The sequence below is a fragment of the Oryctolagus cuniculus genome, chromosome 15, assembly GCF_051225735.1.
Source record: "Oryctolagus cuniculus isolate XC-2025 breed Fujian yellow rabbit chromosome 15, ASM5122573v1, whole genome shotgun sequence".
In the NCBI taxonomy this organism is placed as follows: domain Eukaryota; kingdom Metazoa; phylum Chordata; class Mammalia; order Lagomorpha; family Leporidae; genus Oryctolagus; species Oryctolagus cuniculus.
In genome coordinates this window covers 89,816,038-89,952,304 of record NC_142881.1, presented here as the reverse complement: position 1 = coordinate 89,952,304, position 136,267 = coordinate 89,816,038, and the positions used below count along the sequence as shown (strand labels likewise).

The 136,267-nt window shown below is 46.7% G+C and overlaps 2 protein-coding genes across 52 annotated transcripts; both read left to right on the top strand.

Annotated features, from left to right (window-relative positions):
* Positions 1-14,586: 14,586 nt before the first annotated feature.
* On the top strand, positions 14,587-61,844 carry LOC100340451 (zinc finger protein 248). 48 transcript variants are annotated; one of them, XM_070058209.2, is made up of 11 exons: positions 14,976-15,231; positions 16,075-16,176; positions 16,270-16,310; positions 30,303-30,383; positions 33,745-33,871; positions 34,480-34,575; positions 41,092-41,183; positions 44,663-44,715; positions 46,329-46,380; positions 48,773-48,823; positions 54,898-55,123. In XM_070058209.2, exons 3-8 carry the CDS (start codon positions 16,296-16,298, stop codon positions 44,696-44,698), a joined length of 447 nt encoding a protein of 148 aa, XP_069914310.2. In that variant the 5' UTR covers positions 14,976-15,231; positions 16,075-16,176; positions 16,270-16,295; the 3' UTR covers positions 44,699-44,715; positions 46,329-46,380; positions 48,773-48,823; positions 54,898-55,123. The 48 variants fall into 48 exon arrangements, with proteins under 48 accessions (XP_089169847.1, XP_089169849.1, XP_089169843.1 ...); XM_089313727.1 differs by having other exon boundaries at positions 54,791-55,123; XM_089313726.1 differs by having other exon boundaries at positions 53,403-55,123.
* A 2,125-nt stretch (positions 61,845-63,969) lies between these two features.
* On the top strand, positions 63,970-111,511 carry BMS1 (BMS1 ribosome biogenesis factor). Of its 4 annotated transcripts, none has more exons than XM_008250050.5 (23): positions 63,970-64,203; positions 64,921-65,131; positions 66,665-66,855; positions 67,784-67,863; positions 70,294-70,482; positions 71,546-71,688; positions 72,304-72,425; positions 72,700-72,893; positions 74,091-74,230; positions 77,170-77,915; positions 78,143-78,244; positions 79,088-79,245; positions 82,730-82,811; positions 94,761-94,834; positions 96,408-96,581; positions 98,205-98,393; positions 98,480-98,660; positions 98,846-98,904; positions 99,635-99,757; positions 102,281-102,428; positions 103,066-103,241; positions 110,375-110,536; positions 111,002-111,511. In XM_008250050.5, exons 2-23 carry the CDS (start codon positions 64,947-64,949, stop codon positions 111,224-111,226), a joined length of 3,843 nt encoding a protein of 1,280 aa, XP_008248272.3. In that variant the 5' UTR covers positions 63,970-64,203; positions 64,921-64,946; the 3' UTR covers positions 111,227-111,511. The 4 variants fall into 4 exon arrangements, with proteins under 4 accessions (XP_008248272.3, XP_008248273.3, XP_069914244.2 ...); XM_008250051.5 differs by having other exon boundaries at positions 63,974-64,213; XM_070058143.2 differs by having other exon boundaries at positions 63,974-64,213; positions 64,921-65,279.
* Positions 111,512-136,267: the final 24,756 nt, after the last annotated feature.

Sequence of the window (136,267 nt, the reverse complement as noted above, 5' to 3'; positions counted from 1 at the left end):
AAGAAGTGGGAATCAATAGACCTGGAAGGAGAAACAGAAAAATTGTAATTAAAGACGTCAACATTTCCTGAGGGTAGACAGAGAAGTCAGTAAGAAAATAAACAGAGGGGCCAGCACTGTGGCACAGCAAGTTTAACCACCATCTGCAGCGCTGGCATCCCATATCCAGCTCCCTGCTAATGCGCCTACAAAAGCACTGGAAGATGACCCAAGTGCTTGGGCCCCTACACCCACATGGGAGACCCAGCACCCACCTAGGAAACTTGGATGAAGTCACTGGCTCCTGGCTTCAGCCTGGCCCAGCTCTGACCGTTGTGGTCGTTGGGGGAGCGAGCCAGCAGATGGGAGTACTTGCTCTCGCTCGCTCTCTCTTTCCCTCCCACTCTCTCTGTATTTCTTTCAAATAAGTAAATAAATATATATCTTAAAAAAACTTTTAAAATAAATAAACAGCACTATCATCCAACCAAATTTAATTGACACTGATAGAATGTTTCACATAATAGTGGCCAAACCCATTTTCTTTTAAAGTGTATGTGGAACATTCACCGAAATATTGTCATATTCTAGGACATAACAGAAATCTCACCGATTTACAAAAACAGAAATCATTTTCAGAATATGGTAGAAGTAAACTAGAAACAGATGACAGGAAAACATCTTTTAAAAGCCAAATATTTAGAAATTGAACAACATACTTGTAAATGTCTCATAGGAAGGAGCAAATGTATAGTTAGACTCATTCAAAAAAAAAAAAAAAACCCCAGGGCCTGATGTTGTGGCACAGTGGGTAGCTGCAGTGTGCAACACTGTCACCCCACATTGCAGTGCCAGCTTGAGGCCTGACTGTTCTGCTTTACATCCAGCTCCCTGCTGACGCACCTGCTAAGGCAGCACAAAATGACCCAAGTACTTGGGTGCCTGCCACCCATGTGGGAAACCAGGATGGAGTTCCTGGCTGTTGACTTCAGCCTAGCCAAGACCTGCCTGTTGCAGCCTTTGGGGAGTGAACTAGCAGATGGAAGATCGATCTCTCTCTCTCTCTCTCTCTGATTGTCATTCTGCCTTTCAAATAACTAAATCTTAAAAAAGAAAAGAAACCCACAGACCAATATCTTCCATGAACATAAATGTGAAATTTGATCATCATCAAATTTAAAATCTTTATATAATGGAGTTTATCCCAGGAACGAGAGGCCGTTCAATATTTTTAAAAATCAATGACACACTTACTGGAATGCCAACATTATTTTAAACTTCCAGTTGCTCATGCTGATGAGGATGCAGAACAACAAGAACTCTCACTGATTGTTGATGGGAATGCAAAAAACACTTTGGCCTGGCTACTTTGAAAAACACTCAGGCACTTTCTTACAAAGCTAAACTTAATGTTACAACCCAGCAGTTGTACTTCTGAGTAATTACCTAACTGATCTGAAAAAGTTTGTCTACACAAAAACCTTCACGACGATGTGTATAGCAGCTTTTTCAAATCACCAGAATCTGGAAGCAACCATAGTTTTTATTTTTATTTACTTATTTTTATTTGTTTTTTAAAAGATGGGGAGAGAGAGAGAGATAATTGATTTTTTTAAAAAGATTAATGATTTATTTGAAAGGCAGAGCCAGAGAGAGGCAGAGGCAGAGGGAGAGAGAGAGGTCTTCCATCCGCTGGTTTACTCCCCAAATGGCTACAACGGCCAAAGCTGCACGGATGCAAAGCCGGGAGCCAGGAGCTCCTTCCATGTCCTCCACACAGATGCAGGGGCCCAAGGACTTGGGCCATCTTCCACTGCTTTCCCAGGCCATCGCAGATTGTTGGATCAGAAGTGGAACAGCAGAGACTCAAATTGGCACCCATGTAGAATGCTGGCATCGCAGGCTGTGGCTTTACCCTCAACACCACAGTGCCAGCCTGGCAACAACAATTCTTAAACTGGTAAATGAGTACAACTGTGGTACGTTCATATATTGGGAATTTGGTAGAGATCTAGGTCTTTGTCTCGGTCCTGATACAGAGCTCTAAACCCTTGGAGCTTCCTGGATGACAGGAGCACCTTTGTCCTAATGAGATGATCAGTCTTGGGGAACCCCTCGAAAGCTTCAGGCTGGGTGCTGACCCCCATAAAGACCAAGCCTTGATTACAAGCTTTGGTTTTTCAGCCTTACCTAGGCTGGAATTTGAACCAGTCACTAACTGTCATGATTTAATCAACCATACGTGGAGGTGCTGGGAGGATGCAACGCACAGAGGGCAGGGAGCTCTGAGCTACTTGTCCCCATACCTGGCCCTATGCATCTCTTCCATTCAGCTGTTCCTGAGTTATATCCGTCTGATGTGCCAGTAACATAGTTCTCTTCAGTGAGTCGTTCTAGCAAATTACGAAACCTGGAGAAGGGGTCGTGGGAACCCCTGATTTATAGCAGAAGTAAGAGTGGCCTGGGATCTGTGACTGCTGTCTAAAGTATAGACAGTCCTGTGAGGTTAATCTCTTTAACTTGTGGGATAGGATGCTAATTCTAGGTGGCTAATGTCAGAATTGAATTGAATTGTTAAACATTCATTTGAAGTCAGAGAGCTGCAGAAGTGCTGCTAGAAAAGAACCATGGGCCGGCGCCGTGGCTCACTAGGCTAATCCTCCACCTGAGGCGTCGGCACACCGGGTTCTAGTCCCGGTCGGGGCGCCGGATTCTGTCCCGGTTGCCCCTCTTCCAGGCCAGCTCTCTGCTGTGGCCCGGGAGTGCAGTGGAGGATGGCCCAGGTCCTTGGGCCCTGCACCCCATGGGAGACCAGGAGAAGCACCTGGCTCCTGGCTTCGGATCAGCCCAACGTGCCAGCCATAGCGGCCACATGGGTGGGTGAACCAACAGAAAAGGAAGACCTTTCTCTCTGTCTCTCTCTCTCTCTCACTGTCTAACTCTGCCTGTAAAAAAAAAAAAAAAAAAAAAAAAAAAAAAAAAAAAAAACCATGTATCTGTTGTAAGGGGGAGGGGAAAAACCTCATTTGGTGTCAAACGTGTTGTTAATAAAAACAGCATTTGGCACATAATTCAATGATGTAAAAGAAAAGAATGAGGATCAGGCAATGCAAAAATGAAGATGAATTTAATTGCTAAATTAAAGCATCCAGTATATACAGGTTAAGATTCAATTTGTCTGACATTCTGGACAAGGCAAAAGTATAGAAACAGTGAGCATATGAGTGATTGCTGTTATCCTGGAAAGGAACAATGAGGGGCCAGCGCCGTGTCTCACTTGGTTAATCCTCCGCCTGCGGTGCCGGCATCCCAAAGGAACTGGGTTCTAGTCCCAGTTGCTCTTCTTCCAGTCCAGCTCTCTGCTGTGGCCCGGGAGTGCAGTGGAGGATGGCTCAAGTGCTTGGGCCCTGCACCCGCATGGGAGACCGGGAGGAAGCACCTGGCTCCTGGCAGCTTCGGATCGGCGCAGTTCTGGTCGTAGCGGCCATTAGGGGAGTGAACCAACGGAGGGAAGGCCTTTCTCTCTGTCTCTCTGTGTCTATGACTCTACCTGTCAAATAAAAAAAAGAAAGGAAGGAAGATTGACTAGATGAGACACAGGGATATCCTTAGGGAAGAGAAAGCTGTTCTACATGATGCTGCAATGGTGAATGTGCGACACTGTTCATTTGTCAAAAGATATAGATTTTTTTTGACAGGCAGAGTGGACAGTGAGAGAGACAGAGAGAAAGGTCTTCCTTTTCTGTTGGTTCTCCCACAATGGCCGCTGCGGCCGGTATGCTGCAATCAGCACACCACGCTGATCTGAAGCGAGGAGCCAGGTGCTTATCCTGGTCTCCCATGTGGGTGCAGGGGCCCAAGGACTTGGGCCATCCTACAATGCACTCCCTGGCCACAGCAGAGAGCTGGCCTGGAAGAGGGGCAACCGGGACAGAATCCGGCACCCCAACTGGACTAGAACCTGGGGTGCCAGCTCCACAGGTGGAGGATTAGCCTATTGAGCTGTGGCGCCGGCTCAAAAGATATAGATCTTTATAGTGCCAAGAGTGAACTTTCATGTAGACAATTCTTAAAAATCACCCAGTTTGTCAGGGACTCCAAATAGAATTCAGAATGTACTAAAAACTAATCTTGGTGCATTACAAATGTATGAAAGATCACTGAAGGAGGGGGATAGAGTGCTGATCTAAGTCACTGTAGAAATTACTGGTATATTTGGGACCAAAGGCAAAAGAAACTGCACACAGGATGGGCATTTGGCCTAGTGGTGAAGGTCACATCCCACACCAGAACACCTGGGTTTGATTCTGGCCCCAATTCCAAATTGCAGCTTCTTGCTAATGTAGACCCGGGAGGAGAGGTAATGGCTGAAATCATTTGCTTCTAGCCACCCATTTGAGATACCTGGGTTCATTTTCTGGCTCTTGTCTTTGTGTACCTTGCCTGTTGTGGGCATCGGTGAGTGAGTCAGCAGATTCAAGGCCTGTGTGTGTGTGTGGAGGGGGGCGCATCCCTCTAAAATAAATAAAAAAGAAAATAAATAGAAACACTGCATTCTAGTTGATAGAGTGGTTTCCCATTGTGGTTTTGGCTAAGTTCTGAAACCACTATTTATGTATGTTGGAATTGAAAAATTAAAAGGATGGTGGAAGCCATGTTGGAGTGGGAAGAAGAGGCTATCGTGCCCCATTTGGTCATTGGTTAGGGTAGGAGGCATCAATATAAACTCATGCTTAGATTAATAATAGCAGTACAGATGGTTCCATATAGATAGGTTCTTATGGAAGGATTACCACATAAACATTATTTCCTTGCTCTATCAACTGACACAGCCACAAAGCGATGATGTGCTGGTAACAAGAAACACAATTAACACCCATCTTGGATTCTAATATCACTTTTCAAATGAAAAAACAACCAGAGCTCTTTGGAGAAATGACTGGCCCTTAGACTGGGGCCGGAAAGATGCAAGACAAGTTTATAGTTTATTTATTTATTTATTTGAAAGACAGTGTTACAGGGAGAGGTAGAGACAGAGAGAGAGGTCTTCCATCTGCTGCTTCACTCCCCAGATGCCCACAACGGCCAGAGCTGCTCTGATCAGAAGCCAGGAGCCTCTTCTGGGTCTCCCACATGGGTGCAGGGGCCCAAGGACTTGGGCCATCTTCTACGGTTATCCCAGGACACAGCAGTGAGGTGCATCAGAAGCGGAGCAGCCGGGACTAGAACCGGCACCCATATGGGATGCCGGCACTTCAGGCCAGGGCTTTATCCCGCTGCGCCACAGCGCCGGTCCCCAGAGTATCTTGAGGCGTCAGAAAGCAAGGAAAGAGAACAATGGTGGTGTCTAGAATGGACACATGAAAGTTTCCGCTTCTAACACGACCTGTGAGGAACTCTGAGGACCTGCTCCCCAGGGAAATAGGAAACTTCACAGAAGCAGTTGAAAGCCAATGGATATTTTCCAAAGTAAAAATGAAACATTCCAGAAAATCTCCAGAAGCTCAGTAAGAACAGTCAGAGGCTATGGTGTCTGAGCAGAGATCCACCTCCTTGCCCCCAGCTGAACTGGCACAGCCAAACACTCAGAGCTCCCTCTCCCATGGGCTTCTGATTGGAGGGGTAGGACGTAGGCATTTCTCATCCTGCCCCCAGCTCCCTAAAATTCTGGTGAGTGCAGTGAGGGGTGAGGCTCTATGCTGGGTACAGACACTGAAAACTCTCTGGCCCAATCACCCCGGGGAGGAGGATTCACACCCGGAGAATAAAGTTGAGATCTGAGAAAGCACCTTTATCAAACGCCCATCTCCTAAAGCACAGGGGTTCTTCAGAGAAGAGTGCAGCAGAGTCCTGCTCAGAGAATTAGCCATGGAGGAAAAGCAGGCTCTAGAGCAAATGGACTTGCAGCAGACTATGGGGCAAGTTCAAGCTCAAAGGCACACCCAAAAGCTGTGGAGGTTGTGGAAAGCGATGTCATTGAGATGGTGGACTAAGAAGCTCCAGGCCCTAGTTCCCCCATGGAGACCCTGAGTCAACAGCAGCACACGGACCCAAATATATTAGTGCAGCCACTAGAAACCAGCTAAGCTACTTTACCACGCAGGCAAATGTATGACCAAAACAAGCGACTACACCAAGAGACGTGGAGCGTCCACCACATGTTACTCACGCTGCCCCTCCCTACCAGGGTACTGCAGCTTAACTGCAGGAAGAAACCTCCAAGACCTGAATCCTCACCGATTGCAAAGGAAGTGTGAAGCTTGTGTCCACCACCTTAGTTTGTCAGGAGACCATCTAAACAACTGATTTCTGTCTTACTTGTCCTAAGGTCCTGAACGCATGGGGACACAGTTTGTATAACAGATGCTGAAAACATCCACCAAGTATATTAATAATAGGGCAGCGGCAAGTGTGCAGTGCTGCAGGCAAGCATCATGGGTGTGGTGGTGGGGAGAAGAGGCCAATGGGCAGAGGAGTGCAGCAGCAAGGGAAACGGAATTCCTGAGAAGCATCAGCAGCAGACAGGCTTTCAGAAAAACATACAGTACACAAACCCAGAGAAAGCACAGCCCCAGAACCTCCAGCTAGGCTGACTGCCGAGAGACTGGGAGGGCTGTTTCTTCCAAGGCCAGAATCCCAAGGAAAACACCAAAAATCACATAACATACAAATAACTTTGGAAACATAGCCTGATCAAATGAACAAATCTACAAACGCAGACCTTAAAGAAACACGGATTTTAAAGTAGTCTTGACTTGTTCAGTGAACCAACAGAACACAGACAACTAAAGAAAATCAGGAAAACAATGCATATACGAAATTAAAATGTCAACAAAGAAATAGAAACTATTAAAAAGAATCAAACAGATGTCAACCCAGAATACTGTACCTAGGAAAGCTCTTGTTATAAATCAAGGTGAAATAAGGACCTTGAAAAGCAAATAGAAATTTGATGAAATTTGCCACCACCCTACTGCACACAGAAACAGTCATCATCAAGAAAGAATGTGAAGGCAGAAAACCTAGTAAAGGTACAATGGAAGTCCAAGGTGAAAAATAAAAATATTTGTGGAAAAAAGGAAGGACTGAGTCATTACTAGCCAATAATAACTTTGATTGACTTCAATTCTCCAACTAAAAGATACAGAAAAAGTGAATGCATTTTAAAACAACATCTTCAAGAAGCACACCTCATCAAAAGTTACACACAGTCTCAAAGTGACATGATTGAAAACATATTCAACGCCAACTAGTGTCAGACCAAATAGACTTTAACACATAAACTGTTAGACAAAGGCATTATCCTCACTTTCACAGTTGCCATTCCATATAGTTCTGAAAGTTTTAGCCAGAGCCACTAGACAAGGGAAAGAAATCAAATGGAAACAAATGCAAAAGCAGGAAGTCAAATTATTCCTGTTGCATAGACTCAACTAAGAGATATTGGAACTTAATAGAGTTTGGAAAATTGCAGAATGTATAGTTAACACAAATAAATCAACAGTCTTTGTATACTCAAAAAAAAAAAAAAAGAATCAAACAAATTCTGAAGCTGGACAATTTAATAACAAAAGTGAAAATTCATTAGAGAGTGTCAACAGCAGATTTTAATCAGACAGAAGAATCAACCTACTTGAAAACAGGTCGTTTGAGATTGAGTCAGAGAAGCAAAAGCAAAAAAAAAAAAAAAAAAAAAAAAAAAAGGAAAGTAAGAGAGGGCTAATATATACCTTTCGGAAGTTCTAGAAAGAGGAGAAACAGAGAAAGGGGCTGAAAGCTCATTTGAGGAAGCAATGACCAAAAATTTCTGAAGCCTGTGGGAAAGAAATGGACACAAAACTCAACAAACTCCAATTAGGACAAAGACAAAGAAACTCACAAAAAGTCAAGGACAAAGAAAAAAAATTTTTTTTTTTGACAGGCAGAGTGGACAGTGAGAGAGAGAGACAGAGAAAAAATATTTTAAGCAACAGAGAAAGCTACTCATCATGTACAAGGGAGCTTCTGTAATATTACTAGCAGATTCTTGTATTGAAATAATAAGCAAAATCATAAAATAACTACAAATCAATGTTAATAGATACATCAAATATAAAAATGTAATTGGTACATCAATAACATAAAGAGGGAATTATAAAGGGGCAGTTTTTGTGTATGATTACGGTTACATTATTATCCATTTAAAATGAGTGTTACAACTTCAAGGTGTTTAATGTAATACCCATGGAAACCATGAAGTAAATATCTATAGAATAAACATGAAAGAAAATGAAAAGGATAACAATATAAAAAAAAAAGAAACACAAAGAAGGAGGAAGAGAGGAAATGAGGGACCAAAAAAAATAGCCATACAGAAAGCAATAAATGAAATGGCAACACTTAGTCTTTCAATATCAGTAATTACATTAATTGTAACAGCTTGACCGCCCTAGTCAAAAGCACAGGTTGGCCGAACAGACCAGAAAAATTAATCAGCCAAGGTTACACAGTTTACAAGAGATTCACATTAGATCTGAGGATACACAGAGGGCGAAAGTAAAAGCTTCAGAAAAGATTTTCCATAGGAACAGTAAGCAAAAGAGAGCTGGGTGCTATATTAGCAGACAAAACATGAGAGACAAAGGACATTATATAATGTTAAAAGGGTCTATCTCACACACACACATACACGTACTTCAAAAAGTTTGTGTAAAAATTTAGTTAAAAGATTTATTTTGGTGCAAAAAATTTTGAACCATGCTGTTTTTTCATAATACACATTTCCATACACCTTTTTTAAAAAAAAAAAAGTTTGATTTATTTATTTGAAAGTCAGAGTTACACAGAAGAAGAGGTAGAGACACGGAGGTCCTCCATCCGCTGGTTCACTCCCCAACTGGCAGTAATGGCTGGAGCTGAGCCAATCGAAGCCAGGAGCCAGGAGCTTCCTCCAAGTCTCCCATATGGGTGCAGGGGCCCAAGGACTTGGGCCATCTTCTACTGCTTTCCCAGGCCATAGTGGAGAGATGGATCAGAAGTGGAGCAGCCGGGACTCGAACCAGCACCCATACGGGATGCCACCACTGCAAGTGGTCTCTTTACCCACTATGTCACAGCACTAGTCCCTCCATACACTTTTTAAAGAATCCCTTATAGGCCGGCGCCGTGGCTCAATAGGCTAATCCTCTGCCTTGCAGCACCGGCACACCGGGTTCTAGTCCCGGTCGGGGCGCCGGATTCTGTCCCGGTTGCCCCTCTTCCAGGCCAGCTCTGTGCTGTGGCCCAGGAGTGCAGTGGAGGATGGCCCAGGTGCTTGGGCCCTGCACCCCATGGGAGACCAGGGGAAGCACCTGGCTCCTGCCTTCGGATCAGCGCGGTGCACAGGCCGCAGCCCGCCGGCCGTGGCAGCCATTAGAGGGTGAACCAACAGCAAAAAGGAAGACCTTTCTCTCTGTCTCTCTCTCACTGTCCACTCTGCCTTTCAAAAAAAAAAAAAAAGAATCCCTTATATACAACATTTTAAAAATGGTTGCACCAAAATAAACATTTTTCATTTCATTTTCCACAAATTTTTTGCATCCCCTTCATTTATGTCCCAAACATTAGAGCTCCACCTAATGACAACATTTTTTCCTCTCGGCACACAGACAACATTAGGCAACAAAAAAATCGGAAAAAACCTTGGGGCCGGTTCTGTAGCATAGCGGGTAAAGCCACCGCCTGCAGTGCCAGCATCCCATATGGTACAGAATTCAAGACCTGGTTCTATGGCCTAGGAAAGCAGTAGAAGATGGCCCAAGTCCTTGGGCCTTGGGCCCCTGCACCCATCTGAGAGACCCGGAAGAAGCTCCTGGCTCCTGGCTTCGTTGAGGCCAAGTGGGGGGTGAACCACCGGATGGAAGACTCTTTCTCTGCCTCTCCTCTCTATGTAACTTTCAAATAAAAAAAAAAAAAAAAGTCTTTTTTAAAAAAACCTAAAAAGCGGCCAGCGCCGCGGCTCACTAGGCTAATCCTCCGCCTTGTGGTGCCGGCACACCGGGTTCTAGTCCCGGTCGGGGCGCCAGATTCTGTCCCGGTTGCCCCTCTTCCAGGCCAGCTCTCTGCTGTGGCCAGGCAGTGCAGTGGAGGATGGCCTAAGCGCTGGGGCCCTGCACCCCATTGGAGACCAGGAGAAGTACCTGGCTCCTGACATCGGATCAGCACGGTGCGCCGGCCCCAGCGCACTGGCCGCAGCGGCCATTGGAGGGTGAACCAACGGCAAAGGAAGACCTTTCTCTCCGTCTCTCTCTCTCACTGTCCACTCTGCCTGTCAAAAAAAACCAAAAAAAAACAAAAAAAAACAAAAAACTAAAAAGCTTAAAATCATACCAAATACCTTTTCCATCACGAAAGCAGAGGGAAACTGGAAAACTCACAAATATGTGGAAGTTAAATAATGCATTCTTAAACAACCAATAAGTCAAAAAGAAATTTTAAAAAGGAAAATAAGAAGCATGTTGAAACAAAATGAAACCCAATGTACCAACCTTTGGGACGTGGTGAAAACAGTGCTAACAAATTGTATCTCTTAATAAATTATAAATGATGTTAAGTCAATCACTTAATTTTACACCTCAAGAAAATATAAAAAGAGGAAAATAAACTCAAAACTATCAAAAAATGGAAGAAAAGTTAAATTAAATAGAGAAAATTAAAAAATACAAAAAAAAAACACACAATGAAACTACCAGTGGGGTGTTTTTTTTTAAGATCAAGAAAATTAATAAACCCTTAGCTAGATTATCTGAAAAAGAGAACAACTCAAATAACTAAAACCAGAAGTAAAAGACATTACCGCTGATGTCACAGAGAAAGGATTTGAAAAGAATACTATGAATAATTGTATGACAACAAATTGAGTAACTTAAAGTAATGAATAATTTCCAGAAATACGCCACCTACCAAAGCTAAATTATGAAGAAAAAGAAAATTTGAATAAACATGAATGGAAACGAAATCAGTAATATTTTACCTCGTATTTCTAGGTGTAGACTGGAAAAGACAGTCACTATAAAGTGGGGAAATCTGTCAGAGTCCCCCTTAACCAAAGATTAGAACAAAAACTTTAGGGAACCAGCGCTGTGGCTTTCTTGATTAATCCTCTGCCTGCAGCGCCGGCATCCCATATAGGCACTGGGTTCTAATCCCGGTTGCTCCTCTTCCAGTCCAGCTCTCTGCTGTGGCCCGGGAGTGCAGTGGAGGATGGCCCAAGTGCTTGGGCCCTGCACCCGCATGGGAGACCAGGAGGAAGCACCTGGCTCCTGGTTTCGGATCTCTGTCTCTCACTAAAAAAGTAAGACAGACAGACAGACAGAAAGAAAGAAAGAAAATTTAAGAAAAAGAAAAAAAGAACAAAAACTTTGTAGACAACCTTAGCACATTTTATCTGGGCAAAGAACTGTTCATATGTTGGGTTGCACTCATAATGAGAAGAGGTTCAGAGGGTTGCGCGTGGGCCTGGAGTAGTATGGACAGAAAAGGAGGAAGTGCTGCAACAACCAGCCTGATGGTCGTAGCTCAGCAGTTACCTTTTTTTGGAAAGGCAGAGCAAAGCTAGAGTGGGAGAGAAATCTTCCATCTGTTGGTTCACTCCCCAAATAGCCACAACGGCCAGATCAGGGCTGGTCCAGGCCAAAGCCCAGAGACGTGCGTCTCCCATGTAGGGGGGCAGCACCCAAGCACTTGGCCATCTTCAGCTGATTTCCCAGGCACATGAGTAGGGAGCTGGATCAAAAGTGGAGCAGCTGGCATCTGAACCGGCACTCCAGTAGGGGATGCTGGTGTTACGCCTGCAGATTAGCTCAGAATTATCTGGGCAGGATCTGATCAGCGGGCAGCGCTGACTGTCTGACCCACCAGGGCTATAACTCAGATGTTTGTTACTGAGGTATTCTAAGTTAGGCCTTCAGTTGATTTCAGTACAGGTTAGAATGTTGCTCTTTACACGGATACTTGATATATGGAGGCAGCCGCCAGCCAACTTTAAGTTAAACACAGTAGTAACAGTCAATATAAACTGTAAAAAGTCATGTTGACTTGTGGCTCCTCTATGGAAAGGGCACATTCCCACTACCGTGTTCTTCCTAAAATTCACCTCAGTCAGATTGGAACTCGTCAAACTCAAACTCAGGGACATCCATCAAAATATGTGACCACCGTTCTTCGCACATCTGAACCTCACGGAGCACAAGCAAAAACCAAGAAGCTGTTAGAAAACTGGCTGAGCATGGGACTCCAAGTCCCATTAAGCTGGGTGGTCCTAATCCCATTTTAGGTGTTAAAGTGAGCATGTTGTGTGTAATTGATTATATAGTTGGATTAAGTGTCAAAGGGATAACATAAATAAGACCAAGTGTCTGGTAATAACAATAGAATTACAAAGGAGAAAGTTCCAACATGGGAAGCAGTCCACACAGCTGACTCATAGAATGACAAACGCCCTAAACAGCACTCTGGCCTCAGAATTAGCCCCTAAGGCATTTGGATCTGGCTGAAAAGCCCATGAGAGCATTTCAGGCATGGAAAGTCAAGACATAGTGGCAAAAAATGTTCTGCATGAAGGATCTGTGTCAGTGAGACCCCAGTGGAAAGAAGGGCCCATCAAAGGATATACTACTTTCCTCTGAAGGGAGGAGAGAACTTCCACTTTGTTGATGGCTCTGTCTAAATACTGATGGAGTTTGTGGATTCAAAAGGCTCCATAGCCTTGGCAGCACTTGAGAGCCTTGGTTGGTCACTGACGTCAAACATAAGAGTGTCAATTGTTAAAGCAACAGCAGGAGTCACTGTGCACTTACTCCCCAGGTAGGACCTCTGTCCTGAATGAGTTGTACTATGAGGAATAATTGTTTTTTTTTTTCTTTTTTTAAACTTTTATTTAATGAATATAAATTTCCAAAGTACAGCTTATGGATTACAATGGCTTGCCCCCCATAACGTCCCTCCCACCTGCAACCCTCCCCTTTCCCACTCCCTCTCCCCTTCCATTCACATCAAGATTCATTTTCGATTCTCTTTATATACAGAAGATCAGTTTAGCATACATTAAGTAAAGATTTCAACAGTTTGCTCCCACACAGAAAAATAAAGTGAAAAATACTGTTTGAGTACTAGTTATAGCATTAAATCACAATGCACAGCACACTAAGGACAGAGATCCTACATGAGGAGTATCAAAGCAAATTTTTAAGAAGTAAAAGGTTCTGCCACACTGTTCTATTGGACATTTTGAATGAGAAGCCTTAATAAAGCAATAGAATCCATGTTCCTGAGTCCAAAAAATAGGAAGTTATTCATACAGGCATGGTGAGTTAGAAATTTCTGGGGCAAGACTTCCAGTGCTCCTTAGGATACACATTGCTAAGTCACTCAGCTAAGCACAATGGAGATAATAGAATGACTTCTTTCTGTCCTTGGAAATGAACCTCATTAAAAAATGGAGGATCTTACATATCTCAGACTCATCAGTTTTGCTGTGGACACTTTCGTAACCATCTTAATATTCTAGGAATGGAACTGGATATATTAAAATATGGTTTCTGCCCCTATGAGGAATAATTGTAAAACTTGCTCTCAATCTGTACTTTATACCGGGGGGGGGGGGTGCAAACTGTTGACATCTTTCCTTAGAGTTGCTCTTCTGTATATAGTTAATTAAAAACGAATCTTAATTAAGAAATGGATGGGAGAGGGAGCAGGAGGTGGGATGGGAATGGGGGTGGGAGGGTAAAAATGGGGGGAGGAACCACTATATTTCTAAAAGCTGTACATATGAAATTTATATTCATTACATAAAGGCCTAAAAAAAAAGTGGCTGGCAGGAAGGTGACAGGAAGACTGAATGTACTGTGGTGTCTTGGGTTGGCTCTGGGACACAAAGAGAACATCAGTGGAATAACTGGTGAACGCTGAACGAACTCTGTAGTTCATATTGTATCCACGTTGCCTTCTTGCTTATAAAGCAGTTCTGAAAAGTGCTAAAAATTAGTGGAATCTGGGTGATAGATACATGGGACAGGCTGTATCTGCAGCTCTCATCCATTTGAAATTACTAAAAAATGAGGTTTAAAAAAAGACATTGGCTCAAGAATTTATCTTAATCAAAAATTAGCGATAAAAACGCTCATCTGATCTGTTTCAAATGTCAGGAAAACACGCGTCCACAGAGGAATGCTTGTTCCTGAGAGGCGCTGTGTGCTTTTGTTCCGACTGGAGCAGAAAGTGTTTTTCTTTTCTATTAAACACGCTGTTCTTTCATTGTTCACCATGAATTACCCGCTTGTCCTCTGCCTTATTCCTGAGAACACAGACGCCAGGCCCAGCTGCGGGTCATTGTAGCTCAGATTATTTTCCAGCATTTGAGACCAAGGCGCGCTCCCCTCCCACAGAATCCGGGCACCGGTTCCTGCACCCCGGCTCACTCCACACCGTCTCCAGGCGGCAGCTGCTGGGTCGGCGGGGAGCAGGCGGAGGCCGCGCTCACCGAGCAAAGCGGCGGCGCCGGGGAGGGCGCGCCCAGACCACCGTGCCGGGCCGTGCGCGCGGCACACACCGTCCACCACCACACGCACCCTCGCCCGCGCCAAACCCTGACACGCGCCGTCGGCAGCTGCGTCGGCCGGGCAGCCCGCGTCCCAGCCCCGCACCAGGCCCCGGGCCCGCTCGCCCCGCGCCCTCTGCGCATGTGCAGCCTGCTTCCCGCCGGCTCGTCCCGCCCAGGCCTCCGGTCTCCGCGGCGGGTGAGGCCCGGACGCTGGGCCGAGGGTCAGGGGGCTCCGCGCAGTGCGGGGAGGGGTGGGGCGAGACCCCCGGCGTCCGCGGAGTGGGAGGGGGCGGGACGCGGGCCCGTCTCAGTCTGCAGAGTGGGCCTGGGGCGGGTGTGGGCGGGCGGGGGCCAGGCTCGCAGGGTCCGCACGGGTCCACTCCCGCGCCGGCCGTCGCGTGGCCGGGGGCGGGGAGCGCGCGTGCGTGACGCGTGCCCGGCGCCGCAGGGAGGGGGCGTGGCGGCGGGCGTGTGCGCAGCGCGCGTGGCGCGGCGTGCGCGCGCCCCGGCGTGGTGACGCGCGCGCGCCCGGCGTGGTGACGTGCGCGCGTGTGGGTGGCACCGCGGGAACGCGAGGTTGCCGGGGCCGCAGACTGAGGGAATGAATCGCCGGCGGGACTCGCGTTCCATCTCGGGGCGGCGCGGGTGGCGAGGCTCCTCGGTGCCGTGGGCTGCTGCGCGCGGCCGCCGCTGTAATTATTTGGGGCGTGCGTGTGTGTGTGGGTGGGTGCGTGTGTGTGGGACGTGGTGCCCTGGGAGGGTCTCTCCGCCCAGCCTGGAGCCGACCCTCGGGCCTCCTGAGCCGCGGAGGGGGAAGGGGCTGGCCCCGCTGGAGCCCCCGCAGCCCGCGTTCTCTGTGGCGTGTTCGTCTTTTTGTTGTCACGTGTAATCATGACACGGTGTCCTGGGGCGTGGACGGCCGTGTGCCGGTGCAAGGTGCGGGACAAGTGTGAGGAGAGCGGTGGGCGGCCTGGCTGCGCAGGGAGTGTCAGCCCTGGGGAGTGACCGGCACGGTGGGTGACCCCGTTGGCGCTGCACGGAGGGCTCAGCTCTCCTGGCCTGGGACCCGCAGGGCCCTGACGCAGGCAGCTCCTGGTTTGGGTCATTTGTTTGGACCTGACTTTGGAGGAGGGAGAGAGAAGTGTGAGAAGGTGAGCGGTTCCCATCACGCAGTTTCTTAGTGGAAGCACCAGAATAGGAACCAGGGCTGCAGGTCGCTGGGCCACTGCTCTCCGTTCTGTCCACTGGTAGCTCCAAAATTAAGTAAAAGAGCTTTTGAGAAACTGAAGTGATTTGGAACAAACTTTGAAAAAAATTGTTTTGGGTCTGGCTTTGAACACCCCCATCCCTTTTTTCAGAGGTTTCTTGTATTATCTGACCTCAAAGGATTAGCAGTAAAGAGATAAACCTGAGGATTTTTTAAATTGTTATTATTTTTATATCAGTTTCTATCAAAGCCATAGTGTTTCATCCTTTAAATTACTGTGATTTGTTAAACTTATCTTTCCGTGTTTTTTGATTTTTCTGTGTCACAGAACCTAAATTGGTAATAAATCAGTAAGAAACAAATATTCACATTCACTCAATGAAAAGGATCGTGTGCAAGCTCCCCGCGGATCGGAACTGCACGTGGACAGGTAAGGACCTGGTGTGTGGAGCTGTGTAGGAGGCGACTCGGGAACTGAAATACGGGCCAAGGCAGATGACGTTCTCCCTTTCTCTTCCATCAGCTCTCCCCACTCCACTGTGAGGGAAAATGAACAAATCCCAGGTGAGTGTTTCGTTTCTTTATTCCCACTTTGTTTGCAAGCAGACTCTATGAGGTTTGAAAGGATTCACAGCTCAAAGAAGGGACGGTAGACAGAGAAACTCACCGCAAGGAAAATCTAGTTAATGGAGCAAATCCACATAGGGTGGTCAACAAAATTAAATGTGAGCGTTTTTACTTTTACAAAGTTACCCAAGTTGTTGGAAAATTGTCTCTGATCTTTTTAATGACAATTATGAGATGCATGCAGTGCGGGGATACTTCAGAAAGTTCCTGGGAGAATGTATTAAAAATGTAGGTTTGCTTTGGTGCAGAAATTCTTTGACATCCAGGGGTGGTTTTGTGATAACGCAAAAATGACCACGAGCTTTGTGAAGACCTTGTGTGTCGGCCATAATTGCTTCTTGGTGGAGACGGCGCAGTGCCACAACAGGCCTCAGTGCGTATACTTCTCAGGTTTAAGTAGACAGCTGACCTGCCTGATCCAGGAATAACACCTTGAAGGTGTGGAGGAACAGAGGGGGACTGTGTGGTCCCCAAAACAGTTCCCCACAAGTGTCCGTGTCGGCGTGTTTGTGGGTTCTGGCGGATGTGTCTGCGTTTCTCATTTACATGCCAACCTGATCAATGCAGCCTTGTCCCATCACAACCACATGCCTGGATCAGTTCTGGGAAAGGCCACCAAATGGTGCTCAGGGCCAGTGGGTGCTTTTTCTTTGCCTGCCTTGACCTTCTGCAGCTCCTAATGCTATGGACCATGGTCTGCTTTGAAAGTCTTCTGTGCTACTGTCGGCGCCACCCAGCTTGGAGCTGCCCTGTCCTGAAGTTCTAGTCTCCACTTGAGCCCTCCCAAAGTTGTGTTTCCCTTTTGCCCCAGACATTGCTTCCCCTCTGGGTTTTCATCCTTGGCCCATTGCTCTTCTCATTCTGTTTTTTTTCTTTTGAATATTTATTTATTTTACTTGAAAGAGTTACACAGAGAAGGAGAGGCAGAGAGAGAGAAAGAGAGAGGTCTTCCATCCACTGGTTCACTCCTCAATTGGCTGCAACGGCTGGAGCTGCACTGATCCGAAGCCAGGAGCTTCTTCCTGGTCTCCCACATGGGTGCAGAGGCCCAAGCACTTGGGCTATCTTCTACTGCTTTCCCAGGCCACAGTAGAGAGATGGATTGGAAGAGGAGCAGCCGGGACTGGAACCAGTGCCCTATCATATGGGATGCCGACGCCGCAGACGGAGGATTAACCTGTGCCACAGCGCTGGCCCCATAGCTCCCTCTTCTATGTTAGGGATAATAATGCTTGCTTGTGAGTTGAAAATCATTATTTTCTAGAGCAGCATCTGTCTTTTGATACTTGCTCGTGAAGTCCCCCCCCCATGCAGAAATGCTTGATTCTTTTCTCTAATTTATCCATCTTGTATGCTGGTATTGGAGGCACAGCTGGAAAGTCCTTCCCACTTGGTGATTATAAAGAGTCTGTTTTTGTATTCTAGTATTTTACTGTGCTCCAGTTTTACATCTTCAGTCCATCTGGAATTTACCTTGGTGTACAGGAACTTAACCATTCAAGCACAACACTCGTTCCGCTTACCACCTGTTATACTGTGTGCTGCTGTTGCGTGTCTTCTCCCTGTGCTCTGGAACCCACAGGTCTGCTGTAGTACTATGGATTTAGACAGTCGCTGTGCTTCTGTATTTACTTAAATATTTGCCCCTCTGTGCTGTCTCTGCCTTCTACGAGTTTCATGCTTCATCTTCGATCACTTGCGTTCAGCCCAAAGCGCTTCCTTATTATTTCTTGTTGGCTGGATCTTTTGGTGGCAGTTCTTTTTTGTTTTTGTTTTTTGACAGGCAGAATGGACAGTAAGAGAGAGAGACAGAGAGAAAGGTCTTCCTTTGCCGTTGGTTCACTCTCCAATGGCCGCTGCGGCCGGCACACCGCGCTGATCCGATGGCAGGAGCCAGGTGCTTCTCCTGGTCTCCCATGGGGTGCAGGGCCCAAGTAGTTGGGCCATCCTCCACTGCACTGCCTGGCCACAGCAGAGAGCTGGTCTGGAAGAGGGGCAACCGGGACAGAATCCGGCGCCCCAACCGGGACTAGAACCCAGTGTGCCGGCGCCGCAAAGTGGAGGATTAGCCTAGTGAGCCGCGGCGCCAGCCGGTGACAGTTCTTAACAGTTTTTGTTCAGAGGTGTCTATTCTGGTAGTTGTTCTTCTTTTAAATATTTATTTCATTTGTTTAAAGGCAGAGAGACAAAGATTTCCTATCTGCTGTTTCAATCCCCAAATACCTTCAATGTCTGGGGCTGGGTCAGACCAGTTCCAGGAACTCGGAACTCAATCTGGGTTTTTCACGTGGGAATCAAAGCCCCAGTTATGTGAGCTGTCCATCACCTGCTGCTCCCAGGTGTGTATTAGCAAGAAACCAGAATCAGGAGTGGAGGCTGGAGTTGAACCAGACACTCCTATATGAGATGCAGTATCCCAAGCCAAGTGCCAGCCCCTCTTCTTCTCCTTGTCCTAATTTATTTATGTATTTGAAATGTGAAGTTACAGAGAAAGGATGCGAGATCTTCCATCCACTGGTTCACTCCCAAAATGGTCATGATGGCCAGGTCTGGGCTAGGCTGAAGCCAGGAGCTTGGAACTCTGTCTGGGTCTGCCACGTGGTTGGCAGGGGCCAAAGGACTTGGGCCATCTTCTGGTCCTTTTCCCAGGTGCATCAACAGGGAGCTGGATCTTAAGTGGAGCAGCCAGGACACAAACCAGCACCACAAGGCTGGCCCCTTTTCTTCATTTTTGAAGGATGGTTTTACTTTGGAATTCTGGATTAGGACTTTTGTGTTTTACCTTTTAGCATTTTTAAAAAGATTTATGTATGTATATACGTGAAAGGCAGAGATGGGAAGGGAGGGAGAGGGAGAGGGGGAGGAGGAGGGAGAGAGAGAGATTTTTTTCCATAAAATTTCCTATTTTTTCCCCAAGATTTTCATGGCTATTTTTGAATATTTATTCTTCCTTATGAATTTGACTTGAGCTAGCCTATAGGACATGACACTGTTTCAAATACATTTTTTCACTTTTGAATACTTGATGTTCATTAACATGGCTCATCTCCATTTTTTGTAAGTTTGCTTTTTATAGCTACAGCTGAAAAGATCAATTCAAATGGTCAGGTGTACCTGAGTCAAATTTGTATCAGCTCTTTTGCGATTTCATGGTATATGCCTTTCTCTCTCAATCTAACCCTGCCAATGGCTTTCGTCTCCATATCAGATCATGGATCATCCGCCTCTAATCTGCACTGTGCACGGGGTACTTTCTTGCTTCACCAAATTATAGAATCATTTGAAAATATCTTTTTAAAAATTCCAAACAGAAACAGAACAAACATTTTGTGTTCAATTATAAAAATAATGGTTTTTCTCCTGGAATGATTTTTTCCCCCTCAGGGAAGAGTCACAGAAAACAGTGATTTCAACAAGGAACTAAAACCACATCTTGAAATTAGAGAAGCCAGAATGAAGTTCTTAGGATACAACCAAGTCAGCAAAAAAAATAAAAAAATAAAAAACCTGTTTTTGACACAGGGAGATGACAAATTCTTCCCATGCTTCATGTATTGATTTTCTTACATATATTGAATACTTTTTTTTTTCCTATGACAAAGAGACATCTGCATTTCTGTGTTTATTGCGGCACTGTTCACAATAGCCAAGACATGCAAACAGCCTAAATGTCCATGCACTGCTGAATGGATAAAAAGATTTGGTACATATATGCAGTGGAATATGATGTCACACAAAAAGGATGAAATCTTATCACAACAACCTGGATAGAAGTGGAGGCCATTTCATTGACTTTTTGTTTTGTTGTTTTTAGTCTCCGTGTCATTTGTTCTCTGTTTTATTGTTTCTTTCCTCCTACTAATTTGGGGTTTGATTTATTCTTACTTTTCTAGTTCCTTGAGGGGTGGTGATAAGCTGTTGGAGGTGTTTCTGTCTTTGTGATGCAGGCATTGATTACTGTACATTTCCATCTTTTCCTTTTGCTTTGCCCCATAGGTTTTGCTATGCTGTGTTTCCATTTTCCTTCTTTTCATGAGATTTTAAAATTTCCTTTTTTTAAGATTTATTTTATTTTATTTGAAAGGCAGTTACAGAGAGAGAGGGAGGGACAGAGATCTTCCATCTGCTGGCTTACCCCCCAGATGACTGCAATGGCCAGAGCTGGGCCAATCAGGAGCCAGGAGTCAGGAGCTTCTTCCTGGTCTCCCAAGTGGGTGCAGAGGCCCAAGAACTTGGGCCATCTTCTGCTGCTTTCCCTGGCGCATAAGCAGGAAGTCGGATCAGAAGTGGAACGGCCAGGACTCGAACCGGCCCCTTATGGGATGCCTGCACTGCAGACGGCAGCTTTACCCACTACACCACAGCGCCAACCCCTTTGATTTCCTCTTATGTCTATTGATTGTTTAGGAGTAAGTTGTGTAATTTTCCATGTATGTTTATGATTTCTAAAGTTTTTCTAGTTCTTTTACATGTAATCAGTAAAGATACTTGATATGATTTCTGTTCTTTTAAACTTGTTGAGACTTGTGCTGTGACCTACCATATGGTCTATCCTGGATAATGTTCCATGTGCTATTTTTTTAAAAAGATACTAGACACCCCCCCCCTTTTAAAAAAAGATTTATTTATTTGAAAGGCAGAGTTAGAAAGGGGGAGAGAAAGAGCCAGAGACAGAGATCTTCCATCCACTGGTTCAGTCCTCAAATGGCTGCCACAGAAGGGGCTGGGCCAGGCCAAAACCAGGAGCCAGGAACCCTATCTGGTTCTCCTCTTCAGGTGCAGGGGCCCAAAGAATCGAGCCATCTTCCACTGCTGTCCCAGGCGTATTACCAGGGAACTGGATTGGAAATGGAGCAGAGCATCTGGGACTCAAACAGGTGCCCATATGGGACACCAGTGTCGCAGGCGCACGTGGCAACTTCGCCCACTACACCACAGTGCTGGCTCCTCCATGTGCTTTTAAGAAGAATGTGTATTCAAGAACTGTTGGACGGAAAGTTCTGTAGATGTGTGTTAGATCAAATTCATCTATGGTGCAATGTAGCTCTGCCATTGGTTTTTTTTGGCCTAGACTTGTCCATTTCTGAAACTGTGGTATTGAAGCCCCCCTACTGGTACTGTATTAGTGTCTCTCTCTAAGTCTGTTAATACTTGCTTTACATGTTTGATTGCTCCAGTATTGAGCACATTTATATTTACAAGTGTTGTTTTGGCTTGTTGGATTGAATCATTACCATTATATACCGACCTTCCTGACCTATTTTTACATCTTTTTTTAATTTAATTTTAAAGATTTATTTATTTATTTGAAAATCAGAATTACACAATGAGAGAAGGAGAGGCGCAGAGAGAGAGAGAGAGAGGTCTTCCATCTGCTGTTTCACCCAACCCCCCCAGTTGGCTACAGCGGCTAGAGCTGCACCGATCCAAAGCCAGGAGCCAGGAGTCTTCTTCGGGTATCCCACATGAGTGCAAGGGTCAAAGGACCTGGTCATCTTCTACTGCTTTCCTAGGCCATAGCAGAGAGCTGGATTGGAAGTGGAGCAGCCGGGACTTGAACTGGCATACCCACATGGGATGCTGGTACTGCAGGTGGTGGCCTTACCCACTATGCCACAGCGCCGGCCCCTTATTTTTATATCTTTTGATTTAAAATCTTTTATTTCATAGAAGTATGGCTATTCCTGTGTTCCTTTGGGTTCCATTTGCGTGGAATATCTTGTTCCATCCTTTCACTTTCAGTCTATGTATGTCCTTAGAGGTGAAGTGAGTTTCTTGTAAACAGCATATAGTTAGGTCCCTCTTTTTTTTTAAGTTTTATTTATTTTATTTGAAAGAGTTACAGAGAGGCAGAGGCAGAGGGGGAGAGACAGATATAGAGAGAAAAGTCTTCCATCCGCTGGTGCACTCCCCAAATGACTGCAAAAACCAGAGCAGAGCCAGTCCGAAGCCAGGAGCCAGGAGCTTCATCCAGATCTCCCATGCAGGTGCATGGGGCCCAAGGACTTGGGCCATCTTCCACTGCTTTCCCAGGCCATAGCAGAGAACTGGTTTGGGAGTGGAGCAGCCGGGACTCAAACCGGTGCCCATATGGGATGCTGGCACTGCAGGCAGTGGCTTTACCTGCTACGCCACAGCACCAGCCCTCCCCCCCCCCCCTTTTAAGATTTATTTGAGAGGCAGAGTTACAGACAGAGAGGTCAAGACAGAGAGAGAGGTTTTCCATCCATTGGTTCACTCCCCAAATAGCCACAATGGCCGGAGCTGGGCCGATCTGAAGCCAAGAGCCAGGAGCTTCTTCCAGGTCTCCCACTCAGGTACAGGGGCCCAAGCACTTGGGCCATCTTCCACTGCTTTCCCAGGTCGTAAGCAGACAGCTGGGTCAGAAAAGGAGCTGCCAGGACAGGAACCAGCGTCTACATGGGATGCTGGTGCTGCAGGCATATTCTTAGTCTACTATGCCTCAGCGTCAGCACCAGGTCCTGTTTTTTAATCAGTTCTATCACTGTAGATCTTTTAATTGAAGAACATAGTCCATAGCTGGATTGGAAGCAGAGTAGGCAGAACTGGAGCTGTCACTCTGATAATGGGATGCCAGTGTCTCCAGGGGCACCTTACCCTACTATGCCACAGCACCCACCTCTGTTGAGTTCATTTTTATATAAGGTATGAAATTTAGGTTGAGGTCCAGTTTTTCCTGAAATTTCTCCAGCACCATTTGTTGAAGACTCATATACTTTACAGGTTCACAAAAATTCCATTGGACTGCTTTTGTACCTTTGTCAAAAATCACCTGGGCATGCATGTGTAGGTCTATTTTTGGGTTCTCCTCTGTGTGCCATTGATCTAGCTACTTGTCCTTCTGCCAATACCGTACTGCCTTGATTACTTTAGCAATATAATGAGCCTTACTATTGTGCAGTGACTCATTTCACTTTATTATTCTTTTGCCACATGGCTTTAGATATTCTTAGGGCCTGAGCCTCCTATATAAGTTTTAGAAAAACCTGTCTGTTTTTATTAAGATCTGTGTTGGGAGGAATTGCATCACAGTACTGATTTTCAGAGTAAGATACTTTTTTTTTTTGACAGGCAGAGTGAACAGTGAGAGAGAGAGACAGAGAGAAAGGTCTTCCTTTTGCCGTTGGTTCACCCTCCAATGGCTGCCGCGGGCACGCTGCAGCTGGCGCACCGCGCTGATCCGATGGCAGGAGCCAGGTGCTTATCCTGGTCTCCCATGGGGTGCAGGGCTCAAACACTTGGGCCATCCTCCACTGCACTCCCTGGCCACAGCAGAGAGCTGGCCTGGAAGAGGGGCAACTGGGACAGAATCTGGCGCCCCGACCGGGACTAGAACCCTTGTGCCGATGCCACAAGGCGGAGGATTAGCCTATTGAGCCACGGCGCTGGCTCCAGAGTAAGATACTTATAACTCACTCGCTCAGCTATCTGTGTTAGCAAATGTCTTCCCTTCCCAAAATTTAGCAGTTCTTGTAACCCCACTCAAGGCTCGCTCATTCACTCAGCAGTTGTTTGGGACTGTTTTCCGTCCTACTGAGTCTTGTTGCATTGTAAACCCTGTTCTAAGAGTGTTGCTGTGTTGTAATTGCTGACTTGGAATGGGAGAGCTATTTGGTATAGAGAGAGTCTGAGGTTTCCCTGACTGGGCATTTGGGACAGAAGAAAATGTTCTCAAATTGCTCTTAGCCATTGCTTCATTTCATGTAACATTCCATGTCACTTTATTTCAGCTTCTCGGTTGGATTAGCAGTGCCACATGTGACATTTTAGCTTTACCTATAATGGGACATAAAAACTTGGTTTATATACTCTTTCAAACTAGTGTAAAGCCCTGTAACTTGTGTTCTGAGCTACTTAAGGACTTTCACAGTTTTTGAAAGAAATCTATTTAAACTCCTGCAGTCATCTTCTGTCACTTGTCCAGAAGCCAATTTATCCTCGTATCTCTCATTTGGTCACTTCTGTTTTTTCAATTTTCTTTTTGTAAAAAAAAATAAATAAATTTGTTGTTATATTGGTGTAGTGTAAGGGTGGTATCCACCTTAGGGCTTGGCCTGCCTGTGTGTCTGGGCTTCCCCTGTGAGTGAGACCTCCACTGGAAAAGATCATGACTCAGTCATTGCTGACCGTCTTTATTTAGGTTGTTGTTTTTGTTGTTTGTTTGTATTGGTGTTTTGAACCAAGCACGCCTATGGAATGCTGGTGTAGCAGGCAGTGGCTTAACCTGTACGCCACATTGCTGGCCTCCAATTTCAAGTCTTTCAGAAATTACAGAGGGGCCTCTTCCCTACATTGTGTGGTATACATTTATTCATTTATGTTTCCTTATGGATGGTTTTGGAGTTAAGAGAGATAAATATGTATCTCAGACTCGAAATTTTACTTCTTTTAGTTTTTTATTTTGGAAAATTGCAAGCAAGCTTAGATAAAAGTTAGAAAATACTGTATTGACCCTCATGTACCCATTTTCAGCTTCTCCAGTTCTCTCTCAACTCATAGTTGTACTTCCACCTTTACCCATTCCTGCTGGAGGATTTTGAAGCAAAACCAAGATAGAAAATTATTTTGTTTGTGATTTTACATCACTATGTTTTGCTGAAAGAGATCCTCTGTTTTCAGCCTTTAAATATGAAAACCTAAACATCAGAAAATAAACACCCGTGTAATTTTTATCTAGATTCAGCAAGTGTTAACACTTTCACTTTTCTTGTTTTTTTTTGTTTTTTGGGGGGTTTTTTGTTTGTTTGTTTGTTTGACAGGCAGAGTTAGTGAGAGAGAGAGAGAGGTCTTCCTTTCGTTGCTTCACTCCCCAAATGGCTGCTACGGCCAGTGCTGCAGCCAGCACACTGCGCCGATCCGAAGCCAGGAGCCAGGTGCTTCCTCCTGGTCTCCCATGCGGGTGCAGGGCCCAAGCACTTGGGCCATCCTCCACTGCCTTCCCGGGCCACAGCAGAGAGCTGGACTGGAAGAGGAGCAACCAGGACAGAATCCGGCACCCCAGCCCGAACTAGAACCTGGGGTGCCGGCGCCGCAGGTTAGCCTAGTGAGCCGTGGCGCCGGCCCACCTTTTTTGTTTTAACTTCCATCTGTATATGTGTATTTTTTCAGAAAAATTTGAAAATTTGTTACACCCATTATAACGCTTTATCTCTAAATGCTCTTGGATGAATTTCCTCAAATAAAGACACTTGTTTACCCAACCACAATATCATTATTATGCTAAGAAAATTAATAGTGATCTATGCCATACTGTAACTTCCCAAAATCAGACAATATTTAAAGGTAAAGAGTAGCAACAGTGTTAGCAGAGGAGGTTGTGATTAGGGCCTGTATCCCCAGAGCATGTCTATTGTATAGCCATCCTTTACAGTATCCCCACCCCCAGCCTTCTGCTTGAAATCTCAGCCCTGCAGAAAAGCTGAAAATACTAGTGTACAGTGAAAATCCCAACATCCTCCCCCTAGATTAACCAGCGACCTAATTACCACATTTACTTTTTCTGCTTCTATGCCCATGCCACCCCTGTTTGCCAAAAGCTTTGAAAATAAGCTGTATAAGCATCATGACACTTTTGCATGTTTCCCCAAGAACAAGGACACTTTCTTTATATCATGGTGATAATTATATTTAGTGGCCACCAAACTCATATTTCTCCAGATATCAAAACATGCATTTGGACATTTTTTTTCCCAAGTTACTGGCTAATGAGTGATTTCACACTGTGTTCCCTTCTGGTGCCCTTTAATTTTTTCTGACCTGGAGCAGATCCCTGCCTTTTTTGTCTTTCCTGAAATTGCCATTTTTAAAGTGCTGACTCTTGAATTAATAATCTTCATGGTTTTATTTCATGGTAAACATTATTGGCTAGAATGCTACAAAGATGATGTCTTGCTTTTTTATTTCTAATATATTATTCTCTTTTCACCTACTCTGTGTTCTTAGCATTTATATATGATACCTGTCTGAATCAACTATTGTACTGATGGTTGCAAAAAGCATGATTTCACATTTGTTTTGCTTTTTTTAAGCTAGCTTTTCTTCTGTAAAGAAGCATGCTCTCCACCCAGATGTAAATGTTACTCTTGCACACAAGGATGGATCTGTGACATCAGTCTTTTTTTAGGAAAATAGTGTTATTTGAAACACAAACACAGGGAGAAGCTCCTGTCTGCTGTTTCACTTCCTAAATACCCATGACTTCTGGGCCAGGCCAGGCCAGGCTGACACCAGGAGTCAGGAACTCAAACCAGGTCTACCACGTGGTTGGCAGGGACCTGATACCTGCTGCCTCCTAGAGTGTGCATTAGCAGGAAGCTGGAATCAGGAGTGGAGCCAAGAGCTGAACCCAAGTGATAAACTACAGATGTAAACACTAGGCACTTCAACATGGGATGCAGGAGTCCCAAGTGGGGGCAGGACTGGATTTCAGGCACCTAGTATGGATATGGAGTGTGGATGTCCCAAGTTGCCACTTAAGCTGGTGTACCCAGTACACCCACACCAGCAGTCTCTTTTGTCTAGCTACTTTAAAGAACTTTGTTCTGAGTCACTGAGCTCTGTGAATGTAACTTTATTTTTTTCTTAATCTGTTCTGCTGATTTCTGCTTTAAAAAATTTTTGAGGGGCCAGCATTGCGACACAGTAGATTAAGTTGCTGCTCGTGATGCCGGCATCTCATATCAGAGTGCTGGTTCGTGTCCCAGCTATTCTACTTCCAATCCAGCTCTCTGCTGATGCGCCTGGAAAAGTAGTAAAAGATGGATGACCCAAGTACTTGGTCTTCTACCACCTGCATGGGAGATCTTGATAGAGTCCCTGGCTCCTGCTTCAGCCTGGACCAGCCCCATCTGTTGTAGCCATCTGGGAGTGAAGCACCAAATGGAAAATTGTTCACCCCACCCACACCCCTGTTACTTAGCCTTTCCAATATATGAAATTAAAAAAAAAAATTGAGGGGCTGGCACTGTGGCACAGTGGGTTAAGCCATGGCCTGCAGCACCAGCATCCCATATGGGCACTAGTTTGAGTCCCAGCCGCTCCACTTCTGATCCACGTCCCTGCTTGGGAGGGTGTGGAGGATGGCCCAAGTGCTTGGGCCCCTGCACCCGCATGGGAGACCTGGAGGAGGCTTCTGGCTACTGGCTTTGGCCTGGCCCAATCCTGGTCATTGTGACCATTTAGGGATTGAACCAGCAAATGGAAGATCTCTCTCTGTCTTTCTCTCTGTGTCTCTCTGTGTCTCTCTCTCTCTAACTCTGCCTTTCAGATACAATAAAAAAATAATTTATTATTTAATAAAAGAATTCTTTAAAAAGAATTGAGATGTAGAGAGAGAGAGACAGACAGACAGACTCCATCCCTAGCTCACTCCCCAGATGTCTACAGTGGCTAGGGTGGGGCTGAGATTGGTGCCAGGAACTGAGAACCTCAGCTAGGCCTGCGACCTGGGTGCCAGGGACCCAGTTTCTTCAGCCATCACTGCTGCTTCCAAGGTCTGTGTTGACAGGAACCTGGAGTCAGAAGCCAGAGCAAGCAATCAAACCCAAGCACTGTGGTGTAGGTATCCTGACTACTAGGTAAACATCTGCTCCCTCGTTTCTGCTTTTTTAATTAGAAGAATTTAATCCATTTAAATTAAAGTCACTTTGGATAAGAATAGACTCCTGTTCTTTTTAATTACTTATCCATTATTTCTTCTACTGCTGTATTAGTTGATTTCTCTACAGTATGCTGTTTTGATTTCTTCTCATTTCCTTTTGTATGTTTTTTAAAGGTATTTCAGTATTAGTTACTGTGGGGATTACAGTTAACTTACTACATTTATATTAATCTAGTTTGAATTGATACCAGCTTTTCCATAATCTTATCAAAATTCTGCTCCTCTACAGCTCTATTCTTTTTTATTGTTTGCATAAATTATATTTCATATGTTATTTATCCACTAATATTTATAATTACTGTTTACACATTAGTCTTAAACTCATTTAAGAGGTCGGCATCACGGCACAGTTGGTTAGGCCCCCACCTGTGACGCTGGTTTCCCATATGAGTACCAGTTCAAGTCCTGGGGCTGCTCCACTTCTGTTCTAGCTCCAAGCTGATGTGCCTGGGAAGGCAGCAAAAGATGGCCTGGGTGTTTGGGCCCCTGCCACCCATGTTCCAGGCTCCTGGCTGTGGCCTGGCCCAGATTATAGCCATTTAGGGAGTAACCAGCAGATGGAAGATTTCTTTGTCTCTGTCATTCTAAAACACTGCCTCTCAAATAAGTAAATCTTTTAAAAAATCATTTAGGAAATAAAAAATTGAGATCAGAAACCTAAAAACAAAAAATACTAAATTTTTATTTGCATACACACACATAGTTACCTTTATCAGAGCTCTTTATTTCTTCATACAACTTTAAGTAAGTTCTTTTCATTTCAACCATTGACATTTCCTGTAGGGCAGGACTCGTGACTAAAGAATTCTTAGCTTTTGTGTATCTGAAAATCTGAATTTTGCCTTCATTTTTGTAGGATAGCAGGTTTTGTTTTGTTTTTCACTTATTTATTTTCTTGATAGAGGCTGTGGCAGAGAGAGAGAGAGGTCTTCCATCCGCTGGCTCATTCCCCAGTTGACCACAATGGCCGGAGCTGCACCAATCAGGAGCCAGGAGCCTCCTTCTGGTTTCCCACGTGGGTGCAGGGTCCCAAGGACTTGGGCCATCTTCTACTGCTTTCCCAGGCCGTAGCAGAGAGCTGAATCGGAAGTGGAGTGGCAGGGTCTTGAACCAGTGCCCATATGGGATACTGGCATTAGAGGCGGTGGCTTTACCCAGTACACCATAGTGCCAGCCCCAATTTGGTAGTTTCATAATTAGTAGTTGGCAAATTTGTGAGTTTTTTCATCTTACAATATGTTTTGATGTGTCCTTCTGGCCTCTGTGGTGTCTTCGCATAATCCTTGCATTCCTTTCTTTCCCGTTTCTCTTTCTGTGACTCCTATAATGTGTATCACTTGAATATAGGCTCCGAATGTAGATTCCATAGGCTCTATTCATGTTTCTTCATTTTCATATTCTGCTCCTCATGCTGGATTATTTTAGATGTTCCAATTTCCAGCTCATGGTTCTTTCTGCTGGATGTTCAAATGGACTGTTTTACTCTAATAAATTTTTTATTTCTGCAATTTTATTTTTCAGCTCTAGAATTTCTACTTGATTTTCTTTTTAATTTCTAGCTCATTTTACTCATTTCCTTTATCTCTTTGTCCATGATTTCCTTCCCTTTTTTGAGCATATTTAAGACACTTTATTAAATCTTTGTCTAATAAGTCCAGTGTTTTAACTTCCTCAAGGAAGAAGAGAATTATTAACTTTGTATACTTTATGCTTTTTTGTTAAAAATTGGATTGTGAATATTATAATGTAGTAAATCTGGAACACAGATTCTTCTACTTGCACAGGGTTTGTTGCTTTTTGCTTTTGAGGGTACAGATATATAGTTAACTTTCTTTTTGTTTCCTAAAGATTTATTTGAAATGCAGAAAGAGAGAAAGAGAGAGAGAGAGAGAAAGAGAAATATCCTTCCTCTGCTGGTTCACTCCCCAAATGGCTGCAATGTTTAGGCTGGGCCAAGCCAAAGCCAGGAGCCTAGAACTCCATCCAGGCCGGGCTGGGCCAGGCTGAAGCCAAAAACCTGGAACTTCATCCAGATCTCACACATGGCAGGGTCCCAGTACATGGGCCACCTTCTGCTGATTACCCAGACATATGAGTAGGGAGCTGGACTGGAAATGGAGCAGCCTGAACTTGAACTGGCACTCATTTGGGATGCTGGCATCACAGGCAGTGGCTCAACCTGCTGTGCAACAACGCTGGCCGTTGCAAGTGTAATTCTTTATGAGTAAGCTCTCCTCTGATCTCTCCAGAACCATGGACCAGGGTCCCACACTTGGAACATGGGCTCTGGTGTCAAGACTGCCAGCAAGCCAAGAAGGGCTGGGGTAAGGGTAAGTGGAAAGAAGCTTGAAGTTGCCTTTTATTTGAGGGGTGGGGGAAGGGGGGCGGTGGGGGGGAGGTTTCACCATTCACTGCATTTCTGTGGTCCTCTGATGTTTCCAGAGTTCTAAGAGTTTCTTCTGACAGTTTCTTCCTGTTGTTTCTTTGTTTATTTTTAAAGAGGGAGACAAAGAGTAATCTTCCATCCACTGCTTCCCTCTCCAGATGCCTGCGGCAGCCAGAACGGTAGCAGGATGCTGTCAGGAGTCTGGAACTCAGGCTGGGTCTCCCACGTGAGTGGCAGGGACCCAGCTACCTGGTTCCTCCCAGGGATTCATTAGCAAGAAGCTGGAATTTGAGGCGGAGTGGGGACCTACTCACTCTGGTAGGGGGTGTGGACCTACTCCTGCTTCTTGTTATTTGAAATCTCTATGGAAGGGCCTGTGCTTGATGCTGCCTGCTTTTCTAGGTTGTGGATGTCACTCAACTTCATGAATTTTCTTATTTATTTAATATGTTTTATTAAACTCTTTGCTTTAGAAGAATTTTGGATTTTTTGAAAAGTTGTGAAGATAGTACAGAGAATTTTCATATACATCCCCACAGACACAGTTTCCCCAATATTAAAATATTAATATGGTATATTTGTCACAACTAAAGAAACTTGATAGAATAAGGAAAAGCTGCTTAATTCAGATTTCTTTAATTTTTCTTCATTGTGTCCCTAATGTAGCTTTTTTTCTAGGATCCTGATGTTTCCCTGAGTCACTGTGTCTCCTTGGGTTCATCTTGGCTGTGACAGTTTCTCAGAATTTCAGAATTTCATTGTTTGTGATGATCTTCACTATTTTGAAGTCAGTCAGTGTTTCGTAGAGTATAGTAGTTTTGTAGACCATTCCTCAACTGAAATTTGTCTACTGCTCTTCTCGTGTTTAGACTGGGGTAGAATTTCTCCAAGGAAGACCACGGAATTAAGTGTTATTAGATCACATCTTATCAGAGGAAAATACTTTTCTGTGCTTTTTCACAGTTTGTGTATCACTGTTGATCACCTGGCAGAGGTGGTGTGATCACGTTGTTCCACTGTGAAGGTATTCTTTCCTCCTGGTTATCATACTCTACTCTCGGAAGGAAGTGGAAAGTATACTGCACATACTTGATGGCGGAGTGTCCACATCAACTATTAGGGATTCTGCACAGGAGACTTGCATCTTCTTTGCTATTTTTTGATTTATTGAATATTTGTCTTCATATGAACTCATGACTAGTTATTTTCAATATTACTAGTTATATTCAATATTTTGTTCAATTTTTTTTTAAATTCAGACTTGCAGCTTGGTCATTAGGACCTCCTAGTTGGTTTCTCTGTCCCTTTGACATTTTCCATTATTGTGTTTTTTGAGAGCTTTCTTCCAAATACCTTTCTACCAAAAGGTATTTCAGGCTCATCCTATATGTTCCCTACCCCAGCCCTAGAGAGGCAGCCATTTTCCACGGAGCTCTTATTCTTTTGGCTAGAGTATGACATTGAAAACCAAGGTTGGGATGCTGCATGTGTCTGTTGTTACTGGTGGATCAGTGTCTGTGGACCCTCTCAGCTGACTGAACAAGGAAATGCATGTGTACACTAGCTCATGTGCATGCACATTTCTGTAGATAATCCTTATGGAACCATTTGTACTGAGCTAAGCATTAGTTCATGCCAGTGTCTTCCACTCTAGTCCATTACCTCATGGAACATTCATAATGTAAAAGACAAGCTCTTTTCCCCATGCTTGGCTGTAATCTCCTACTTCAGTTAAGAGAAGCCTAGTCCCATCATCCACCTTCCCTTGACTGAGTCATGTTCACATCTTCTGTATACTTAGAGAATTTTTGCCTGCTTAGTCTGTCAGTATTGACAGAGGAGTGTTGAAGTCTCCATCTATAATGTAGACTGGTCAGCTTCTCCTTTTAGTTTTATTAGTTTTTGCCTTACATATTTTAAGGGTCTTTGTTAGATGCACATGTATTTCAGATTGTGTCTTCTTTCTGTAATATGATTTTGAACCCATCTAATAAGCTCTTAATTTCAGATACTACATTTTTCAGCTTGAGACTACCCATACTCTGTGTATATGTGTATGTGCACCTTTGTGTATTACATATACGCTACATATCAGAGGCTCCCAAGACCATCCCTAGGCCCAGTGATTCCCTAGGTTGATCCCACATACCATCATACTGCTATGATTTATTACAATTAATGAACTCTTAAAAATAAAGATTCTGAGAGTATTTTCCCAGTAGAATCTCACAAAACACACATACATCCTGAAATGTGTACCAGAGAAACCTAATAGGTACTTGGTGCCCAGGGTTCTTAGGAAGGGCTGTTCACATAGGTACACTCTGCCTCACTTGTACCACAATTCCAGCTTCCCAACAGAAATACACATACTCATTGTGAACTGTGTTGTTTACACAGAGTTCAGACTCAGTGAACCCTCAAACAGAAGGGGAGAACCCTTCTGAAATCCAGGCTCCCAGATGCCAGCCCAGGGTGATCCAAAGGATCTGTTAGTCCCAGGCCTGTTCGCTTAACCCTTTCTCCGCACAGCACATGTGCAGTAAGCCTATTGAGCTTCTCTCATGTTCTCATTTATTTTGTTCATATTTCCTCTGTTTCATTGAAGATACTAATTATTCATTTCAAAGTTCTTGTTAATTTCTTGTCTTTAAATGACCTGTCATGGTTCCTGTCTCTTCACATACCATTAATTTTTTTTACTAGATGCCAAATACTGTTTTTAAAAACAATTCGAGGTTATTAGAGATTCCAAGATGATCTTTTCAAGCAGATAATGTTCACCCTCCTCTCTAGTGGGCAGGTATGCTGCAGGGCACCCAGTTTAATCAATCATGGCTGAGCTTGGTCAGGGCCTGCACCTGGTTCATTTCAATCCCCTTATTTTTTCATATTAACTTAAAGTTTTACATCCCGATGAAAATCAACCTGCTAATGTAAAAGACAGTGTGAAAGATCTAACTCTTCTTCTGTAACACCAATCTACTTTATACACATTGCTAGTTCCTGCAGTGTCCTCTTTATTAAATATTAATGTGTATGTTTCCATATCAGGTCATAAGCACTTTGAGAACAGGAAGTATGGTTGTTTTCATCAGTAGTATTTGTAGCAACTTGGACAGTTCCAACCCCTTTGTGGAAACTTAATTTATATGAGATATCTTGTGTTATTCTACATAGCTTAGCAAAAAAGGAAGTATCCTATAAGCTATTTTTGATAACTCTAAAGAGATTAGTTCTCTTAAGTCTTTCCTACATCAGCTAGTTCTGACTACTCCATATAGCAAAGGAATGTACTGTTACAGGAACAAGTGTCATTCAAGGATGTGTGTGTGGACTTCACCCAAGAAGAATGGTACCTGCTGGACCCTGCCCAGAGGGTGCTGTACAGAGATGTGATCCTGGAAAATTACAGCAACCTTGTCTCAGTAGGTAAGGGGATTTTTTTTTTCATGTGGCTGCCTATAGCGTGCATCGCTTAGTTGCTGAAACATGTGAATGCCCTGTTATTTTCCCTTGGTGAAGCTTGAGATTCAAGATATTGAGATTCACTCTTGGCCACCATAGAGTGTGTTCTAACCTCCTAAGAGACTGGTTTAGATGGATTTTTTTTAAGGATTTATTTTTTATTTATTTGAAAAGCAGAGTTACAGAAAGAGAGGGAGAGAGAAAGAGAGATCTTCCTTCCTCTTGTTTGCTCCCCAAATGGCCACAACAGCTGGAGCTGTGCCAGGCCGAAGCCAGGAGCCCAGAGCTTCCTCTAGGTCTCCCATGTGGGTACAGGGACCCAAGCACTTTCGCTTTCGCAGGCACACCAGCAGGGAGCTGGAACAGAAGTGGAGCAGCTAGGTCTCGAACAAACATTCATAAGGGATGCCAGCATTGTAAGCGGTGGCCTAACCCACAATGCCAGTCCCAACGTGGGTATCTTTGAGCAGCTCCCGAAACTATAGCTTCTTTTCTCTTCATTTTTTCAGAGTTTCTGAAGCCACGCTTGTTATTTTCTCTTAAGCCAATTCTGTGTTATTTTCTCTTAACAGGGTATTGCTTTACTAAGCCGGAAGTGGTCTTCAAGATAGAACAAGGAGAAGAGCCCTGGATATTAGAGAAAGGATTCTCAAGCCAGAGCCACTCAGGTGAGTTAGTGTGTTCACAGGCAAATGAAAGCTCAAGGAATGTCGATCTTAGGTCACTGATTTAGGGTTTGTTACCTTTGGAATATTTTTTAGAAATTTCTATATTTGGCCCTATACATTTGGAAGTGACCAAGGGCCCTTGACCCACCTCCTTGTTACCTCAGTCCCATCTGCATATGTCAGTCTTATTCATAAATGCTTTGCTTTTTTTCCCTGTGAAATTTCAGAATTGATTTCTCTGTACCAAACCCAGTTGGCTTCATCTTAGATATTTTTCTTGATTAGTTTCTCATTGTCTTTCTAAACTTGTTCATCTTCTCTCTGCTGTCTTTAGATATCTTTTGATAGCTGGCATGTATTCACGTGATACTTTCAGATATTCTCTCCAAAAATCTGATGAGTACTTCCTGTTACCACATTATGTTTTAGTTAACAACATAATAAAGTCTCTGGATCATAGAATGTCTGGTACAACAGGGTACAAAAAACGTAGAAATATGAAGTGTGCTTCAAAAAGCTCATGGGAAATAGAATTAAAAGATGGTTTATTTTGGTAAAAATAATTGTGAAATCTGTGTATATGATGGATCTTCAAAAAGTTGATGTTAGGGCAGATGTTTGTCACAATAGTCAAGATACGACTTGGGGACTGGCATTATGGCACAAGCAAGTTAAATTGGCACTTGCAATGCCAGCATCCCATATCAGAGTGCTGCTTTGAGACCTGGCTGCTCTGCTTCTGATCCAGCTTCCTGCTAAGGTGCCTGGGAAGGAGCTGGATGATGGACCAACTGCTTGGATCCTTGCCACCCAGGTGGCAGGCCTAGATGGAGTGCCTGGTTTCTGGCTTTGGCCTGACCTAGCCCTGACCGTTGCACAGCCATTTGAAAAGTGAACCAGTAGATGTAAGATGTGTCTGCCTCTCTTTCTGTCCACCTCTGTCACTCTACCTTTCAAATAAACAATTAACTGATTTAAAAAAAAATAAAATGACATGGCATGGGTTCAAGTCTCAGCTCCACTTCTGATTTCCAGTTTACTGCCAGTGTGCACCCAGAGAGGCAGCAGGTACTGGCTCAAGTACTTGGATCCCTGTGACCCACATGGGGGCCTGTATTGATATCTGGGTTTTTGGCTTTGGCCTGTCCCAGCCTTTGCTGTTGGGGCCATATAGGAAGTGAACCAGTGGATGGAAAATCTCAATCTGTCTCTGTCTATCTGTCTCCCTTCCTCTCTCTCCGCCTTTCAAGTAAATAAAAATTAAGTGAATAAATTTTTTTAAAGGGAATTCATGAAAAGTGCGTATTGTGAAAAAACTATGCATGGATTTAATTTTTTTCCTCCAAAATAAACATCTTTAATTCTATTTTTCCATGAATGTTTTGAAGTATCTTGGTCTTTGTGTATATATTTATATACACACACTGTTGGGTGTTGGTGAGTACTGGGAAGAGAACTGGGGGAAAAAAAAGAACAGATAACGATAGTGTGTGCTGTTTGGCAAAGAGGTCAGAGAAAACCTTTTTTTTTTTTTTTAATTTTTTTTATTTATTTATTTTTTTGACAGGCAGAGTGGACAGTGAGAGAGAGACAGAGAGAAAGGTCTTCCTTTGCCGTTGGTTCACCCTCCAATGGCCGCCGCGGCCGGCGCGCTGCGGCCGGCGCACCGCGCTGATCCGATGGCAGGAGCCAGGAGCCAGGTGCTTTTCCTGGTCTCCAATGGGGTGCAGGGCCCAAGCACTTGGGCCATCCTCCACTGCACTCCCTGGCCACAGCAGAGAGCTGGCCTGGAAGAGGGGCAACCGGGACAGAATCCGGCGCCCCAACAGGGACTAGAACCCGGTGTGCCGGCGCCGCAAGGCGAAGGATTAGCCTAGTGAGCCGCGGCGCCGGCCCAGAGAAAACCTTTTTGATGAGTTCCACTTCAGAAATGCGAATTTTATAGTGTGGGCTATGTGTATTCAGAGTATTCCAGACAGAGGGAGCCTCTCAGATAGGTATATTCTTGGGATGTTTGAACAATGGCAGGGACCAGAGTGGCTGGAAGCCAGTGGGAATGGGAAGTTTGATACGAGATGATGTTGTAGAAATAGCATGGACGTGGTAGATTTGTTCATTTCATTCTCAGTGATGTCAGAAACCCTCAGATTGTTTTTGGTAATGACAGATCAAGTCATCCAATCTGGTTTATAGCTTCAAAGGTTCTCTCTCAGTTCTGGGCAGTGAATACACAGTGGTGGGTGGCTGTTGGGTGGGCTTAAGCAAGGCAGGCATTCCAATTAAGAGACGTTCTGTATTTCCGGGGCACGAGGATGGGGCTGAGGCTGTGCTGGAGGTGCTGAGAAGTGATAGGTTTGTACAGATGTCTTGAAGAAGGGGCCAAGGGGTTTGCTGTTACAGACTGGACAAAGAGTGGGAGAGAACAGGAGGAGTCAAGCCTGATCCCAGTGATTATCTCCTGCAGCCACACCATGAGGGTCCTACCAGCTGGGGGCTAGTTAGGAAGGAAGCATTGCATAGGAGCTAGGACAGAGTTAATTTTGTGCCGGAGATGTTGGAGACATGTGAGTACATGGTTGCAGCTGGAACCAGGCATGTCAGTTCAGAAGGCATCAACTTCAGATGATGATAAGTGTGTCGGGGCTAGATGAGATGATCTAGGACAGAGGTCCGCAACTTTCCATAAAAGACTCAGTAGTAAGTGTTTCAGGCTTCGTGAGCCACATATGGTCTCAAATGCAGCTGCTCCTCCTTCCATCCCTCCTCTCCACTGTCCCCTTCCTGCCTCATTTCTTCTTTGTCCTCCCACTTCCCTACTGCCTCGTCCATCTTTGTCCCTTTCAAAAAAAAAAAAAAAACTTTCAAAACCTTCTTAGCTCAAGGGCCATTGCTGTGTAGCCATTGTTTGCCGGTCTCTTTTGTGGAATGTGGCTGTGTGTAGGTGGGATTATTCTTTGGACAGTCCTAGTGTTAGAGGGCATTACATAGGTCTGTCGTCAGAGGAGATGGAGAAGGAGCAAACTGAGCTACATGAGAACCTATTTCCCAGGAGTCAAATCAGGTACATTCTACCCTAAGCGGCAACCACGGGGTCCCTGTTCTGAACCTGCTGTCACTTTACTGATCTCATCATATTCCTGTTATTAATTCCTGTTATTATTTCCATTTAAAGCTGTTGTCTACATCTACATGTCTTCATAATCTTGCTTTTTCAGATACCACTCAACACATGCAGATACAATTATGTCTGTGCTCTCTCATACCTGACTTGGTCTAATCCCTAATTGGTTCTTTTGTGTTTTAGGTGTTGTTTTTTTTTTTTTTTTTTTTTTAACGTAAAGCATTCAGGTTTCTTTTCATTAACCTACCAAGGTAAGCTGTAGTTGCTCCTTATTAATAAATGTAACTAAATCTCTTTTTATTAACTGTATAATGTGGTTTTATCCTACCCATCTTAAATTTCTTTTTTTTTTTTTTTTTTTAGTATTTTTCCCAAGAAACCTTTTCTTCCCCCCAGAAACCTCTTATTTAAGGTATACAAACTTAATGCATTTCATAAATGCAACTTTAGGAATATAGTGATCCCTCCCACCCTACCCTCCCTCCCACCCATTCTCCCACCTTTTTCCTCCTCCTTCTCCTATTCCCATTATTTTTTACTAAAATTATTTTCAATTAACTTTATACACATGAAATTATACTAAGAAAAGAGTTCAACAAATAGTATGAAAATACACTGTCCTCAGCAATCAAGACAACGGCTGTTCAAAGTTACTGCATCTCAAAGGGTCAATTTCCTTTCTATAGATTACCTTTTAGGTGCTCTAATAGTTACCTCAGAGCAGGTTACATTTCTTTCTGCTTTCTAGAATGTATAGTAACCCTCATTCTGTTCTGTATTTTAAATTGTGTTTATAAATGTTCTCTCATTTATCTGAAACACTCTTTCTTGTTTACTATTGTCTTTTTCAGGTAATTTTGTTTATTATATAAGGTGTTTAGATGCTGCATGATAGAGAGCAATGGCTTGTTACTATTATTTCACTTGTTTTATAGCTCAGGCTTGGTTTTTTTTTTTTTTGCTATAACTTAGTCTTTATTTTTTTAAGATTTATTTATTTGAAAGAGAAGTAGAGAGGTAGAGACAGAGAGATCTCCCATCTGCTGGTTGACTCCCCAAATGGCTGCAATGGCCAGAGCTGAGCCGATCCAAAGCCAGGAGCCAGGAGCTTCTTCCAGGTCTCCCACATGTGTGCAGGGGCCCAAGCACTTGGGCCATCTTCCAGTGCTTTCCCAGGCGCATTAGCAGGGAGCTGGGTCGGAAGCGGAACAGCCAGGGCTAGAACCGATGTCCATATGGGATGCCGGCAGTGCAGGCCAGGGCTTTAACCCACTGCACCACAGTGCTGGCCCCATCATCTGTATTTTATGATACTTACCTGTCAGTGCCAAAAACTCAGATTTAATGGCTGTTGTTTAGGGCTTCTTTCTCTACTGCAGTATTCTCTCTTTTCCCAATTCTAGTGTTTTGATTACTTTGTTTGTTTTTTTTTTTTAATTTTTTTTTTTTATTTGAAAGAGTTACAGAGAGGCAAAGAGAGAGAGAGAGAGAGAGAGAAAGTCCTCCATCTGATGGTTCACTCCCCAGATGGCTGCAACGGCCGAAACTGTGCTGATCTGAAGCCAGGAACCAGGAGCCTCCGTGTCTCCCACTCAGGCTCAGGGGCCCAGGGACTTGCGCCATCTTCTACTGCTTTCCCAGGCCACAGCAGAGAGCTGGATCGGAAGATTAGCAGCCAAGACCAGAGCTGGCACCCATTTGGGATGCCAGCACTCAGGCCAGGGCTCTAACTCGCTGTGCCACAGCACTGGCCCTGATTACTTTGATAATTATCTACAAAGCCAGGTTCAGAAGGGATTGTTATTTCTGTTCAGAAAGCATTCTTTAGCTCTCTTCCTAAATGCACATCCCCTTCTTTAGTCCTTGTACATTAAAGCTCATTAGGTACAGGTTCAAAATAACTCACATGCGCATTGCTTTTTAAAATCATTACAGTACTGTCTCCTCAGCAGTGGCAGAGGAGATAAGACTATAATAACACCTGCCAAGTGCCAGGTCTTTCAAGACCAGAGCCTGTAGCATTGATCAAGGGATTTATTTTGTATTCAATGAATTATGAGAACAGTAACTTCTTCTAAAGATTGGAGCAAATACAGCTTTAAAATGATAGAGGCGTTGTAGAGATTTTTGGTTTTCTTTCTTTTTTGCTTGTTTGCTTCTGTTTTGCTAATTAAAGCAAGTAGTATTTCACTGAGGGAAGTCCAGGTTCCTAGGAGAGCCAAGGCTGGGTTGCTTCTAGCGCAGTGAAAGTTGTGTTATTGGGATGAGCTGTTTACTAGAGTCTGCCGCTTGGCCAGAGCTGCGCAGAGGTGGTTTCAGTGCAGTGAACCCTTACTGTGAGTCAGCTGGTGTAAAGTTTTGTTTGTTTTCAGTTGTTTTTTCCAGGATAATGTTTATCTTTTGTTCTTTGAAGCGGTGGACTCAGAGAGCTGTTGTAGACTTTTTTTTAAATATAAGATTAATGTCATTGTGTTTAGTAGTAGATCCAAGAATGTTTATGGTAGGATTACTGAAGGTCTATACCATGTAGGGAGCCTGAAAGAAAGTAAAAGCCACATATGAGCTTAGATGTTAAAGAAGAAAACCTAGCTACAAAGGCAAACCTAAAAACCAAGATACGGAAACAGGTGTGCATCTTAGTGAGCGTCCCACCACAGTAATCAGGCATGCAGTGAGTGTACAAACCATGCCCTGCCTCTGTCAGACCTGTTTCTTCCTCTGTTCTGTTTCTCAAACACATCTCAGAAACTCTGTCTTCTATTTGTCACGTCTTAAGTTTATTTCATCTGCTTTTCTTCCTTAGAGTCCTTAAAAATAATTATTCCTTAGCAATAAAATTAAAGAAAAATAAATTCTGGGGTTTCAGACTATTCTTTTGAACCTAAGGAACTTGCTATTTTCAGGACTTTAGTTTGATGTTACTGTATAGAAGTGAAGAGAAGTGTGTACCCAGGTGACAGTCCTGCCAGAGTGATTTGTGTGCAGACTGTTCTGTCTCCATCCAGTATCACTCATGCTTCAACAAGAGACCCTTGTTTCCCAGTCTTCACCGTTGCTTTAATCAGTGTTCATTGTCTGTGTGGGGTTCACCCTGTGCTCTCTGAGTTACCTCTTTCTGAATCAGCTACCTCAGCTTCCTGTGTGTTGAATTCTCTTTCACCTTTTCTGTACAGTATTGAAGATTATATTTTTAACATGTTAAGATCACTGCCATTTTCCTCTCCCTGTTTACACTGCAGCATGTTTGTGTTTATCCCAGGACAGGAGGGGAAAGGAAATACATGCTTGGATTCAGTTCACTCCAGAAGACTAAAACAAAGTAATTTGTGTAAAAGTCCAGTTCTGTTAGAAATGTATTCAGAGCCATAAGATACGGTTGTTTTTCTTATTTCTAGAAAGGAAATGGGGAGTTGATGGCCCATCAGAGAGCAGCCAAGGCGATCCAGATGAACACTTCTGGCAGCTTGTGTTCACCAGCAACAACACAGTAAGTGCAGAAAGTGGTGACAGAGTAAGGAAAATCTCTAATCTGGGCGCAGACCCTGTTTCTTCAAGAAATTTTCCCTGTAAAATTTGTGATTCATGTGAACTAAGCTTGAAAAATATCTCAGGCTTACTTACTGGTAAAAAGAACTATTCCAGAAAGAAGTCTAATGAGCTTAATGTTTGTGAGAAGTTACTGCTTGATATTAGGCATGAGAAGATTGCTGCTGGAGGGAAATCTGGTAAATATTTACAAAAAAGGAATGTCCTTAGTCATCACCATGGTCTCACTCAGCCAGGTTTTGACCCACCTTTTCAGTATAATGAAAATGGACAAGGCTTCCCTGAGGAGGCAGCCTTTTTAACACATCAGAGATCTCAGCTGGGAGAGACGGTCTGTAAATATAATGAATGTGGAAGAACCTTCATTGACAGTTTAAAGCTCCGTGGATCTCCGAGAACTCATTTGGAAATGGAGCCAGATGAATGCAGTGTGTGTGGGAAGTCTTTCTACATGGATTTAAGGTTTGGACATCAGAGAGCTCTTACAAGGGACAATCTTTATGAATACAATGAGTACGGTCAAATTTTTTGTGACAATTCAACTTTTATTATCCACCAGGGAGCTTACTCAAGAAAGATTTCCCAGGAATATAAAGTGAGTGACAAAACTTGGGAAAAACCCCCCCTCTTTAAACATCAGATAGTACATATGGTAGAAAAGCCCTATGACTACAAGGAAAATGGAAATAATTTCAGTAAGAAGTCACATCTCACCCAGCTTCGGAGAGGTCACTCAGGAGAAAAAACCTTTGAATGTGGTGAATGTGGGAAGACCTTCTGGGAGAAGTCAAACCTCACCCAGCATCAGAGAACACACACAGGGGAGAAGCCCTATGAGTGTGCTGAATGTGGGAAAGCCTTTTGCCAGAAACCACACCTTACCAACCATCAGCGAACACATACAGGAGAAAAACCCTACGAATGTAAGCAGTGTGGAAAAACATTCTGTGTGAAGTCAAACCTCACTGAACATCAAAGAACCCACACAGGGGAGAAACCCTATGAATGTAATGTGTGTGGGAAATCCTTCTGCCACAGGTCTGCCCTAACCGTGCATCAAAGAACGCACACAGGGGAAAAACCCTTTATATGTAATGAATGTGGGAAATCCTTCTGCGTGAAGTCGAACCTCATTGTACATCAGAGAACTCACACAGGGGAAAAACCCTATAAATGTAATGAATGTGGGAAAACTTTCTGTGAAAAGTCAGCTCTCACTAAACACCAGAGAACTCACACAGGGGAGAAACCCTATGAGTGTAATGCATGCGGCAAGACCTTCAGTCAGCGGTCAGTACTCACGAAGCATCAAAGAATTCACGCGAGGGTGAAAGCTCTTTCAGCATCCTGAACATCCCAGTCAAACTTGTACCGTTTTTTTAAATGAGACCAGAGAAAGCCAAAGAATGCCATGAATTACTAGAAAATGACATTTGTTTGAATATGTAAAAACGTTCAGGAGAAAGTAAAGCTTTTCATTAGTAAATGTGTACTGAGGAGGACTCCGTTCATTTAAGCAAGGTGGTAAAACACTTTAGAATTTATGTTGTTTAGTGTTATATTCCAGGTGATACCAAAATTATATTATAAGCATAACGGGCAATATTCGTTCACATCCATATTCGCAGTGGAATCTTTTCACAAAAAATTGAGTGACAACCGCATTAAGTATACCTGTGAGAGACTATGTGAGTATGTCGATGCAATGGAACTTCGCAGTGTGCTTAATTTGTATTCAAGCTTGTGAGGAGAAAATTATGAACCTTAGTTTAGTAATTATTATGGTATTTATTAATATTTTTCACACTAGGTAATGCAGGTATCTATAAGTTGTATGCATATGTATGTGTGTATATACGAATATGTATATATGTATGTATATGTAAATGTATTTGTAATCACATACTTAAACACACATAGTAAGTGATGTGCCAGCATCACCTCATACTCACTGAAAAGTGCTGCTGACATATTTTCAGGAATTTTGCGAGCCAGTTAAACACAGTCATTATTTTAAATTATATAAACTGATACTAAAGTGTATTTAAAACAAAGTTAATAAATATTCGACACTCAGCACTTCCCAGTTCTTTGGCTACAGCTCACTGTTCCTGTGTTGAAGTTGCTGTGTTACTGAATCTATGGTCAGAATACCACAGATGCGTGCACTGCGTTGGGCGCCTTCCTTGCTGCATCCGTCAGTTCCAGCACCTTGGTGGGTTGGCCTTGGTGGGACTTTTTGCACCATGGACATTGGCGAACATGGGGTATCAGAGGTTTCATTTTCTCAGTGAACCCATTGTCAAAATTTGCCAACACACTTTTCTCTGTGTGTATGTGAAAATATATTAGGCAGCTTTAAAGTACAAATCGCATACCTACCCTGTTTTCTATTTCCTGGCCTGGCTATGGCCATTACTACTGAACTGCCTCTTCAATAAAGCCAAAAGATGTTTTAGTGAGGTTTTTAACTACCTCTGAATCAGTCCTGTTCTAAAGAGAACCAGAGTCTGTAACTTGGCCAATATATGTTTTGAATGAAATATTATTTCACAACAGTATCACCTGCCTTTTCTGTTTCCTGGCATATTTGAATGAATATGGCCATAATTACTGAACTGCTCTCTCCATAGAAAAATCAAACATATTTTTCCAAGGTTTTTAAGCTACCTCTAGGTCAGTCAGTGATGTAATGTAATTGCTGGTAATAACATTGTCATTGACATAAATTATGCTAAGTTAGCATCAATTATAAACAGTAATACTCACTGCACTGTACAGATAAAGAGTGGTCATATGAAATGAAATGTCCATCTCATACTCGTGATATTTCATCGTGGTATCTGTAGGCATGATATGTGTAACCCTAGTTCTGTGTAACCCAGGAACTGTGTGTTTGTATTTAGCAATATAGGGCTGTTTTCTTATGCTTCATTGAAACAAATGGGTAAGAAGGATACTGCCCATCTACTTCTTTCTTGCTTAGCTAAATTTTAATCTCTTTGACCATTCTTTTCCCAGATAATTTCAGGGGTAAACCAAAATTATTCAAAGCAAATCATGGAAATTAAATGCTAATGATTTTTGGGGGTGGGGAGTGAACATGTGACCAATGAGATGTTTGGAAAATACTCTGCATCACTTTGGAGAGAGCTCGGTGGTTAAATATTGTCATGACATGAGAACCTGTGAGAGTCATGAGAAGAAAGTGTCCCTCTTCCGCTGGACTTCTTCATGTCTGTAAGTGATGCAGGTGTGTCTCTGTGTGTGTGCGGCCCTGCGGGGCAGTAGATTGAAGATAACAATGCACAAGCTGGGAAAAGCAGGCTCAGAGGAGACATCGCCGAGCTCTGCACTTGCTCTCTGCCAGGACCTTGTATCTATCAGCTGTGATAGTAACTGTTTCTTATTTGTTCTTAGGGATGTCTGATCCTTAGAGCTGAAGGATCCAACTGACTCAGAGGAACATTTTTGTAAGTGTTAGTGATCTATACAGTGATTTGGGGAAGAATTGTGTCTTTTGACACATTGGTGCTGGTTTAGCTGTTTGTATCAGCCATGAATCATTCTGGTAGAAAAAAAAAAAAGGATTCTTCAGTAAAAAGTACATTAATGGCAGACAGTACAGAGGTGTGGGCCAGATGCAAGGGATATTAGAATCCATAGAGGCTAGCATCACAGGAAGCCATTGGCATTCTGAGACCTCAGAGGGCAAGGATGGACAGTGTTACCAGAGCTCAGTGACCCACTGTTGTGGAGGAGAGATGTCTTAAAGAATTGTGGCTCCAAGCTGCCTGCCTGCCTTTGGAGAACCCAACTACGTGCATCTGCAGGTGAGCCCATGTGGGCACAGAGGAGGGTGGAGACAGTCTGGGTGGAGAAAATGAAGAATAAGCAGCACAAATTTTTTTTCATTTCTGTAAGTTCCTATGTTTTTAAAAAGCTAAGTATTAGAAATAAAAGTTACTCTACTAGTCAAAAGTGGTGTTTCTGCTTCCTTGTGCTTTCAGATCAGCATAAGTAAATTCCTTTTAGAACCAAGCACTCTGGCAGGTTCATCTCCTTTGACATGTGTGAAGCAGACGTTGTGGCTGTCCCTGGTGTTCTTGTTCTGCCTTCTTACAGTTAAATAGCCAGTTGTCCACTGCACTGTTGAACTCACTCCCTATCTTTGATTGGGTGTGATATAATCATGTACTTAAATATAATGTGTTGTGGCTGTTGATTTTGTCTGTTCTTTGCAACTTTTCTATGTTCTTCCAGCTGTAGAACCTGAGCTTGTGCATTTACCCCAGATGCCCTTGGCCTGCCTTGGTATTCCTCCAGGAATGATCATTGATTCCAAAATAGGCCAATGAGAATCCATTGTGGAATATTTTTATTGGAGGTCACCAGATGATCTGTGTCCTTGTTGCTGCCAGCATTCATGCCAAGAAAACACATTTGGGCTGCAGTCTGTTGAGAATCAGTCCTCAATACACACACAAAAACACATTTTCCCAGAGATGGTGGTGGTAAAAGAAAAAGAAAAAATAGGGTTATGTTTGAATTTTAGATTTAAACATGGAGAGGAAAACACTTCACTGGGAAGGCTGCATTGAGAGAGGAGCCAGCAGATGTGTGGAGGAAGAGTGTGTAAACATTTGATGTGTGTCTGATACATAAGCATGGGTAACCAACAGTTTTATTTGAGATTCTGTTTCATGATGCAACTCTTAGCCTGGTTACCTGTAACTCTGATTCTACTTTTTTACTGTACTGTCCTCTATTAAAAGGAGTACTCATTCCCATGTACTAAACTGGTCACATAGCCAGTGAGTGGGGTCCTCCCCCAGGCACTGGTGTGTAAAGTCACTACAGGAATTGCTCAGTCATAAGTTTGTGCTTCTGCAGTGGCAAAGTCATCAGTCCAGTGCTGGAGTTTGTTTTAGGACTTGGGCTTCTTTCTTTCCCTTCTGTGTTATGCCCCATCTCTTCAAACCCAGTCTGTCATTGTTGGAGAATGTAGAACCAGAGCCAGTTCAGCTCAGCTCTGGGGGTCCTTGATGCCCTCAGCCTTGATATCATGCTTTCTGCCCCCAGTCAGAAGCCACCGCTGGCACTGCCCTGCACCTCCCCTGAGTCTTCATCTGCCACTGGTGAGTGGGCACTGCTGGTTCGGGCTGGACTTTTTCCATGCATACTGTAATTAACACACACATACACATGTATACATACACACATATACACGTACACACAGAGATACATATGTACCTGTGGGTAATTTGTAATATACTGGAGTCAGTTTTTATGGACATTTGAATTTTATGAGTCAGAAATACAGTCCAGATATTAAATGAAGTCCTTTATTACATGCAAAATTGTAGATGATGCCAATTGCAAAACACTTTGTTACCTGGAATTAGATCAGTTTAAAACTGGTATGGCTAGAGATTTGCAAGCTGTATTTTTTCATTGCTACCGAAAAGAAATAAACCTTCATATTTAATGTTGTGTGCATGCACGGCTATGACTGTTGATGGTGTTTAGAGTTGTCAGCTGATTTGTGCAGATGTTCTATTGTTAAAATTAAAAATTTAAAAATTCTTATAAAAATGTAACCTAAGAGTTTTTCAACTGTAAATGATATCTGGGAGGTCGTACAGCACTTTAACCAGGAAACACCATCCAGTGAGTTTAGTGGGTAAGGATGAGAAAATAAAACTCAGAAAATGCTAATTAAGATCACTGTGGGCTGGAGCCGCGGCTCAATAGGCTAATCGTCTGCCTGCTGCGCCAGCACACCAGGTTCTAGTCCTGGTCAGGGCACTGGATTCTGTCCCAGTTGCCCCTCTTCCAGGCCAGCTCTCTGTCATGGCCCGGGAGTGCAGTGGAGGATGGCCCAAGTGCTTGGGCCCTGCACCCCATGGGAGACCAGGAAAAGCACCTGGCTCCTTCCTGCCTTCGGATCAGCGCGATGCTCCAGCCGCAGCGCACCAGCCGCAGCAGCCATTGGAGGGTGAGCTAACGGCAAAGGAAGACCTTTCTCTCTGTCTCTCTCTCACTGTCCACTCTGCCTGTCAAAAAAATTTTTAAAAAATCACTGGGAAGATTTACCACAGAAATTACAGGCTTACATTCTCTGAAAATTATTTTCCATTTTACTTATTTATGTGAGAAAATTAGTGGGGAAAATATTATACTACCCTCTGTCATCTTTTGATGGGTTATAATTCAGGGCTGAGAAATATATGGCCTGCAAAATCATTTGGTCTGGCCCTGCCAAAACAACTGCAGGCAGTGCTCAAAATTTAATTAATCTATAGCAGGCTAACTTTTAACTTGATAATTTTGTGTGGCCTACAAATGATGTTATAAATATCTAAATGGCCCTTGGCAGGAAGAGGGTTTCCACCATTGGATATTGTATAAATACTATTTCTCATTTTACAAACTACTTCAGGGTCCGGCACTGTGGCATAGTGGGTAAAACTGCTGCCTGCAGTGCTGGCATCCCATGTGAGCACTGGTTTGAGACCCAAGTATTCCACTTCTGATCCAGCTCTCTACTGTGGCCTAGGAAAGCAGCAGAAGATGGCCCAGTGCTTGGGCCCCTGCACCCGTGTGGAGACCCAGAAAAAGCTCCTGGCTCCTGGCTTCAGATCTGCGCAGCTCCAGCCGTTGCGGCCAATTGGAGAGTGAACCAGTGGATGGAAGACCTCTCTCTCTCTCTCTCTGTCTCTCTCTCTCTCTTTCTCTCTTTCTCTCTGCCTCTGCCTCTACCTCTCCTCTCTCTGTGTAACTCTCAGATAAATAATTTAAAAAAAAAAAACTACTTCAAAAATTCATAGAAAATGGAATTAGAGATTATTTTTCAAAACATTGAAATTCATGCATGTCAGGGAGGTCTTCAAAAATCTGTGGAAAATGTACTATGAAAAATCTATGCATGGACTTCAAAAGAAAATTCATTTATTTGAAAGGCAGAGTTACAGAGAGAAAGAGATTGAGATATTTTCCATCTGCAGATTCACTCCCCAAATGGCGACCATACCAGGACTGAGTCAGGCTGAAGCCAGGAGGTCCATACAAGTGTGCCATGTGAGTGGCAGTGGCTCAACTAGTTGGGCCATTTTCTACTACTTTCCCAGGCACATTAGCACAGAGCTGGATCAGAAGTGGAGCAGCCAGGACTCGAACTGATGCCCATGTGGGATGGTGGCACTGGAGGCAGTGGCTTAACCCACTATGCCACAGCACCAACACTTTCTCTTAATTTTTACAATGACATACTCTGATAGACTATGGATATAGTAGCATATAAGACTTCAAAATCTGAATTTGGAGGAATAATAGCTATTTTGCGTTTTAATGCTCTGTGACAGTATTATACTATAAGCAAATGAATCAAACTATGTAAATCACAAAAACTAAACAGTGTGAAAAGGGTAATTCTCAGGCATTATCTTTCAATGTAATGTGTTATTTAAGGAACACTAGTGATTTCTTCTAAAAAGAGTGTAACACTTTTTCCAAATTACTCTTCCTCAGTCCTGCCTGTCAAGAACTCGAATGTAGCTGTGCCATAGCAACCTCTCCCAGGTAAGTTGGAGGGGGTTTGTGATCTCAATACACAAGGTGCCACAGATACAATATGACATCTGATGATGTGAATTCATTTACATTGTTTACATTGCTATGATAAGACCCTAAAGGAAGGTTAGTCTTTTTTTTTTTTTAAGATTTTATTTACTTATTTATTTATTTGAAAGTCACAGAGAGAGTGAGTGCTTCCATCTGCTAGTTCACTCCCCCAAATGGTTGCAACAGCCAGGGCCAGGCCAGGTCAAAGCCAGGAGCTTCACCCAGGTCTCCATGTGGGTGCAAGGGCCCAAGTCATCCTCCACTACTTTCTCAGGCACATCAGCAGGGAGCTGGATCGGAAGTGGAGCAGTCAGGACACAGACCGCTGTCCATATGTGATACTGGCCCTGCAGACAGCTTTACCAACTATGCCACAGTGCTGGTCCCCTTCTGTCTGCCTTTAAGGCTCTGGCAAAAGCCAGTGGTTTTAACTGAGTCTTCTGCTACAGCGAGTTCAGAACAGTTTCTGCTTGTTCTCATATGGATAGCCTTTAGTGTCTTCCTACTCGTCTCCAAATTATGTCAGAAAAGAAAAATGCACTTCAGTTTTGCTTTTCCTCAGTAATACAGTCAAGCAATAATTTGTTTCAAAGTGATCCATTGAGATTTAGAAGCATTTGTTTATTTTAAATAAAGCGTATTTCTGTAATTTGTCATGCATACTATCAACCTGAACTACACTGTCTTCTGTATTAGGTGGTCCAATAGAAATAGGAGGGGACTTCAAAAATTCATAGAAAAGTGGAGTTAAAAGATAAGTTATTATGCTTTAAAAAGAATTTTGAAACCCATGCAGAGTTTTTCATAATATGTATTTACATGAACTTTTTGAACACCTGTTGTATACTGTTTTGTTCTTTAAAAAATACACAAAAAATTAAGGTGGAATCAAAACATTTTACTACAAAAATCAAGAAAAAATAGGCCGGCGCCGCAGCTCACTAGGCTAATGCTCCGCCTTGCGGCGCTGGCACACCGGGTTCTAGTCCCGGTCGCGGCGCCGGATTCTGTCCCGGTTGCCCCTCTTCCAGGCCAGCTCTCTGCTGTGGCCAGGGAGTGCAGTGGAGGATGGCCCAAGTGCTTGGGCCCTGCACCCCATGGGAGACCAGGAGAAGCACCTGGCTCCTGCCTTCAGATCAGTGTGGTGCAGATCGTGGCGGCCTTTGGAGGGTGAACCAACGGCAAAGGAAGACCTTTCTCTCTGTCTCTCTCTCTCTCACTATCCACTCTGCCTGTCAAAAAAAAAGAAAAAGAAAAAATAGTGGGACACAAAAGCTAGAAGGCATGTGGAAAGCAGAAAAAAACTGAGAGAAATCCCTCATCACCAGTAATTACTTTAAATGTAAATTGATTAGGGGCCTGCGCCATGGCTCGCTTGGTTAATCCTCCACCTGCAGTGCCGCATCCCATATGGGCACCGGGTTCTAGTCCCGGTTGCTCCTGTTCCAGTCCAGCTCTCTGCTGTGGCCCGGGAAGGCAGTGGAGGATGGCCCAGGTCCTTGGGCCCCTGCACCCGCATGGGAGACCAGGAAGAAGCACCTGGCTTCTGGCTTCGAATCGGTGTAGCTCTGGCCATAGTGGCCATTTGGGGGTGAACCAACGGAAGGAAGACCTTTCTCTCTGTCTCTCACTGTCTAACTCTATATGTCAAATATAAATTTTAAAAATGTAAATTGATTAAATTTTCAGTCAGAAGACAAATTGGTGACAGGTTTTATAAAAACACAAAAATGATCCAACTATAAGTGTACGAGACCCAGATTAGATATGAAAATACAAATATGTGGCTGGCGCCGCAACTCAATAGGCTAATCCTCTGCCTGCGGCGCCGGCACACCGGGTTCTAGTCCTGATCGGGGCACCTGATTCTGTCCCGGTTGCCCCTCTTCCAGTCCAGCTCTCTGATGTGGTCCAGGAGTGCAGTGGAGGATGTCCCAAGTGCTTGGGCCCTGCACCCGCATAGGAGACCAAGAAAAGCACCTGGCTCCTGGCTTTGGATCAGCGCAGTGCGCTGGCTGCAGTGGCCATTGGAGGGTGAACCAATGGTAAAGGAAGACCTTTCTCTCTCTGTCTCTCTCACTGTCCACTCTGCCTGTCAAAAAAGAAAAAAAAAATTCAATATGCTGCAAAGGAGAGAATGAAAAGCAAGTCCATACAAATAGAAAAGAGCAGGATGCCTGTCTTAATATCAGGCAAAATAGATGTCAAATCAAAGAGGGTACAAGAAACAAAGATTTTTGCATGTTATTAAAATGTTCAATAAAAAGGTACAATAAAAATGCATCTAGGCCGGCGCCGCGGCTCACTAGGCTAATCCTCCACCTTGCGGCGCTGGCACACCAGATTCTAGCCCCAGTCGGGGCGCCGGATTCTGTCCCAGTTGCCCCTCTTCCAGGCCAGCTCTCTGCTGTGGCCAGGGAGTGCAGTGGAGGATGGCCCAAGTGCTTGGCCCCTGCACCCCATGGGAGACCAGGAGAAGCACCTGGCTCCTGCCATTGGATCAGTGCGGTGCGCCGGCCACAGCGCGCCGGCAGTGGCCATTGGGGGGTGAACCAACGGCAAAAGGAAGACCTTTCTCTCTGTTTCTCTCTCACTGTCCACTCTGCCTGTTAAAAAAAAAATGCATCTAATAGAGTGTCAAAATATAGGAAGCAAAAATGGACAAAATTTAAGGGAGAAATAGTTCTATAGTAGATGAAATTTCAATACCCCGTTATCAATAATAACCAGGTAGTAAAGTACGGGGCTTGAAAAACACAATTAACCAACTCAACAGACATACAGAATACTGTTTCCCCAGACAATAAAGTCCATGTCCTCAAGTGCACATGAATCATTCTCCAACTCATATTGTATGTTAGGCTGCAAATTCAGCTTCAATGGATTTTTTTTTAAACTTACTTTTAAAATTATTTGAAAGGGAGAGAGATCTTCCATTCACTGGTTCATTCCCCAAATGATCGCAGCAACTGGAGCTGAGTCAAGCTAAAAACGGCCATCATCTGTTGCCATCAGGGTGTTCGTTAGCAGTGATCTGGAATCATAAACAGAGCCAAGACTCAAACCCAGGCTCACCGGATACAGGATGCTTGCAACTGAAGTGACATCCTATCTTTTAAAATCCATTGAGTTGATGGGTGTTTGGCATAGTGGTTAGGATGTCAGCTATCCCATGTACATCAGTTGGAGGACTTACCATTATTAAGTGATAACTACTACTCAGAGGAATCCACAGACTAAAGTTGAAGGGCATTTGTTCAGCAGTCAAAAAATATATTCTAAAATTCACATGAAATCTCAAGGGACCTCCAACTAGCCAAAACAATGTTAAAAGTAGAACAGCGTTGGAGGTCTCAAACTTTGAAAACTTATTACAAAGCTATAATAATAAACAATAGTGCTGTGTGTCTCCACAAAGACATAGAATAATGGAATAGAATAGAACCAAGAAATAAACCCTTGTTTGTATGATAAATTATTTTAAACAATGTCATTCAAAGACAAGGGACAGTTTTGAAGAAGTGTTGGGAAAATTGGAAGTTGATATGCAAAAAATGATGTTGGACCCTCGCCTTCCCTAATTTATTCTCAAATTATCTCAAAATGGATCAAATGCCTAAATGTAAGAGCTAAGACCGTAAAACTAAAAACAGGAGGAGAGCTTTGTGATACTTGATTTGGCAATGGTTCCATAGATATGACACAACAAGAATGAACAACACTTTAAAAAGTGATAAATTAGGCTTCATAAAACATTCAAAAGGAGTGTTTGGTGCTGCAGTTTAACACGCCACCAAGGATGCTCACCTATGAGTGCCTGGGTTTGGTTCCTGGCTCTGCTGCTGATTTCAGCCTGCTGGGAGGCAGCAGGTGATGGCTCAAGCACTTTGGTCCCTGCCACCTGTGTTGGAGACCTGGATTGAATTCTGCACTCCGGGCTTTTCCCTCTCCCCATCCTGATTGTTGTGGACATTTGGGGAATGAGCCAGTATATGGAAGATCTTGTGTCCCTATTTCTGTGTCTCTTTCTGTGTGTCTGCCTTTCAAATAAATTAAGCTTTAAGATTTTTCTAAACTTCTGTACATCACAGCATAGTGTCAACAGAGTAAAAGGCAACCCACAGAATGGAAGAAAATATTTGCAAATCACATTTGCAAAAGAAAATACCAAGTGGGAATTTCCAAAATGGCTGAATGGAGATGTGCACAGTTTGCCCTTTCCTCCACAGAGAATCACTAATGCACTTTACGGTGAGTCTCTGAGGGAGATATGTAAAACCTGTGGGAATGACACATAGAAAAGAGCAAGGCAACTGCAACATGACCCAGCTCCATGACCAAGGATAAACCCAATTGCAAGGGAAAAGATAAACAGGAAAGCTTCAACAGAGCCCATTGCCATGGATGCCTTATCTGAAAATCCTAGCTATTGGAGGAACCCACAGTCATCATAGACTGTGAGCCCAATAAGGGGAGCTACCTGGTATATGCACAAAAGCTCTACTTCAGAGATAAGTCCAAGTTTCTCACCCTCTAGCCCCCAGAGCATAGACTGCATCAGTGTGCCACCATCTTGGGAACTGAGACACTGCCAGAACCCATACTGTCCTAGGAAACAGAAGACCCTTTATAACACCTTCCCTGGGACCCACAGACATTCCACCATGCTAGTAAAAAAGACTGCACAAACCCAACTAAGCCCTCCAGAGCAACAATGAGCGCAGCATCCTAGCCCACACAGTTCTCTGCACTTCAAGGGGAGGAGAGGCAGAGCAACAGGTGGATCCTGTCCTCAGGACCCTAGAAGTAGAAACACTTCCAGCTCAGACTTGGTGTCATAACTTCCCCGCTGATTCTCCTTCTGCTGTCCAGGAAAGCTCTCACTTCCATTGTGTCCTGCATGCTCTGGAACAACTAGCCAAGTTCTTGGGGCTTTGACCCCACTCTGGGTAACCTATAACATGTGGGACCCAAAAAGGACTGCCAGCGGTACTCCCATGAGTAATCCCTGTCCTGCTGACCACTACAGGGACTCTGGATTCTCTCTCACCCTCCCTCCGTCCCTCCCCTTTCCCCTCCTCCTCTGCTCCTCCTCCCCTCCCCATCTCCCTCTGCCTCATACACCTGCTACCAGGACCTAGAGACCCAGCACTGTTGGCTGGTACTTTTACAACTCTGGCCCCACCCTTGACATAGACCACTTCTGGGACCCAAGCCAACGTTCACCCCATATTCTGGTGCCAGGACTGCCGTCTTTCCTAAACTGCCAGGCAGCAGCAATCCCTTCATCTCAGTACTACTCCTGTGAACCACCAGAGACTAAGGACCCATCCCTGTTGCCTTGGATACTTCCATGATCTAGCACCCCAGTGTTCCCAGGCTTCTGTGGCTGTGGCATCCCCTGGACCAACACAGCCCAATTGGGACTGAGAACTCCAGATCTTTGTCACTGCTGCCATGAATTACAGCAGAGGAAGGTAATGGGAGATTATATCATGGCATTAAACTGGAACTAAAAGCAAAGTAGCCTACCAAACACACCCAAAGTTATATCTTCAGGAAAAATCCTTTTAACATGAAAGCCATCCTTTAAATGTGATAGAAACAGGTGACCCCCAGAAACACAAACACAAACAGAGACAATAAGAAGTATGAGAAAGTAATGCAATTTAGCATCTGCTAAGGAACACAATCACACTTTTGTAACAAACTCCAACGTAAAGGAGATTGATGCCTGATAACAAAATCAAATGAGTGAGTGTAAGGATAAACAGATTCAAGAAAATACAGACAGCTTGTGAAATTAGGGAAACTATGCATGATGAATGAGGAATTTAGCAAAGAGAAATCTTGAAAAAACTCAAATCTTGGAAATGAAAGTTCAATAAATCAAACAAGAAGTATCATTTAAATCTACAACAACAGGCAAACAATATCTGCGCGTGAATACAGCAGGTTAAAGCTCTGGCCTGAAGCACCAGCTTACTATGTGTGTGCCAGTTCTAGTCCCGGCTGCTCCTCTTCTGATCCAGCTCTCTGCTATGGCCTGGGATAGAAGTAGAAGATGGCCCAAGTCCTTGGGCCCCTGCACTCATGTGGGATACCCAGAGGAAGCTCCTGGCTCCTGGCTTTGGATTGGTGCAGCTCCGGCAGTTGTGGCCATTTGGGGAGTGAACCAGCGGATAGAGGACCTCTCTCTCTGTCTCTACCTCTCTCTGTAACTGTCGTTCAAATAAATAAAATCTTTAAAAAAAGAAATATTCCAGTCAAATTTTTAAAAAGCAAAAGTATGGAATATAGCCTCTGACACCTATGGAACATCATTAAACAAAGAATTATGTGAATTGGGAGAATTCCTGAAAGAGAAGAGATTAGTAAAGGCATAGTGAGCCTACTCAATGAAGTAAGGGCTAAAACTTCACCAGTACTGTGACAAAAGGCCCATAGGAATACAAACAGACATGACCAGAAAGGATTCTCATCACAACACATTACAGTGAAACTCAAAAGTACAAAACAAAAATATTAATCTGCAAGATAAAAGCACCAAGTCACATGTAAGAGAACACCCATGATACTAACAGCAGGTGTGCTTGTGTGTGTTTAGTGGAAACTACAGGTCAGGAGAGATTGAAATGATGCATCTAATATTCTGAAAGGAAAAACAAACTACTGCCAAGAATACTGTACCAAACATATCCTTCAAAAATGGAGGATAAATACTTTCCAAGACAAGCAAAAACAGGAAATTCCTCACCACCAGGGTAGTACTCAAGGGAGTCCCACAGAAAAAGAAAAAGAAAGAAAATCACCATAATGAAAACTTGTGAAAGTGTAAAACCCACTAGATGAGCAGATACTCAAAATAGAAAACAATCAGATCTTATCAATACAGTATATCACAAACACAAAGATGAACAGAAAAAGAAGTAAAGAATGAGAGAGATTCCAAATTTTAATGACAGGACTAAGTCATGTAAATATATAAATAATGATCTTAAAAGCGGACTAAATCCTCAATTAAAAGGTACAGACTAGCTGAATAGATTAAAAAATAAAACCCCCGGCCCGCGCCGCGGCTCACTAGGCTAATCCTCTGCCTTGCGGCACCGGCACACCGGGTTCTGTCCTGGTTGCCCCTCTTCCAGGCCAGCTCTCTGCTGTGGCCAGGGAGTGCAGTGGAGGATGGCCCAAGTGCTTGGGCCCTGCACCCCATGGGAGACCAGGATAAGTACCTGGCTCCTGCCATCGGATCAGCACGGTGCGCCGGCAGCGGCGGCCATTGGAGGGTTAACCAACGGCAAAAGGAAGACCTTTCTCTCTGTCTCTCTCACTGTCCACTCTGCCTGTCAAAAAAAAAAATTAAAAAAGTGGAAAGAGTGCAGTCTCAAGGAAAAGTTAGGGAGAAAACAGCAGAGGAAAGTATGCAAATTAGAGGGACACAGTGGGCCTACATGGAGGGCGAGGACACCCACAACTCAGGACCCCAGTAGCCAAGAGCCTCCACACCAGCATTGGAAAGTGAGGTGAGACCAGACTGCAGCAGCCCAAACCACTGGCAAAAAAGCAGCTGCAGGAAGATCGTAGAGGAAATCTGGCTTGGAGCCCCCTGGGGGATAGTGTACCTGCCAAATGAGGAGAAAAAAACAAAAAGGGGGCATGTTTTCTCTCTTCCACAATCACCCTGCAACTGTGTCCTGTTACAAGCTGATAGGAGGTGCCATTTTGGACATATGTAACAGCTGTGCCAGCTCATGTACATGCTCAGCAAAAAGCAAAGAGGGAACTCCTGAGACTGGTGGGGAGAACAGACAGGCTTGGTGCTTGAAACTGTGAAAACACTCAGGCTATGTGGGAGGACTCAGGGTATGGCTGGGACTTTGGGCAGTCACTGGGGGAGGCTCCACACCATCAGGGCTCCCTGGTTCCCTGGTGAGGGACATTGCTGGGGAATTTGAGCTTACACTGAGGACTGCACAGATCCTTTGTGTGGTCCTTGTGGAAGAGTGGAAGAATAATATACCCAATGGGACTAGCTTCCAGGCATGGTCTCCTTTGAGAGGAACTCAGCTGAGTATGCCAACAGACAAGAACAAACCACCCCCCCCCCCATAAAAAAAATTTACCATGCCAAACCACAGGCACACCCTTCACCCTGGAGCACTGAACAGAGCTCCTTGGCCACATCCACCACATGCCTCTAGGTATTTCCTGAAAGCAGAAATTCCAGTATCCGCATTTAGTTCAAAGACAAAAGGTGCCACAGCAGAAAAAAAATATGAATGTGGACTGCCTTTTATCTCTATTTCATTCTATTAACATGTTATAAATTATTGAACTGTTTCAAACAATAGCAAACATGTTATATATATATATTTTTTAAATTGCTCTATAACTATAACTGTATTTGAAGGACTTCAACACACTATGTTACAAACTGCAATGATGCTTCTGAATGATATCTAGGAAATTATTGGAAGAAATTCTGTTTATATTTATTGTGAAAAGACTTTAAAACTTTTGTCATTTTCCCTATTTTTCTGATTCACTTTGATTGTAAAGGATCACCTGTCCTTCAAAGTTAAAAGCCTAGAAGAGCAAATTGACCAGCCTAACAATAGAATCTACATGTATTTCCTGGCTTCAAAGATCGACATTACTATGTAAATTATGCCATGCCCTGTTATCATTGTGAACAGTTGCCATGGTGTTTCTTTTTTTTTTTTTTTTTTTTTTTTTTGACAGGCAGAGTGGACAGTGAGAGAGAGAGACAGAGAGAGAAAGGTCTTCCTTTTGCCGTTGGTTCACCCTCCAATGGCCGCCGCTGCAGCCGGCGCACCGCGCTAATCCTGGCAGGAGCCAGGAGCCAGGTGCTTTTCCTGGTCTCCCATGGGGTGCAGGGCCCAAGCACCTGGGCCATCCTCCACTGCACTCCCTGGCCATAGCAGAGAGCTGGCCTGGAAGAGGGGCAACCGGGACAGAATCCGGCGCCCCGACCGGGACTAGAACCCGGTGTGCCGGCGCCGCAAGGTGGAGGATTAGCCTATTGAGCCACGGCGCCGGCTCAACCATGGTGTTTCTAAAATACAAGTTTTACAGTTACTGTGTGGGGGCTAAAAGTAAAAAGCATAAGGTACCAGGGGAGCATGCTTATCCTGGAGTCTCACAGAAGGCAGGGCATATTCAATCATCTTGTGAACTACAGAATGAATACCAAGCTGTATGGCTTGTTTTTTGTTGTTTTTAAACCTAATTGCTGTGGAGTGACCTTTCTATTTGTCAGAGTTTTAGAGCAAGGCAGACATTTGTTTACTTATTTGTCCCACCCTGGCTTTTCCTTTGGTTAATGCTTTATGGCGATAGGGGGAAAATCACTTTTGTCTTTTTCTCCCAGCCCCTTGCCTGCCTGATGTAAGTGACATGCCCAGATTTAGATTATCAACTAGCTGGTGGTTTATGTGGAGATCATTGTTCATCCTTAAACTCTAAGCCAAGTAGGAAATCTTTGGTACCTATGTCCATTTTATAGCAGTCAGTGAGACATCTTTTACTTTTTTTTTTACGTTTATGCCATTTTTTACGTTTTTATTTATTTTTAAAACAACTTTTTAAAAAATACCCTAAGCACAACTATTTCCATTTCTTTATAACCTCTTCTGATCTCTGACATATATATTATATATATATATATATGCAGTTTTAACTGTTATTGTCATAGTAAGTGGTACTGTTTCTTAGGATTTTTATCTGAAATCACAGTACATTAAAGAGTCTTTTGACAGTTCTCTTTCAGAACTTTTTACAGAATGAATTTATGCACTGCCACTGTAGCATTCTCAAGGACTGTACATAAACACAGGTGTATGCTGGAGGTTGATTTTAGCAGCAAACAGTACTCTGCTTCTAAAAGCTTTGATGTCTGGACTTTTATAGAAAATTTTCATTGTGTAACCATTTGGGGAGCCTGAATTGTTAAATGGATTATGCTGTACATTGTGTAATGACTAAAAAGCACATAAATGTTAATCTACTTTGAACTTTGTAAGAAAAAAAAAACCCTCATGTTTGGAGGCTGTCCTTGTTTATCCATCTCACATCCTCTGTGTGTGTGCATGCCCACACAGGTGCATGCATATATATGGAGTGTGTGATAACACATTGTAAAGAACAGAGATTACTTTTAAAAATACACAAAAAATGGAGACCGAAAAAAGAAAACAAAACAAAAAAATGATGCTGAAATTTATATGGAAACACAGGAGACCTCAAATAGCTAAAGCAATCTTGTACAACAAAAACAAAGCCAGAGGCATCATAATATTCAAGACATACTACAAGACAGTTATAATCAAAACAGCCTGGTACTGGTATAAAAACAGATGGATAGACCAATGGAACAGAATAGAAATGCCAAGAATCGATCCAAGCATATACAACCAACTTATGTTTTATCAAGGATCTAAAACCAATCCCCGGAGCAAGGACAGTCTCTTCAACAAATGGTGCTGGGAAAACTGGATTTCCACATGCAGAAGTATGAAGCAGGACCTCTACCTTACACAAAATCCATTCAATCAAAATGGACTAAAGACCTAAATCTACAACCTGATACCATCAAATTATTAGAGAACATTGGGGAAACCCTGCAAGATATTGGCACAGGCAAAGAGTTCTTGGAAAAGACCCTAGAGGCACAGGCAATCAAAGCTAAAATTAACAAATGGGATTACATCAAATTGAGAAGCCTTTGTACTACAAAAGAAACAGGAAAGTAAGGAGGCAACCAACTGAATGGGAGAAATTATTTGCAAGCTATGCAACTGATAAAAGATTAATAATGAGAATATACAAAGAGCTCAAGAAACTCCACAACAACAAGACAAACAAGACAGTTAAGAAATGGGCAAAGGACTTAGACATTTTTCAAAATAGGAAATCCAAATGGCCAACAGACACATGAAAAAATGCTCAGGATCACTGGCCATCAAGGAAACGCAAATCAAAACCATAATGAGGCTTCATATCACCCCAGTTAGAATGGCTTTCATATGGAAATCAGCAAGCAACAAATGCTGAGGAGGATATGGGGACAAAGGTGCACTAATCCACTGTTGGTGGGAATGTAAACTGATAAAACCACTATGAAAGACAGTTTGGAGATACCTCAGAAATCTGAATATGACCCAGCCATCCCACTCCTGGGAATCTATCCAAGGAAAATGAAATCAGCAAATAAAAGAGTTATCTGCACCCCCATGTTCATTGCAGCTCAATTCACAATAGCTAAGACATGGAATCAACCTAAATGCCCATCAGCTGAAGACTAGATAAAGAGATTATGGGATATGTACTCTATAGAATACTACACAGTTATTTTTAAAAATGAAATCCAGTCATTTGCAACAAAATGGATGAATCTGGAGAACATCATATTGAGTGAAATAAGCCAGTACCAAAGGGACAAATACCATGTGTTCTCATGATCTGTGATAACTAATAGAGTAACTAAAAGAAAATCTATAGAGGTGAAATTGAATCTTTGAGATGCAATGACTTGAACAGCCCTTGTATTATTGACTGTCAAGGAACAGTTTGCTTTTTGTCTTCTTCATACTATTTGTTGAATTCTTTACTTAAAATAGGATTAATCATGTGTATAAAGTCAATTGAAAATAGATCTCAGTAAAAAATAAGAATGAGAATAAGAGATGGGGGAAGAAGTTTGTAAGTGTAAAGCTGTATAGTTCTGCATACATTCCTATGGACTTCTAAGGGCACTGTTGAAAAACTTGTCATGGGACCCAAATCCCATTAAGCTGGGTGGTAAAAATGCCACCCAGCTTAAGTGTTAAAGCTTAAGCTTTAAGTGTTAAAGTGACCATATTAAGTGTTAAAGTGATCATATAGATAGGATTAAGTGTTAAAGGGATCATATAAATAAGATAAATATCTGGGAATAATAATAGAATTAAAAAGGAGGAAATGTTTCAATGGGAAGCAGTCCACATGGCAGACTCATAGAATGACAATCACTTTAAATAGCACTCTGATTTCAGAATCGGTCTTTAAGGCATTCTGGTCTTGCTGAAAAGCCCATGGGAGAATTTCAGGCATGGAAAGCCAAGACATTGTTGCAAAAAATGTCCTATATAAATGATCTCTGTGAGAGAGATCCCAGTGGAACAAAGTGGCCATCAAAGAAAGATGTACTTTTCTCTGAAGGGAGGAGAGAACTTCCATTTTGCTTATGGCCTTGTCTAAATACTGATGGAGTTTGTGGATTCAAAAGGCTTGCATAGCCTTGGCAGCTCATGTCAAGGCCTCAGGTGATCACCGGTGTCACACATAAGAGTGTTAATTATTAAATTAACAACAGGAGTCACTGTGCACTTACTTCCATGCAGGACTTCTGTCCTCAATGATTTGCATTGTGATAATTAACTGTAAAACTTGTTCTCAAACTGTGTGCGTGCATATTGTTGAAATCTTTACTTAGTATAGAGTTGGTCTTCTGTGTATAAAGTTAATTGAAAATGAGTCTTGATGGAGAATGGGACTGGTAATAGGAGAGGGAGGAGGAGATGGGGTGGGAGGACAGGTATGTTGGGAAGAATCACTGTATTTCTAAAGCTGTACTTATGAACTTTGTGCTCATTAAATAAAAAGTTTCTTTGGGGAAAAGAAAGAAGCTGCCACCTGAAGTACTGGCATCCCATATGGGTGCTGGTTCAAGACCCAGCTGCTCCACTTCCAATCCAGCTCTGCTATGATCTGGGAAAGCAGTGGAAGGTGGCCCAAGTCCTTAGGCTCCTGCACCCACGTGGGACACCAGGAGGAAGATCCTGTCTCCTCACTTCGGATCTGCCCAGCTCTGGCCATTGCAGCCATTTGATGAGTGAACTAGCAGATGGAAGACTGATCTCCATCCCTCCATCCTAACCTCCCTCCCTCTGTCCCTCCCTCCTTCCCTCCATGTAACTCTGTCTTTCAAATAAATAAATATTTTTTAAAAAAAGAACTAATACCAATTCTTCTCAAACTGTTCAAAAAATTGAAAGAGAAGGAACCCTCCTCAACTCACTCTATGAGTCTAGCATTGTCCTGATAGTAAAGACCAAATATGGAGGCAATCAAAAGACTACAGGCTAATCTCCCTGATGAGCATATTAGATCTAAACATTCTCAGGACAGGCATTTGGCACAGCAGTTAAGATGCTGCTTAGACTACCCATATCCCATATCAGAGTGCCTGGATTTGAGTCCCAGATCCACTCCTGATTCTGATGTCCTAACAATGCACACCCTGGGAGGCAACAGGTGCCCTTCCACCCATGTGAGAGACCCAGATTGAATTTCCAGCTCCTGACCAGCTTGGCCCAGAACTGGTGATTACAGGCATTTTAGGAGAGAACTAGCAGATGGGAAATATGATAATAATAAATGAATTCAATAAAGTTGCAGGATACAAAAATCAATATACAAAAAGTCAATAGCACTTTTACACACAGCAAACTTCCTGAAAAAGAAGCGATACAAGCAGTCCCTTTAATGAGTTCAAACAGTAATAATTTAACCAAGTTTTTTGTTTTGTTTTTTAAAGATTTATTTATTTATTTGAAAGGCAGAGTTACAGAGAGGCAGAGAGAGAGAGAAAGAGAGAGAGAGGTCTTCTACCTGCTGGTTCACTTCCCAGATGGCTGCATTGGCCAGAGATACGCCAATCTGAAGCCAGGAGCCAGGAGCTTCTTCCAAGTCTCCCACGTGGGTACAGGGGCCCAAGGACCTGGGCCATCTCTAAGATGTTAGAAGGGCTATCTACTTGTAAGCTGAAATCTGCCAGAAGGTGCAGGCGTACACCTTCCGGATAGGTTAACGCCGGCGAGACCTCGGAGACACCAGACGCGTTTATCGGCTTTTCAGCTTTCACTTTATTTTTCAGCAGACTCGCGTTACATGTCGCGAACGCCCGCCCTGTTACCGGCATTCATTCACAACTCATTCATTCACAACTCCTTCATTCACAACTCCTGCTTACTACTCGCATTCATTCATAACTCCCGCCTGTTACCGGCGTTCATTCATAACTCCCGCCTGTTTCCGGCGTTCATTCACAACTCCGCCTGTTACCGGCGTTCATTCACAACTCCGCCTGTTACCGGCGTTCATTCATAACTCCCGCCTGTTTCCGGCGTTCATTCACAACTCCGCCTTTTACCAGCGTTCATTCACTCTCCGTCTTTTACCAGCGTTCATTCACTCTCCGTCTTTTACCAGCGTTCATTCATTCCTCCGTCTTTTACCAGCGTTCATTCACTACCCCCGCCCACCGTCCACCTATTTATATATATCATTCACGGAAAACATGTTACCAACTAAGTGTGGGAAACATGCAATAACAGGATGCTTAAAGTCAAAACAGGATCTTGCAATTAGCAACGGGCAGGGTGGAAAAAGCCCAGCACTAAACTTCTTGTGCTTGTACATGTCGGGAGGGGCACAGCTGGCCAGGCTGTCCCGTTCCCCGACAAGAAGGGAGTGGTGTTGGAGGAGTTACAGATGCTAGCTCTTTTTCAAGGTCATTTTTTTTTAAAAAATATTTTATTTTTAATTTTTAAAATTTATTTGAAAGCTAGAGTTATAGACATTGAAAGGGAGAGACAGAGAGAGAGGTCTTCCATCAGCTGGTTTACTCCCCAAGCGGCCTCAATGACCAGAGTTGAGCCAGGAGCCAGGGGATTTTTCCACGTTTCCCACATGGGTGCTGGGGTCCAAGCACTTGGGCCATCTTCCACTGCTTCCCCAGGCCACAGCAGAGAGCTGGATCAGAAGAGGAGCAGCCGGGAGTAGAACTGGCGCCCATATGGGATGCCGGTTCGTCCCGCACACAGGAACCAGCTGGCCGCCTTGTTGCCCGGGTCTTTGGCGGGGATCAGGAATACACACAAGCCCCAGGACCACAAGCACCGGGGCGATTTCCGGGGAACCCACGCGGACAGCGCCTGCGCGCTCGCTCAGCCACTCTTAGGCCTCCCTTCCGGCTTTCCTCTGAAAGTCGTCCCCCCGCCGCCCGGCCCCTTTCTTCTGCGTCTTGTTTCCGCCGGCGCGCTCGCCCGTTGGACGAACTTCCGCTTCCGGCGGTGCCCATGCGGGCCTGCGAGAGCGTAGCAGTTGTGAGCCGGGCAACTGCCGTGGGCTGGGCCAGGTGGCGGCCGCGAAGCCCTGCGTCGGGGAGGCTCCGGAAGGATCGCGAGTCGCGCGCGCGGCGGGACGCTGCCCCGGTGCTCGTGGGCAGGCCTCGCTTCCAGACCGGGCGAACACTTCGCGCGTACCCGCCGGAGGTGCTCGGAGGTCGTTGGGGGTGTGGCGGGGTGGGTTCGTGCGGTGCGCGCGGCCGGGGAGGGAGAGCCCCCGGGAGCGGCGGTGCCCCTGCGGGTTGATGGCAGTGGGTGACTGAGAACCCGCTGTGTCGCCTGCTAGGCGTGCTTTTCCCACGAGAGAGAGACAACCCGGATAGATGGTACGGGGAGCGCGGACCAGTGATAGGCAGGAGGTTTGGCTTAAGTTTTCAAGTTTTCCTTTAAGAAACCACTCCATCCGTACAGTTGATGTCTTGACCTCAGCCTTCCAGTATGGCAGCCAGTAACCCCATGAGGCTGTCTAGATTTAGGGTTAAATTAATTAAAATGTAAAGTGAGCTCTTTCTGTTTCCCTGAGTACTCTCAGCTCTCAGTACCAGCATGTTAACTAAGCGGCTGTCGTGTTGAAGAAACACTGATGTGGACTGGTTCCATCCTTGCGGAAATGCTGTCGAGACTGAGATGTAAATACAAAGTTACAGGAGCATAACAGGCAGTGTTAGCGGAGGTAGTCCGTCTCGTTTGTGGCATAATAATGGATGCATGGGGTGGTGTCAGGTGGTTTCTGCTGTTCCTTTCGGAGTAGAGTAAAACACACCATCTCTTTCCCACAAGTGGACGTTGCTGTTTTCCGTGGGTGCGGCACGGACTGCAAAACGCTCCCCTCACACGTCCCCATCCCCACCCTGTTCCGTGTAGGCTAAGAGTTACTTGAGAACTGGTAGATGGCCACCATGGAGTCCTGGGACCAGAAGAAACACAGAAAGAAGCACAGCGGACCGAAAGCAGAGAAGAAGAAGAAGCGGCATCTGCAGGATCTGCAGCTTGGAGATGAAGAAGATGCCCGCAAGAGAAACCCCAGAGCGTTTGCCGTGCAGTCGGCCGTGCGCATGGCGCGGTCCTTCCACAGGTGTGTGCAGCTGGGCCTGGTGTTGCTGCCACGCAACCTTTGCTGAACCTCCAAAGGACGGGAAGGTGCATGCCCTGTGACGTTTACTAAAATGTGAGAAGCTGGTCACACTAAAAACTCACTTGCCCCAGCATCTGCACACTGGGAGGTGTGTTTTGCCCACTTATGGCATTTAATTTATGGAATTTGTTTCTTCCTGAACTTTAAAAAGTATCTGTGATGATAAGCGTATGGATTTTTGGGGGACATCTTCCATATAATTGTATTTGAAATATTAAAATTGTAATATTTAATATTAAAATAGCTCTGTTTAGCAAGTCCTTGCTATATGCCCACCAGTTTACTTAATGAATGAATTAAATTCTCTCAGCAGCCTTGTGAGAATAGGAATTATTATTGTCCTTTTTTTTTTTTTACATATTTCCATTTGCCTTTTTTTTAAGATTTATTTTTATTTATTTGAAAGACAAAGTTACAGAGAGAGAGAGAGAGAGAGAGAGAGGTTCTCCATCTGCTGGTTCACTCCCCAAATGGCCATAAGCACTGGAGCTGTGCCAATGCAAAGCCAGAAGCTTCTTCTGGGTTTCCAACGCTGGTGCAGGGGCTCAAGGACTTGGGCCATCTTCTCCTGCTTTCCCAGGTCATAGCAGAGAGCTGGATCAGGAGTAGAGCAGCCGGGACTTGAACTGGCACCTATATGGGATGCCAGTGCTGCAGGTGGAGGCTTCTACTACACCACAGCGCTGGCCCCTTTGTCCTATTTTACAGGTAAGGAGGTACGAAACTTGAGGCCCAGAAAGCATGTTACCCTAATTACATAACCAGTGACTGCGGGAACCAAATTTAACTCTAAAGTATCTCTTCTTATCCATTTATGTTACTGCCTTAGTGTTCAGCTTTTACTTAACACTATTAAAGACAACTGAGAGGCCGGCGCCGCGGCTCACTAGGCTAATCCTCGGCTTTGCGGCGCCGGCACACCGGGTTCTAGTCCCAGTCGGGGCGCCGGATTCTGTCCCGGTTGCCCCTCTTCCAGGCCAGCTCTCTGCTGTGGCCAGGGAGTGAGTGCAGTGGAGGATGGCCCAAGTGCTTGGGCCCTGCACCCCATGGGAGACCAGGAGAAGCACCTGGCTCCTGCCATCGGATCAGCGTGGTGCGCTGGCCACAACGCACCAGCCGCGGCAGCCATTGGAGGGTGAACCAACGGCAAAGGAAGACCTTTCTGTCTCTCTCACTGTCCACTCTGCCTGTCAAAAAAAAAGAAAAAAGAAAAAAAGACAACTGAGAAAACAGATTTAATGTGTGTATACTTTCCAGCTCCATAGCATCATATAGAATTGTGTGTTTTTACTGAAGAGTGGCTACTTGGACTGGGACCAGGAATTATTAGGAATTATCAAATTAATGATCAAGTTAGTCATATGCATATAGTATCTGTTCTGCTCTCTTTGAGATCTGTACTTAAAAGGTGGTCCATTTATTCTTCGTTATTCTGAAAGCGAATTTACTTTTGTTCTCTTTCGAAACAAATAGGACTCAGGATCTGAAGACAAAAAAGCATCACATTCCAGTTGTTGATCGGACTCCGCTAGAGCCGCCCCCCATAGTGGTAGTGGTGATGGGACCTCCGAAGGTTGGGAAGAGCACTCTGATACAGTGCCTGATCCGCAACTTCACCAGGCAGAAGCTGACGGAGATCAGAGGCCCTGTGACCATTGTGTCCGGTAAGGGGCACTGCTGCAGAGCTGTCGTGGCAGGCTTTGTTGTCTGCCTTGTTTCCCTGAGTGGAAAAGCTTCCCGTGATCCTATCACCTCATATTATCTTGTATGTTACTGAGTTGGTGGTAGGTTCAGAACAGGAGAGGTTCCTAGAGATGAGGAGGGAGGGGCACAAGTTGACCTTACTTTTTGCCTGATTGGCTTTGCCAAGTGTGCTCCTTGGACAGGCTCTCAGGCCTGGGCACGCCAGCCTGTCATGGTGCATACGGTCGTTTAGCGAACAGTCTGTGCCTCCTGTGCGCCAGGTGCACCTGCCCGCCCTGGTGAAGCACATCCCTGGAAATGAGTTGGCTTTTTCTCTCTTTGCTGTAAGAACTTGTATTTTGGGGGAGATGATGAACTTGATGTTTGGGGGTAGATGAAGCAAATTTCGAGAATGGCAGAGGTAGGATTTGAAGTCTCTTGTTACAGCAGTCACATAGATTGAAGCTTTTCTTTATCTTTGGGGCATCCTTCTTTTTAACCTTAATTTAGAAATACTTATTGGTTCATGGACGTTTTGTTGCCTTAGATTTGAAGATGTTTTTAGCTATAGTGAGAGCTTGGGAAAACTTGATGGTGATGAAGGTGTTGGCCTGCTTCTGATTGGCAGGATCATGGTTGCCAGAAAGCCTGTCCAGTGAGCACTGAACTTGTTCAAGCATTTTCACTCACCTACATAGATTTTTGGTATTATTTTTAAATCAAAGAGAGACTATAGCAAGGAAGCCAAGATGAACTATGTTTTACTCAGTTTTCTATAAAAACAGATTCCTAGCACGTATGGGTAAATGAGTATGATGTTTTACTGGATGTGACATTAAAGTGACAAAGTTGATGGATAAAGTTTTTTCTGGGTTTTTTAGAAAGTAAAGTATTCATCTTTTCATTTAGGTAAAAAGCGCAGACTCACCATTATTGAATGTGGGTGTGACATTAACATGATGATTGATTTGGCTAAAGTAGCAGATCTGGTAAGTCAGTGGGTGCAGCCTGGGTTTCTGATGGGGACTTGGAGCCGTGTGTGATAGGTTATTTGTCTATCTCATGTGGCAGGGAAGAAAGTTTTGTGATTGTTAAAGGAATGGTGAGTATCATAGGGGATGCAATAGATATGGGTGAATTGATAGTTGTAATTGTTATAAAAATGACAATGAAAGCCATTCTTAAATCAAATCACAGGATGGAGAAAACTTTTAGTGAACAGCCAATAAAAACTCAGTAGTTTATATACACACATTCATACAAATAAAATAGGAGGTGACATTTCTGGGACCCCTCCTAAGTACTGTTATAACAGCTTTGTGCAAGTTTAGTTTCTCTCCCAGTGCACTATTGAATTGAGTAGACGTGATCATATTTCACATATGGAATTGAGGTTCCCAACAGTTAAATAGTTTGTCAAAGGATGGACCCCTACTGTTGAGCAAAAATAAAATAAAACAACATACACCCCTCTCCCAAGTTAAGCCATATTGATTAGGAAGTCTGGGATGACAGTTGCCTTGTTGTTTGTCTTATTCAGTTCTTTCTGGAGAACTGTTTGGTGATAGAGAGCTATGGATTTTATCCTTTGGCCTAAGAAGACTCCTAAAACGTGAAAAGTGTATATTTTTTGTAAACTGTAGCATTTAATGTCAGAGAACTAAGTTCCATTCAGATTTTGAGCACCTAATGCTGCTATTAGTAAAAAACAAGTCCTGTTGTCAACACAAAGTAGCATAAGCTGTGTATGGAGATGATTGAAATAGTTAAGTGTAGAAGTCACTAATTTCTCTTTATGCAAAATGTAGTAAGTTCCTAATTTTAAAAGCATGCATATTAAGTGAGATTCTCTTTTATGTATATACTTTTTTAAGATTTTAAAAAGGAACACGTGTGTTTGGTAAAATGCTCAAAACTGTGTGAACAGTTGCCACACATTGCATATTTTTCTTTGCTCCGACCCCTGACCTCTCAAGTTCATTCATAGTGGTACCCTTTGTGTTACAGATAAACACCTGAGAACCCTCTAAAGCCACAAATGGCAATTTATCACACACACCATTGTGTATTTTACTTTTATCACATATCCTGGAGAAATATAATCAGTAGAGTATTGTAGCTCAGCCTTTCTTTTTATCCCACTGCATGGCTGCACCATAATTTATTTAACGTGGCTTATGTTGATTTGCTCTGGATGGCATAAAGCCTCCTAAGTCACAATGAAGGCTCACTTAACACATGGATTTGGGTGTGTACTGGGGGAGTGATAGAGACTTAGTGAAGATCTGCAGCCAAGGGATTGCTTCTACCTATTCTTCTCGATCCTCCAACCAACTGGCTTGCCTGCTCGTGTTCCCTGGTGTGAGGCAGAGCACAGGGATATCCTACAGCAAGCCCACTCACCTTCCACTTGTTCCGTTGTTATTGGGGAACTCCTCTTGCTGGCTTGGCCTGCAGTCTGCAGTCTGCAGTGGGAGATGTGAGCCCACCCCCCTTCGTATGTTTTGTGGGATAGCGTTGTAGATATTCTCTAGTTTAATTCAAGATGGGTGTTTCTATTTTTGTTATTTTTAATTAACTATATAAAAATGAGAACAAAGATGTCTTTAATTTCTAAAACTACAATTTGCCAAGAAGCAACTCGGAAATAATTTTACATGTTTGAAGAGTCTTAAAATTTAAAAATTATTCTTATAGATTACAATTCATCATAATTTTACCATCTTGAATTCTTAGCTGATAGCCTAAAAAAAGTTCATTTTGAGCAATTGCATAATATACATCAACACTTCAGTTAAGATAGTTCCTACCATGTATTTCCTAGCCAAAAAAGAGAGAGAGAAACAGATTTTCCTATGAGAAGATTGAAACAAAAGATCGGCTTTCTGTACATTGTTAGTTTTTTACTCTCATTTCTTCCCATTTTTTGGGTGTCAGAGTCCTGTTGGCTTAAAAATATCTTTAAAAAACTTCATTTCTTGAGGCCAAGATTTCTCAGGTAAGGACTAAATTAGACCTCGCCTCTTTGAATTACTTTCCATACGCCTAAATTCTTGAAATGGGAGTTTCTCTTGGCGTGCATTATCTTAGGGGAGCCTGTTAGGGCAACTCAGAGGTGGTAGCTCCGATCAGGCTGGTCCCTGAGTGATTAGTTTGGGACTAGAGTGGAGCCAGCAAACTATTCCTGCAGAGGTCCCGAGAGTAAATATTTTAGGCTCTGTGGGTCGTAGAGTTCATAACAGCCTAACTGCGGTTGTAGTAGAAAAGCAGCCATAGGCAGTCCATGAATGAATTCCTGTTGCTGTGTCCCAGTGAAAGCAGCTGGTGGGCTGGCTTTGCCCGTGGGCGTTCTTTGATGACCCCTGTCTAGATGGTCTGTTTTCGTAGCTTCTTTGAGAAGTTGTCTGTTCTGTTTTCAGGTGCTGATGCTTATAGATGCCAGCTTTGGGTTTGAGATGGAAACATTTGAGTTTCTAAACATCTGTCAAGTGCATGGATTTCCTAAAATTATGGGAGTTCTCACCCACCTGGACTCCTTCAAGCATAATAAGCAGCTGAAGAAGACAAAGAAGCGGTTAAAGCACAGGTTCTGGACAGAGGTCTACCCGGTAGGAAGAGAAATAATTGTCGGATACTATTATCTTTTTTTTAAAGGCAGAGAGTCAGATTTTCCATCTGCTGATTCTAGCTGAGGCTGGACCAGGCCCAGAACTCAATGCAGGTCTCCCGTGTGGGACATGGAATGTGCTGCATGCCAGGGTGTACATTAGCAGGAAGCTGGAATTGAAAGCAGAGCCACTCCGATTTGGGATGTGGGCATCTCCAGCCGTGTCTTAAGTGCCTCACTAAACACCTGCTCCTGTCCTTTTTTTTTTTTTTTTTTTTGGATTTATTTATTTATTTGAAAGGCAGAGTAATAGGCAGAGAGAGAGAGAGAGAGAGAGAGATTTTTCCATCCACTGGTTCACTCCCCAAATGGCCGCAATGCTCGGAGCTGGGCCAGTCGAAAACTAGGAGCCAGGAGCTTCTTCCGGGTATCCCACATGAGTGCAAGGGCCCAAGGACTTAGACCATCCTCTGCACCTTTCCTGGGTGCATTAGCATGGAGCTGGGTCAGAAGTGGAGCATCTGGGGCTTGAACCAGCGCCCTTATGGGATGATGGCACTGCAGGTGGCAGCTTTATTGGCCCATCCTGTCCTTTTAAGGTGGCCAGATGGCAGAAGTGTTAATAAACATCTCCATAGGTTTCACCCCGAGAGTTTTCTTTGTTTCTAGTAACAGTCCCTGGAATATTTCCCTCATGGTTGTCTTTGTTCTGGGCCTCTTGGTTTATCTCATTGGGTTGGTTGTAATTTACTGTAATTTGTTAGAAATTTCTCTGAGTTGTCGGGCCAGGAGCTGGCCCTTGTCCCTCCCGCCCCTCCACGCTGCCATGGCCTGTTAGTCACAGTGTGTCTGTGCCCTCCTGCCCTCTTGGTGCTCTATCCTGACACAGGCCACACTTCCCTGGGGAGCAGTGTGCTTCTGCAAGTCCTCACACAGGAAGCCTTGGGACGGCGGCCTGGCTAGGTTCTCCCTTCTAGGCTTCTTATTTGGGGCCTTTGTTTCAGTGCATAGACACAAGAATTTAATGTTTTTTTGTTTTTTTGTTTTTTTTTTCCACCATTTAGGGTGCCAAGCTATTCTACCTCTCTGGAATGGTACATGGAGAATATCAGAACCAAGAAATTCACAATCTGGGCCGTTTTATCACTGTTATGAAGTTTAGGCCTCTCACGTGGCAAACCTCTCACCCTTACCTCCTGGCAGACAGGTAATCAGTGAATATAAACTTCTTGTTCCTGGCCCACGTGTTTCAAAGCTAAAAGGGTTAGAAAAGGAGCAGTGATGGTGCTTACTTTGTGCCTTCACTTAAATGCTGCTGTACCTTTGGGAGTAGGTAAATCAGGCGATGTCCAGAAAAATGGGAGGATTTCAAAGCCTTTGGTACTACAGGGTGTGGCCCCATACTCCGTTTTGGTGGTGCCCAGTCACCCTGTGTGCCTCCGCTTTTCATATTCTCTTAGCTCAGAGGACTCTGTCCTCCGCCTTCCAGGATCCGTGCCACACTGCAGTCCCAGATCACAGGGTGACTTCTCTTCCCTCAGGGGTTTCTCTGGATATGTTTTCTATTCTTCCAGAACCCCCCGGGGCTGAGTGGGGGGGAGTCATCTCTTTTCCTGGTGTCTTAGGGAACGTATATCACATGGAGCCTACAAGAGATGTGCTCGGGTGCTCCTTTCCCGCTGGGGTGGGTGGTGACCCGTGCTCCCCTAGTTCTGTGCTTTGCTAGTTTCCTAAACTAGAGCAGGAGTGAGCAGCACGGGAAGGGAGGTACAAGAACTGTTGGCGCTGACTTCTGCCACTTGATCGAGTTTTCTGGTTCTAGGATGGAAGATTTGACAAACCCAGAGGATATCCGAACAAACGTCAAGTGTGACCGAAAGGTGTCTCTCTATGGTTATTTAAGAGGAGCACACTTGAAGAACAAAAGCCAAGTCCACATGCCAGGTACCCTCCGTTGTAAAACCTGCTGTGTTTCTGGAACTCTTGGGATGACTTCCTTCCTCGGGAAAACTAAGAACGGCCTCACAAGGGAGAGCCCCCTTGCTGGAGGTTTGAGAGTAGCCCAGCTGTGCGTGGGTTGGCAGAGGTGTGGCGTGGATGCCGATGTTCTAGCTGAAGGCACAGTCCCAAGTTTTTCTGGGTGTGGTTTTGAAGTAGCTGAGACTCGCTGACCATGGCATTGTCTGCTGAAATGGGCGTCGTGGGTTCTGCCTTCCAGGTGTAGGAGATTTTGGCGTGAGCGATGTCAGCTTCCTCCCAGACCCCTGTGCTCTTCCTGAGCAGCAAAAGAAGCGCTGTTTAAACGAGAAGGAGAAGCTGGTTTATGCGCCTCTCTCTGGAGTTGGGGGTGTGCTGTATGACAAGGATGCTGTGTATGTCGACCTGGGCGGCAGCCACGGCTTCCAGGCACCGGTGAGAAAGCAGGCTTTGCTCTGAGCCCCATGGTTCCCTATGAATCTCTTTTGTTTTTGTTTTTTTATCACAGAAAGAAGTGTATCCCGTTTATATTTACTGGTGCTTTTCTCTTTATCTGTATGTACAATGAAGGCTCCCGGGCATGTTGTAAATACGCAGAACATAAAGGTTCACTGTCCCCCATGCATCCCTAATCCACCGCTCCTCATGTTGGCGCCTCTGTGGCCTGGGGCCTCTTCATTACAAAGTCAGTGTTTTCTAGTTCTTAATTTTTTTTTTAATTTTAGTAATTATTTATTTGAAAGTCAGAGTTACACAGAGGAGAAGCAGAGAGAGAGAGAGAGAGAGAGAGAGAGAGAGGTCTTCCATCCGATGGTTCACTCCCCAACTGGCCGCAACGGCCAGAGCTGTGCCAATCTGTGCTGATCCGAAGCCAGGAGCCTGGAGCCTTTTCCGGGTCTCCCATGTGGGTACAGGGGCCCAAGGACTTGGGCCATCTTCCACTGCAGGCCACAGCAGAGAGTGAGATCAGAAGTGGAGCAGCCATGTCTTGAACCGGTGCCCATATGGGATGCCAGCGCTTCAGGCCAGGGCATTAACCCACTGCGCCCAGCATCGGCGCCCCCCCCCCCTTTGTAAGATTGATTTATTTATTTGAAAGTCAGAGTCATAGAGAGGCAGAGACAGAAAGAGAGGTCTTCCATCCAGCAGTTCACTCCCTAGAGGGCTGCAATGGAGCTGGGCTGATCCGAAGTCAGGAGCCAGGAGCTTCCTCCAGGTCTCCCATGTGGGTACAGGGGCCCAAGCACTTAGGCCATCTTCCACCTTTCTCCCAGGCCATAGCAGAGAGCTGGATCAGAAGTAGAGCAGCTGGGACTCGAACCATCTCCCATGTGGTATGCTGGCACCTCAGGCGGCAGCTCCACCCACTACACTACAGTGTTAGCCCCTTTTTCTTTTTTTGTCTTTCTGTTTTTAAAATGGACTCCAGGTGTTTGTAGCACGGGGCCCAAGGTGTTTCTAGCCAAGTGTTTGGGTAATCCCTGGTTTTGTTGTAGGATCTTCTCTTTGAGGCAGTGAGAAAGGCTCTCAGGGGCTGTGTTAGGGTGATTTGGAGCAAGTGGTTGCAGCCAGTGTCTCCTCTCTGGGCTCCTCGTACTTCCCTCACCTGCCCTCTCCTGCTGGCCTTGACAGGAGGAGGCCGGCCCCACCCAGGAGCTTGTGCAGAGCCTCATCTCCACCCACTCCACCATCGATGCCAAGATGGCTTCAAGCAGAGTGACACTGTTTTCTGATTCCAAACCTCTGGGATCAGAGGACATAGATAACCAAGGGTAAGTCTGTTTTTTTCTCTATTTTTAATAAAAATACTATACACGGGAGATGATATATCACCCAAGAGTCTGCAGTCATAACACGTTTTGGTGGGATTCATTCCAGCTTGTTTTGCTTTGTGTGTGTGTTTTGGAGGGCTCTTTTTACTTACCATAACATTATGTGGGAGTCTTTTTTGCAAAATAAATTACAAGATTCATTTTCTTGACAGATCCATATTAATATTTCTCAAATACTACCATATCTATTCCGTAGTTTGCTTTTAGTTTATTAAGACACCTGAGGCCACTGGCTTTCCTTTGGTGGCCAGAATGCTACAGCAGAGTCAGGGAGCCTATCCAGATTTGGTCCAAAAGCCACATGTCTTGTCTATGCAAGTGTTGTGTAGATTGTGTCGTATTAAACTGTGGGTGGATTTCTGCTCATGTATCATTCATGTGAATTATGTTTTGATCTGGGTTGAGAATTTATGTACCTTTATGTTGAGGGTGACTGTTACACGTTGGTTTTGTTGTATTAGTTTATGACTCTCAATAAAAGTCTATCTGAGAGTGACTGAGATTATCTGGTTTATAATGTGTTACAGCTTACATCACTTACAGATTCATTTCATCTGTTTGAAAGGCAGGATCACAGAGAGAGGGAGAGAGCGAGAGAGAGGTCCTTGATCCCCTGGTTTACTCCCCAGGTGGCTGCAGCACCACAGCTGGTCCGGACCAAAGCCAAGAGCCCAGAACGCCATCCAGGTCTCCCACGTGGGAGGCAGCGGCCCAAGTGCTCGGGCCATCTTTTGCTTCTTCGAGCACATTAGCAGGGAATTGGATTGGCAGTGGAGTAGCCCGAGTTAAACCAGTGCTGCAGTATGGGATGCAGGTTTTGCAGGCAGTGGCTTAATCTGCTAGTAAGACTTGGCTCCAAAAGATGACCATTATTATAATCAGTGTTGTTGTTTACTAATATCTCATCTTTGTGTATTCTTCTGGTCATCCTTTTCTACTTAGATACTCTTTTTCTGACACAGTTACTTGTAATAACTTTATTTTCTAATACATGTAAAGTTGCTGTTTCTGTATGGCAAGCATTTCCTGTTTCTGTGCAGGCATTTGTTACAGGTGTATTCTAACTTACCCATTCTCTGATGGAACAGTTTTTGGTTTTCTCTAATCAGTGTTTTAATAATTTTATATATAAAACTACATTGAATAACTTCATGTAGTTTTTATTTCATCCCATGGTTTTAGGATCTTAATTTTTCAGTGTCAATTGTAGCATTGATTGATGACCTTGAAATGATTTTTTTTTTTTTAGATTTATTTATTTATTTGAAAGAGTTGCACACAGAGAGAGAAGGCGAGGCAGAGAGGGAGAGAGCGAGGTCTTCCATCCACTGGTTCAGTCCCCAGTTGGCCGCAACAACCAGAGCTGTGCCAATCCAAATCCAGGAGCCAGGACCTTCTTCAGGGTCTCCCATATGGGTGCAGGGGCCCAAGCACTTGGGCCATCTTCTGCTGCTTTCCCAGGCCACAGCAGAGAGCTGTATTGGAAGTAGAGCAGCTGGGACTTGAACTGGTACCCATATGGGATGCCAGCACTGCAGGCAGCAGCTTTTCCCACTACGCCATAGCCCGGCCCCAATCTGCACCTTCTACATTAGGTAGCTGGCATTGCTAAACATGGATTCTCCTTTGCTCCAATATCACTGTTGACTATTGAACCTTATTCCATATGTTATTATCCCATTGCGGTCATTTCTTTGGATGTCTTCTTCATCCCAGATTTGACTGTTGAAGCCCACCGTCTGTCTCCTGTGTGCTTTTAGTATGTTTCCATGGAAGCATACTGGGAGCACTTTGTTTTTTTGTTTGTTTTTGTTGAAAGAGGAGACAGAATGAGATTGATCTTCCATCTGCTGATTCATTCCTCAGATGATTCCAGTAGCATATCCAGGAGTGGGTAGGGTCGAAACCAGGAGCCTGAAGCCCAATCTGGATGTCTCACACGGGTAGCAGGGACCCAAGTACTCCACTAATCGTCTGCTGCCTCCCATGGTGCGCACTTAGCAGGAAGCTGAAACCGGAAGTGAAGCAGGACTGAGACGCAGGCACTCTGTATGGGATTCAGGCATCCTTAGTGGCATCTTTTTTTTTTTTTTTTTTTTTTTTTTTTTTTTTTTTTAAGATTTATTTATATATTTGAAAGGCAGAGTTCCAGAGACAGAGCAAGAGAGAGAAAGCCTTCCATCCACTGGTTCACTCCCCAAATGGCCACAACAGCCAGGGCTGGGGCAGGCTGAAGCCAGGAACCAGGAGCTTCTTCCAGGTCTCCCACGTGGGTGCAGGGGCCCAAGGACTTGGGTCATCCTCCACTGCTTTCCCAGGCAAGATCCAGCAGGGAGCTGGATGGAAAGTGGAGCACCCAGGACTCGAACTGGCGCCCATATGGGATGCCGGTGCTGCAAATGGCTGCGCCACTTCGCCGCGCCCCACCCCCCTACCAGTGGCATCTTACCTACTGCACCCACACCTGCTCTGCTTCTGCTGACAAGACAGGATGATTGAATTTTACTTTGTCTTCTCTCTGCTTCAGGCCAGGCCCAGCTTGTTCTCAAAGCTGTGTGTTTCCAGCCTGGAAATCAATCAGTCTTCCAAAAAATCTATAATATATAAACTTCTTTTTGAGCAGACTTTTCCAAAAATTAGATTTTATTTTTTAAGAAAGGTTTTCTTTTTTATACACTGTAAGTTCTTCTGAAGTGTGGTGTTAGGAACACTGTGCCTCAGTTTGCTCATTCAGTATTTATCAAATCAGCTTTCCTGTGGTAGGCCACATTAAACCATTCCTTGATATTTTCTATTTCTTTGCATTTTTATTGTCTGCCCTTTTTTGATTAGCTAGTTATTGTACAGATGGCATTCTTTTGTGTTACTTGTTGCTGTAGGCTGTGGATGCCCAAAGAGGAAAAGCAGATGGATGTGAAAACTGGCCGAGTGCGTCGAAAAGCCATTTTTGGGGATGAAGATGAGTCTGGAGAGAGTGACGATGAGGACGACGGTGAAATGTCTGAAGATGACATAGATGATGAGGAAGTAGAAGAGGAGGGGGACGCTGACATGGCTGAAAAGTGCATGACCGTCAGGGGCGTCAAGCGGCAGAAACTCGAGGAGCTGGATGAAGACAGTGAGGTGGATGTGCCCGCGTTTGCTGACAGTGATGATGACCTTGAGAGGAGCTCGGGGGACGAAGAAGCCGAGGAAGCTGATGAAAGCAGTGACGACGAGGACTCCACAGCGGGGGGAGAGCGGTCCGTTTCAGACCCAAAGGCTGTTGGAGAAGGTGGTAAGGTAGGGCTGGCGGCAGCGAGTCGTGCCAGTGACCACCTGAACCTGGGGAAGTCTTTGCCGACGAAGAATGCAGCACTGACCACTGCTGATTCTGGCCATTGCACAGCTGAGGAGGCGTTCGGCTCTGAGGATGAATCTGAAGAAGGCTCCTCGCTCAGCTCCCAGGAGGAGGGCTCAGAAAGCGAGGAGGTTCCTAGGGGAAAACTTGCAGAACCTTCCCAAGCGGGCAGGCGTTGGACACCAGGCTCAGAGAACTTAGCTAGCGAGACCAGCGACATAGAGGATTTACTGAAGGAGGAGGAAGAATACACGGAAGAAAAGAGCTATTCCACAGAAACTTCAGGTACGCTTGAGCTGAATGGCCTGCTGCTGTGGACTTAGCACTCAGGATACTGCGGCAGACAGAATGTCAGCACTTGTAGGTTTTGTAAACTGTTGGAATGTTGCATCATGAGTGAATTTCAGGATGCAGGAGCCGTGAACTTGAATGAACTTGAACAAGTTGTGAACTTGAACATGAGCGGGCAGGGCAAGAAAGCAGACCTAGCCACATGTTGTGTTGTCTTTCAGGGGCCCTCAAGTGGAAAGAAGACCTTTCTAGAAAGGCAGCGGAGGCCTTTTTGAGACAGCAGCAAGCAGCTCCAAATCTTCGGAAGCTTATTTATGGGACAGGTAAGGAGCTCTGGGTCAGAGCCAGACACCTTTTAGTCTTATTTTCTGAGAAGGAAATCAGGGCATTGGTTGGAGCACCAAGGTGGCACTTTTGATGCCTTTAATTCCTGTCATAGTTAGCCAGTGTCTTTAATCATCAACTCGTGAGGACCACAGACTGTTCATGTGAGATAGGTTCATGGATTTCCCATGAACCTTTCGGTGAGAATACTGTCCATTATGTCATTTCATACGTCCTATTTAATGTCCTTGGAAAGTTATAAAATTCAGTGCCAGAAAAACATGCTGTCTGTAAATATTTCTGTGGTTTTTTTCTGAGCACAAGAACCCTGTGTAACCATTCTATTCTCCCTTTTGTCTTCGGCCTCTAATTTTGTATGTTTAAAACACTTGTTGGTTTGTGTTCTCTTTGGCAAAAATAAAGAGGAGCTCCCCAGGTACATGATCAGACCAAGGCCACATGATTAGGTGCTTGGACAAGGGCCACTGCATTACAGGGTTGGCGTGTGCTGATTCTCAATCAGGTTTTGTCAAACACTCTTGATGATTGGAGACCTGACACCCCTTCTACAATAATTTAAAGCTCTGCCTTTAAATACAAGTCCTTTGCTGCTCAGGGAACTCTTTGCTGCTGCCTGGTGGGAGGGCAGGAGTCCTGCAGGTGTGTGGAGCAGCAGTTCCCTAGGTCTCTTCACTGCGGCTGATCTGTGCTCTCAGTGATAACTCGCTCAGGGCCACCACCATCCCTGGCACAGGCAGGACCCTCAGTCCCCTGAGTCCTTAGACGATGGCTCCTCTAGGATTGTAGCTTCTGTTCTCACCTTCCCATCACGGTCTCTTCAGTGACGGAGGATAATGAAGAAGAAGAGGGTGATCCCCGAGAAGAGCTTGGTGGGTTGTTCCGCGTCAGCCAGCCTGACCGAGGGTGCAAGCACAAGGCTGATTCCTTGGACTGCTCCAGGTTTCCCGTGGAGGCACCCCACGACTGGGATTTAGAGGAGGTAAGACTGAGTAGCGTGTTTGACTTGTAAGAGAATTAGGGAGTTGTTCCAAAGAAGTGTACCTGATTTCATTATTGCTTAGCTCTTCTTGCCTTCTTATTTAGGTAAACAGTCATTTCCCAGATGTTGGGGTAGATACTTCGTACCTCCTGAACAGTGACACATTGTGAGTTTGTGTAGACCAAGCCCATGTGCTATGGAGAAAAGAAAAATGTTCCGCTTTCAGTGTGGCTGGATGGTAGTGCTCTTCATTTGGAGGCACTGCACATTTGAAATTTTGTCTTGCAACCAGGATATATGCACCTAGAGTCCTGCGTTAACATCGGTAGTCTCTGCGGTTTGGAAGCAGAAGTCCTTGACACTGGGCAGTGCTCTTCCCCCAGCTCATCACTCTGCTCACACTGGCTTTGATGCAGCTTAGTCCCATCTCAGACACCTCTGCCTCCGTCTTCTCGTCTGGAGTGTTCTGCTCTGCTTGCCCAAGGCCGACGGGCTCTTGGTCATTCTCGTTAGGTTAACTATCATTCCTCAGGGAACCCAGTCACTCTCACATTACCTCTCACAATTTGCTGTTAGGCCCTTCATGCACATTACGAGATGTAATTTACCCATTTTTATGGTAAACTTTAAGACAGATAAAAGCATTGTATAACTTACTGACTGGCTAGCTAGAAGGTGAGTGAATGCCCGGGTAACCACCACTCATGCCAAGAACTCCAGTGTGGCTGCCACCCCGGTCATGATCCCTTCCTCCTGTGGAGGGAACCTGTCCAGCCCGTAGGGCAATCATTTCCTTTCCTTCAGAATTCCATCCTCAAAGCTTGCAACACCAAATGTCATGCCTCACTTTTCCCTGGTTTTTATTAATGCACTTTGCTCTGCATTTTCAATCTCGTAATCCATATTCCTTCCCTCTCTTCATTTCTCTTTTCCCTTCTGTTTCATTTAAGAAACAAAGTTTAAATTTCTCCTTTTGTGGATTCTGAGGGGGCATTGCATGCCCTGTGCCGTTGAGCAGGCTCTCTGTGTGCATCTCCCTGAGTAGGTGCAGTCCGTCACCAGCAGAACCCTGATGACAGAAACCTGAGCGTCAGCTGTTCGGTGGGAAACTGAAGAATCACACTCTTCATTTTACTTAAAATTTACTTACTCTTAAACTTAGATATCCACATGGTTGCGGCTACTGTGGACGAGACATCTATAAGTTTGATAAAATGTGGGTTTGATTTTTATAGGCACTTAAAGTCCAGTTGTCTTTTCATAATGTTAGCAATTGCTGATGCTCAGTCCTTTTACACACACACACACACACACACAGCCATTGGGCCTCTAAGTGATACAGTAGACATGAAGGAAAACCTGTTTCCTTTCTGCCTTTTTTTTGTTCTTTTTTAAATTTATGTGAAAGGTAGAGTTACAGAGAGAGGGCGAGGGAGAGACAGAGCAAGAGAGTGGTCTTCCATCCCCTGGTCACTACCCAAATAGCTGCAACGACCAGGGCTGGGCCAGACCAAAGCCAGGAGCCAGGAGCTCCTGCAGGTCTCCCACGTGGGTTCAGGAGCCCAGACACTTGGGTCATCTTCCACTGCTTGCTCAGGCACATTAGCAGGGAGCTGGATCAGAAATGGAGCAGCCGGGACTCAAACCTGGGCTCGTGGGGGATGCCGGCATTGCAGGCAGCAGCTTTGGCCGCTCTGCCACAGCGCCGGTCCAGAACCGTTCATTTCTTAGGTAGGTGAAATGGGTGTTCCAGTCAGTCACTGCTCTTCACCTGGCACCTGGACTACTGTGCAGAGACGTGTCCCCTCCTCTGCTGTTTGCTTACCTAGATCCAGGCAGGCAGGAATGAACGCTTGAATCTTCATGAGTTTTAGGAAGGATCTTCCAGAGGTGGCTTCTTTTTCTCAAGTGTCAGTATGAAGTCATGGGTTTAAATAGTTGATGTGCTTCATTCTGCTGCACCTGTTGTCCCCACTGATGCCTGTGTCTGTCCTGTCTGGCCTGTGGGAGTCTCTTCATGTAGACATCAGTGGTCCTCTTGACGCATCCTGCTTAGGCAGCATCAGCTTAGACATTTCTGATGCCAGCCTGGCAGTCGGCTCTAAGAGGCCCTGGCTGTTTCTTTTTGTAGACAGTGGTGTTTCACATCACAGTCTAGGCACGTGAACGCCGTGCAGTGAGCTGCTCATTGTTTCTAGCCTTCTCAGTGAGCAGAGCTAGGAATATTTATACCGAAATTTCCAGTTCACTTTCAGGGCTATGTCTTACTGTTTGTTTTTCCAGTAGAGACTTATTCCCTGGCAGGAACTGAAGATGATGCATTTAGAAAAATCATGTAACTGCTCATTTTTTAAATCCTGTATTACACACAAAACAATGGCAGGGTAGCATGGCACATTGCTGTCCATATGAATACTGAAAATACTTTTCCTCAGATACTCTGATTTCTCTTTTCAAAAATGGCTGTGCCCTGCTACATTCCCAGCAGCCGTGGATGTGGGCTCCGGTTTTCTCCACATTTTCATCACCACTTGTCATTGTGTGTCTTTTTGATTACAGCCATCCTAGGAGGTGTGGAACAGGCTCACTGTGGTTTTGCTTTGCATTTCCCTGATGGTGAAGGATGCTGAGCCATCTTTTCATTTGCTTATTGTATATAGTCTTTGAAAACATGTGTTTTCATATCATTTTCTAATTTAGAAATTGGGTTATTATTTAGGTGTAATAGTTGTTTATAAATTCTGGATATAAGTTCTTACCAGGTACAGGATTTGCAAATCTTTTCTCCCATTCTGTAGAAATTAAGGTTTCAAACAGACATAATTAAGCTTAGACCAACAAATGGAAAGACCATTGCCTTAGAAGCATTAATGAACTTTGAAAATTAGTTGTTGGTAATATCTGTGTATTTGTAAGGTCACTGGACTAATAGTACTTTCCCTGACTGCAGCTTAATGTTATGCCTTTTATGTTTTATCTCTGATTAAACTGTCTACATCAAAAGTAAAAATATCTCACTGGCCTACCAGGAATGAGAATATCCACTAAAGTATCTTACAAGTATTTAAAGGCAAACTTTTGCTTACTCCCATTTCTCTTTTTTATTTTATTTTTATTAGAGAGAGAGAGAGAGGCATACAGATACAGATTCCATCTGCTGGTTCACTCCCCAAAAGTCTGCACAACAGCTAGAACTAAGCCAAAGCTGGGCCAGGAAGTCAAGCCAGGTTTCCCACACAGGTGGCAGAACCCAGTTAGTCAAGCCATTACTGCAGCCCCTCACGCTCTGCACTGGCAGGAAGCAGGAGTCAGGAACCAGATGCAGGTATCAAACCCAGGTAGTCTAATGTGGAACACAAGTTTCTTAACAGGTGTCCTAACTGCTAGGCCAAAGGCCCAGCCCATTGCCATTTGTTAGGTAGCAGTTGTTTTGTTGCATGATTGAAGCACATCACATCAACTAAGTCTGACTCTCCCATGTAAGGTTATGAACAGTATCAGAGATTGCTTCGTGACTGGCAAGTGGGAAGAGGACAAAGATGCTGCCAAGATCTTAGCAGAAGACGGTAAGTAAAGAGCTACAGTCTTCAGAGACAACTGGCTTCGCTATATTTTCCTTCATATCTTAAATAATAGCTGTGTTGAATAGCTGTGTCTTGGGGCTGGCACTGTGGTGGAGCGGGTAAGGCTGCTGCCTGCAGTGCCGCTGTCCCATGTGGGTGCTGGGTTGAGTCTTGTCTGCTCCATTTCCCCTCCAGCTCTCTGCTATGGCCTGGGAAAGCAGTGGAGGATGGCCCAAGTGCTTGGGCCCTGCACTGACAGGGGAGACCCGGAGAAAGTTCTGGCTCCTGGCTTCGGATTGGCGCAGCTGCAGCCATTGCAGCCATCTAGGGAGTGAACCAGCGGATAGAGAATCTCTCTCTCTGCCTCTCTGTAACTCTACCTTTCAAATAAATAAATTTTAAAAAATAAAAAAAAAGGGGCCGGTGCCATGGCTCACTTGGTTAATCCTACACCTGCGGTGCCAGCATCCCATATGGGCGCCGGGTTCTAGTACCGGTTGCTCCTCTTCCAGTCCAGCTCTCTGCTGTGGCCCGGGAGTACGGTGGAGGATGGCCCAAGTGCTTGGGCCCCTGCACCCGCATGGGAGACCAGGAAGAAGCACCTGGCTCCTGGCTTCGGATCGGCGTAGCTCCAGCCATAGCAGCCATTTGTGGGGTGAACCAATGGAAGGAAGACCTTTCTCTCCGTTTCTCTCTCTCTCACTGTCTAACTCTATCTGTCAAATAAATAAATAAAAATTTAAAAATAAAAGAGAAAATAGCCTTGAAATGCAAAGTTATAGGTAATGTTTTTTAAAGATTTGTTACTTACTTGGAAGGCAGACTTACATAGAGAGAGAGAATCTGTTGGTTTACTCCCGTATTGCTTCAGTGGCCAGGCAGATTTACAGAGAGACAGGGTAAATCCTGATTTACTCCCCATTATGGCTGCGATGGCCAGGGCTGAGCCAGGCCAAAGTCAGGACCCTGGAACTCCCTTCAGTGTCCCACATGGGTGGCAGGGGCCCAGGTACTTGGGCCTTCTGCTGATTTCTCAGGTGCATTAACAGCGAGCTGGATCGAAAGTGGAGCAGCCCTGGACTCAAACCAGCACTCACATGGGATGCCAGCATCACAGTTGGCAGCTTAACCCATTGTGCAACAACACTGACCCCTGGTTTCTTCTTCTATGGTGATACTACTTCCTCCCCTTGGTTAGCCAGTTTATTGGATATAGACCTTGAAGAAAAGAGAGAAAACATTCCTGAATGTTGTTGCGGATTTGTTAAAAATATCCTTTTATGGAAAATGCACACAAATAACATCTTTTCCTTTGGTGATAAAGGTAATACACATTGTGGAGAATTTAAATTAAAAAGTGTGTATCATACCAGAATTCGACCACTCATAAAATACCTTTGTTAAACTTCGCAAACATTTCAGTCTGGTCATTTAAAAGTTGTGTGTATATGTGTGTGTGCTTTTAGTCATCTGTAAACATGCTCTATAAATCACATCAAAGATTTCTTCCTATGATTTAATCATTATGGTGTGATTCAAATCATGATTCTTTTGACACTTAAGTAACTTTGTGTGTATTCTGAAGAACTCCACGCTGGATAACATTGACATAACTAGATCACTTGTTTTTTTAAATTTTCATAAGATTCATAAGCATTAAACTCTGAGTCATTTTCATGGATTGGAGTGGCCAAGTGGTTTTTCAGAAGGTCTTCCTCATTGCGCACTCGTGAAGTCTGCATCTTAGTACTTATTCCACGGCTTTCCTTGCTTGAGTACTGTCTGTGACCAGATTTCTTTCTGCCAGTGTGACAGATGAAAAACAGCTCTTATTTCTCTTAACTGGAGTTTCTTTGGTTACCTCTTGGTAACTAGCACTTTGATTGCTTGTGAAAACATTTGTGATGTTTTGACTATGCCATTTCTTTGGTGAAGAAAGTATCCTTTGCCAATTTTTCAAATGGGGTGTTAACGTATTTTTTACTGATTTGTAAGATTCTCTCTGACAAATTTTCCTCTGAAGGATGTTTTCCTTCATTTATTGCAAATACCTTTCCTGCTTATTTCATTTAGATTTTGTTTAGTATTATAATAAACATTTTAAAAGGTTATGTGGTTAGATCTGTCAGTCTTTTGGGGAATGGATTTCTTTTTATTAGTTTTATTTTTTCCATAGAAATTCCTTTGTATCATTGCAATAACTGGACCAGTTTAACAGGTTTCCACTGCCAAAAAAGAGTCAGATGACCTAAAATGTCAGTGTTTTTAAATCTGTTGTTCATTTCAGAAGGTTGCACTGTAGCAACATCCCCGCTGGCTGCCATCCAGCCTAGGACTTGTAGGGGCCACATGCAACCCCGCTGGCCCCCTCACTGTGAAGGCTGTACTTGTACTTGTACACACATCTTCTGTACACCTTGGCAGCAGAGCCCCAAACAGCCTCAGCCTGACTTTGCCATTTTGCTTGTCTTCTAGCAGTAATCCTATAAAATCGGCCTGAAAGCAGCGCCCTCTAGGGGTCCATCTCCTCCATCTCAAGTTAACAACAAGCAGTGTTGACAGACCCCTGGGAGGCATGTCCCCTAAACTCCTTGCACCCACACTTCCAGATGTGCATGGCTGATTAATATATTTCATTCATTGCTGAGAGCCCGTTCTTTGAGGGACACTGAGCAGAAGAGCTCAGGCTAATTCCGAATCCTTGGAATAAACCCTCACACAGCACAGTGACCAAAATATCAAGTCTTGTGTGACCAGCCCTGAAATCAGTTTTTACAGTTTCACTTTGTGTGTTTACCTTGACCCCATCTGGAACTGAGATCAGGATCAGCTTAATCTTATACACAGCTGTTTCCTATCACTGTTGGTTGAATAATGTTCATTTGTGATGCCTTCTTATAATGTGTGTATGGTGTGTTTGGGGTTAACTCCCTGTGTGTAGGGCACAGCCAGTGTCAGACGTGATGCTCTTTCCTTTTTTAACACAAATGCTGTTTAGTCCCGTGTGTTCCCCGGCACGCTTGTTTCACTCACAGGTGTGTCCTAGACATTCTTCTGTGGCACACGCCCGGAGCTGCCTCTTGCGTCTGTGGCTATTACACTGAGGTGCCATCATCTCTTTCACCACTGATTAACATTTACTTTTTCTTTAGTTTTTCATTCTAATACATAAGGTCACAGTGAATATCCTTAGAAATGTCCTTAGTGTGGGAATATTTCTGTAGAAAGGATCGTTAGAAATGAAATTACTTTGGCTTAGGATATGTACATCTTATTTTTGAAACTGTTGTAGACAAACTGGATATTATCAGTTTTTAATTGTGCTAGTTTGATAGATAGGCCAGCAGTAGTGTAAATTAATTTAACTTTGAAAACCGTTCGGGTGACTTAACAAAAATATTTTTTTGTTCAATTGGCTTCACATTAAAGTAAAAAATTAATTTGGGAATAGTTGAAGCTTTCATGCAATGTTCAGTTCTGCCCCTATTTAAATCCTTTAATCTCTAATTATAAGGTGTCATGCATCAGCATTTATTTCTTGTTACTGTTATTTGATATTTCTTATTAATTTTTTAATGATCTTTCTTGTCATCTTTTGAACTAACGTGTTTTTCCCTTGCTGGATCTGTTTGTGTGATGTGTTGTTCTTCTAGCTTTGTTATTGTTAAGCCATCTTAAACTCCTGGGGTCAGCCAGGTAATGATTGTTTAGTGCACAGATACTTGTTTGCATAGAAAATATCTTCTAGCTTCAACATTTCTTGGCAGCTTGCTGCATGTGCCTTTTCTCTGTGTGTTCATGCTTTTTTGAAACGTGTTAAAGTAAATTACAAATCATTACCTCTGCAGACAGCTGTTAAATATGGGGATATTCCAGGGAACTGAGGGAGGGTGGGAAATATGGTTATCTTCTTAGAAGAAAATCTAACATGAGAGTAACATGAAATCTGTTCTCTTCATATTAATAAAAATAGAAAAGAAAAATGGGGATGTTCTACATAACTGCATAGCTATAAAAATCTATATGGAAAATTAACCATAAAAATGGTCTAATACAATGTAATTTAATCCATGTTTCAGTTTTTCCAGCTAGTGCCAGTGGTTTAAATGTGTATGTTTCCATCTCATGGAATCCGATTAGATTTGTGCATAGCATTCAGCTTTGTCTCCTTAGACTTTTAATATACAGACGGTGCTGCTCACTGAACAGATCCACAAGTTGCATCTAGCCTATCACCTATTTTCATAATGGCCTACAGGTTAAGAATAGACTTTACATTTTTTTTAACTTTTATTTAGCAAATATAAATTTCCAAAGTACAGCTTATGGATTACAATGGCTTCCCCCCCCATAACTTCCCTCCCACCCGCATCCCTCCCATCTCCCGCTCCCTCTCCCATTCCATTCACATCAAGATTCATTTTCAATTATCTTTATATACAGAATATCAGTTTAGCATACATTAAGTAAAGATTTCAACAGTTTGCTCCCACACAGAACATAAAGTGTAAAATACTGTTTGAGTACTAGTTATAGCATTGTAGACTTTACATTTTTAAATGACTGAAAAAATCCCAAAAGCATAAGAATATTATATTACATGAATAGTGTATGAAATTCAAATTTCAGTCTTCTGAATAGAGCTTTGTTGGGATAAAGCCCTGTGTGTGTGTTTGCGTTTTACCTGTGTGTTTATGCTACAACAGCAGAGCAGTTTCAGCAGATACTGGACAGCCACAAAGCCTACAATAATTACTTTTTTGGCCTTAGAGAAAAAATTTGCCAACTACTGATGTGGAGGGAAACCCCACCCGCTCATTAGAAGAAAGACGGCCCTTTGTCTTGCGAAGTGTTTTTCATGGGGGGTGTCTTTATTTAGCGGTTTGTCTTCTGTGTCCCCAAATTCCTGTGCACTGTGTGTTGGCAGGGAGGGGTTAAAGGCTTGATTAGATTCAAGGTAGGTACTTCTGGCAGAATCTATGGGGAAAACTCTTAAATCTTAGAGAATGTTTTCAGTTTCAGTTTCTTCTATGATCATTGGTCAAGGTTTTCTTTTTTTCTACAATGGTGATTATTTTTGTATTTATAATATTTTTTCACAAAACTGTTTCACTGAAACTTTGAACTTTATAGAATAAAAAAAGCTCTTATCTATTATACTTTTTTGATTTCCAGTTTTCTTTTTTATGAAGTTAGACTTACAGCTTACTTTATTATAGTTTGTGGGTTTATTTATCATTTTTATTTTCTCCATGAAGGAAATTTTTTTTTTTAAAATTTATTTATTTATTGAGAGATAGGATTACAAACAGTGAGAGGAAGAAATAGAGAGAAAAGTCTTCCTTCCATTGGTCCACTCCCCAAATGGCTGCAATGGTCAGAGCTGCACTGATCTGAAGTCAGGAGCCAGGAGCTTCTTCTCAGTCTCCCACGCAGGTGCAGAGGCCCAAGGATTTGGGCCGTTTTCTACTGCTTTCCCAGGCCACAGCAGAGAGCTGGATTGGAAGAGGAGCAGCCGGACTAGAACCAGCACCCATATGGGATGCAGGCGTAAGATTAACCTACTGCACCACAGCGCCAGCCCCAGTGAATAGGAAATTAATTATCTGTGCCGGCGCCGCAGCTCACTAAGCTAATCCTCTGCCTTGTGATGCCGGCACACCGGGTTCTAGTCCCGGTTGGGGCGCGGGATTCTGTCCTGGTTGCCCCTCTTCCAGGCCAGCTCTCTGCTGTGGCCAGGGAGTGCAGTGGAGGATGGCCCAAGTGCTTGGGCCCTGCACCCCATGGGAGACCAGGAGAAGTACCTGGCTCCTGCCATTGGATCAGCGCAGTGCGCCGGCTGCAGCGGCCATTGGAGGGTGAACCAACGGCAAAAGGAAGACCTTTCTCTCTGTCTCTCTCACTGTCCACTCTGCCTGTCAAAAAAAAAAAAAGAAAGAAAGAAATTAATTATCTGTGATTTTATTTGTATTCCTTAATTATGGGATTAGAAAAGAAAATGTTGTTTTTGTTAAGGAAAGCACTTTTTAAAAGTTGTGGTATGACTAATGTTCAGCTTATTGAATCATTGTATGCCCTGTGCCTGTCACCCAAAAGGAATAGGAAAATTCTCATTACCCCAAATGTTCGCCTGTGTGCCTTTGCCATCAGTAGCCCACCCCCACCCCCACCCCCAGGCAGCCACTTACAGACTGCTCCCACCACGTATGTGTCTGCCTGGTCTTGGACTTCATACAAATGAGGTCAGACAGTGTCTGGTGCTTTGATAAATCAGTTTTGTTGAGTTGTTTTCCTCTGCTGCTGTTGTCTTTAACTTTTGAGAGTCAGAGATAGCTCCCATCCAGTGGATCACTCCCCAAATGCCCACAGAGACTGGGACTTGACCACGGCAGAGCCAGAAGCCAGGAGCTCAGTCTGGGCCTCCCAAGTTGGTGGCAAAGATCCAACTACTTGAGCCATCACCTGCTACCTCCCAGGGTAGCTTAGCTGGAAGCTGGAATTGGGATCATCGTCAGGACTTGAACTCGGACACTCTGGTATGGTTGATGGGTGTCCCAAGCAGTGTCTTAGCTGCTATACCAGGTGCTCTTACCTTTTAAACATCTAGCTGGGATGTGTCAGAGGACCTGCCTTCACATGCAGGTAACTTTGTCGTGTTTGACTTAGTCTGCTGTTGAGGCTTTCATTTGTATTGTTTATTTGACTTAACTGCTTTCTTCATTTCTAAGATTTCTGTTTTGTTCCTGAATTTCTTGTTCATATCATGTGTTGCTTGCCTGATTTCATTCAACTGAGTTCTCTTGTATGATTTTGAATATCCTTATAATCTTTAGAATTACTTATTGGAGATTTCCTCAATCTCCTTTTCTTTGGAGTTTGTTACTAAAACGTGGCTCCTTTGAGGAGATTTTGATGCCTTACTTTTTCATACTTCCCGTGTTCCTCTGCTGGTGTTTGTGCATGTGACAAAGCAGTTGTTCATGAGTGGCTTCTGGTCAAAGGCTCTTCTCTGAGGACGTCTTAGGTTCCCACTGGGTAGCTATTTTGGCTTTGGTTCCATTAGATGCTGTAGTGAATTCTTCCTAGGTCTTCCCCACAGCAGTCAGTGGAGTTGTGGGGCACTCCTGTCAGTCTCAGCCGCGATGTCAGGGCCAGTACTGGCCGATGGGGTGGGGTCCACACAGGTTCTGGCCTTCTGGGAGTGCTGGCCTTCCACTGTGGCTGGAGTTGTGAGAGCACTACACTGGTGCCCCTGAGGGTTCAGTTGGGTACCCATGTTGGCAGAAATGTGACTCAAGTCCCAAAACACTGGACCAAAGTCTGGCTAGGCCCTCTTGGAGCCATCTCCTGGTTTCTCTGTGCTCTGTGTACCCAAATATCTTATCTTGCCCCAGGCAGACAGTTGTCTATGTTAATGCTGCCTGGGATTAGGGGAGGAAAGAGAAGATCTGTGGCCCCAGACACTGCAACACTAGATCGTACCCAGAGCTCACAGCTCATCAACTCCAGTGCAGGCTGGGGTGGGGCCAAGTCCCACTTTGCTGTGGGCTGCCTGGTGCTGCAGTGGACTTGTGACTTGACGCTACCGCAGCAAGCCACAACTGATGCTGTGTAGTAGACTGGGGCCATAGATCTCCACTTGGGACCGAGGCAAGTTCAGAGTCTCCATCTGTCAACACTGGCCTGGAGCGGGACCATTCATATCTGCCCAGTGATGGTCTTGGCCAGTTCCAAGATGCAGTCCTGTGCTTGCTTTGGTGTGTCTTACTCCCTAGGGGCTGGAGTCTTGCTCCTGGTTTTCAGTGGTTGGTGGAAGGGTAGTGAAGAAGATCCTTTGGCTGTAGAGGCTGACACTAAGCTGGGCTGCATCTGAGTCTTGCGGTTACAGGGTCCTTGGCGCATGCCAAGCCCACATGAGGCTAGGGGTGATACAGGCTGTAACACTCACTACCCTACCAGGTCTAGAGGCTCTGGCTGTGGATAGGGGCCGCTGGTCTCCTCTGGTGCTGGGTCTCACTGTGGTGGAACCAGCACTGAGCCTGAAGGCAAAGCCCTGAGCTCCCTTTCCTGACCTACTCCCCCCTGGTTAAAGTCTTCTCACTCTCACTTTCTGCCTTAGGTTGGGGAGAGGTGATACTGGCAGCCCCTCAGCCACCCTGGCTGACACTAAGCTGTGTCACACCTGAGTCTCACAGTCGCCTCCCTCTGCATGGTCTCAGGTTGTGTGTGCCTGGCCTGCACGAGGCTGATGTTGATACAGGCGAGAACAAGCCTGTCCTATCAGGCTTACCTGCTTGACACTGGAGCAGAGGTAGAGGCTGTGTCTGTTTTTCTTTCTTCCTTTTTTAAAGATTTATTACTTAAAAGGCAGAATGATGGAGAGCAAAAGCTCTTTGTCTAATGATTCATCCCACCAAGTGGCCTCAGTAGCCACGCCTAGGCCAAGCCAAAGCCAGAAGCCAGGAACTCCATCTTGATCTCCCATGTGGGTGGCAAGGGCCCAAGTCATTGGGCCGCCGTCTTCCACTGCCTTCCCAGTGCATTAGCAGGAGACTGGATCAGAAGCTGAGCAGCCAGGACTTGAACAAGGGCACGGATACGGGATGCAGGTATTGTAAGGGGCAGCTTCACCCAGTGTAACACAGTCAATGTGTTAGTGTGTTAGCCCTGACCTCTGTCAGACGCTGGATCCCACTGCAGCAGGCCTGGCACCAGGCTTCAAGGTGAAGTCTTTAATTCACTTTGCCAGCCTACTCCCCACTGACTGGAATCTTGCTTCACTGTCTGCCAGAGGTGGAGAGAGGGCTGGTGCATGCGGTCTGTTGATGACCTCGCTGAGGAGGGGCCAGAGGCCCTATCTGCAGACACTGGCCTAGGAGCAGAGGCCCCTGTGTGGTTCTGGGTTCCACTGTAGCAGGCCTGGTACTGGGTTTCAAGTCTGAGGTGTGGACTTACTTCCCTCCTCCTCCCCTGAGCGGGAGGCATCTCTCCCCACACCCACACGGAGCCACTTGGAGCTGGGGGAGAGATGCCACAGCAAATCTTCTTGCCTTCCTCACTGTGGCTTTTCATATTGTCATGCTAAAACCAAGCATGGTGCTCTCTCTCCTGGCTTCCTTAGTTCCTGTGTAGCTGACTTGGTTTGTGAATAGCTATTTAAATTGGTGTCCTTTTTATTGCCAAATGCAGTCTGTGGTATGCGTATACCAGTTTGTTCATCCATCAAAGGAAAATGGCACAGGTGTGGGTGGTGGGGTGCTGGGCGGGCAGTTAAGGCGTCACTTGGGACACCTTGTCCCATATCAGAGTCCCAGGCTTTCTGCTAAGGCACACCTGGGAGGCAGTAGAGGACAGATGAGGGTTAAGTAGGTTGGACCACTGCCACCTGTGTAGGAGACCCAGCTTGAGTTCCTCGCTTCAGCTCGGACTGTTCAGGGGCATTTGGGAAGGGAACAGCTGGTAGAAGATCTCTGTCTGTCTCTGTCTCTCTGCCTTTCAAATAAATAATATATAAGTAAAACAAGAGGATCTAGGTTGCTTGTAGTTTTTGACTGTTAGGTATCAATCTGCTATGAATGTTTCTATTCAGGTTTTTATATAGATACAGACTTCCCATTTTCTGGTTTAAAAATCCAAAAGTGCAAAAACTGGATCAAGAGATAATTGCATATTTAGTTTTGGAGGAGACTGCTAGAATAGTTAGAACATTTTATATTTCTACAAGCAGTATATGAGTGATCCATTTTATTTGCATCCTTGCCAGTATTTGGTGTTCTCACTCTTACTTATTTTAGCCATTCTGATCGCTATGTAGTGACATTTATTTGTGTTTTTAACATATTTCCTTGATGAGCATTATCAGCTTAGTTGCCATCTTTGCACGGATTTCTACTTGGGTTGTTTCTTACTGTTGAGTAGTGGCAGTTCTCTGTGCATTTTGCCCCGGAACAGAGTGTGTGTGATCACTGTTTGTTCAGTAGGCGGTGCTTACAATGCCCAGGCCCTCGGGTTGTCTCGCGGAGTATGGTTAAAGCAGGCGCTCTGCGCAGTGGCTCCCATGGAAAGGAAGCACCGTGAAGTGTCGCCTGATGACTGTTCCTCGTGTCCTTTTAGTTAAAGTCCCAACAGTGTTAGGTTTGTTCCTGTTTTACCCTCTTGCTTTTTGTGTTTATTACAAATAGGAGCTTCCCATCAATTACATCTCTATGCGTGTCTTTCTTACGTGAAAATGTTTTAATAGCCTTCTAAATGTTGCCTTCCCAGAGGAGCTGACTGTTTGCTTTTAACAGCAGAAACTGTAACGGAACCCGGAGCCTCAAAAAAACAAAGGGATGATGGATAGATGTGCTCTTCCTGTAGGCTCAGCACCATTTTGGGCTCTACTCCTGATCTAAATTCTCTGCCTTCTGTTATCTAAAATTTTACCTTGGTGTGTTACATGGTTGTGTTTTCTTGAACCAGTTATTGAGACTCTTCACATTTGCTGTTAACAAGCCATGGCTTTTCCTTTCTTTCTTTTCTTTTCTCTTCTTTTCTTTTTTAATTTTATTTATTTGAAAGGCAGAGTGGCATAACAAGAGGGAGAAAGAGAGAGAAAGGGATTTTCCATCTGCTGGTTCACTCCCCGAAAGGCCGCAACAGCCAGAGCTGGGCCAGGCTGAAGCCAGGAGCTGAAACTCCATCTGAGTCCCCGACATCAGTAGCAGGGGCCCAAGCATGCAGGCCACCTTTCACTGCTTTCCCAGGTACATTTACAGGGAGCTGGATGTAAATGGAGCAACCATGACTTGAACCAACAGTCTGATATGGGATGCTGGTGTCACAGGCAGCAGCTAAACTCCCTATGCCACAATGCCAGCTGCCTCGTTAAACTGTTGGCTTTGGGACTAACCTGGAGGACTATGCTTGCCACCTTTGTGTCTCTCATATAGACTGTTCAGTACCTATACTGGAAAAATCACTCCTGGCAAAGCGAGATTAGAAAGCGAGTGTGAGGGGCTGGCGTTGAGGCCCAGCAGTTTAAGGCTCTGCCTGTGATGCCAACATCCCATATGAGCTCCAGTTGCAGACCCGGCTGCTCCACTTCTGATCTAGCTCCCTGCTAATGTGCCTGGGAAAGCAGGGGAACATGGTCCCCAAGTTCTTAGGCTCCTGCCACCTACGTAGGAGACCCGAATTGGAGTTCCAGCTCCTGGTTTTGGCCTGGCCCAGCCCCAGCCACTACAGCCATTTGGGGATTGAGCCAGCAGATGAAATATGTCTCTCTGTCCTTCCCTCTCTCTGTAATTCTGCCTTTCAAATGAAGAAATAAATCTTTAAAAAGAAAAAACCAAAACAGTACAAAAAACCATAAAAGTATGGAAATGTGGCGTGTGGTCCATTTACTTTACCCAGATAGGTGATGAAATGCTAGTCCTTTTTTTTTTTTTTTTTTTTTTTTGGGTATAGGTTTCTTTCGTATGTAATGGGAGCAGGAAGAATGAGGCTTGGAGTGCAGAGTGTGAAAGGCCATCACAACACACACCAAACACCAGAGTTAAGGAAAAAGTTTATTATCCGATAGGGGGACACCTAGCAGGCTGGAGGGAGAAGGTGAGAGAGCAGTAAGGGAAAAGAGAGTGTGCAGGAAGCAGGTCCTGTTATAGCCTTGCAGGGGTGGGGAAGCAGGAACCACGAATCCCGTTAGGGTAGGGGTGTAGCTGAGGCTTGTGTTTGGCCCGTTTGTTCACCTGACTCCTAGTAAGCCAGGCTGCGTCCTGGAGAGGCCAGACTTAGTGTACAGGGTGGTGACTGGGCCAGAGCCCAAGTTAGCGCTGGGGGCTTGCGATGGCACCAGAGATGGGACAGCACCATTTTACTGACAGCACACGGTCTACTTGGGCTGGGAGGTGCTGATGTCACACGTGGGCCTTACTCATGGTGGTGCCGTTTGGCTGTTCTCTCTTTTCCCAGAGGAGCTCTATGGTGACTTTGAAGACCTGGAAACGGGGGATGTGCACAAAGGGAAATCAGGCCCAGATACTCAGGTATGCCTTTGCCGTGGCCGGCCGTCAGCTTGATCTGTGGTCAGTGTGTTCCGAGAGACCCGTGTTGAGAGAGCAAGTCTGACTGGTTGTCTGTGTAGGCTATTGAGCGGATGGTGACGTGCCTTCCTGGACGTGTGGGCATGTGGGAACAGAAAAAATTGTCTACTTGATCACATAAATGTATCCCATAAAAGTAACCATGAAATTGGCTTTAACCATTAACCCTAGCTTTAACATTAGCCCTAATCCTAACCCTTACTCTGCACCTAGCCCTAACCGAATCCTGGCTGTAATCGTAGCCCTACACCTAACCTTAACCCTAGTTCTGATCTTCCACCTAACAATAACTGTCCCCAACTCTAAACCTAGCCCTAACCCAAGTCCTCAACTTAGCCTTCACCCTAGCCCTAACCGTAACTCTAACCCTGTTCCCACCCAACCCGAAATCTGTCCTTAAACCGAACTAACCAAAGTCCTAATCCTAGTCATAGCTATAGTTTTAACAATATACCTACACATAAACCTAATGCTAACTCTAACCCCAGACCTAAATCTAACTCAAAACATACCTCTCACCCTATCTGTAAGCCTTTCTCTAAACATAGCTGTAAACCTAACACTAATGGTTGCCGTAATCTTAATCCTAACCCTAACCCTAGGTTTAATCCTTAGCCCTAACCCTAGCTCTATAAACTTCTTTTTAAAGGTTTATTTTATTTATTTGAAAGGCTGAGTTACAGAGAAAGAGAGAGAGGGAGAGACAGAAATCTTCCATCCACAGACAGAAATCTTCCATTCCAAATAGCTGCAGTGGCTAGAGCTGGGCCAGTCCAAAGCCAGGAGCTAGGAGCTTCTGGGTTTCCCATGCGAGTGCAGGAACCCAAGCACCTGGGCCATCATCCTCTGCTTTCCTAGGCACTTTAGCAGAGAGCTGGATCAGAAATAGAGTAGCTGGGACTTAAACTGGTGCCCACCTGGGATGCTGGCATTATATGCAGCAGCTTTACTGGCCATACCACAACTCCAACCCCCTAATCCTAGCTCTAAATCTAACCCTAAGCCTAACTCTTACCCTACCCCTACCCCTACCCCTAACCCTTATCCCTACCCCCACAAGCCCTAACATCTGCCCCAAACCTAACTCTAACCATTGCTCTAAACCTAACCCTTACCCTAAAGCTAAACTTGGCTCTAACCCTTGCCCTAACCCTAACCCTAACCAGATTCCTTATGGGCTTTCATTCCAGGAAGTTTTACCTCCTGGATTTTTCTCACCACTGTTCTTTTTGCCACCACCCTTTTCTTAAATTTAAATATCAGTTTAAAAGATTTTCTTTTCTCCCTGTTGTTTTTGCAAAACAGTGTCTGGGAGCACCTGAGTTGGGAATGTCTGCTTCTGCTTGTATTCACGCTTCAGTCCACAGGCAGACTGAGGAATGGCAGTGAATGGTAGCACCTGCAGACAGCTGTGTCCTGTAGCAATACTCCCCGGTCTTTACAACCCATTAGAGCTTTCTAGAAATCTACCTCAGAGTTTAAACTTCTACAACATCTTCTCTCCTGAACGTTTAAGATTGAAGATGTAGCAGAAGAAAAGGAAGAACTTGACCCCAGTGCAGAGGAAACTGCCAAAAAAAAGCATTTGGATAAGAAGAGAAAATTGAAGGAGCTGTTTGATGCAGAGTACGATGAAGGAGAAAGCACGTATTTCGATGATCTCAAAGGAGAAATGCAGAAACAAGCACAGGTAAGGCGACAGCTGTGTGAGCCGCGTCTCGGGGCCGTGACTGCTGTCTGGGTCGTGGTGCTCTCACCTGCTCCTGGGACTCCAGGTCCAGGTGCATGGAGTGAGTTTTCTCCTTCAGTCAGCAGGTCACCAGAGCAATGGCTAGTGCCCTTTTCCCTTTCTATGTGAAAGGCAGAGAGAGAGAGAGAGAGGTCTTCCATCCACTGGTTCACTCCCCAATTGGCCGCAACAGCTGGAGCTGTGCCAATCTGAAGCCAGAAGCCAGGAGCTTCTTCTGGGTCTCCCACGCAGGTGCAGGGGCCCCAAGCACTGGGCCATCCTCTGCTGCTTTCCCAGGCCATAGCAGAGAGCTGGATCAGAAGTGGAGCAGCTGGAACTTGAACCCGCACTCATTTGGGATGCCAGCACTGCAGGTGGCAGCTTTACCTGCTAGGCCACAGCGCCGGCCCCAGGTACCTCTTTTGTACCAAGCCTTAGGTTCCAAGGAAGCAGAAACGAGGGTGTCACCGTGTAGTGATTTGAGGCAGGTGTTCATTTAAACCTCACACTTGCTTCACATTTTGACTGCTCCCAGATTCGAGCGGGTGGGTGATTTGTGGCCCAGTGGGTTATGCTCTCCAAGAGAGGCTTCCCAGAAGCTCATGGTGGTCCGGGTTTAGAGGAGTATCTCAGGTAAGGTCAGCAGTGGAGATAAAGGGAGCCTGTTGAACTCCACGAGGGGAGCTGGTGGTAGGTGGTGTGGCCTCCTGGGTGAGGGAGCTCTGCAGGCGGTTTGAGGCACTGATCTCACCCTGAGGGACACACAAGGATGTGCACACAGGTGACGGTGAGAGTCTGATTGCACTTTCCTAGTGGGGCACCCAGAATCCCTGTAGGCCAGAGCGTTCACATGAAAGAGCTGGTGAAGTGTGGTTGGCAGGCGGCAACTCAAGCAAGGCCTTCCTCTAGTCAGAAGAGTGTTCCCTGCTGCGAGAGAGGATGAGGGAGGCCAGGCTGGGTGGTTGAGGGAGAGGGGAGACCATGAACTGGGGAGTAAAAGCAAGGGGAAGTTGGGGGCATCTGCCAGCCAGCATTCAGGAGTTTCCCCAGAGTTGATTACCCTCTTGGAGCAAACAGGAGAAAATAGCTGAGACATATTTTCAACAAATGGTAGAGCTGTAAAATGTTATTTTGTTTTGTTTTTAATATTTGTTTATTTGAAAGGCAGAGTTAGAGAGAGGAGAGACAGAGATCTTCCATCCACTGGTTCACTCCCCAAATGGCCACAATGGCTGGGGCTGGGCCAGGCTGAAGCCAGGAACCGGGAGCTTCATCTGGGTCTCCCACACAGGTGCAGGGGCCCAAGCACTTGGGCCATCTTCTACTGCTTTCCCAGGTGCATTAGCAGGGAGCTGGATGAGAAGTAGAGCAGCCAGGATGTGAACTGGCACCCCATGGGATATCGGCACTGGAGACGGTGGTTTAACCCTCTGTGCCACAGCACCAGCCCCAAAATGTATCTTTTAATTGGGATAAAATGTAAACAGTTCTGTCCATAGTTCATTTAGAAACTGCTTTTGCTAATGTTATGTTTATTAAAGGTTTATTATGGGGTGTAATTATTGTTCCCCCTCTTATATGCAGCTTAACCGGGCAGAATTTGAAGACCAAGACGATGAAGCCAGAGTCCAGTATGAAGGTTTTCGACCTGGGATGTATGTTCGAATTGAGCTTGAAAACGTTCCCTGTGAATTTGTGCTCAACTTTGACCCTCATTACCCAGTTATTCTGGGCGGTTTGGGCAACAGTGAGGGCAACGTTGGATACGTGCAGGTAGGTGCCCTTAGCCACATGCCCAGCCACGGAGGCCCTCGCCACGTGCGCTTCAGCAGATATTTTGTTGAACTCCCTCCCCGCAGATGCGTCTCAAGAAACATCGTTGGTATAAGAAGATCCTCAAGTCCCGAGATCCCATCATTTTTTCTGTGGGGTGGAGGAGATTTCAGACCATCCCACTTTATTATATCGAAGACCACAACGGAAGACAGAGGCTTCTGAAGTACACCCCACAGCACATGCACTGTGGAGCGACCTTCTGGGGTAAATGGGACTTGGCTAATTGCGACATTTTAGGTGTTATCATTGTACTGGTAGTTTTGCACTTTTCCTTTTTGAGATCCCAATTCATAAGATTTTTTCTTTTTGTGGGGGAAAGGGTTGGAGTATATCTGTAATGTGGAATCCAGAACTTGCCGTTCACTCTATTTTTCTCTGTTTTGCTCAAGGTCCTATCACTCCACAGGGAACTGGCTTCTTGGCAGTACAGTCTGTCAGCGGCGTGATGGTGAGTATCTGCGTGTTTTCCTTTCAGCCGATGTCTGAGAAATGGATTTTGAATATGAATTATTAGCTACATGAAACCAAGTTGAGAATGACTCATCTTTAATGTGTCATATCTAGTAGATCTCTGTTGGCTTTTGATCTTCCTGCATCCTTGTAAGTAGGGTGTGAGAGTGCAGAAGAGGAAGGTAGAAGAATTATGATGGCACTGATAATGCCGTTTTACGTTTTTGTCTTACGTATCTAAAGTATTTAAGTCGTGTTCACCATGTGCTAAGCACTGTACTGGATACTGAGGCCGCATCGCATACAAACTAGACATGACCCTGCCCCCTTGTAATGCTTGCTTAGCAAAGGATGTTCACAGTCCCTGTTTGACCAGTCAGAACAAGTTTTGTCAGCCCCATTTAACTGGAGAGAAGATGGACTAATGAGCAGGTGGAACCCACCCTGGGGGTCCAAAATTTGATTTTTTAAATGTTAAAAGTCTAATTTTCATTTTTTCTTTCATTACAAATAGATTGTTATTGTAAGATTTTGTTATTATGGAATGATTCTCGGGAAAGTAGTTCATTTTGGCTTACCAGTATTGTAGTTTTAGATGGCTTTTGTTAAAATACTATTTTGCATGTTCACATAGTCTTTCTTAGATGACTGTAAGTGAAATTGTATCAGAGAAATTGTAGTTTTTCTCTTGCTTATTTCTATATTCAAATTTTGGGATTTCCTTCTAGCCTGATTTCCGAATTGCTGCAACAGGTGTTGTCCTTGACCTGGATAAATCCATAAAGATTGTGAAGAAATTAAAGCTAACTGGATTTCCATATAAAATTTTCAAAAATACTTCATTTATTAAGGTCTGTATATCTTTGAATTCATGTATTTAGAAATGTATACATTTTTAAAGGAGGAAGGAAATACGGGTTAAGTAATACTTATCCAAATGCTTAGCGGGTCTGCATTGTGGCACAGAGGTTAAGCTGCCTCTTGGGACGCCTGCATTCCATAGCAGAGTGCCTGGATTCAAGTCCTGGCTGTACTTCCTGTCCAGCTTCCTGTTAATGGGCACCCTGGAAGCAGCGGGTAAAGGCTCAAGTACTTACATCCCTGCCATCCATGCAGGAGATCCAGATTGAGTTCTAGCTCCGAGCTTTGGCTTGACCCAGTCCTGGCTGTTGGGGAGCAAATCAGTGTGGAAGGTTGATTCATTGTCTGTCTGTCTATCTCTCTCTCTCTCTCATTCACTCTTCCTTTCAAATAAATAAAAATAGATAATTTTTTTTTAAAAAAGTACAAAGAAAACTGCTTGGGACCAGAAGTGTGTCAGGCTTCAGATTTTTGAAGACTTTAGGAGATTTGGATTTGGATATACATAGTGGGATATCTTGGGGTGGGCTCCAGGTCTAAACACTTATTCATATACTCCTTTTCCTCATAACCTGAAGCTAATTTTATACAATATTTTAGTGCGTACACATTTTGACTGTGATCAGTCACATGAAGTGAAGTGTAGAATTTTCTACTCTGGGGTCATCTTGACACTCAGGAAGTTTTGGATTCTGGAACTTTTCAGATTGGAAATGCTAAACCTGTACTTCTAAATTCAGGTCTCATGTTTTTAGGAAAGTCTTTGAAATATTTTATAAACTTAACCTTCTGTCTTTTTCAGCTTACATCTGTATATTGGTCTCTGTGTTACTTAAATATGCTCAAAAATCTCAAAGCAAAGTAAAAGAGGAATTTTCAGTAATTGAGGCAATCATTTATTACCTCCATGTGAGACTGTCATAGGACTAATTGAAAATGTGTAATTTGGCCGGCGCCGCGGCTCACTAGGCTAATCCTCCGCCTAGCGGCGCCGGCACACCGGGTTCTAGTCCCGGTCGGGGCGCCGGATTCTGTCCCGGTTGCCCCTCTTCCAGGCCAGCCCTCTGCTGTGGCCAGGGAGTGCAGTGGAGGATGGCCCAGGTGCTTGGGCCCTGCACCCCATGGGAGACCAGGAAAAGCACCTGGCTCCTGGCTCCTGCCATCGGATCAGCGCGGTGCGCCGGCCGCAGCGCGCCGACCGCGGCGGCCATTGGAGGGTGAACCAACGGCAAAGGAAGACCTTTCTCTCTGTCTCTCTCTCTCTCACTGTCCACTCTGCCTGTCCAAAAAAAAAAAAAAAAAGAAAATGTGTAATTTCAGCCAGTACTGAGTTTAGTTTCATACCTTTTTGATTTATGTAAAGAAAAGAAGGAAATCGTAAATTTTTCACAGTTCGGTATAAAATAGATGAAGTGATTTGCAAAACACCTTGGCAAGGGTCCAGAGAAATGAATAGGCTGTTTCTGCAGTATTTTCAGCAGTATAAAGTTTCAGCAGTTAGAATGTTTCCATTAAAAGCAGATTTGGGGTGGGCATTTGGCTTAGTAACAAGCGAAGGATGCCCACATCCCATATTGAAGGACCTGGGTCCCATTCCCACCCCTGGCTGTAGATTCCAGCCTCCTGCTCGTGTGAACTCTGGCAGGCAGCAAGTAATAGTTCAGGTAGGGGACCTGGATGAGTTCCTGGTGTCTGGCTTCAGCCCGAGTCTGGGGCCATTACAGGCATGGGAGGAGTGAACCAGCAAATGGGAACTTTCTCATCTCCCTGCCTCAGACTTTTTTTTTATGAAGAATTAAATGGATCGTAAAATGTTCTTGTAATAATACCACCAACATTTCTCCAGATCTTTTTCTTTTTTCAACTTTTATTTTATTTGAAAGGCAGAAACACAGAGATCTTTCATCCACTGGTTCACTCCTCAAGTGATCTCAACAAGAGTTGGGACAGGCTGAAGCCTGGCTTCTGGAACTCAATCTCCCATCTGGATCGTACCCAATCTCCGATCTTGGGTCGTACCCAAGTACTAGAACCATTGTTTGCTGCTTCACAGAGTGCACATTAGCAAGAAACAGGATCAGAAGTGGAGGAGCTGGGAGTGGAACCAGGCACTCTGACAGGGGTGTGCGCAGCAGATGCCCACCCCCTCTTTTTGTTTTCTAAGTGAGAGCACCGAAGCAACAGGATTTGAGCGGCATTCTTGTCTGCAAGAGGCCAGCAGCGGCTGCTGAGGCCAGTTCAGTCCACAGAATGATACTGATGAATGCGTCTTTGCTCTTGTCTTCTACTGCGATACCCGGAATGACATGCTAATGAGCCCACAGGAGAATCTTGATTAATGTTCCCGAGGGGAAGATAAAAGAGTTGCATTCTTTTTGGCACAGTAGTTCCACTGTTAGAAGGAAAAATATTTTAACTTTATCACCCTCAATGAGTTGTTTTTTAACCAAGGGTATATTTATGAGCTAACAGTTTGAGGAAGTGACTTTGTATGTCTGTATTTGTGCCTATAGGGAATGTTTAATTCAGCTTTGGAAGTGGCCAAATTTGAAGGTGCTGTGATTCGAACTGTCAGTGGAATCAGGGGACAGATCAAGAAGGCGCTCCGGGCTCCCGAGGGCGCTTTCCGGGCCAGCTTCGAGGATAAGTTGCTGATGAGCGGTAAGTATCCTTGGCAGGCTGTGTGATGGTGGGGCGCTGCCACTGCTGGTTTCTGGTTGATTAGAGGTTGGAGTTGGGTCTTTGGCAGCCCAGTCTCAGCTCCAGTTCTCCCTGCTCCCAGCCTTTACGCAGTGCTGATTCACGTTGTGTCGGCCGGCCTTCGGCTCACAGGCAGGACAAGTTTTTCGTGCACAGAGGAGTTCAGGGGCTGGCATGATGCAGCTGGTTAAACTGCCCTTGCTTTGCTGGCATCCCGTACTGGGGCGCTGGTTTGAGTCCCTGCTGCTCTGCTTCCAATCCAGCTTCCTGCTGGGGAAGGCAGTGGATGTACTGCAACCCCATGGGAGATCCGGATGGCGTTCCTGCCTCCCAGTAGCAGCCTGACCTAGTCCTGGCTCTGTTGTGGGCATTTGAGGAGTGAACCAGTGGACCAAAGATTGGTCTCCCTCTCTTATTCTGTCTGCCTTTCAAATAAGTAAATCATTAAAGAAAACAAGAGTAGTCTAATTGGTAAAGTCCCTCTCAAATACTTTGCAACCAGGTAGAGAAATTTGGAGTAAATGTTTTTGTGGGTTTTTGGCAAGATGAATGTGAATCTTCTTTTGAAAATGTTACAGTAAGTCTCCTCTCTTTCCAGATATCGTCTTCATGCGAACTTGGTATCCTGTCTCCATTCCAGCCTTCTACAACCCCGTAACATCTTTGTTAAAACCACTGGGCGAGAAAGATACGTGGTCAGGAATGCGGACCACAGGTCAGCTGAGGCTTGCGCAGGGCATCAAGCTGAAGCCAAACAAGGACTCCCTGTATAAGGTACTGGGTGTGTGTGCAGTTGTTGGTGACGACAGCGTGCCCTCCAGATCAGGGGTCACATGGATGGGGATGTCTCGTAAGAATTTTCCCCTATGCCGTCTCATGTGAAATTTAGCAGCTGTCTGTTCATGGCCTATCTTAGAAAAGAGCATGAAAATGGTAATGGTGGTTCTCTCTGGTTTGTAAAAGAGATGTTTAAAATTTTATGTCGTACTTTGACATTTACAATGTGATGTTATGGGATACAGATGGATAGTAAAATGGTTGCTGTAGTGAAGCAAATTAGCATATCTGCCATATCACATAGTAACTTTTTTTTGACAAGAATAGCTAAAACCTACTTAATAAGAATTCCAAATGCAGATGCATTTGAATTAAGTCTGGTCCTCTCTTGTGCATCTCTCGACTTTGCTGCATCTCCCTGCTACTTTGCCCCCTTTAACCCACACCTTCCTATTTCTTCTTGGCTGTTTTTCCATCGTTGGAGCAACGTCTGTTCTGATCCTTTGCACATTTTTTAAATTGGGTTATTTTTCTGTTATAAGAGTTCTTTTTTGGCTGTTAACTCTTCCCAGATACATGGTTTGCAGATGTTTTTCCGAGTCTGTAGGTTGCCTGTTTGATTTTGTTAATCGTTTTTGCTCTACAAAGGATGTGGAAGTTGATGTAGCCCCCACTGTTTTCACTTCTGTTATTCCGGGCTTTGGGTACCTTAGCCAAAAAATCATTGCCAAGGCCAATGTTGAGCTTTTTTCTTATGTTCTTTTCTAGGAGTTTTAAGAATTCCAGTCTTAAAGTTAGGTCTTTAGCCACTTGCGTGGATTTTTGTGTATGGTGTAAGATAAGAGTTCAGCTTCATTCTTTGGCATGTGAAAATTCAGTTTTACCAGCATCATTTATTTATTTAAAGATTTGTGTATTTATTTGAAGGTCAGAGTTAAAGAAATCTTTTTTTTTTTTTTTTTTTTTTTTTTTTTTTTTTGACAGGCAGAGTGGACAGTGAGAGAGAGAGACAGAGAGAGAAAGGTCTTCCTTTGCCGCTGGTTCACCCTCCAATGGCCGCCGCTGCAGCCGGCGCACCGCGCTGATCCTGGCAGGAGCCAGGAGCCAGGTGCTTTTTTCCTGGTCTCCCATGGGGTGCAGGGCCCAAGCACCTGGGCCATCCTCCACTGCACTCCCTGGCCATAGCAGAGAGCTGGCCTGGAAGAGGGGCAACCGGGACAGAATCCGGCGCCCCAACCGGGACTAGAACCCGGTTTGCCGGCGCCGCAAGGTGGAGGATTAGCCTATTGAGCCACGGCGCCGGCTCAAAGAAATCTTTCATCCGCTGGTTCACTCCCCAAATGGCCTCAACAGCCAGAGCTATGCCAGGCCCAAGCCAGGAGCCAGGGGCTTCTTCCAGGTCTCTCAATGTGTTGCAGGGACCCAGGTACTTGGGCCATCCTCCACTGTTTTCCCAGGCCATAGCAGAGAGCTGGATCAGAAGTGGAGATGGTGGGTCATGAACCGGTGCTCATATGGATGCCAGCATCCCAGACAACAGCTTTACCTCCCTGTGCCACAGTGCCAGCCCCCCCCCCCCACGCCCTTTCTGGCCCAGCATCGTTTTGATTATCATAGCTCCGCAGTATAATTTTAAAATGGAAAGTATGATGCCTCCAACTTTGTTTATTAAATTAATTTATTTTTGAAAGAATTAGAGAGATGGAGACAAAGGGAAAGGATCTTCTATCCACTGATTCACTCACTCCTTTAAATGGCTACAAGAGCCTGGCCTGAGCAATGCTGAAGTCAGGAGCCGAAACACCATCCAAGAGTGGCAGGGCCCAAATAACTTGGGCCGCCTTTCACTGGCTTCCCAGGCACATTAGCAGGGAGCTGGATTGGAAGCAGAGTGGCCAGGACTCAAACTGGCTTTCATTTGGGACACCAGCATCACAGATGGCTGCTTTACCCTTTGCACCACAGTGCCTGACCCCAGCTTTGCTTGTGTGTGTGTGTGTGTGTGTGTGTGTGTTACTGATTACATTTTTAATGTTTGTAAGGCACTTAGATTTTCTGTTTCTGTCTTGGTCATATTTGGTTGGCCATTTTTTTAAAGATTTATTTATTTATTTGAAATAGTTACACACAGAGAGAAGGAGAGGCAGAGAGAGCGAGAGCTCTTCCATCTGCTGGTTCACTCCCCAGCTGGCCGCAACGGCCGGAGCTGTGCCAATCCGAAGCCAGGAGCCTCCCCGGGTGTCTCCCACGTGGGTGCAGGGACCCAAGGACCTGGGCCATCTTGTACTGCTTTCCCAGGCCATAGCAGAGAGCTGGATAGGAAGTGGAGCAGCCAGGTCTCAAACCAGCACCCATATGGGATGCCGGCACTGCAGGCGGCAGCTTTACCCACTAACCACAGCCCCGGCCCGGACCCCCAACTTTTAAAAAATTTCTCAGTATTGCTCTGGCTCTTTGGGGTGTTGTATGGTTCCATTTCAATTTTAAGATTGTTTTTCTGTTGCTGTGAAATGTGCCAGTGTAATTTTGACAGGATTGTGTTAAATCTGTATATTGCTTGAATATTAATTTAATATTTCAGTATTCTTCCAATTCATTAGCATGGGATACCTTTCCATTTATTTGTGTTGTCTTCCATTCTTTCATCTTTCATCATTGTCTTTTAGTCTCCAGCACACAAATCTTCCACTTCCATGGTTAAATTTATCCCTAAGATTCTATTTGTTTATTTTTGATGCTTTCCTAAATGAGGTGTTTTTTTTTTTTGTCTTTTAAATATTTATTCATTTTACTTATTTGAAAGACATATAGAAAGAGAAAAACACACTTATATCTACTTCTGGTTCACTCCCTAACAGCCAGGGCTGGGCCAGGCTGAAGCCAGGACCCTAAAACTCAATCCAGCTCTCCCACATGGAGGGCAGGGATCCAAGTCCTTGAGCCATCACCTGCTGCCACCCAGGGTGTGCATTAGCAAGAAGCCGGATTGGAAGCAAAGCTGGGATTTGCACCCAGGGACTCCCAATATGAGATGCAGGTGTTTTAAGCAGTAGCTAAACCACTGTGCCAAACTTCTGCCCTAGAATCTGTTTCCTTGATTTCTTTTTCAGCTGGATCTTAATCACATATAGAAATATTGCTGATTTATTTGTATGTTAATTTTGTAACCTGTAACTTTCTGAAATCGTTTATTAGTTCCAACCAGTCTTTTTTATTCAGTCTTTAGGATTTTCTGCATATACGCTCATGCCATCTACAAATGGAGATAATTTTACTTCTTCCTTTCCAGGATGCGTGCCCTTTTATTTTTTTCTTATCTGATTGCTCTTGCTAGTACCTTATTTATGTTGAATAGAAGTGGTAAGAGCAAGCATCTCTGGGGCTGGCGCTGTGGCACAGCAGGTTAGATCCCTGGCCTGTGGTGCCGGCATACTGTATGGGTGCTGGTTCAAGTCTTGGCTGCTCCACTGCCCATCCAGCTCTCTGCTTATGGCCAGGGAAAGCAGTAGAAGATGGCCCAAATGCTTGGGCCCCTGCACCCATGTGGGAGACCCAGAGGAAGTCCTGGCTCCTGGCTTCAGATCAGCTCAGCTCAGCTCTAGCCATTGCAGCCATTTGGGGAGTGAACCCCAGATGAAAGACCTCTCTCTGTCTGTCTTTACCTCACTCTGTAACTCTTTCAAATAAATAAAATAAATCTTAAAAAAAAAAAAAAAAAAAAAGAAAGAAAATTCTTTTAAAAAAAAGCTAGCATCCCTATCTTGTACTGTCTTTTAGTGGAAAGCCTTCAGTTGTTTCCTGTTGACTATGATGTTAGCTGTGGGTTTTTCTCAGTGGTCTTTATTGTACTGAAGAACTTTCCTTCAATACCAAAACCATGGAAAGAGTCTTTACCAAGAAAGGATGCTGGGGGCACGTGTAGTGGCGTAGTTGATAAGCTGACACCTGTGATGCCAGCATTCCATATGGGTGCCGGTTTGTGTCCAGCTGCTCCACCTCTGACCCAGCTCCCCGCTGCTTTCCCAATGGCATTAGCAGAGAGCTGGATCAGAAGTGGAGCAGCCGGGACTCAAACTGGCACCATGTGGGGTGCTGGTGTTGCAGGTCGTAGCTTTACCCACTATACCACAGCGCCAGACCCCCTACTTCAATCTTAATATTTTTTTCTGTAATGAAATTTGTCCATTTTCTCAAGAGTATTCAATTTGTTGGTATATAGTTGTTTATAACTGTCTCATAATCCTTTTTAATGTGTCTCTGTAATGTCTCTACTTTTATTTCTGATTTTATGTATTTGAGTTTTAGTCTAGATTGGGATTTCTAACTCTTGATTTTATTGATTTTTTTTCCTGTGGTTTTTCTTTTTCTATGTTTGATTTATTTCTATTCTGATCATATTTTATTTTATTTATTTTATCATTTATTTTAAATATTTATTTATTTGGAAGCCAGAGTTAGAGAGAGAGGGAGATACAGAGAAAGAGAGAAAAAAAAATCTTCCATCTGCTGGTTCACTCCTCAAATGGCCACACAGCCTGGGCTGGAACATGCCAAAGCCAGGAACCTGCAGCTCTGTCCAAGTCTCCCATGTGGGCTCAGGGGCCCAAGCGTTTGGGCCGCCTTCTGCTACTTTCCCAGGTGCGTTAGCAGGGAGCTGAATCAGAAGTGGAGCAGCCGGGACTCAAATCTGCACTGATAGAGGATGCTGGCACCAGAGGCCATAGCTTTACCCACTGCACCACAATGCCAACTTCCAGTTCTGATCTTTATTTTCTTTGCTAACCTTGGGTTTAGTTTGTTCATCAAGATTTATTTGTTATTTATGTGAAAGAATTATAGAGAGAAAGAGGAGAGACAGAGAGAGAGAGATCTTCCATCTGCTGGTTCACTCCCCAAGAGGCTGCCAATGGCCAGAGCTGTGCCAGGCCAAAGCCAGGAGCCCAGAGCTTCTTCCAGGTCTCCGAAGCAGTTGCAGGCGCCCAAGCCCTTGGGCCATCTTCCACTGCTTTCCCAGGCCATTAGCAGGGAGCTGGATTGGAAGTGGAGCAGCCGGGTCTCAAACCAGCACTCATATAGGATGGGATGCCAGCATCACAGGCAGAGGCTTAACCTGCTGTGCCACAATGCCAGCCCCTCGAGATACTTTTAAATTTACGTTTTGATCTTGTTCTTGACCCATTTGTTGTTCAGGAGTATGTTGTTTAATTTCCACTTATTTGCAAATTTTCCAGGATTCCTACAATTGCTAATGTCGTACAATTGAGATCAGAAAAAATACTAGCTATGATTTCAGTCTTCTTGAATTTGTTTAGACTTGTTTTGTGGTTGAATATGGTAGATGCTGGGTAATGTTCCATGCACATCTATATTCTGCTGTTAGATGAATATTTCTGATTTTATTTCTTAGGTCCACTTGATCTAGAGTGCAATCCAAGTCAAGTATTTTCTTGTAGTTTTCTCTCTGGACTGTTCTATTCATTATTGAAAGTGGGATATTAAAGTTATATAGCCATTCCTTACTTCATGCCCATTAATATTTGCTTCATTTATTTAGATGCCTATGTGTTGGATCCACCTTTACAATTATGCCCTCTTGATTCATTGACCCGTTTATCATTGAATAATGACCTTTATTGTCTCTTGTAACCCTGTTTGACTTGAAGTCTGTTCTGGTTACTAATTGCATGGAACTATCTTCTTCTCTTTTAGCCAGTGTTTGTCCTTAAAGCTAAAATGGGGTCTATTATAGGCAGCAAATAGTTGAATCCTATTTTTGTATCCATTTAACCACTATGTCTTTGAATAGGAGAGTCTAGTCTATTTTATAGTCAGTGTTATTGTTGATAGGTGAGTATTTAATCCTGCTGTTTTGCTAATTTTTTCTACTTTTGTACCTCCTTTGTCCCTTTCTTCTGTGGACGCCTGTAGTTGAAGCCACACCAACCAGGATGAGGCGCAGGGTAGGGTGGTGTGTGCTCAGCGGCAGTGTGGCTGCCCTGAGTTTCTCATTGTTCACATCCCTGCCAACAGTTGGCCTCCTAAGTTTGTTTATTTATTTCTTTAATTTCAGGTTTGCAGTGCCTATCTAGATTCCTATTTTATACAGATTTTGGTCTCTGAAAACTTTCATTATTTTCCTCATAATCTAGCAATGCATTTGAAAAGATTTCATTTAGGATATTCAGCTATTTTGTATTAAGAGAGTAGTTCAGGATATCAGTCTGCCATTCTACTAGAAATTGATGTTTCCCAGGCATTACTTTTTCTAAAAATAGTTAATAAAGTTTTGGATCATCTTACATGATTTTCATTAAAATAAACTACAGGATATGGAGATGGGGAGGTCTCTGAATTCTTTAGTTCTACAGTAATTTGAGTTCCTAAACAAAGTCTGCTAATTTATTGGTGTAGATGATGTTTTAATAATAAAGTTTAAAATATAACAGAAATATTCCTTAGATAGTCAATATTGACTTTTGGTGAAGACCAAGGGCAATTCTTTCAACTTATTAGCAGTATTTCTGAGGCAGTTAAGAATTTTGATCATCTGGAGCATGAAACTTAAGATTACCTTGAAGATTTAGTATGGAGAGTCTGGGCTTGCCCTGTTGTTGAAATCTCACTTGGCCAGTGTTCCACCAGAAACAGTGACGTTGAGCTTCTTATTGGAATCAGGGTGGGGATGCTTTGACTGCCAATTGGAGGAAGAGACATGTCCTTAAATCCAGACAGGGTGATAGTCACGGTGAAGAGCTAAACTGTTCCCGTTAGGCTGGGGCAAGCGGCTTCGGTGCCCCACAGATAAGGCCTGCATCGTCCATTGAAAGGAACCCTGGGTCTGCTGAGCGTGGAGACTGTCATTCACACTGGGCAGATGGGCTCAGTGGCTCTCCTAGGAGAGCTGTAAGTGTCCTCTGTCTGGTCCTCTGTTTTCCTGGAGTCGTGGATGTCCATTGAGACCCCTGTATTTGGTGGGTGATTGCATCCAAATTTGACAGTTAGCAGACTCTGGTGTTGCTGATCTTGCGGGAGAGTCCAGCTATTGAGATTCAGTGTCAAAGTTTTGAATATGCGCAGGTCATAATTTAAATAGCTCAGTCTGTTTTGTTTTGTTTTTTTTTTCTTTTCAGCCAATCCTGAGGCAAAGGAAGCATTTCAACTCGCTGCACATTCCCAAGGCCTTGCAGAAGGCCCTGCCATTTAAGAATAAGCCCAAGACTCAGGCGAAGGCAGGCAAGGTGCCAAAGGACCGAGTGAGACCAGCCGTCATCCGGGAGCCTCACGAGAGGAAGGTACGGGCGGCAGCTTGCTGCGCCTTGCATGTAGAAGTGAAAGAGGCACACTTGGCAAGCCTGCTGCATGCCCAGGCTTCACCAGGGAAGCGTGAGGGCCACCCTTGCTCGAGGCACCAGAGCTGGAAGTTAGGAGCGGGGCCAGAGTCCACTTCCCTTCTTTGGTCTCTGCCTTGTGCGTGTGGGTGGGGAGTCGCACACATTCAGCAGGTGACTCACTCGCAGCTGCTTGCGCACAGTGTCTGTGGACGCTTTGGTGGTTGGGGTTTAATGTGCTCGCACCTGTACCTCCATGCAAACTGCATTCCTGGTTCAGGATGGCTCGCAGTAGGGTCCTATACACCTGGGGCACGGCGGGAGTCTAGTTTTGACACATCTGTGGAGGCGTGAGGCCCGGCAGGTCAGATGGAGGCATGCCGTGCCTGTGGGGGCTTCCTGCTGCTCACCGGGGTTTGTCCTTGTCAGATCCGGGCGCTGCTGGACGCCCTGAGCACGGTGCACAGTCAGAAGATGAGGAAGGCCAAGGAGCAGCGGCACCTGCACAACAAAGAGCACCTGCGAGCGAAGCAGAAGGAGGAAGAGGAGAAGCTGAAGCGGCAGAAGGACCTCAGGAAGAAGCTCTTCCGCATGCAGGGTCAGAAGGAGAAGAGAAACCAGAAGTCCAGCCTCAAGGGCGCCGGGAGCAATTGAAGAGGCCTCAGAGCGCAGACAGACGGGGTCCAGCATGTCGTGTGGCAAACAGCAGGCGCTGAGCGTGAGGCCCAGAGAGCCCGCCGTCGGCAGAGCGCCCAGACTGCGCCTTCCGACAGCCGTGAGGGCTGTGCTGGTGGCACCCACGCCCCGTCTCTGCTTCCAGTGATACAGGGATGCAAGGTGATGTCACCTGTGTTCCGTGGACTCTACTTTCCTCCAGCCACCCTGGTTTCATTAATTATTTTGTGCTACTAAAATATCATTAAAATATTTTTCTGTTCATTTTGGCTTGGAAGTTTTTATTAGGGATGAATGCCTAGCAGTTGATTGTAAAGAATGATTTATTCTACCACCCTCATGATAAATTGTCCAATTAGGGAAAAAATTGTTAACTGGAAGACTCCTCTATAATGCAGAAGTTTAGAGAAGGCTATGAGGTGATTTATTTTTTCTGTTGTATTCTCTGATCACTGACCGTAGTAGACAGAGAGAGAGAGAGGTCTTCCATCCACTGGTTCACTCCCCAATTGGCCACAATGGCTGGAGCTACGCCAATCCAAAACCAGGAGCCAGGAGCTTCTTCCGGGTCTCCCACATAGGTGCGGGGGCCCCAGGACTTGGGTCATCTTGTACTGCTTTCCTGGGCCATAGCAGGGAGCTGGATTGGAAGAGGAGCAACTGGGATTCAAACCAGTGCCCATATAGGATGCTGGCACTGCAGGCCGCAGCTTTACCCGCTATGCCACAGCGCTGGCCCCCATGTTGCCTTTTGAAACATCATATGTAAATATAATTGATAGGTTATAAAATAAACTCTACAGAGCCGGATCAGAAGTGAAGCAGCGGGACCCTGAACCATGAGCAGGCACCCGTGTGGGATGCTGGTGTCGCAGGCAGTGGCCCTGCCCACTATGCTACAACACCAGCCCCTCCTTGTCTTTTCTAAAGACTACGTATAAAATCGTACCTGCTGTTATTGAAAAACCTTGTCACATTTGGAAAACAAGAAGAATGAAAAGTTTGCATAGCAAGATTACTCATAACTAAAGTTAGGCAACTTGTACTGTCTTTCCAGGAAGGGTGTTTCCAGGTTAGGGGCCCAGCCGGCCAGGTTGCTGAAATATCTGCATACATAGTTTGTCCCACTGTGAAGTCTGCATGTGTTTTAGGGGAAGGTAGGCTATCAGAATAGGGACTAGGCAGTTTGTAAGTTACTTTCCTATCCTAATGCCTTATTCATCTAGTACTGTCAGGAAGTGTTTTACAAATGTACATTCCACCAGAATGTAGTAGGAGAGGTGCCGAGTGTAGAGCCCTCAGGTGCACAATAACTGAAAAAAGTCTGCTTGGAAAGAGGAAGGAACGGTTCTCAGGTAGCTGAAGTGCCCTATGACTATGCAAGATCGGCATTGATCCTCAGACACATTAACAGTCTTTCTAGAAACTTCTCAATTGCATACACTTTATAAATTGTGTGTTACTCTGTTGTAAAGAAATACATTCAACAAAAATGGAATTGAGCCAACTACTCATTTGTATACCTTCCTATGTCTGCACTGTGCATGTACACCCATAGGTTTAGGTATTTTTTAAAGTAATCTTGGCCTATAGTGTAGCCGGCATTTTATGCCACTCAAAATATTCCTATGAGACAGTGAGTGGCTCTGTCTCGTGTTGGTGAACATACAAGATTTTTTTGAACACATGAAGTTGCTTCATTTAACACTTTGCTGTCCTTGTCCTGCCATTTGCTGACATGCCTGCCACCGTAGGAAAGACTGAGTGAAGAAGACAGCCATGTGGTCCTGTGTAGTCCCCAGAGGCTCCAGGGCTTACCTCGTGGGTGAGCAAAGAGCATTTGTTGACTGCCCTTGGCACTTGCTCTTCTTACCAGACTCAGATTTTGCAAAACCATAATTCAGAATCTGCCTTAAATGTATTATAACTTACTTGGCTCTCCTTATCTTCACATAGTTTCACTGTTTTGAAGTCTTGTACATTTTTTAAATCCTTAAATTAAGGAAACACCTGAGTACTTAGACACTTAAATTCCACACGTAGTAGGAGAGTGTCAGCATATCATATTTTGGGTGAGTGTTTGATGGTTGAAAATTCAGTAAGCTTTGATTGGGTAGGCATTTGGAAGAATACTTTAAATCGTGCCTATGTGGAGTTAGGGCATTCTGCATTAAGGTTGCCCTTTGTATGTAGAGAATGAAGGGGATCTCACATACATTGAACCAGGTGGTAGACAGTCACTTTTTTTTGAGGTCCTGTTTCTGTTTCAGGCTGTGTGTTGTGAAAAATGAGGCATAATGTGGGACTTGGCGTTTGAACTGTTCTTCACTGTGCAGCCCAGTGGTGTTAACTGTACATTCATAGTGTTGCGTCACCGCCTCTAGGATTTCCTCTTCATCCCAATGAGAACTCTGTTCATTAAACTCTACCTCCTGTCCCCTCCTCCCACCAGCCCCTCACAGCCATCATTCTCTTCTCTGTCTCTGAATTTGACAGCTATTTGTACAGTATATGCTGTGGAGTACTTGTCTTTTGGTATCTGTTTTGTTTCATTTGTATAATGTCTTCAAAGATTCATTCACATTGTAGCATGTATCAGAAGTCCCTTCCTTTTTTATGTTTTTTTTTTTTTTTTAAGATTTGTTTATTTATTTGAAAGAGTTACATAGAGAAAGAGAGGCAGAGAGAGAGAGAAGAGAGGTTTTCCTGGTTCACTCCCCAATTGGCCACATCAGCCAGAGCTGAGCCGATCCAGAGCCAGGAGCTTCTTCTGGGTCTCCCACGTGGGTGCAGGGGCCCAAGGACTTGGGCCATCTTCTACAGCTTTCCCAGGCCACAGCAGAGAGCTGGATCGGAAGTGGAGCAGCCGGGACTTGAACCAGCGCCCATATAGGATGCTGGTACTGCAGGCGGCGGCTTTACCCGCTGCACCACAGCGCCGGCCCCATCCCTTCCTTGTTAAGGCAAGTCCACTGTCTGTATCCAAAGGGTCTTCAGAGCTTCCCTAGAAAATGCATCTTGTGAAAGCGCTGTGCGTGGATTTCAACACGTTTGCATACCCAGATAAATGTTTGGTTTGTTTTCCGTGAACTTGGGGAAGGACCCGCACCTGGGGGCTGTGGTGAGTAATGCTGCTGTGAATATTGCTGTACAGATGCCTATTTGAGCCTCTCTCTTCACTGCTTCTGTGTATGTACCCAGAAGTGAAACTGCTGCATCAAGTGTCACTCTGTGTTTACGTTTTTGGGAACAGCACCTGCACGTTGTACAGTGCAAGGCTTCCAGGTTTTCCACAGCGGCCTTATTACTATTATTTTAAGGTGTATTTTTTTTTTCATAACAGACATCCTGTTGGGTGTGAATTTCTATCTCGTAATTTTGATTTTGATTTGCATTTCCCTAATAACGGGATGTTGAGCACCTTTTCATGTGCTTTTTGGCTATCTGAATATCTTCTTTGGAGAAATATCTCTTCATATCCTTTGCCCATTTTGTAGTCAGGTTGTTTTTTGTTATTGTTATTTATATATTCTGGCTGTCAGTCTCTAATCAGATAAACAGTTTGCTAATATTTTCTCCCATGCTGTGGTTTGCCTCTTCCCTCTCCTGATAGTATTGTTTGACTCACAGAAGCTTTTAATTTTCATGAAGTCAAGTTTCTTCTTTGGTTGCTTGTGCTTTTGATGTCATATCCAAGAAATTATTGACGAATCGTTGTTTACTTGTTGTGTTTGGATTTTGTTTTTGCTTTATAAGATTTTATTTATTTATTTGAGAGGTAGAGTTACAGACAGAGAGAGGGAGAGGCAGAGAGGCCTTCCTTCCGCTGGTTCACTCCCCAAATGGCTGCAACGGCTGGAGCTGCGCTTATCCAAAGCCAGGAGCCAGGAGCTTCTTCCGGGTCTCCTATGCAAGTGCAGGGGCCCAAGCAGTTGGCCATCTTCTACTGCTCTCCCAGACCATAGCAGAGAGCTGGATTGGAAGAGAAGCAGCCGGGACGTGAACCGACATCCATATGGGATTGCCAACACTGCAGGCAGAGGCTCAACCTACTATGCCACAGCACCAGCCCCTGGATTCTGGTTTTCTTTGAAAGGTAAAGCGAGAGATACAGGGAGAGCGAGCGAGCGAGAGCCATATCTGCTGGTTCCCTCCCCAAATGCCTGCTATAATCAGGGCTGTACGAGGCCAAAGCCGGAAGCCAAATCCATCTGTTTCTCCCTTGTAAGTGGCAGGGACCCAAGCTTCTGAGTCATCATCTGCTGCCTCCCAGGTGTGCATTAGCAGGCAGTTGGGCCAGAAATGGTGGGACTTGCATCCAGGCACTCTTCCACAGCATCCCAGGGGGTGGCTTAACGACGGTGGTACAACGCCCGCCCCGTGTTTGCTGTTTCAAAGATGTGTCACTTGTGTGATGATTTAGCCGATGTCTGTCTCTCAGCTGACTACATTTCTTGAACATGCGCATCTGATGTTACTGCCCCAAATGTCTTCATCCACCTCCTTTGCTTAGGCCAGAATCCCTGGCTTGATTCTACTTGCTGCACTGCAGTGCACTAGCCTCAGGGCCTTGATGCATGCTGGCCCCTGCGCCTGGGACGCACCGTTCTGACGTCACCTCCCTCTCCCCCACCAGGTGTCTGCTGTTCCTCCTGACCCTCACTCCTCCACCCCTTGCAATAGCAGCTTCCACCTAGCACAGGCTCACAGCTCTCCGCAGACCCTCCTATAACCCTCCCGACCCCTGCAAGCTCTCTCCTGCTAAGCTGGCGGTACTCCGTGTGCAGCCCAGGGCCAGGGGGAGGTCAGAGCTGTGTCAGGACGATAGGGTCATGTCCGATCACCGCCTGTGCACACACAGCCAGGGCAGCGCTGGAGCCCTGCACCCAACCAACCACAGACGCAGGAATCCAGTCCACAGAAAGCCGGCCAGGACCCAGACTGCACGGCTATCGGACAGCACCGCGTCTCCAGAAATCACTTTGGTGCTGCAAAGTGAGCTTCCGAGGTTATGCTGCTGTGTGGGTAGCCATGTAATAGGCTTGTTTTGTGTTAGCTGAAATCATGCGGATTTTAAATGACTCTCTCAGCTGCTTTATTCTCCTCTTTCCTTCCTGCCCCACGCCCTAGCCCTCAGCCAACATGATTTTGTATTTAAAGCGGACAAAGTGATGTTTAATATAGATACACTGAGGGGGCCGGCGCTGTGGCGTAGCGGATAAAGCTGCCACCTGCAGTGCCGGCACCCTACATGGGCTGCTACTGATCCAGCTCTCTGCTGTGGCCTGGGAGAGCAGTGGAAGATGGCCCAAGTCCTTGGGCCCCTGCACCTGCATGGGAGACGTGAAAGAAGCTCCTGGCTCCTGGCTTCAAATTGGTACTGCTCCTGCCATTGCGGCCATCTGAGGAATGAACCAGCAGGTGAAAGACCTCTCTCTCTCTCTGCCTCTGTCTCTCTGTAACTCTGCCTTTCAAATAAATAAATAAATCTTTTAAGTAGATAGATAGACAGACAGACAGACTGAAAAGACCCAAGCTGCTTAACATAGCCATCCCCTCATTTGCGTGGGTGTGACGAGAGCCTGTTGGATCTACCATGGTTAATTTTCTGGCGTTCAACATACAGAATCGCTAACCACAGATCCTCAGGTCGCCTCCAATCTCACCCAAGCTTTGGACGCTTCCACCAGCGTCTCCCCACTCCCCTCCCCAGCTTCAACTTTGTTACACTGTAAAAAAAGAGATAGGACCCACACCAAAAACCGCTCAGGTCCTCGGGCAGTTTTAGGTGTGCAAGGACCCCGACCTCCGGGTGCCGCTCCCCAATGCTGCCTGCCGCATGTGCGCGGGACCTGGCACTGGCAGCGCCGGGCAGCCCATAGCGGCACAGGAAACAGGGGTGGGCGAACTACATCCCTGCTTTCTCCCTGGATGCACCTGGTTTCTCCATACCCACAAGGCTGTGGGGCCTGGCAGCAGGTGCCCCCTCCACCTCCTGCCATGCTGCCCTGAGCTCCCTTCACCTGTCCAAAGCCCAGAACCAGTTGGCAGGATGTGGCCTGTGGGTCTCGGGGTGCTGGTGGACTTGCATGTGATTGTGTGCTTCAGAAGCTAAGTTCTAGGGGCCAGCACTGTGGCGCAGTGGGCTAAGCCTCTGCCTGTGGCTCTGACACCTCATATGGGCACCTGTTCGTGTCCCGGCTGCTTCACTTCCAATCCAGCTCCCTGCTATGGCCTGGGAAAGCAGCAGAAGATGGCCCAAGTCCTTGGGCCCCTGCACCCACGTGGGAGACCCAGAAGAAGCTCCTGGCTCCTGGCTACAGATCAGCGTAGCTCCAACCATTGCAGCCATCTGGGGAGTGAACCAGCAGATGGAAGACCTCTCCCTCTATTTCTCCCTCTCTCTGTCTGTAACTCTCCCTCTCAAATAAATAAATAAAACCTTAAAAAAAAAAAAGCTATGTTTTGGCAAAGGTAACCCGATTAGGCCCTGGGAAGTAAATTTCGGACAAGAGGGACAGCAGTGACAGCCATGCCTGGAGGGCCGGCGCAGCACTGCCCGGCTCTGCGTCCTGCCGCGTGCAGGCTGTCACGCAAAGGCAACAGCAGACGTTCAAAAGAGGGGAAAATGAACTGGGGAAAGGAATTTGAACACAATTTCTACTTTTTAGAGCCAACATAGCTAAAATATTAGCACCGCAACAGGGAACCAGTATGAGGATGTCTAATGAGCTAGTCAACACTCGTTCTCTGTGCCAACTCTGAAACGCCGCGTGTGCTGCGCTCTTGCAGCTCAGTTGGCTCAGCTGCTGTCTTTTGTGGAAAATATTTGCTCTATATTTAGATTTCAGGAAATTTGCAGTTGAATAAATAGACACACACCCCGCGGTTGCTTAAATGTAACGGGAGCCCGGTGACCAGTTTCAAATTTAAATTCAGTGAGACGCAGTCTCAAATGCTCGGTGGCCCCACGTGGCCAGTGGCTCCAGGGAGGCAGCCGGGCTCCAGAGAGAGGCTGGGAAGATGGGGAAGCTGCTTTCCAAAGCCAGCGATCTCCAGCGCATGCTCAGAAGAGCAAGTTGGCAAAGACTGGGTGCTGGGCAAGGGAGGAGTGTCAGGCCATGGTGCATGCCAAGGCCCTGTGGCACAAGGTGGTGTGACACCTGCAAGCCGGTGTGGTTGCAGCCACGATGGGCTGAGAGTTGCAGGGGAGGCAGGGGACAAGGCTCCACTAAGATGCTGTTTTGGCCCGGTGCTGTGGCACTGTAGGTTAATCCTCTGCCTGCTGCCCTGGCATCCCATACGGGCGCCGGTTCTAGTCCCGGCTGCTCCTCTTCTGTTCCAGCTCCCTGCGGTGGCCTGGGAAAGCAGCAGAAGATGGCCCAAGTGCTTGGGCCCCTGCACCCATGCGGGAGACTTGGAAAGAAACTCCTGGCTCCTGGCTTCGGATCAGCTCAGCTCCTTCCATTGCGGCCAATTGGGGAGTGAACCAGCAGAAGGAAGACCTCTCTCCCTGTCTCTTGCTCTCACTGTCTGTAACTCTACCTCTCAAATTAATAAATAAAATCTTTTTAAAAACATGTTGTCTTCACCCCAAGTCACAGGGAAGCCCTTGCAGAGCGTTTAGCTGGGACAGTGTGGTCAAATGTGCATTTTTTAAAAATTCCTTTATTGGTGGGTGGGGACAGTTTGGAAGGAGTTCAAATGTTAAGTCCTGGAAGGAGGTGCAGAGAGGGTGAAGCAGTGGATGCTAGAGCTTTAGGAAGCAGCATTGGAGGGAACTGGATCTCGGCGGTGTGAGGAACAAGGGATCTTTATTTGAAAGGCAAACAGAGAGATCTCATCCACTAGTTCACTCCCCAGCTGCCCACAATAGCTGAGGCTGGGCCAAGTGGAAATCAGGAACCAGGCACTCAATCCAGGGCTCCAACATGGGTGGCGGAGACACTAGCCACCCCCGCAGCCTCCCACGGTCCTCATCAGCAAGAAACTGGAATCAGGAGCAGAGCCGAGACCCAGACCGAGGCTCTGTGACGTGGGCCAGACAACCCAAGTAGCATCTTAATGGCTGCGCCAAATGCCCCACCCAGCAGGGTCTTTTACCAGTGTCTTTGGCAGAGCTAAAATTTTAATTCTGATCAAGCCTAATTTCTTCATTTTAAAGATTTATTCATTTATTTATTTGAAAGTCAGAGTTACACAGAGAAAGAAGGAGAGGCAGAGAGAGAGGTCTTCCATCCACTGGTTCACTCCCCAATTAGCCACAACGGCCAGAGCTGTGCTGATCCGAAGCTTCCCCTGGGTCTCCCACGTGGGTGCAGGGACCCAATGACTTGGGCCATCTTCTACTGATTTCCCAGGCCACAGCAGAGAGCTGGATCGGAAGTGGAGCAGCTGGGATTCGAACCGGCGTCCATATGGGATGCCAGCACTACAGGAGGCGGCTTTACTCACTAAACCACAGCGCTGGCCCCATTCTTAACTGGTGCTTTTATGGATCCTGTATTTGAAGTCATGCCTAAGAACTCTCACCTCAAGTCAAAAAGATTTCTATGTTTTCTTCTAAAGTGTTGCGCAGTGCACACACACACACACACAGAAGCGTGCATACCAAATGAGGAGGAAACACTGATGACAACCACAGCCCTGGCTGCCCTAGCTCATCCCGTAGAGAACTACGCTTTCCCACGCCCCCTGCTGGTTCCTTTCTGCTTCAGGGAGCCTCAGCTGCTCCTGAGCTTTGCCTGGCCAGGTGACAGGACCTTCATTCCGGAATGATCTGGCCCCTTCCTGGTCTCCCCTAGGGGTTTCCCAATGACCTTAGCACAGGACACGGGGACAGTAAGGGACACCCTAAGGGCCCTGCTGTACACAGCTAAGCTCTTCCTTGCTTCGCTGGGGACACGGTGGTCCCTTTAATGGTCAGGGTCACTCCCCCCGCCGCCCCCGGCCCTGGCCAGTGCTTAACTTCCTTCTGCCTGTGGATGCAGAGGCCCCAGGCAGAGGGCGCCCTATCTTCCAGCTCAGTGGCTCGCTGTATTTCCTGGTGGGAGAACTTCCCTGTAACTGAGACCTCCCAGGCCAGCCAAGCATATGCTAGTGGGGACAGGATGCATTGTTCCCACCCCTTGATTCCTGCACCGTGAATCCCGCGACAGGAGAAACATGGAGTCTGACCACATCCGGCTCCTGGAGCACCCTGCCCCGGCCCCGCGTGGTCTGTCTCGTAACCGAGTCCTCAGAAAGCCATTCGCCGTTCTCTCGAGCCAGCTGCTTCGGGCTGGTGGGGATCACGGTCAGGCCCGTGAGCTCCTCAAGCTGGACCATTGCTACGCTTCTTAGCCTGAGACCTGCACGCCTCGCTCAGAGCAGTGCTGTGTGCCATGCACGCCATGGCAGTGGCTATCAGGCCCTTGGACATCCACGGCGGGGGAGGGAGGGCGGTTTGGGCAGAAGCATTTGGAAAAGGCAAATCCGTATTTGGAATGTCTACTGCACTTAGAGCCACATGCTGCCCCTCCCTTGATGGAAGTGGCTGGGTACAATCAACCTGCCCCCCCCCCCTCAGGTAGCTGGCTGACTCGCCCAGGTAATCACGCCATACGCAATCGGGGATGGGCAGCTCGGGGCCATGGTAACTCTGTGGCTCACGGTCAAGGGTTCAGTCTCGACCAGGGCCCTGTCACAGGCCGAGACGTCATCTCAGAAGGAGAGTAGTTATCTGCGGAGCTTCTCTCCAAACTTCTAACGGCCTGCACCACGACTCACTCACGTAAGGCCTGGTGTAGGCCCCAACAGCATCTCCCTGTCTGTGGGACAGCACCGGATCTGCCGGCTCATGAGGCCTCAAGTGGCAGAGGAGCTGGCGCGGTAGCTCGCACCTGTCGTGGTGCATTTTCTTGTTCTGCAAAACAAGCAGTTTTGGGGGTAGGTCCTTACATGGACCAACGGCACAGCCGCAAGAGGAATGTGCCACCTCGCATGTGCAAATGTCCAGCAGGGGGCAGCTTCTTTGTTGGCTATAGGAGGGTCAGGTGCATTGACTCATTCTTCGGAAAGGTCTTCCATCCGCTGGTTCACTCCCCAAATGGCCGCAACGGCCGGAGCTGCGCCGATCCGAAGCCAGGAGCCAGGAGCCTCCTCCAGGTCTCCCACGCAGTGCAGGGGCCCAAGGACTCGGGCCGTCTTCCACTGCCTGCCCAGGTGCATCAGCAGGATCAGAAGCAGAGCAGCAGAGACTCAAATGGGCACTCAGTGCAAGACGCCAGTGTCGCAGGCTTAACCTGCTGTACCACAAGGCTGGCCCGTCATCCTCCGCTTTAGAATCTTGACATTCTCCATAGCGCTGGGCTGGGGATTTCACTGGTGGAGAAGGCTGCTGAGCGCCTGTCTGATCTCCTCCCCACCCTGTCTCAACAACAGTTCCGGAAGAGCGAGTACTTCGTGCCCACCGGCTTCAGTCAGCACAGTGTCTCGAGTGCAGTGGCCCAGTGTGGTGACTTGAGAGGGAGCAGGTGTTGGAGCTCACCCTGAGTTCAATTATGGCACAGTGCCGGAGAGCTGGTGAGGTGGGATGGTGTGCTGCTGTCCTCACCGGCTGACAGCCAACTGCTTCAGGTGGGCCCTCTGGGCAGAGATGGAGAATAATGACTGGATGAGGCCAACAGTTGCATACCAGGCTCCAGAAGCAGGGGCAAGACTCAAACCTAGGCGCTCCCATATGGGACGCAGGTGCAGGGGCCCAAGGACCTGGGCCACCTCCTACTGCCTTCCCAGGCTGTAGCAGGGAGCTGGATCAGAAGTGGAGCAGCCAGGACTCGAACCAGTGCCCATATGGGATGCCAGCACTGCAGGCTGGGGTTTACCCGCTATGCCACAGCGCCGGCCCCCGAATATTCCTAGACATGGGAGTTTCCATTCAAAACCTCGTGGACACAGAGCACCAAGGCTCAGATTGTTTCCCTGGGGGGAATTTACCAGATAAAGAGGAACCCGGGCCTCTTCAGGACCACCTCTGCCCTCCCCCGTTGCATCTACACCTTCGAGTGACATCAAGCCCCGGCAGCCCCTAAAGGACAGGCAGAGAAGAACTACCTGAGGCACTGGCAGTGCCACACCAGCACCCCATATGGGCTCCGGTTTGAGCCCTGGCTGCTCCACTTCCCATCCAGCTCCCTGCTAATGCGTCTGGGATGGTCCAAGTGCCTGGGCCCCTGCACATCCACATTCTCACATTGGAGCACCTAGGTTTGAGTCCTGTCTCTGCTTCTGATCCAGCCTCCTACTTATGGGCACTCTGAGGGGCAGCAAGGGATGGCTCAAGGACTTGGGTCCTTGCCAGCCACAGGCAGAGTTCCAGGCTCTTGGCTTCAGCCTGGCCATTTTGGCCATTTGGGGAGTGCACCCCCAATGGACAATCTCTTTCTCTTTCTCTCTTCCTGTGTCTAACTCTGCCTTTCAAATAAATGAATGTTAAAGAGAGAAGGAGAGAACTACTTGAGCTTTCTCATTTATCCAGACCATGGTTATCAGGAGTGTGGGTTAGTGGCGGAAGGGACATAGAGTTGGATCTGACCAAACTTGGGCCCCCCAAGGAGGGGCTCTAATTAATGTAGCAGCTGGGGGTCATGACACGGGGCCCTGTCTTTCCACGGTCACGGCAAAGTGCGTGGAAATGTGCTTAGAGAGAAGTTGATTTCAGTGAAGATGCTTTGAGTTCCAAGCGTCGATTCCTCGTAATATACATTTCCCATTACTTTCTGCGGTAGCCTCACACTTCCGCCATTACCACAGGGCTTCCTTCTGCCAAACAGCCCTGCCCCAGCCCTAGCCCCTAGCTCGTTCTGCAGTGCGTGTCTGGGTAGCTATGTTGTTTCACATCTCCTACACGCGTGGACACATGTGGCGAGTGTTCACACAAACTGTGGTGTGTGTGGTTTGCAACCAGGCCACTCGGCATAATACGGGTGCAGCACAATTGGCCTACCCATGCGCCGCTGCAAGGCACCTGGGTGGTTCAGCTTTGGGACCATTACAAAGCAGCAGCTATGAGCAACTGCCTGGAAGAGGCTGTGAACGCATTCATTTCCCCGGCTCCGAGGAGACGCTGTCTTTTCATCTGGTTGTTTGCATTTTGAAATTTCCACCGAGACTACCTCTTGACCCACATTTTTAATAAAAGCGTGTTGTTTGATTTTCTGGCGCGCGGTGATTTTCCCACCGTCTTTCTGCCATGTATTTCTAGCTTGATTCCAGTATGGCCAAAGGACAGATTTTGTATGATTTCAATGCTCTGAAACGTGTTGCGGTGTGTTTGGAGACGCAGGCTGTGTTTGACAAGAGCTTTTGAGAGCAATGTGTGTTCTGCTATTGCTGGCTAGAGTACTCCGTAAATGCCGATTATCCGTTGGTTAATATTCTTGAGTTTTCTATATTCATAATTTTTCATCTAGCACTTATAAATTCTGAGAGGAGGAGGAGAGTTTTAGCTATAATTATGGATTCTTTTCAATTTGGTTTTTAAGCTGTATCAGGTTTGTGTCATGTATTTTGGTGCATATCCATTTAGGATCAACATATGCTTATTTTTCTTTTAAGATTTATGTGTTTACTTGAAAGGCAGAGACACAGCGGGAGAAGGAGAGAGAGAGAGAGAGAGGGAGGGAGATCTTCTATTCATTGATTCACTCCCCAAATGACCCCAAAGGCCAGAGCTAGACAAAGCCAGAGCCAGGAGCCACGGGCTTCATCTGGGTCTTCTGTGTGAGTGTGGGGACCCAAGCACTTGGGCCATCTTCCACTGCTTTCCCAGGCACATCAGCAGGGAGCTGGATTGGAAGTGGAGCAGCCGGGACTTGAACTGGCGTCTATAAGGGATGCTGGCATCTCAGGCAGTGGCTTTACAAACTGTTCCAGTAGGCCAGCCCTGCTATTGATGCACCTTTCTGTGTCCTTTAACTTTCCATCTATGATATTTGAAGTGGGTTTTTGTGGACACGCTCTACTGGGTCTTGTTTCAGTACTTGGTCTGCCTGTGTTTTTCCAAGATTTACCCAAACTGCAGTGTCTGGGGGCACAGTTCCTAACAGTTCCCTCCTCCTGGCATCAACGGCAAATCTGAGAGGTTTGCAAAACCACCTTCAGCTTCAGGAACTTGCTGGAAGGGGTCTCAGAACTCACGCAATGTTGTTGTACACGTGATGGCTGTGTGATACAGGAAAAGGACACAGAATAGAACCAGCCAGGGGTCTGTGCTATGGCGTAGCGGGCTAAGCCACTGCCTGCAAGGCCTGCATCCCATATGGGTGCTGGCTCAAGTCCCGGCTGCTCCACTTCCGATCCAGCTCTCTGCTGTGGCCTGGGAAAGCAGTGGAAGATGGCCCAAGTCCTTGGGCCCCTGCACCCATGTGGAAGACCTGGAGGAAGCTCCTGGCTCCTGGCTTTGGATTGGCACAGTCCAGCTGTTGCGGCCATTTAGTGAGTGAACCAGCGGATGGAAGACTCTCCTCTCTCTCCTCTCTCTCCTCTCTCTCTCTCTCTCTCTCTGCCTCTCAGTAACTCCGCCTTTCAAATAAATTAATAAATCTTTAAAAAAAAGAGAACCAAAGAAGAGATAAATGAGGCAGGACCTAGGAGGACATGTGGTTCTTCCCGTGATGCCCAGCATCAAGTTGACTACCCTGGGGTATTGCCAACCCGGGAAACTGAACCGAGTCCTGGTATCCCGAGTTTTAATGGAGCTCTGTTACATAGACATGATTAATCAACTGACGGATCGGAGCTCAGTTCCCAGCTCTCCTTTTCCTGGAATTAGGAGGTAGTAACACACAGTGGGAGGAGCCTCCTGATAGCAGGATTGGTCGGAGGGGCTCAGCATAAACGACAGACATCCCTGTCCCCTAGGCTTGGAGCTGCACCCCGAGCACTGGGACACAGGCCCCATCTCTCTTTGGGCTAGGCCATGTTCTTTATCACACAGCAAGTACATGTTAGGACCTACACATGCCATTTTTATTTGTTTTCAGTGTGTTTCCTTTTTCCTGATTCTTTCTCCTTGCCTTGTGTTACTTGAACAACTTTTTGAATTTCACTTTGAGTTATTTACATAATAGTTTCAGCGCTGTCACTTGGCATAGTTTCCAAGTATTCACTCTAGGCATTGCATACACAGCGTAGCCTAAGAGAATCCACCAGTACCAACGTTTGCAGTGAGCACCATGGGGGTGGTTAATGGCAGTGGTCTCACTCCACCTGGGCACCTGCAGCCCTGGCCCTGCACGGACTCGCTCCACCTGGGCACCTACAGCCCTGGCCCTGCACGGACTCGCTCCACCTGGGCACCTGCAGCCCTGGCCCTGCACGGACTCGCTCCACCTCGGCACCTGCAGTCCTGGCTCCACATGGACTCGCTCCACCTCGGCACCTGCAGTCCTGGCCCCACACGGACTCGCTCCACCTGTGCACCTGCCTGGGGTTGATGAGAGGCAATTGTGCACGATGCTAAGACGCGGACAGATATTTCCACATGTGTGTTCATAGCCACATCCTTCCCAGTATCCAAAAAGTGGAAGCCCCCTAAGCGTCTGTCAGCAGATGAGCAGATAGATAAAATGCACACAAGAGAATGCGGTCCAGCCTTAAAAAGAAAGGAGTCTCTCACAGCCTGCAGCGTGGACGCACCGGAGAGCAGCCCTTAGGTGGAACCTGTGATAGATTCTCCCGCTTCCTGACAAAGCTGGAGGGGTCACACCCGGACCACGCGGGGCAGGCGGAGCCCGAGCTTCAGCTCAGGGTGAGCAGAACATTCTGGAGACAGACGGTGTGATGCTTGCACAGCAATGGATACACCTAACGCCACCCAATCCCACACTGGAACCATGCTTTAAAAACCAAATCCAGCTTCAGTCCCTGCCTTTGCCAGTAGGTGGCGCGCCCAGAGCCAGCGGGGAGCGCCCTGGGGCCGCACTGCTCGGCGCCCCGTGGGAATCGTGTGTGCCCGCCCCGTGAGGCGCACAGAACACCTGCGCTCGTGCACGCGCCCAGGGTGCCTGCGGGCGGATCCCCCAGGGCCCAGGGCACGCGGAGGAACGCGCAGCGGCCACCAGGTGGCGCCACAAGCACGCGATTGCAAGCGGGAGGCGGGCGGGCTGGCTGAGGGGGCCTGGGGGTACTGTTTTGGGGGCACAAGGCCGCTTTGCAGGCTGGACCCCACACGGTGGGGGAGGTGAGGGCTGGGAAGGCGGAGGCAGCTGTTGGAAAAGGCAGAGGAGGCCCAGGTCACAGCCTGGAGGCCAGAGGAGCTGTCCCTTGGAAAGGAGGCCACCACAGGTGTGGCCTGGAAGGGATGGACAGGGGGGCGGGCACCCAGCCCGGAAGCGGGAGACCCGAGCTGTTCACCAAAAGGGCTTGAGCAGACTGGTTCCAGCCCTCACCTGCCAACCCCCAGCCCTCACCACAGGGCACAGAGAGAACAGGCTTGGGAGCAGGTGGGTCCAGGAGCAGAGAGAGCCGGTGGACGTGGGAGGGTGGGTGTCTGGGGACTCGGGGGACTCCCCGCTGACCAGCAGAGCAGCGGCCAGCCTTGAGCGGGTCTCGGGCCCTGAACCAAGAAAGAGAAAGCAAGGCTGAGCCCTGCCTTTGACATCCCTGAGCTTTTATAAAAAGTGTTCTTGGACCAGAAGCCTAGAGGCAGGGCTGTGGGACACCAGCCCTGGGGGTGGTGGGGTGGTGGTGGCATGTATACCTCAGTCTTCTGTGAGTTGGGTTAGTAGGAGTTGTGCATTTGCCCAAGCTGCAAAGCGAGGGGGTAGCCACTGAGGCCCTGGCCAGGCACAGGCTCCCAGGGTGTCCTTGGCTTCCCCTCTGAGGACAAGCCCAGCCACTGCTGCTGTCACCTACAGGTGCCTTCGCACACCAGCCTTGCATACCTTTTATGTCCTCTTACTGTGAACTTTCAATCGTGGCACCTTCGTGTCTCACGTCAGAGGCTAAGTGGATGCCCAAGGTCCCTTAGCCGGGACGTGGCAGAGCCGAGGTGGGTGCAGTCTGTGTCGGGGTCTCGGGTGGACCCCAGGTGTCTCATGGCTGGCTGCGGCATGGGCTTAGCCACTGCTAGCCCCAGAGCTCGGGGTCTCCTGGCTGGCTGAGGCACAGGCTCTGCCGCTGCTGCCCCTGGAGCTTGTGGGCCTTCCTGGGCACGGTCCTGAGCTTTGGAAGCAGGAGGACGGAGGAAGCCTGCACAGCATCCCTGGACGGCTGGCCGTGGGCCACCCTGAGCACAGGTCAGGTGGCTCCCCGGGGCCTCCCGCGCCCGGCCCACGCTGGGACTCCCCCCAGCCCTCCTTCCGCCGCCTCTGGCCCTGGCTGCCCTGATTGGCCACGTGCAAGCGGCAGCCTTCCGGAAGCCGTAGCCTCCAGGGAGATTTGATTATGTCCTGCTGGTGTGACCTCGTTAATGCAATCAGGAAGTTTTCTCAAGCCTTCAGCTGCTTTGCTGGTGGCCTGGCCTGGCTCCCGAGGCGGCCACACCGGCTCAGCTCCCGGCTCCTCTGCAGAGCTGATGGCGGTGGGTCCCGGCGCCCCCGCCCCAGCACCCAGGCCTTTCCCCCCATGAGGAGCCAGCTCCACGGCCAGGCAGCCCCCAAGTCCTGTTCCTCTGCCCCTCCAATCAGCAGGATCTGATTTTTATTCCGAATCATGCAGGGTCCTCAAAGCACTCAGCATCGAGGCTCGGCGCTTTGGAGAATATTCCAGAAAGCGGCCATTGTCCATCAAGGTTAGGTTCTTAATGGAAAAATTGCAGAGGAGTTTTGGGGCAGGTGCAGAAGCTGCCTGCCCCATGGGAATAAGCCAGCAGCAGCAGTTAAGCAGGGTGCTGTCTCTTGGGGTTGTCCAGGCTGCCAGGTACGCAGACATCGGCGCTGGGAGGCGGGATCAGGGAGATATCACAGGACAAGTCCCAGGAGGGCCCAGAGGTGACCCTGTGCCTGAATCCTTTGTCCCCAAGGCCTCAGCCAGCAGCCAGGGCTGACCTCGAGGCCAGGCAGGCTCACAAGGTTTGGGGGCATTTCAACATAGCACCTGCCAAGCCAAGGCCAGGTCAAGGGCAGGGTGGCCATCGGGGTCTGAGTTTTCCCAGCAAGGCAGGGAGGGGCCAGGTCCCAGGTGAGGGCATTGCCCAGCAGGTTTCTGTGATGTCGTAGTGAGGGGGCAGGGCCAGGGAGGAGCGAGAAGGAGGGGCTGGGGAAGTCTTGGGCAGTACTGGGGGACCTCTCCGTGTGTGTCCTCCTGGCCGGTGTGCTCGGTGCATTCGCTGGTCCCAGGGGCCTCTCCGGGTCAGGCACTCGCCCAGGGTTGGGTGGGGCTGGCCAGCAGTTACGTGGACACAAAGGAGATATCCAGAGATGAGCGGTATCCCCTGTGGGCCGAGGATTCCCGGACAGGTGTCCTCTCCCTGGGGATAGCACACCAGCCCCAAACCCAGCCCCAGCCCCTCTGGGCCATGCACAGAGCCGCGAGGGCTTGGGACGCTTCTGGGGACACGCGATGCGGGGATGGCAGCCAGGCTGCGGGTAGAGGCATAGCCACAGCCCTCCATCTCCAGCGACCCCTCCCCTTCCAAGTCCCCCTAGTGACTCTGGAAGCTCCGAGCCTGGAATAAGGGGTGGGATGTGTGCTTTCCAGGGGGCGGGGTTAAGACGGAACCCCAGCAATAACAGAAAACATCCCCGCCACGTGTGGTGCCCACTGCATCCGGGAGTTTTGTCTGTCACTGAATCCCTTCGGCAAACTTGCCTCTAAGGCCCCGGCACCCCAGGGTGCTGCCGGAGGGCATAGCACTCAGGGAGCTCAGTGACATCCCCCGCCCCCCGCCAGGGGACCCAGCCCAGGCCACACACCCTCAGGTGAAGCTCATGGCACGGCAACCCCGCCCACAGGGCTGCGAGGAAGGCAGGTGTAATTGGAGGGCAGAGGCGGCTCTCCCCAGGGCTGTGTCTCACGTCCTGCTGTGGCTACTGCAGGTAGCTCATGGCAAGGGGCACCGGGGACCACTCCACTGACTCCGGCCATCTGACAGCAAGGTGTCCAGGACCCCCAGGCAGGCTGCCCTTGTCCCTCTGTGCCCCATCTCAGTGCGTGCCCACCGGGGCGGCCTCAGGGAACTTCTAACCCACACTCACGTTTGAACTGGTTCAGAAAGTAACCACCTCGGTGCTTTACGGAGGTCACCGGAGAACCGGAACCTACTTAATGTGGCGTTTGGACGAGGCTGGGGTGGAATTAGCTCACATAAAGAATGTTCCCAGGGCCGGCGCTGTGGCATAGTGGGTAAAAAGCCTCCGCCTGCAGCACCGGCATCCCATATGGGCGCCGGTTCCAATCCTGGCTGCTCCACTTCTGATTCGGCTCCCTGCTTATGACCTGAGAAAGCAGTGAGAGACATCCCAAGTCCTTGGGCCCCTGCACCCACATAGGAGACCTGGAAGAAGCTCCTGGCTCCTGGTTTCTGCCTGGCCCAGCCCACGGGCAGTTGCAGCCATCTGGGGAGTGAACCAGCAAATGGAAGACCTCTCTCTCTCTCTCTCTCTCTGCCTCCCTCAACTCTGCCTTTTAAATAAATAAAATATTTCCTTAAAAAAAAAGAAAGGAATGTTCCCAGACTAGGCAGGATGCCACTGCACTGGAGAACTCGGGGTGCCTTTCAGACCCTCATGTGTGCAAACAGCACATGTCCTGGAATCTGGTCTACTCCAAAAGACTGTGGCTTCTCGTCCTGGTCACCAAGGGCTATCATGTGTCCAGTTTCCCTTTTCATCCTGGCTTCCAGGAAGCTCAGTGCCAAGTTTTGTGCTCAGCTGCTGACCCACTTTCCTTGGGCAGGTCTCTGTCCCTTCCTCCTCGCCTGAGCCCCCTGTCTAACTGATGCATTTTGCCCCTTACTGCCTTGGCATCCTCTCGGGTGGGCACAACACCAGTACCCAGTGGTGGAGCCTGGGGTGGGCGGGGCAGGAAGAGAGTGGCCCCTGCACTCCCGGGCTGTGGAGCACCTGCCACAAAGAACACACACCTGCGGTGGCATCGCAGCAGCCCCACCCCAGGCTTGGAGGCCACCTTGGTGTGGTTGGGCGTGCCGTTTGGGGACAGGTCTCATGCATGGGTGGCCAGTACCTGTATTCCCACCAAGGGGCCCCTCCCCTAGGAGGTACAGGAAGCCGGGGCTTGTCCACGCCTGAAAGACAACTTGGGGACAATAGCACGGACCTTGCGGATCTGAAAGGCCATGACGGGTAAGCCCCACCCCCGCCTTGGCCACAGCCGACTCCTCCCAGGGCCGCCCGTCCTCTGCCTCTCTGGATCCTGCGCGCAGCCCCAGACCAGCTCCTATGCATGTGGCTGGTCACCTGGCACCTGGCGTAGACGTGGGCCCTGGCGTGTCGCATGTAGTGGCCGGAAGTGCCCAGCTCCAGCATGTGCCTGTTGACTGACTGATAGCTCGGAGGACACATGGAGGCTGGGGTGGGAGGCCCAGGTGGCACCGAGCCCAGCACAGGGGGTTAGGGCAAGACTGTGACAAGCTGCTGAGGGGGCAACCCAGCTCCCTGCTCCTCCTGGTTCTGCAGACTCCCATCCCCATTGTCTGCTGAGCCCCACCCCCAGTGTCTCCCCACCCCAGTGTCTGCTGAGCCCCGCCCCCAGTGTCTGCAGACCCCACCCCCAGTGTCTGCTGACCCCCACCCCCAGTGTCTGCTGAGCCCACCCCAGTGTCTGCTGAGCCCCGCCCCCAGTGTCTGCTGACCCCCCACCCCCAGTGTCTGCTGACCCCCACCCCCAGTGTCTGCTGAGCCCCCGCCCCCAGTGTCTGCAGACCCCCACCCCAGTGTCTGCTGAGCCCACCCCCAGTGTCTGCTGAGCCCACCCCCAGTGTCTGCTGAGCCCCGCCCCCAGTGTCTGCAGACCCCCGCCCCCAGTGTCTGCTGACCCCCGCCCCCAGTGTCTGCTGACCCCCACCCCCAGTGTCTGCAGACCCCCACCCCCAGTGTCTGCTGAGCCCCACCCCCAGTGTCTGCAGACCCCACCCCCAGTGTCTGCTGACCCCCACCCCCAGTGTCTGCAGACCCCACCCCCAGTGTCTGCTGACCCCCACCCCCAGTGTCTGCAGACCCCCGCCCCCAGTGTCTGCTGAGCCCCACCCCCAGTGTCTGCAGACCCCACCCCCAGTGTCTGCTGACCCCCACCCCCAGTGTCTGCAGACCCCACCCCCAGTGTCTGCTGACCCCACCCCCAGTGTCTGCTGAGCCCCGCCCCCAGTGTCTGCTGAGCCCCCGCCCCCAGTGTCTGCAGACCCCACCCCCAGTGTCTGCTGAGCCCCACCCCCAGTGTCTACAGACCCCCACCCCCAGTGTCTGCAGACCCCACCCCCAGTGTCTGCAGACCCCCACCCCCAGTGTCTGCAGACCCCACCCCCAGTGTCTGCTGACCCCCACCCCCAGTGTCTGCAGACCCCCGCCCCCAGTGTCTGCTGAGCCCCACCCCCAGTGTCTGCAGACCCCACCCCCAGTGTCTGCTGACCCCCACCCCCAGTGTCTGCAGACCCCCACCCCCAGTGTCTGCTGACCCCACCCCCAGTGTCTGCTGAGCCCCGCCCCCAGTGTCTGCTGAGCCCCCGCCCCCAGTGTCTGCAGACCCCACCCCCAGTGTCTGCTGAGCCCCACCCCCAGTGTCTGCAGACCCCCACCCCCAGTGTCTGCAGACCCCACCCCCAGTGTCTGCAGACCCCCGCCCCCAGTGTCTGCTGAGCCCACCCCCAGTGTCTGCAGACCCCCACCCCCAGTGTCTGCTGACCCCCACCCCCAGTGTCTGCAGACCCCACCCCCAGTGTCTGCAGACCCCCACCCCCAGTGTCTGCTGAGCCCCCACCCCCAGTGTCTGCTGACCCCACCCCCAGTGTCTGCTGAGCCCCCACCCCCAGTGTCTGCAGACCCCCACCCCCAGTGTCTGCTGAGCCCACACCCCCAGTGTCTGCAGACCCCCACCCCCAGTGTCTGCTGAGCCCCCACCCCCAGTGTCTGCAGACCCCACCCCCAGTGTCTGCTGACCCCCACCCCCAGTGTCTACAGACCCCACCCCCAGTGTCTACAGACCCCACCCCCAGTGTCTGCTGAGCCCCGCCCCCAGTGTCTGCTGAGCCCCCACCCCCAGTGTCTGCAGACCCCCACCCCCAGTGTCTGCTGAGCCCCACCCCCAGTGTCTGCAGACCCCCACCCCCAGTGTCTGCAGACCCCCTGCCTCCAGTGTCTGCTAAGCCCCACCCTTGGTCCTGCACCTGTTCCCTCCACCATGAGGCTTCCCTTGCTGGCTGCCGCAAGGACCCCTGTGCCAGCACTTCTGGTGGTGCACTCTGGAGGACTTCCCGGTAGAGGTGCTCCCACGGGTGCAGGCTTGCTACGTGCCTGGCCCACAGTCTTGCAGAGTAGGTGGTTGTTGCCTTTGTTGGAGGTTGGCGCTCAGGCCCTGGGAGGCAGGGTGAGGTTCTGGACCCCTGCGGCCCCTCCAGATATGAGAGTGGAACTCCACTCCTGGCCGCCTCGCCGGAAGCCTGGGCGTGGCTTGGCCATCGGCTGTCCCCTGGTCTCCTGCTCCTTTGTCCGAGAGGCACCGTCTGCAAGCCGCCTGCACTGGTTGTGATTTAAGGAGACCCGGCTGGTCCCTGGAGCCCGGCCGCCGGCTCACCCTTCGCTCCACCGTGCGAGTGCAGAGTACTCCGCAGTAAAGCACTTTGGCCTCGTTGTCTTTAAGAAACATGTCTCAGCAGAAGCCATGGGAGAAATTTACTGGCCTGTCAGAAAAGCCATTACTCACGAGACGAGAGCAAGGAGAAGCAGAGGTCATCAATCCCCGGGCAGTGTCTCAGGAAGGGATTAAATCATTTAGCAACCTGTCCTTAAGAAATCACCGAGGCCCCGTGAGGCTGCCTGCTTTCCCTGGGACATCCCAGCTGCAGAGCGAGGCAGGTGCGGCCGGCCGCGGCCCAGCTGTGCAGCACTGCGCGGCCCCGTGTGCGGGGTGTGCATGTGTAACACAATCCTGTGCCTCCTCGTGTTCAATGACCCGGCTATAGAGGCACCCCCAAGCATCGTCCAGCCGTGACAATTTTCCATCTCCTGCTCTAGGTGTTCTCGGAGCTGCTGCCAATGCACGCGGAGGAATCAGGAGAGAGAGAAATGGAAGCTTCTGGCTGCAGGAGTCCAGGGATGCCTCAGCGTCCCCCTCTCCCCTTGGGGAGCCAGGCTGCCAGTAGCAGCCCCGGGCGCCACACAGTCCTGACCCAGCCGCAGGCAATGGAGGCACTGCAGGTTGCATCCCCCAGGCCCCGCTGGGCCCTGGAGCCGGTCTTCCTCAGCTCCTGGGAGCACCAGAGCAGGCAGATGGTCACAGGTGGGACCTTCCCGCAGCTCATGCAGAAATGGAATCAAAAAGCAAAGTCTCATTTTGGTGCACAAATGCATTGGCATCCTTGCACAGCTTTCTCAGCGCACGCATTTTCCGTGAGCTTTTAGAAGCTGGCTGGGGCCGGCGCCGCGGCTCACTAGGCTAATCCTCCGCCTTGCAGCGCCGGCACGCCGGGTTCTAGTCCCGGTTGGGGCGCCGGATTCTGCCCCAGTTGCCCCTCTTCCAGGCCAGCTCTCTGCTGTGGCCAGGGAGTGCAGTGGAGGATGGCCCAGGTGCTTGGGCCCTGCACCCCATGGGAGACCAGGATAAGCACCTGGCTCCTGGCTCCTGCCATCGGATCAGCGCGGTGCGCCGGCCGCGGCGGCCATTGGAGGGTGAACCAAAGGCAAAGGAAGACCTTTCTCTCTGTCTCTCTCTCTCACTGTCCACTCTGCCTGTCAGAAAAAAAAAAAGAAAAAGAAAAAGAAAAAAGAAGAAGCCGGCTGGTATTTCGGTGGTCAGATGTGGGCTGCAACTGGCCCAGCCTGCAGGGCGCCCGGATTCCCCCACCGGCTCCAGGTGCGTCCGTGAAGGTGTGTGGGGAGGGTTCAGGGTGTGAACCGGGCGCTGACTACAGTATCTGTCCTCCCCCGTGGAGTTCATGTCCACGTGCCCGCCCCCGGGGCTCACCGGATGAGAGCTGGCACACGCGCCTCTTCTGCCCTGGACTGGGGCTCCCACCTTGTCCTGCTCCCCCTCCCTCGCCCACCCCACCCCTGTTCTCAGCTCTGGACTCAGCCTGGGTCTGCTCCCCTGGGCCCCCAGCTGCAGGCAGCGGATCGTGGGACTTCCTGCCGTCGTGGCGGCCGGTTCCCATACGAAATCTGAAACACGTGTGCCTCTCCAGTTAGCTCTGCTCCTGCCGAGAGAGCCCGGGGTGACGCCGGCACTGAAGGTGATTGACAGCAGCCAGCGCGCAAGTCCGGAAGCCTGTCCCAGCTCACCCCACAAACGCTTTGTGAGCGCCTCCCTGCCGGGGGTCCAGGGACCCAGCGGTGACCCGGCCAGCCGCACTGTCCTGCAGGGCTCTTGGGGGCGGTGGTTGAGAGCTGGCTGGGAATGAAGATGAGCAGAAGGCAGCCCCTGGGGGTAGGCGGGGGCCCAGGGCACAGCCATGTGGGTGCCTCCCACCCCCCAACAGAGAGGTGCCTGGCCCAGCCGGGGAGCCCCGTGGGCGGGGCGGCCAAGGCTGCGGCTTCAGCCCCGTCTCCACCGTCTGAAGGTACCCAGCCAGAGGGTACGGTGCAGGGCTGTGGCCTGGGCTCTGGGGGTCGCAGCATCTGCTCCCGCCCTTCCTCCCTGGCGTGCCTTCCCCTTCCGCCTCCTGTGTCCCAGGTCTTTTCCTGGCCCTGGCTCTCGCCCCACAGGCGGGTGTGGTGCTGAGCAGCCTATGGCCTCAGCTGACGGGAGACCAGGGTCCTCTGGGGCCATCTGGGAGGACGTCATGTGGGCTGCTCTGTGCCCTGGCCCGTGGACACCCCCAGGGAGGTTCCCAAGGCAAGCTTTGTCCCCCTCCTTGCTCTCTCTGGTCTTGTCACTGCCTTGGACCTAACCTGTCCTCACTGCCCACACCTGTCACCTCACCTTTCATCCCCCACCACACACAAATGTCGGGGTCTTCAAAAAATTGAAGAAGGGGCTGGTGTTGTGGCGCGGTGAGTTAAGCCACTGCCTTTGGCTGCTGTCATCCTATATCAGAACACTGGTTTGAGTCTGCCGCTCCGTTTCCAATCCAGCTCCCTGCTAATGCGCGAGGGAAAGCAGCAGAAGATGGTCCAAGTCCTTGGGCCCCTGCCACCCACGTGGGAGACCCAGAGGGAGTTCTGGGCTCCTGGTTTTGGCCAGGTCCACCCCCGCAAACCCAGGAGACAGTCCAAGTTCACAGTGGGAGATTTTCACATCTCTTTCAGAATGCTATGCAGACAGCACACAATAATGAAATAAATAATAAAGAAATACAGTGTTTGGATGTGGCATGCGGGGAAGCTGTAGAGTGCTTCACCCACTTCTCTCCAGGGCAGGTGGAACGTGTATAATGCTGACTACGTTGCTGGCCACAAAGGAGGCTTCAGCCAACCCCGGGATGAAATACAGGATACACTCTTAATCCCGGTGTAATAATGTTAGATGTCAGTCGCAGAATGACAGGTCCCGGGCCCCCAAACATCTGGAAAAGGCAATAATCTTCAGACCAGAGGTGAAAGGATCATAGGAAACACAGAAGACATAAAGAGATGATAATAAAGGCAGCGTGCTGGCTCTCTGGGGATGCAGGCAAAGCGGCGCTAGAGGAAAATGGATAGCCTTGGGTGCTGTGTTGAGCACCAGATGTCAGGGAAGCATGTGCAGAATCGCCCAGGGAAGAAGCTGAAGGCAGAGGAGGATGGACAGACGAGGAGGAGACCCAGCCAGGCCGGGAGCAGCCTGCGCAGAAGACGGAGCAGTGCTGGGAGCACAAGGAGGAGCTGTGTTCCACCTTCCAGACAGGAGACCGTCCCAGGCTTGGGCAAGACTCTGAGTACAGCACAGGGA

Excerpts from the sequence above, each read along its gene's own strand:
- LOC100340451 (XM_089313717.1), top strand. Across the intron at positions 30,384-33,744 it reads CAAGAAGGGCTGGGGTAAGG|GAACAAGTGTCATTCAAGGA; the intron begins GTAAGTGGAAAG and ends GTACTGTTACAG. Across the intron at positions 33,872-34,479 it reads CAGCAACCTTGTCTCAGTAG|GGTATTGCTTTACTAAGCCG; the intron begins GTAAGGGGATTT and ends TTCTCTTAACAG.
- BMS1 (XM_008250050.5), top strand. The coding sequence starts at position 64,947 with ATGGCCACCATGGAGTCCTGGGACCAGAAGAAACACAGAAAGAAGCAC. Across the intron at positions 99,758-102,280 it reads AAAATACTTCATTTATTAAG|GGAATGTTTAATTCAGCTTT; the intron begins GTCTGTATATCT and ends TTGTGCCTATAG. Across the intron at positions 103,242-110,374 it reads ACAAGGACTCCCTGTATAAG|CCAATCCTGAGGCAAAGGAA; the intron begins GTACTGGGTGTG and ends TTTTCTTTTCAG.